This window comes from Thamnophis elegans, chromosome 5, assembly GCF_009769535.1.
Source record: "Thamnophis elegans isolate rThaEle1 chromosome 5, rThaEle1.pri, whole genome shotgun sequence".
NCBI lineage: Eukaryota > Metazoa > Chordata > Lepidosauria > Squamata > Colubridae > Thamnophis > Thamnophis elegans.
Genome location: NC_045545.1, coordinates 35173471 through 35317649, shown reverse-complemented (window position 1 = coordinate 35317649; position 144179 = coordinate 35173471). Strand labels below are relative to the sequence as shown.

Below are 144179 nucleotides of genomic sequence, written 5' to 3'. Positions count from 1 at the left end.
GATAAAGCCCAGCGAACAGCAAAAGCCTCTTTCTCCCAAATGGCCCAACGTCTCTCCATGTCAGTCAGTTTGCGAGAGGTGTAAGCGCAGGGTTGTAATTTACCTTGGTTATTAGCTTGAAGCAGTACAGCTCCCACTGCCACATCACTGGCGTCAGCTTGGACCACAAAAGGTGCGTCCATGTCCGGGTGTTTGAGAACTGGTTCCTCCACAAAGAGGCTTTTCCATTTTTTCGAAAGTAGCTTGACAGTCCATAGTCCAATCCAGCGGTTTGCTAGGTTTAGGCTTGGCCCCTCCTTTCAACTTAAGGAGGTTAGTTATAGGGAGAGCTATCTTAGCAAAGGAGGGAATAAATTGACAATAGAAGTTAGCAAAACCCAAAAACTTCTGCAATTGCTTACGTGTACGTGGGGCCTCCCACTCGGTGACCGCTGTGACCTTAGCGGGGTCCATTTCAATTCCCTTGTGGGAGATGCGATAGCCCAGGTAACCTTCTCCTGATGAAATTCGCACTTGGACAATTTGGCATAGAGTTCCGCCGCCCGGAGTTTTTTCAGAACTGTGCGAACAAGTTTCACGTGTTCTTCACGTGTTTCCGTGTAAATAAGGATATCGTCTAAATAGACCATTACGCCTTTGTAAAGATGGTCATGTAAAACCTCATTAATTAACTGCATGAAGACTGCTGGCACCCCCTGGAGGCCGAATGGCCTTACCCGAAATTGGAAACAACCAAGGGGGCAGTTGAAAGCAGTTTTCCATTCGTCCCCCTCTTTAATTCTGACTCTATAGTACACTTCCCTCAGGTCCAATTTAGTGAAAATTCGGCCCTTCCCCAGTTGGGCCAGCATGTCCTTCATTAGTGGTAAGGGGTACAGGTTCTGAGCAGAGATGCAGTTTAAATTTTTGAAGTTCACACATAATCTAAAGGAGCCATATTTCTTTTCCCTGAACAATACTCGAGCTGCTACCTTGGCCCTTGCTGGCTCAATTAAGCCCTGTTCCAAGTTTTTATCAATAAATTTCCTTATTTGCTCCATCTCCCTAGGAGTCATGGAATATATTTGGGGCTTTGGAAGCTTTACTCCAGATAAAATATCAATGGTGCAATCAGTGGGTCTGTGAGGGGGTAATTTATCAGAAGATTTTTCACTAAAAACATCCTTGAGGTCCCAATATTCCCTTGGTATTCATTCCTCCCCCTCAGTCTTCTCCTGCCCCCTGGCTGCCAGTGAGGGGGTAGTAATATCAGAGGCTGGAGCTTCACCTTTTCCCTCTGGGGGTGTGGATGTTTGAATACGCAACCACCCCTCCCTCCAGTTTATGTGCGGGTTCCATCTACAGAGCCAGGGGAGTCCCAGAATAAGGGGCCAGTCCATGCCAGGCGCTACAATAAAAGTTATTAGCTCTTGGTGGGTACCCATCCACATCTTGATGGGTTCAGTAGAAAAATGAGCAGGACTGCCTCCCGCAATAGAGCCATCTATTTGGCCAAAAGCAATAGGGATTTTTAAAGTCTTTAGTTTCAAGCCCTGCTTCTCAACCATTTCAGGGCTTATCATGCAACGGGAACACCCAGAATCTAACACGGCCAGAAGTTTTTCTGTTGCGCCAGAAGAGGGCACTCTAAGCTCAATTGGGATGAGCATAGGGCCAGAGCGGGAACTTACCCAGCGATGAGAATTTTCATCATCAGTGTTGTCAGACGAGCTGGGGCTTTCTTCTCCCTTCTCCTCTGGCTCGAAGCGTCGATAAACATTTTCAGCAGCGAAGGCGGCCTCCTTCCTCTTGCCTGGAGCTTTTTCAGGTTTCCTTTCCCTCCGGGTGGGTGGAACAGGTTGGGTCAGCTTGACGCGGCAATTCACAGCACGATGCCCCTCCTTTCCACAGCGGAAACAAGCGGAGGGCTTGGCTTTGCCTGCAAAACCTCCCCTGCCCTCACTTCTTGGGCAGGGGGCTTTAGGGGGTGCTGGGGGGGATTTCTCAACTTCTCCCTCTTCCATGCAATGAAGCCTAATTAAGTCTAACTCAGTGTCTGTAGCGTTCTCATACCAAGCTTCCAAACGACGGGGAAGGCGTCTGTTTATGCATTGCTGGTAAACATCTTATCCAAGCCATCAGCGAATCATCCAGCAAGGCCTCTTCCGACCACCCCCTCATATAGGCTGACAATTCCTGGAATTCCTGCACATAGTCAGGCACAGTTTTCTTTCCCTGTTTAAGGGCCGTAAATTTAAGCCTAGCTCGGTCAAAGGGTCGTCAAACCTTCTCATGGCTGCCATAAATTCATCAAAATTCCTCAGGAGAGGGGAATTACTATTATGTAGTCCGACCATCCAGTCAGCTGCTTTCTTCTCTAAGGCCATTAACACCATTCTCACTTTAGATTCATCTGCCTCTAAATCAGGCCCATATATTTCCATATAATTCCAGACCTGAATAATAAACAACCCGAGACCTCTGGGTTCTCCATCATATTTTATGCTTAAGGGTGGGACCTTAGCCATCCAGCGTCGCCTGCCCCCCCTGCTCTTGGAATGTCTCTAGCCTCAGGGGGGGAGGTTGGTTCTGAATTTTCTTGCGCACATCCCCCTTCGGCCCCTCCAGTCTCCCTTAAGCTATGCAGTGAGTACTTTTTCTCCAGTTCCTCTGTTGGCTCCCTTTCCACAACTCTCTCTCGAATTCGACGTTCACTCCATGCCTCTTCGAGGAGTCTCATGGCGTGGGAGGTTTTTTTTTATTTTTCTTTGTCCTCCTTCTCGTGACTCCAGCTTGTAATTCCTCAGGTTCCTCTTTCTGTCCCATACCCCAAGTCCATCTGGGACGGATGGCAGGTTCTTCCACTCTCAGTTCAGCTAGTCTTTCTGTTAGAGATGGTCCTGCCGTTGCACCCAAGTCTTCCTCTTGGTCGCTTTCATGCAAAGACATTTTCTTTTCTTTCTATGAAGGCAACCCCTCGGTAGTTGTTCGCTCCAGGTTGGGTGCGAGGTGAGATTCAGCTTATTGTCAGGTGCAACTTCATTTAATAACCAGGAAAGAAACCACTCAATTCCATTTGTTTGAAATTAAGTGTACTTTCACTAATTACAAATGAACAGTTGCGAAGCTAAGCTGAATCTGGTTAATTAGGCGCAAAAGCAAAGAATATCATGTATAATTCAATCCCCTCCCCTTGGCACCCCAGTCCATAGTCCAATTATAATTCACCCAACAGTCAGGTGGGAGATATCTTCAAAAAACATCACCAGGATGGAATGCTGGACAGTTAACCTTGGCGGGAAACTCCCTTTCTCCACATGCGCAGTAAGACGGTCAGATCAGCGTCTAAAATCTTCCTCCAGCACATAATGATTCCCTTCCCAAATACCATCCCCCCTCCCCGTTTCAATGGCAGAGGCTGACAGAATCCAGAATCTGGTAGACAGCTGATCTGATATCTGATTGGTATGTACTATAGTTCCTTCAACAAAATGTTGACTGTATCATGCACAAGGAAGTACTTAGCAATCTGGCCACCACATTTACACATCAACAGTTTTTGGATCACAAAAAAATGCATATAAGTGAGTTTACATAGGCAGCAATAGCTAACCTATTCCATCCTGACCAAGAATGATTCTGATGACTGTTTCTTTAAAATTCCTGGCGACTTGGATTTCTATAGAGGTTAAAAAAATTGGGGATGAAACAGTTGTAAGGGTGCAAAGGCATAGTCACCCAGTTTTATCTTTTAACACTAATCCTGAAAGTAGTAATAATCAAGGAACAGTGTTTCTAATTTCTGTTTTGCAGAGATGATTTAAGATACCATAGTCAACAGTATTAGCAGCTGTTAAAAGAATCAGCAGTATTTTTTTCCTGCAGGAGGTTAGCCTTCTGGGTAACTAAGATTGATTCAGTCCCCATACCAGGTCTGAAATGCATCAATATAATTGGATTCTGCAGTAGTAGAGATACTTTTAAAAAAATACTGTACTTTGCCTAAAAGTGAGCAGGATTAGGCAGCAGTTACCAAAGTCTGTAGATCTAGATATTTTCCTTGGGGATTTGTTAAAGATTATGCCACTATTTCATTATGCAAAGATCATCTCTTATCCTCTGCTCCTAACGCATCATGCTGTAGATCAAAAAACTATATTATGTTGGACAGCTGCAAGCATCTTGCCAAACAGTGGTATACAAATCACTTAGGTAAAACATTTACATAGCCAAACTGTAACTTATTTATTTGCTGAGATTTGATAATATTCCAACCTAGACTATTGTAAGCTTACACTACAGCTTAGAGCAAAAATGCAATAGAACATTGTGTAAACATTATTGATTGTATATTGTTGTCCAACTCACACTTGGCTATGTAATGCTAAAAGTACAATAATGTGTTTACTCACAGTGAATGTTGCATCTCTTGTATTGTCACTATCTTCGTCTGTTTTATTGCTAGAAAATAAAAATCATTTGGAGTATCACATTAAAAAACTCTAAAGGAGAATATTTGTAGTTCAGGGTTGAATTGAGGGGTCCTTGGTGCTCTGAGATTGGTTGGTTTTTTGCAGACATTCAAATGATATGATAGGTTCTATCATATCTCAAGACTTAAAATGGACACCTAACATCAAAAACATCATCAAGAAAGCACAACAAAGAATGTTCTTTCTGCGCCAACTCAGAAAGCTCAACTGCCCAAGAAGCTGCTGATTCAGTTCTACAGAGGAATTATTGAGTCTGTCATTTGCACCTCTATAACTGTCTGTTTTGGCTCTGCAACCCAACAGGAGAAACACAGACTTCAACGGATAATTAGAACTACAGAAAAAACAATTGTTACCAATCTGCCTTCCATTGAAGACCTGTACACTACACAAGTCAAAAAGAGGACTGTGAAAATACACTATATTGCCAAATGTATTCGTTCACCCATCCACATAATCAGAATTGGTTGTGAGCGAATACGTTTGGCAAATATAGTGTATCTACAGAACCCTCGCATCCTAGACATAAATTGTTTAAACTTCTACCTTCAAAATGACGCTATAGGGCACTGCACACCAGAAGAACTACACACAAGGACAGTTTTTCCCCAAATGCCATCACTCTGCCAAACAACTGATTTCCACAACGCTGTCAAACTATTTACTAAGACTATTTCTATTATTCTTGTCTTCCTAGTATCTACATATCTCTCACAACTTACGATGGTAACCATGTGCTTGTATCTTTCAATTTATATTGTTTTTATTGTTTTCTAGTACAAGTTGAAAGCTTATTAGTAACCTTGACTATCTTTTTATTCTCAATTGATGTTGTATATTTTTATTTTTGATGAATGTATTTTATTCTCTTTATGTACACTGAGAGCAAATGCACCAAAGACAAATGCCTTGTGTATCCAATCACACTTGGCCAATAAAGAATTCTATTCTATTCTATTACCAAACTCAGAGCACCATCCATCTAGCCAACTAACTAGCACTGATGGTGTTACCTAGTTTGGGTAATAAAACTGCAAGAAAAAAAGTAAGCAAGCTCACAGAGCACCAAGGATTTCTCATAACTTACTTTGTCTCATTTCATTGTTCAATTATTAATAATAAATAAACAATTAAGGCTCAACAAGATCACCAGCTCTTTTTTGAAAAAACCCTTCGGTGCTGAAAAGAATAGGTTGGATTCAGTAAGCCTCAGGGAATTTCAAGGAAGATAATTATAATCATAGAGGCAAATCTCATCAGAAGTGAGTCTGATTAAGATTCTAGGAATCTTAATAACCAATATACAGAACGTCCCCCTGAACTGATCAAAGCAAAACCTAAAAACTGTTGTCCTGATTCAATCTTAACCAAAGAGGGAGGGAAGGTAACATGTCCCTGTTCCTGAGAAAACTCCTACTTCAGTAAGGAATATCAAACCAAGTTGCTTGCAGTCATCTGTTTAAAGTCTTTTAAGGCAACGTTCAGGCAGACGATATTCAGGCATGAAGCCAACTAGCAATAGAAAATCTGAAACAAATATAGATGAATTTCCTAATACTTTGTTTTATCAATTTTGACAGTTTTATTCATTAATCTGTAATGCTTTCTGTTCTAGTTTAAACATAGGATAAAGAAATGTAGAATATTGGAAGAAAAAAATAGAAATTATACAGTTTTGGTATATTTAACATCACTTCTACATCCTCCTTTGCTTCTAAGTGATGCTTAAGAAAGGAACCTGTAAGGAAAGCAGCAGGTGGATTGAATGTCAATCCATCCATTCCTTGCTATTGTTACTACAAAGAACAAGAAACAAAACATGGAGAAGATTAAATAGTCTCTTTTCTATACTACATCTGTGATGCAAATATTTTTTGAGTGGAGAAATAGCATTTATGTGAATCACAGTACAGGTAGTCCTTGACTTCGTTTAGTAGTTCGATAGTTTGTTTAGTCTAAACCCAAAAGACTCTTACAATGGCACTGAAAAAAGTCACACTGTATGAATGTTTTTCACATGATCATTACTGCATCCCATGGTCTTGTGATTAAAATTCAGATGCTTGGGGCAAAATTCACTTAACAAACACCTCATTCGGCAATATAAATTTTAGGTCTAATTGTGGTCAAATCATGGACTACTTGTAATTCATTGGTAGTATGTCATTTTGAGATTAATTCTGTGTAACATGTTTGTGTGTGAATTAGAAAGTAAACTTTGTTATATTTACAAAGCAAGTGCATTGTGACTCAATAGTTTCTGGTTCTGGGCAATCCAGAAAGCATGACGACATTGATTATAGATAGTTGTTGACTTCCATCAGTTCATTTAGTGACCATTCAAAGTTACAACTGAAAAAGGTGATTTATGACCATTTTTCACACTTAGGACCTTTGTAGCCACCCCATGCTCACGTGATCAAAATTTAGATGCTTGACAGCTGGTTCATATTTAATGACAATTGCTAGGTCCAAAGGTGAGATGATCACCTTTTGCAACCTTTTGACAAGCAAAATCAATGGGGAAGCCAAATTCACTTAATTGTTTATCAAGTGCAGTGATTCATTTAACAACTATGGCCAGAAAGGTCGTAAAATGGGGCACACTCATTTAACAAATGTCTCACTTAACAACAAAAAGGGCACACTTGTCATAAGTCGAGGACTACCTATATTAGTCTCCTAGCCATTCTGAGCAATTACTACCCCCTTGTTTTACCTGAGCTATTGCTAACAGACCTGAATTCAGACATGGTATATGCAAACAGCCCTTTCCACTATTCCCATTATTTTCCATTCCTTCCTTCTCCCTACCCATCATACTTGAGTTGAAGCACAGCACACTTGATTGGCTCACCATGTCTTCTCCTTCTTCCCAATAGTTTTGTTCTTCATGCCCTAATCTGCTACAGTTGAATTTAAGCTTGGCATATCTGTTTTGCTGCCCTTCCTGCATTGCCTCATTCCCAACTCTTCATTTTCTTTTCACTGTTGCTTACTGCTGTTCCTGGCCTGTACCTGATGTCTGCCATCTTGAGATATCACTGCCCCAGGATCTTTATCTGTGCCTGGCCAAAACCCAGATGGTTCTCTGATATTGTAGGAGAAACCACTGGAGGCATCTGCTGTGAAGCCGAGCCCACGGGAACGATGGAAAAGCAGGACACCATCTTTCCCAGCAATTGGGAGAGCAGAAGCTCTTCCAATTGCTTACGTGGTCTGCCAAATCCTGTAGACTGGACTTGGGAGAGGTAGACCATGCACTCAGTGGTGTCTATGACTGCCCCCAGGTGGAGCAGGTGATTTGTCGGGTTGAGGTGACTCTTGTCCAGGTTTATGGAAACCCATGGTCCTGGAAAACCTGAAGTGTGATCTCCGGGTCTCTCTCCGCCTGTCTTTCCAATCTGAATTGAAGCAGGATATCATCCAGATAGCACTGGATCCTGACTGGCATGGTGTGGAGATGCCCCACTAGCGCTGCGAGCAACTTGGTGAACGCCCTGGGAGCCAATCAAAGGCCCTATATTGATAATGTTTCCACGCATAGAAGAAGTGGAGGAACGGTCTGTGAGCGGGGAGGATAAGCATGTGCAGGTATGCCTCTGGGAGGTCCACCTACATGAGGAAGTTGCACCTTCTGACGTGCTCCAGGATGGTCTGGAGCAAGTGCATCTTGAACCACGGGTAGACAATGTGATGGTTCAGGCAGTTGAGGTCCATAATTGCCCTCCAACCCCCCGAAGATCTTTGGGATGATGAACAGGAGGGAGTAGAACCCCCAGCCCTGTTACTCCTCTGGAGCCGGCCGGATTGCTTGAATTTCCAGTAGATGTTGGATTGCCGATTCCATGAGGAGCCGCTTCTCCCGTGATTCCAAGCACCTGATGAAAACCCTTGGGGGGAGAGGAACTCCAGGTCATCTGGCTGACCCAGGTGTCCATGGTTATCTCCTCCCATTAGTTGGCAAAGAATGCCAATCGCCCCCCAATGGGAAGGTTCTCTAGGCAATCATTTCTGACACCAAAAGGGGCAGCCTCTCCCACCTTATTAATATCCTGGTGAGATCTAGTGTCCCCGGGAGAATTATCTCCTGAAGTTGCTTCAACTAAAGCAATGAAGCTCTATTAAAAAAGAAGGCCACCATGGAAGCCTTCACCGCCCAGGCAACATCTTGGTGACCCTTCACTAAGGTCTGTTCTGATCTTTTGTCCTCCAGTCGGAGGACTTCCACTGGGGAATCCATCATGACTGATAATGCTGACAAGGCTGCCATAGGGGCGTCCATTATGGGAACCTCCAAGGCCTTGGCTAGATCAGGTCCTACGTCTTGATTGTTGGGAAAAAGTCCTGACCCAGGCGAGGTCCACTGCTTTTGCACTACATCCAAGAATAACCTGGGGGATGGAACCACCTCCTCTCTACTGCAAGTTCTGAGAAGAGAGGGTCTGCCAAGTCTCCTGACCTGGGCGTTTCTGTCTTCTGCCTTGATTGGCTGGCTCACATATTGGAAGCCTTCCTGGCCTTGAACATTAGGGACCTAAATAGAGAAGGTCGGAAGAGGCCCACCAAGGCAGGTTAATTGGGGGTTAAACCCTTGTTGTCCGACAGCTCCAAGTCCATGTGTGCCTCTTCCTCCCCTGACAGCGAAGCCTGAATGGGAGACAGAAGGAAAATGCTTGGGGGAGGGGGGACATGAATGTCTCGGGCTCCTGGGCCTGTGTCTATCTGAGGCCCCTGAGGTTGCTCTCTGCTGCAATCGTGCAGTGATTCCTTGTCTAATGGCCTAAGAGATGATGGCTGCATGTTGGGAGGAGGAAGCACCTCTGCTGGCTCCTGAGGGCGGAGACCTGCAGACGTAGGAGTGAAGGTTGCCTCTGCATTAGAAGCCCTGTGCTTCACTAGCTGCTCCCTGATTGCTAGACATCTACTATCTGGAGGAGAGTTACAAAAACTTCTGCCTTCTGGAGGTTGATTCGAGACAGAAGGGGAAGGCAGCTCCTCCTCACTATCTAGGGACATTGTAGCCTGTTATGGATTGTCACTTGTGCAAGGCTATAATGTGAAAGGGTGGGGGCCTGACCTACCCTGTGGGCCAGAGGTCATTGGCCCTCCTGGCTGTTTCCTTTTGGGCCTTGGCAAATTTGTTATCCAAGACTCTCTGGCGCCGGCACTCTGCTCGCTCTGTGGCCTTAGAGCCTTTTTTGAGTACCCTCTGGAGAGGGACTGAGGCTTGTCTTTTCCTGGCAGGCCAAGGTCCCTGCAATATTGTCTCTGTGAGGGGAGGAGATCTATCAGGTTTCTGTCACCCTGACTAAATTATTCTGAATGGTGTCCCCCATTTTAAATCTGCCACATGGTAAGCACTGCTGGCGCAAGCCTCACTCCTGTCCTGGCCTCCTTGTTCAGCGAGGCTAGAAGGCTCTAGTTTGGGCTCCCTGCGGTGTTAATAAGGTCTCTGCGGCTCACATCATCAGGCCTGTTAAAAATGGTGCCCGGGGCTCACCTCATCATTGCACCTCTCCAAAATTACGCCCAATCTCCTTGGCCGCCACTCAAGGCCTTGGGCTAGCACTTCGGAGTAAGCACTCGTGACCGTGCCCTGGCATAGTTTTGGGACTTCCTGCGACGATTGCTGCTGTCTTGTGCAGTCCAAGGGTCAGCATTCTGGAGTGCAGCTTGTGGCTGCTGCCCTATATTGGCTGTAGGATGGAAGCCGAATAGCCCCCTAGCAGCCCTCAGGATTGGGCAAAAGCCCTTTCTGCTGGAACAGGAGGCTGCTCTACTTACTTTTGGTGGGAGCCAGCCTCCATGTTAAACCTTTTCCTTTTCTTTTTTTGGTGTTATTAAAGGTGAGTAGTCTCCAGGAATGGAGGAGAGAATAAACACACATCTTGTCCTAAAATAGACTGAGTCTAAAAGCTGGGAGGAGCTAGCAGAGGAGGCGTGTCATCACAACTTGCAGGCTCAGTCCGATTAGATGCCAGACAGAGTTAACCCATTCCTGGATGCTATCTCCACCACTATGGAGAATTTTATCATCCATACACAATGAATTATTGGAGGATTTTCAGGGATTATAGATGTATAAAATTGTTCATTAAAAAAAGACCTACAAGGATTGTATGCACTCAATGAGAATAGTGTACTGGCCTAAATGATTAGTTTAGATAGAGAGAATACATTGGCAATAAACATGAGGAGAGTATTCTGAACAATAGCTTTCTCCAGTTTTTTGTTGCTTTTTTAGGTGGCACTTTGCTTTGGAAATGTATTCGGGAGCTAAAAATTGAATTTTGCTTCAATCACAATATTAAACATTTAAAGTTTATTCAATTCTGTTTTAAAATATCCCTTTATTATGTAGAACTCCGACTGGCACTGTTACCAACTTGAAGACACTTCAAAAATAAAAATGGCTTTTTAACCTAGTGCAGTGGGATAATAGGTCTTCTAGTGTTACACTTTTTGAAACAATGCTAAAAATAAAGCACTTCTAGTTTATTAGATGAGTTTAAAGTCTCTTACTGTTCAATGTCAGAGGAACAATTAAATTTTATCAGAGTAGAACAGGATGTCTCTAGACAAAGATAACAAAGCATGCATTGATACTAAAGAGAGACTGCTTGTTTTGAAGAAACCTTGTAAAATAGGAACATTGTCAAAAAAACATAAATCTACTTCAGCAGTGTGCTTGTTCAAAGGAAATTAATAGCATATAACGGTGCTGAATTTTGCAGTGGTATTTTGAATTATTTCCTAGTGATCTATAGGTAAAGATGCTAGTTGTCTAAAATGCTAGCACATTCACTGTTTGACATGTGAATGGAGGCGGGATAGAAATAAAAAAAGGAGCTATAAAATTCCCCGTCTGAGGTTCCCCCCCATTTTAAAAAGTCTTGATTGTTTTGATTTTGTAGTAATTGTTTTCTCAAACAATTCTTCTATTTAGTTTTATATATAGTGTTGATTTTGATGGATTGTTTCTAAGTACTTGTTGTGCTCTTTAAATGGTAATTAAATCATATTTTGCTATTTTAACTATGTGAAGGATTCTGAAAAATCTGAAACAATGCTCAGTGATCCAGGTCATGGTTGTCCCAAAGGTGCTTTTTCAGGAGGCAACTGGACTTATTTGTTTTTCCTTTTTCCTTTTGAAGACATTTCGCTTTTCAACCAAAGTGCTTCTTCAGCTTGACAGGATAGTGGACACACTCCTTCCATTCCCCACTATCTTGTCAGATCTGGAGAAGCTTCTTGAATGAAAAGTGAAATGTCTTCAAAAGAAAAAAACAAAGTCCAGTTGCCTCCTGAAAAATGCTTGTTGAACAAAATTATGGCATAATTGCCAATCTGATGTGATAGTATTATTCCAAGAACTGTAACATTCAAACTTGGAAGACATTTTATTAAAAAATTCATTCTAGCCTCAGCTTATAAATATGAGGCCAATTTTATGTGTGTTTTTCAGGAGAAAGAGACAAATAGGAACCTTTCACATTTTGTCTGTCTATTTGTGATGTTTTACTGGTTTAAGTTCTATATAGGGAAGTTAAACTACTTAAATTATAGTACTTTGTATTTGACAGTACTTTTCAACTAGATAATTACATATTCCTGATATGTAGATCTAGGGTCCCCTCTCCCTGGCCTATGGACTGGCACTGGGCCATGGCATACCAGCAACTGGTCCATGCAAATAAGCAAAACCCCATGAAGGGAATGCAGGCAGCATGCGAAACCATATCCCCTCCGGTCTGTGGAAAAGCTTCCATGGAACCGGTCCCTGGTGTCCAAAAGGTTGGGGGCTTCTACTCTAGATGGTACACAAAATAAAGGAAAATAATTGAAAACTTCTTAAAGCCTGCTGTAATTGTAAGAATAAAATGCTTGTAAATATAAAATTATCCTTGCAAAAATGTTTTTGTTTTTGCTTTTGTCATGGAGAAATCCAGACTTTTATGAAAGGTTGAGCACTATTCTTGTATGGGTGATGCTTTTTTTTGGAGGTAGATTGCCATAGTTAGCAGAGTTTGTTAAGAGCTGTTTTGCAAAATTAAACATCTGAATTATCAGTATAATTGATACAGTATAAGTGATAAGCCATGGGGGTCAAATTGTGGCATCACATGATGTTTTGTGATTTTTTGCGGAGCTGGAGTGAGCATGACCCGCATATGATGCATCTGGCCCGTGGGCTGTCAGTTTCACACCCCTGCTATATACTTTTTTTGCAAGTGCTTTGTAACATCGAAAATCGTACTTTAGCTGTTTGCTGGAACAACATAAAAGTTGTTTATTGACAATAATATGCATTGGGGGGGGGAACCATGTCAGTAGGTAGAGAAGTTTTATGTTCGCTGTTCTTACACCATTTGTACCCCCTGCTGTTGAATTGTATCCAGCATTTTTGAGCGAAGCGAGCGCACTCGTTCACATTTGCACACCGGTAGGGAAGGTAAGTAAATCCCACCACTAATATAAGCTCTCACTTGGGATAGACAGAAGACAAGTTGAATTCTCTTCAGAAGATACAGTAATAACTACCTATTTGGATTGCTTAAATTCATGGGAGATAAGGCTTTCTATGATTGTTAATTATGATTAACTTCAGGATCAGAGGCTGGGGAACTCAAATGAGATGCTATTGTGGCATTTTCAGTCTGTTGGAGACTATTCCTTGCCAGTTGATTAACAATTCTGGAAAAGATTATCCTTTAGCCTGAGCCCAAAAGACAGCGAGTGGGAGAGAAATCTCACTTTAATGGATCAAATGGGAGAGGAGTGTTTGTTACTGAGGTTGTCAGAGTATGACATTACAAAATACATGTATAACCTCACACAAAAATGGAAAATACATTAATTTGTGTAATTTGCATGATGTCATCTGCAAATGGCATGCATTAAATTGTTGTGAATGACATAAAGGGAAATTTGGTCAATTCCATATCAATTCCACCAAGGTCCAATAAAATGAGTTTTCACTGTATGTTAAAAATGAAATGATGCTCTTTTGACAGAAATCTGTTTCAGTCATGTTCTACTGTGATGCATACCATATGGTGTCACATCAGTGGGTTGTTATTGTTTGGCTATGATGTCCTTTCAATTCATTTTCTTAAATATGTGATTTCAGTCTGCCTACCTCCACATTGTGTTAGATGTATTATGGAGCAGTTCTGTTAACAAACAGGAAAATGGAGACTTTTTCCATAATTGCATTCCAGCAAGTGTTGTTTTTAATATATACTTTCAAAGCTAAATTGTTGAAGATAAATTACAAAATTGAAGAAAATGATATACATTTATTCTTGTGAATGAAAAGACTGATACAGGCTCATTTTAAAGGAGTCTGGCCATAGTAATAAATACATAGTTTACAAAAATGGACAATGATTGGGATCTTACTTTTATTTCAATAAATACATATTGTTCACACAAATGAGATTCTGACTCAAGTGAAACTGTAGTGGACCTGTCTTTCCATCATCAAACTGTCATTCCCATTTGGGAATTTATACGTTTTTTGCTAAAAATAATAATCAAATACTTCTGATTAACATTAATCAGTATAAAAGTAAGGGAAGTAAGCAGTATAGCCCTTAGACTTCTATACCACTTCACAGTGCTTTAAAGCCCTCTCTATGTGGTTTACAGAGTTAGCATATTGCCCCCAACAATCTGGTTCTTCATTTTATCCACCTCGGAAGGATGGAAGGCAGTCATAGCGGCATCACTTCGCTCGGTCCCAATACGAGTGAATTGTTATTTGGACGACATCTTGGTCCTGTCCTCGTCCCGGAACCAGGCCCTACGAGATTTGCAGATCATGATGGACTCGCGCAGTCACGGGTTCATTCTCAACCTTCCCAAGAGCCACCTGCAGCCGACCACATCGCTGCTCCACCTGGGAACCATCATTGACTCAGTGTCTTGCAAGGTCTCTCTCTCTCTCCAGAGAGGCGGCAAAGCATCCAGCACCTGGCCACTCAAGTTATGTCCCAAAGACTCTTGCCGTTGGCGACGCTGTCCAAATTGCTGGGAAAGATGATCTCTTGCATCAACGTGGTTCCCTGGGCCAAATTCCATGCACGCCCACTGCAGTGGTTCCTGCTCCCCTTCCAGAGGGCGCACACCAGCCATTCCCAGACCAAGGTTCGGCTCCCACATAAGCCTCTCATGTCCCTTCGTTGGTGGACATCCTCCAAGCTCCTGCAGGGGTGCCCCTTCAAGGAGCCGGACCACATCCAGATTACAACGGATGCCAGCCTATTTGGATGGCGGGCCCACGCCCTGGACCGTGTAGCTCAGGGGTGCTGGTCGAATCAGGAACTGTCGAACAGCATAAATTGGCTAGAACTATGTGCCACCCGCCTAGCCCTCCTGGAGATTTGGGACATTGTATCACACAACCACATGTTGGTCTTAACTGACAATGTTGCCTCCAAGGCCCATGTCAACCGCCAAGGGGGCACCCACTCCACGGCCCTGATGCTGGAGGCGGAGAAGTTACATCGCTGGGCGGAGGCCAGGCTTTTGTCAATACGAGCGGAGCACATCTCGGGTGTGACCAACACTCAGGCGGACTGGCTGAGCAGAGCCACAGTGGATCAAGCGGAGTGGCAACTCCACCCCGACCTCTTCCGGGAACTCTCGCCGGTTCGGCCATCCCGAGGTGGACCTGTTTGCGCAACCTCACAACATGCAACTCCCAAGGTTTTACGCAAAGTACCAGGCTCCCGGAGCGGAGAGGGTGGATGCCCTACGCAGTCCTTGGCCGGCTGGCCTCCTTTATGCTTTTCCCCCTCTCCCGATTCTTCCGTCGGTCATCCAGAAGATCCTGACAGAGCAGGCGGAGGTGCTGTTGGTTGCCCCGATGTGGTCCAGATGTCCCTGGTACGCAGACCTCGTGCACCTGTCAGTCTCACGGCTGTGGAGCATTCCGGACAACCGGATCCAGCTCAACCAGGGGGCTCTCAATTATCCGAACCCCCAGCTCCTGCAGTTAGCCGTGTGGCATGTGAGCGGGCTATTCTGACTGACCTTCACTATTCAAGTCAAGTGATCGACACTATCCAGGCGGCCTGACGTCCATCCACTGCACGTATTTACGAGGCCACCTGGCAGGCCTTCTGTAGGTGGTGCCGCCGAACCGGAGCTGACCCCATCAAGGCTTCAGTGCCACAGGTCTTGGATTTCTTACAGTCAGGACTTAAAGGTCTCGCGCCCAACACGCTCTGTCAGCAAGTCACAGCATTATCCACGGTGGTGGGAGGCGGTCAAGGCTGTTCCTTGTCCCAGCACTCACGGGTCAAGGCTTTCCTGAAGGGTGCAACGAACTTGAGGCCTCCGACAGTCCACCGTTATCCTACCTGGGACTTGACCTTGGTGCTCAGGGCTCTCACTTCTGCCCTGTTCGAGCCTATCCAGTCCATCAGCCTTCGGCTACTGATGCTTAAGACCGTGTTCCTGGTGGCCATTACATCGGCTAGGAGGGTTTCGGAATTGGCTGCGCTCTCTGTGCAAGCTGACCTCTGCATTTTCCATCCTAACAGTGGTCCTCTGTTTGGATCCTTCGTTCCTCCCGAAGGTCAACTCGTTGTTTCACAGGGCTCAGGAGCTCGTCCTTCCGGACTTTTGCCCGCATCCTTCCCATCCCCAAGAGCGCCAGTGGCACCATTTGGATGTTCATAGAACCCTCCAACGTTATGTTAAGTGCACGGCCTCGTTCAGAAGATCGGAGGCGCTATTTGTTTCCTTCCAGCCGTCGTCCGTGGGGCAGAAGGTGTCCTCCCACACCATCGGCCGATGGTTGAAGGCGTGCATCGTTCTGGTGTACGACAGTCACTCCCGGCCGGTTCCCAGACGTATCACTCATCATTCTACCAGGAGTGCAGCTGCCACAGCGGCCTGGGCTACACAAGCCTCGGTGGAGGAGATCTGCAGAGCGGCTACTTAGTCGTCGCCCTCACCTTTTATTAGACACTACAAGGTTGATGTATACGCCTCGGCTGAGGCCTCCTTTGGGCGGAGAGTGTTGCAAAGGGTCCTTTCTTCTGCGGAGGATCCTGACCAGCCTAGCTCCCGCCCTGGGACTTAATTGCTTTGGCATGTCCCATGATTGGATTCCCAGAGCAGCACACAGGAGAACGACCGTTGACTTACCTGAATGGTCCTTCTATGTGTGCTGCGAATGGAATCCAAACCCGCCCGCTGTTTCGGCTGGCCTGGGTTCCACCTTGACTATGACTCTGTGACTAACCTTGCATTTTCCCCTGACTGGACATTTCTGGACTTGACTTGAGTTATTGTTTGGCCAAGGCCCCTGAGTGACGTTGACATACATCTTCTCGGCTGACTTCGTGCAAAACTGACCCGGTCCAGTCAGAGGAGGCGTGGTCAAATTTACATACTCAGTCTCTAGGCTAAAGGACAAAGTTAACCCATGATTGGATTCCCTTCGCAGCACACATAGAAGGACTGTTCAGTAAGTCAACGGTCGCTTTCCCACTGACCGGACAAAGGTGGGATTTATTATCAGTTTGCTCTCAGGCACAGCTGCCCGTTGAGCTACTCCCTTCTTAACTCAGCGGAGCCCTTTGTTGGATGACTTCCAGGGTTTTTGTCAATACTTTAAGCGTATGTTTGAGAATCCCGTTAAGGAGGAAACAGATGTCTGAAGTCACTGCAGCAGGGGAGTGGTTCATTGCAAGACTATGTAAGTGAATTCAGGCTGCATAGCCAGGATTCAACGTGGAATGAACCAGCTCTGATGGACACTTTCCAAGATGGATTGTCTGATGCCTTACAAGATGAACTGGCGAGGGTGGACAGGCCACCGACGTTCGACACGTTGGTCCACTTGTGTCTCCGGATAGATGCCTGGCTGCAGAGGCGTGCCAATTTATCAAGAGACTGCAGTGGACTGGGAGGAGCCCATGGAGTTGGGTGCTGTCAGACCTCGAGTGTCACGTACAGAGATGGACAGACGATGTGCTGAGGGGTTGTGTTTCTACTGTGGGGATTCTGGACACCTGGCAGGGAGTTGCCCCAAGAAGAATAGAAGGGTTGCGCGGACTGGGGCCATCCCTCAGCAATGAACTATCGTGTCAGACAACCGGCATGTTTGTGCGGCTGTGATACCCCGTTCGCACAATGTAGCGTGCATTTGTGGGGTGTGGAATCCCAGGGCGGATGCCCTGCCTAGAAAATCGGAGAACTCTGACCCTGCGGACTCGCTTCCACCTCGGACTGTTCTACCCGTTGCATCCTGTGCTGCAGTTTATCATCCTGTGAGCATACAGTCTCTGATACGGGATGCACAACGGGGTGACGAATGGGTGGAATGACAAAAGGCGGAAGTAGGGCCGGCTTCCCCATGGACTTTGGAAGGGGATCTTTTGAAGTATCAGGGCTGGCTCTATGTTCCCGCAGGGCACATCCGTAGACTGGTGCTCTCTCAGGTTCATGGCGCTTCTGCAGCGAGACATTGGGGGTTTTCCGGACATTGCGCCTGGCATCCCGTCAGTTTTGGTGGCCCTGTTTAAGAAATGACTTGCGGAAGTGCATGGAGTCGTGTGTCCAGTGCCAATGGGCCAGGTCTGCGAGGAGGGCTTCAACAAGATTCCAGCCCTTGCCGACCCCGGTCCCTGCAACACAGGACTTCGTTTCTAGGATCCCGATGGGATACCAGTGTCTGGGACTGTGTTCCGTGGAGGCCGTCACCAACCGTTCCGGGCCGCATCCTGAGCATTGGAATCGGGGAATGGGCCCTGCGGTGGGGGATAGTGTGGTGGCCCGGCAGGAGTCGATGGAGCTGCCGCCAGACTCCGACGGCGAGGGGTCTTTTCAGTTGGCCTTGGAGGAGGTGGAGGACCCTGGACAGGGTGTTAGGGCTTGGCCGGAGCTGTTAGAGCCGCCGCCAGACTCCGACAGTCCGGGGGCTGGTGGGTCGGCCTTGGAGAGGGTGGAGGACCCTGGACCGGGTGTCGACGCCGCACAGGGCAGGAGGAGACGTGGTGGCCACCGGATACCTGGGGAGCATTGGATCAAGGGGAATGTTCCTGCAGGTATTTGGGAATTACGAAGGAGGAAACACAGGAGATCTTATGGACAATCTTATGGACAATCCATTCCGACCGCATCCGGACCGTCAGACCCGGGGGAAGGGTCCTGTGGTGGGGGATAGTGTTGTGGCTTGGTAGGAGCCTTTGGAGCTGCTATCAGACACAGAAATCTACTGTGAGTGGTTTCAGGATGCTTACAGAAGATAAGAAGCAGTTGGGGCTAGTTAAGGATCTCCTCCTATGGATAAAAGACTGATGGTGCCATGCCTTAGTTGCAGAAGTCAACGTCGTTCGTTCATTAGTTCCGTTCCATTCCTGTTCTAGTTCGTGTTCATGATTCAAAGAAGCACTTGGATAAGTGATTTGCTTTATGTAAACCTGGTTTGCTGTGAGAGTTTGTTTTTGCATTTACTGTTTAACTTTTTGCCAGAGAATTTATCTATGTTTATTTAGGGCTCGCAGCCAGCAAAAACTGGGACTGAACATTGAACTACCTGTTGCTTTTATTTTCAATTTTCAATTAGATTTTTTTTGTCCTTTGCCATTCAAATAATAAGGGCTTAGACCTTCACTAGACTTAATGGGACAGATTGATAATCTCTCCTTATAAATCTTATTATCTTGAGATGGTATCATAAGCGTGTGCTTTTAAAATTAAGTTGGCGGAGTGGCCTATTAATATTAGCTGTGTCCATTGAGTGGTAACTGTCCTTGAAATCATATCAGGAATCTTCTGAATCTAGCTACAATACTGATTGAATACAGAATACATAAATGTTAGGTACATGCAAGAGATATTTTGCAAATAATTATTAAAGTAATAGCAATTGAAAGGCTCAGACAATTGGTTGAGTTTGATACAGTGATTTTGAATAAAATCTTAATAAGGAACACTGTGTCAGAAGGAAAAGTATCAGAGCTAAGGTAAAGGTTCCCCTCACACATACATATGTGCTAGTTGTTCCCAACTCTAGAGGGCAGTGCTCATCTCAGTTTCAAAGCCAAAGAGCCAGCATTGTCCAAAGACGTCTCTGGTCATGTAGCCGGCATGACTAAATGGCAAAGGCTACGGATGCTTTCGAACTGCTAGGTTGGCAGAAGCTGGGAAAAATAACAGGAGCTCACTCCATTACGTGGCACTAGGGATTTGAACCACTGAACTGCTAGCCTTTCTGATCGACAAGCTCAGCGTCTTAGTCACTGCGCCACCGCTAAGGAAAGGTTAAAAATGGAGAAGAAACCAAACAGGAATTGAGCCAAATACATCTAAAAAGTGAAAGAGAAGCACAGCTGTAATTTAGCAGATTAATTTGAATTTTAATGTGTAGTTCTAAGTTGATTTAGCTTTGTGGAAGAATGTCTGCCTTTGACGGCATGAAATGTAGAGACTTTGATACATAAACATGAAAGAGGTCTTACTGTCTTAGAATTTTTAAGACCATTGAACTGTATTCACATGTGGCATACAGTGATTGTGTGACTTGCTTTGTTTTGCTTTAACATGTTCTGTGAACCAGCTTCTGGTGGGCGGAGCCTGACAGGGGGTTGTTATCTTTAACAGCTCTGGAATCTTGGCGTCGTTAATCTGTCTAAACAGCAATCTATCAAGCTGTTTGGCAGTTTATTTACCCTCTCTTCGGGCTTAGAAGAGAGAGATGAGAAGCTATGCATTAGAAGCTCTCCAACTAGCCCTTTCAGCCTAAACGCTGGGAGCATGCAGCATGGCAGATCCAAGCCGGGATTCATTCTGCCTTTTGTTGCAGAACGAAGGTTTTTGCTCATCCTCAGCATGAATGATTTATTGTGGTCCTCAAGCTGAGCTGAACCAATATTGGTGAACATCTAATTGTATATATAAATCCTTAGCTCCATCTGCAAAGAATTCCTTCTGCTAATTAACTGCTGAAAGTCCTATGAAAAATGGCGCTGAGCTGTGTAGGAGGGGCGTGACTCGGATAGAATTTTTGCGAAGTCTAAAAGTGATGTATTACTAAGAAGTGATTTATTATCAAACCAAATAGCAATTACTGCATAATTGGACTGCTTGGATTTTTTTAACTGACTAAAGAAGATTAAACTTGAGATGGCTTCTAAGCAAAAATCCCCCCCAGTGCCGGAAATTCACCAGCGCCTTCTGCTAAAATACAATCATTACTCCCTTCTACTTCTGCAGGGGACCCCCTGACAAGGGAAATTCTGCAGAAGGAATTAATCAATGCGTTAAAAAATCATGCTGTTATGATGGAAGCAAAACTTAAGGAAGAGATAGCTGCTTCTAACAAACAGATATCTGAAGAACTTATGACATGTAACCAAATGATTAGAGGGGACTTTTAGATGCCTCTGAATTTGCTAGCTGGTTATGCATATGGCCTTGAAGAAAAGTTAGAAGATCTTAGTGACTCTAATACGAACTTGGTAATGAAGATGGAGGCGGTCCAGCAAAACGTTAGCGATGCAGAAAATGAAATCATAATGCTACAGTATAGGCAAATGGAATTTGCTTTAAGGATAAGGGGCCTCCCTGAAAATACACAAGAGAACCTGAAACAGACTCTCTCTGAAGCCTTCGACCTGATGGCGGGAAGGTCAGGAGGAAATCTTGATTGGCAAATTGAAAAGGTTTACTGTGTTAATTCCTCGCTGGCAAAACAAAAACACTTATCAAGAGATATAGTGGTCTACTTCGCCACTAGAGATGTGAGAAATACAATATTACAGGAATCCTACAAAAATAAGCTTCAAATCAGGGGTCGGGAGGTGACTGTTTTGAAGGAGATACCACCTAAAATGCTGAGATCTAGGAAAGACTATGTCTTTTTAGTTGAAGAGCTTAAAAATTGCCAGATACAGTTTAGATGGGATGCACCAGCCGGCATCGCATTTAGCTACCTTGGAAAAAGACATCGCCTCAATACAGTATGGAAGGCACAAGATTTCTACACCAACGTATTGAAGGCTGGACAACCCTCTTCCTCTAGATCTAGACAAAGAGAACAAGAAGGATATGATGGAAAGCAAACCACTCAAGTTTTAACAAGGGGGGGTCAACTTGTTCTCTCAGAGGTACAAGAAGCTAAAGAACAAAGACAAGACCGCGTGGTTACTAGACAAATGGAACAGGAATTAAGAAAGCAACGTACACAAGCCACCGTTCAGGAGCATACAGGTGTTACATCAGAAACAGTAGGAGGAGCTAGGCCAAAGGTTAAATTCCAAGATGTTCAGATGGCTATTAAAAAGTTTCAGGGGGCTAATGATGATAACTAAATCTCTAATATGGATTGTTAAGCGATTGGATCAATTTAGCAGGGGATGGAGTGCTCAGTATTGAAGGGTATGATTTGGTATATGGCTGCTTGTTTGCTGTATAATAAAGAGGTGGATGAGAATTTTAAAGGTCATGTTCTGGGGAATGCCTTGCTACGGGTTGGGAAAAAATATCAATATAAATTAAATGACATGGTAGACTTATAAAAAGGTTAAGGTATTCTGGACAAAAATATGATGGATTATGCAAAATGTTCTAAAAAAAAGGATAAAGTTTATCCCCCCCCCACCTATTTTTTGTTATGTATTACTGACTGTACATCAGTAGAGATTAACTTGACTTTGCATTTGATATGCAAAGTGGCGCAATACCGGAAGATGGAAGATTTGTCTACTATCCAGGAATGGACATTGAAAATCACAAACTTAGCAGAGATGGCTAAAATATTTGCATATCTCAAGGATAATTCAAATGAGAGATACAAACAAGACTAGGAAAAATGGATTGACTATATTCAAAATAAATATGGGTCTAGGAAATTTCAGATAGCTTATGATTAAGATCAGAAATGATACAAATTGTTTATAGTTAGCCTAGCAAGGAGGAGCTAAGCTCAATTCAAAGATGTTATTAACTTTTCTTTAAGTATATCTTAAACTGTTTTTGTTAAAGATTTATACCTTTTAATGGTTCTGGGAAGTCAGGGTAGGGGAAGGTTGGGGGGGTTGAGGGGGGAGGAAGTGGGGTTTATTAAGTTGGAGGAGGGATGTTGGATGATTGTACATGTATACTGCTATTTTTTCTTTTTTATGTATATTGAAATGGAATTATAAATACCATCAACACAAAAGGGAGTTTGCTGAGAAGCTGAAACACACCAAGTGAATTAGAGGAAGAGTGGGAAGCAGGGGAGAGAAGAAAGATAGGAAGAGAGAGATAGGAGAGAGGGTGAAGGGGGAAGATGAGGTGTATAAGGAGGAGTGGTAAGGGGAGAGAGGAGAAGGAGAAAGGAAGGGGAAGTAGAGTAGAAAATGATGGAGGGAAGTCAGGATGTAGAAAGGGGGAGGAGAGAGGGGAAGAAAGTGTCGGATAAGGTATAAATATGGTGCATGGAGAGCAGAAGAGCCAAACTGGGTTTTTCTTTTTTTTTTCTTTGGTAGTTGATGGTAAGATGAATTGATGTAAGTAATAATACAACATGATATTGACTATGTAATAGTATACATGTGATTATATGTTATGAAAATGGAAAATAAAAACTTTCTATGGCAAGGAAAAGGCCAGGGAGCAAACATGTTCTGTGAACCCAATCATTGTGATTTATAAACTATGATTTATGGCTTAGCTTGTGGTGCAAACCCAATCACTTGTAACATCAATCATGCTTAAACAACCCTTTGAACCCAGTATATGATCAGGTATTTAAGTGACATTGATTGCTTATGATTAAAAATTGAAAAACAAACTTAAAGGGACTTAATTACTTGAACTTCTAAGGTTCGTTTTGTAAGTTTGCCCTTGTTCTCAATAATCATATTTAGATGCAGGTAAACTATTTCAAACTATTTTTAAAATCTCTAATTAATTTGCATTTGATTAATGTGCAGCATTTACATAATGATTTGGCATACTGTACTTCAATGCTACATTGTAGTAGACATCTACTGAATTGGAATAGAAAGCATTACCATTGCAAAAAAGAAGAGCTGCAGGTATATCAGTGTGTCTTATAATAACGGAATTGCTTAGACCATATGCCTGCTCCTGATTAAAATTTGATATGTTATTAGTTGAGTTTTTTTAATGTGGTCCTAGCTGCCTAAGGAAAAAACAAAGTTAATATATAAGAGTTAACTGCAAGACCTTGGAGGTCTTCTAGTCCAACCCCCTGCTCAAGCAGGAGACCCTAGACCATTTCAGGCAAGTGGCGTCCAGTCTCTTCTTAAAAGCCTCCACTGATTCAGAACCCACAGTTTCTATAGGCAAGCCGTTTCACTGGTTAATTGTTCTCACTGTTCGGAAATTTAGTAAATTTTATTTAGTAAAATGAAAGTTAGGAAATTTAATAGTTCCAAATACACATTACTATGCCTGTAAAGCTCAATAACAAGCCAGCATAGCTTCTACCTTTGCAGCATGAAAGCTCAACAACATATCATAATGTACCTGCACTGAATAGTTCATGCTTTTGCAGCCAAACTAAGGAAGGAAAGAGTAAAATAGACTTAAGGGAAGCAAAGAATGTACAGACATTAGTAAACCATCATAGGGCTTCTCAAAAAATTTCTCTAAACCTGTATAACTGGCTCTTAGTCGTAACTAGTTCCACACAGCTGGGAAGGCACCTATGCCTTCAATTTCATTCATTACCGTTTCTTCAAGTCTCCATGGCTTGAAGGAATTTGAAAAAAAAAAACCAAGTTGATTGGATGCAGAAACATACACACACACAGAGAGAGAGAGAGAGAGAGAACAAACTGCCACTGCTTTGTTCTGAGTTGGAGATAAACAAAATGTTTCCCCCTCCAAATTTAGAACACTTAAAATGGCCTTTTCAGGTATATTAAGTTTTGCACATTCCCTGTCTTGAAACCTTTCCTATTTCCTACTGAAGCATACATTCTTTTACCCATCACTACCCCCTTCCTTTATTGCTGCCACCCCGTCAAACATTACATTTCAAGCTCCTTGAGGCAGGGGCCTTATATTTTGTGAAATGCCATGCTTAATAACAATTTGACAGTGATGTAACACAGCATTTATTAGTAGTGATGCTAATACACAATTTCTGTAGTCTTTTGCATTATGTTTACACTCTCCCTGAATTAGCATACTGTAATATGGCCTTGCTGTTCCACACAGAGGTATTATTTCCTGCCAGCTGCTACAATCTGAAAAGAGTTCTTGTTTAGAATCATAAAGCCTATAGGAAAAAAATGACAACTAAATTTTATCTGAGTCTTAAATTAATATCATTTTGTCTTCAGCTAACAGTTTAGTCCATGACCATAAAAGCCAAGTAAGAATTTCAAAGTAGAACTAAAAAAGATGGGGTGTCCTGGGGAACAGGGTAAGGTTATGCATGCCTACTCATTAGTAAACCTTGTAGAATTCAATAGGGCTTACTTCAAGGTAAGCATGGATATGATTGTATTCTAAATAATTTTTAAATATCATGAACTTTTTGAAGAGGGCATGATTATATTTTAACAGTAGAAGAAGTAAAAGGTTGCACACCACTCTTCTTCATTTCTAACAACACTTAGCCTTGTGTGTGTCTGAAGAATCTCAGCTTTATCCTATTCAACAGCAATCTCAAGATGTTCATTTTGAATCATTCCACACTGCCCACCTGGTGGTTAGAGAGTGAACTGTTATTTTAAAGAATAGTTTAAGTAACAACCATGTTTGGGGCAGCAGGCTATTCTAGCAAAGAGAGCAGTACATGTTACAGAGGGAATCTATTCCGTATGCTAAGAGGGAAAATGCAGCTCACTGACTTGATGTTTTAATGTGTTAACTCCAGGGAGATAATATTGTTTTGTGCAGGAAAATTGATATCCTCTGTGCAGATAGAGGACTGGACTGGCAAAGGATTCTTTTTCTGTTCCTCTAAAACCAAAATCTGTGGCAAGATGTTTGAAATCACCAGGACGCTTAGTGCTGCTTTGTTAAATAATGAGGTAATATTTTGTCACATCTTCTGGGCAGTATTTTGTTTTTCTTTTCTTTTTCCTTCTCCATTTGCTTAGAAAGGATTTCATCCTCAAACTGAGATTTAAAAGAAAAGAACAAAAAAAAAATAGATATCATCCTTTGCTTTATTTCTAAGGACAATCCCTTCAATCATTTTGGATAGCAGGATTGTCTTTTATTTGTTTTAATCAGCTGCTGTTGCCTAGGACATTAAACCACGTAAGGCACATAGTAGGTAGTTATTAATGCTGAATTGGCTTCAAGTATAGTCCATCTGGGCTGTGTATGAGAAAGCTTGCTGGCGGTTCCTGATGTTAAGATACCCGCAATCTTTAGGATGTATGCATGGTGGAGAGGGACACAGTGCTATGAGATCACTTCTTTTAAGGGAAACTGTCATTAATGAGTCCAGAAACTGCTCATTTATGGTAAGAAAGAAGGGGGGCAGAAGCAGTGCTGTTTCATTTGATTTTGAAAATGGATTAGCAGCATTTTTGAGTTCAGTTTGTGGGGAGGGTGCTTGCATGAAATAATAGCTTTTCTTATTGAATGCTTAAAAGATTTTAGAAAAAAATGTATGTTTACAAATTCTGTCCTGTTGGTCATGCAGTAGGCAGCCCCCCATCCTGAAAGATGAATAGACCTATTGGAAATCTGATAATAATACTGATTCCTCCCCCAACAATAGAATAATGCTTGTGTCTTTAATAAGAGGCCTCTATAGACACTTGCATATTTCTTCTTGTTTCCTTTAGGTTTATTTTTTATCTTTCCATGTTGTCTAGTTTTGGATGATAATGTGCAATATGGAATATATGGGGTTTTTTTATATTGGCCAGACAGCTTTTTTTATACTTTCTACTATTGCTGACTTTTCCAGACAAAAAGCTGGATCTTCTTCATGAATGCCTAAAGAAGTGTGTTGATGTGTAGGAAAGGTTGAAAATTCTTAATTCCCTGTTTAATTTTTTTGACCTCAGTGAAGGTTTAATTTAAGATTAGCATTACAAATGAAACTTTATCTGTGAACATATAATCTTACAATTGGGATGCATCTCATTATGACCTTGAATTTATTCTTTGTTTGTATATTTTGAATTTTCAGTTTTGAAAATGTTCAGTTAATTGTCATTTATTTGAAGAAAACAATCAAATCTAAATGTCTAAGAGAAGGTAATGCAAGCTATCAGTTATTTAAACTATTCACAAGTATTACATTAACTTCTTCATTTTTAGGAGGGTTTACTCAATTCTTTTAAAACTCATGTCTGCATTAAAAAAAAAATTACTATTGTTTAATAATACTGGGATGTCAGTGGAATATAAACTTACAATGTAGTCCATGCTAATGGTTTGCTTCAATATATGGAAAATTTGCTTTTCACAATAAATGCTACTTAAGGTTGTGTTTCATTTATATTTGTAATATAAGAATTTACAGTGCATACAATTTATAAAGAATTGTTGATCCCAGTTAATACGAGTGCATTCTAATTATCTAAGCTTTATGCTCATAGGACCATATAGATTGATTTGATGAAAGCAAATTTTATATATATCTATATCTATATCTATATCTATCTATCTATCTATCTATCTATCATCTATCTATCTATCTATCTATCTATCTATCTATCTATCTATCTATCTATCTATCTATCTAGCACAAATACAACAAATGTAACAAAAAGGAAACAATAAAAATATTGGGTTTCTGCCTGGATGGTCTCTTGTGATGAGCCGAAGGACAGAGAATGGAAGTAGTGATCTTCCTCCCATATTTGGGCTATATATATATACATATGCATATGCATATGCATATGCATATGCATATACATATACATATACATATACATATACATATACATATACATATACATATACATATACATATACATATACATATACATATACATATACATATACATATACATATACATATATATATATATATATATATATATATATATATATATATATAATTCTAGTTGTAGCTGGACTTTAAAAAGACTAAAGATTATGTGTCAGATCATTTTTACTCTTAGTTTTACATCAGAACAGTTATACATTTCATTAAAATATTTTCATTTTCCATATAAGCACATCGGCTTTATGAAATACATAGCAACATTTATTATAATTGTCATTTATTAAATATATAAGCTGTAAAGATACTTTATATAGTTAATGTAAGTCGTGAATTTAGCAAACTAACATGAGTAAAATAATTACAACACACAGTAAGTTTTTTCATATTTTGAATCTGGAAACAAAATTAAATCTGCATTTGTCTGGAATTATAAGGTGGCTAAAACAGTCTGGATTTAAGAGGTATACTGAGTTTGAAACATGATCGAAGTATAACATCTACAGGTCAGTGTGTTCAAACTCTAGGTGTGCCCTGAATTTCCCCTCTATGTATATTGTATGTGTGGGGTGTGGTGGGCAAAATCCATGCATTTGTAATGTTCTTCAACTGTCCCTTAATTACTAGACACAAGCTGCAGTTCAGAAATCTGGTCTCTGTTGTTGTAGAGGTCACCAAATCATTAACATTGTCAATCTGGCAGTAGCTAATTTCAATAGCACCTGATGTTGCAACGCCTCCTTTAGTTTCCCTAGCCAATCGCATCTCGCTTTCAGCTGACAGATGGTCCCATAAATGGATGTAAAAAGAAGAAGCTGCTAGCCAATTTCATCAAGGCTCTATTCAGTCGCTATCTACATTCTAAATTCAGGGGGCTTGAGGCACAGTGCTTGGGTTTGGGTTTTCTTCTTTTTGCTGCATCATATATCTTGCCCTGTATATTTTGTGGATTTTTTTTAAAGATACAATAAAGCATTTAATTCCCTGAAACCATATCAGATCTTTAGAGGAATTGAAGCCTTGCAAGACCCATTATTTGCCATTAAGAATGGTTATGGTAGGTATTAGTAGTTTTTAAAATTTTGTTTGTTACAGCAGTCTTTCATAATTTGTGTATAGAACATATCCCTTTCCACAAGTCTCCGTTTTTATCAGTCTGTGTTATCACATTAGTTTAGTTTGCTCCTCTCGGTTTGCTTGTTAAATGTCTTTCTCCTGTCATTTCACAGCTTTCCTTTCTTTTTTCTTTTTCACATATATAACTACTTGCCTAGTATTTAATAAAGGGTAGTAATGGTGTATTTTTACCATTTAATGTTGGTTATAATTTTTGCTTTAAATGTATCCAAGATTGCATTGGGCAACAGAACTGCTGAAGGAGGGGGGCTGGGGTGGTAAAATTTCCCACATTCACATGCGGGTAATACATATGCAAAATAGAATCCTTTAAAAAGAAATTATATAGAGAGGTAATGCCTTGAAAGAGATACTGTTTTGGTTTGGTGTATTGCGCAGTAGACAACGGTAATTTTTTTAAAATAATGATTTATAGGAGCTTCAATAAATGCTGCATATTGTATTTCAAAGAGTTTCCTGTCATGACCTCATAAAAAGAGGAGGCGGCTTGTATGTGTAGCAGCGCCTAGTATATGCCGATGTGTTGCATCGTTGGGCAGGAGTTCTGTAAGAAGGAATGTCAGCTTTTACATAACATTCTTTTTGCTTTTGACACGGTGAGGGGCTGTAAGGGTCCATCTTTGTGATCACAGATGGAGTGGAATGGCTTGAAAATGGTAAGTGAACACTAGGAACACTCGGCTTTCAGGCTTTGTGCGGCTTGTGAATTGTACTTGCTTGGGATAGCAGATTGTGAACTATAAATAAAATTATAGGCTATTTTGGATTTTAATGAGGGCACCTAGGCATGTAATGTGTATGTACAACTATTGTAAAAATACAGATGAGTGTCATGGCATAGAATGCTTCGTTTGGGCTGATCGCTGCTGACAGCCACAGTGTCTTAGTACTACATGCTCAGCATATGATGCCCTTTAATCTTCATTTGTGCTACGCAAGTGATAAGTTGAACAGGAATCGAATGACTACATGGACTGTTTCCGTGGAATATTAAGGCTGCTGTGAAACAAGAGTGCTTACTTTTCTGTGGAAGGAAGTTAAATCCGTTAATGTGATAGTAGTATTTCTATTTTTAACATATTCTTTTCTTTAAAAAAATCCAAAACTGTCTGATTTTTCCCCCCTTGCTCCCACACCCTTTCTTGCTGTTACTGCTGTTCTTATAGATTGTGCAAAATGGCTAGATCAAATGTAGATTTTTAAGTCTTGACAGAATGAAGCAATCATGAGGATGGAGGAAAGAGTAAACGAAAGAAGCATTAACATTCAACTCATCCCTCCTACTTTTGTTCAAATTAAATATCTTACAGGCACCCCCCCCCCCGAATATTTATTATAAACTCAGAAACAAAGCTATGGTCTTTTGCCTATTCTTGTAGGATTTTCTTTGTTTAGCTGCTTGTTTTGATGGGTGTAAAACAAATAAGATTAGACTGAGCAGCCGAACTGAAAGCGATAGCTGGAGGAAAAGCCAGTGAAAGGTTGCCCGGGAAACGAGGATAGGGGAAGCTGAGTGGGGGAGCAGGTGGCAATCATGTGGGAATACTGCAAACACTGAAAAAAACAAATTCTAGATCTAGCTCAATTAACTTTGCCGTTCTTTGTGGCAGCCACAACTTTATTTTTTCCATATGAATAAACATTCAATTTCTCTATTTTTAAATTGGTTTATATAGCTATAACCCACATAGATATATTCCCCACACAAGCATATATCATAACGTGGTATCTGTTCTTTTTCGTCATTCTTTCTTTTTCTAAGGGTGGGGGTTGTTTAACCATTTTATTACTGATATAAATTCTATATGCATGAATATACATTGAAGACAGGAAATAGTACATTGTAACAAAAGATGCTGAATGGAAATAGTTGATCTGAAAATTCATTCTCAAAGTATTCATTAAATGTCAGTTCAAAACAGTAGAGAAACTTACTCGTAAGTATAGAAAATGTATGAAAATGTTGTGATTTATATGTTTATATGTGAAATGCCATGACTTTGTAGTTGAATTGGATAAGAAAAAGTATATTTTCTTTTATACAGTATTTATATACATAACAGTTTATTATTAAACTGCTTCTATCCTATTTAATTTTTATAGTATCACTAAACTGTATCGCACTGGTGAGGCTTGGCAAATTTCATCTTTCATTTAGTATATCCTAAACTTGCAAGATGGAATTAAGTAGAAATGCTATAAAATTTGTAAAATATGCAAAATTCACATTGTTTTAAATCTGTTCTGTAGAATAATGCTTCTTCAGTTTTTGTCGAAGAAGAGATTGGCCTTCTGTGTAAGAAAAACAAGTTATGTAGATTCTGTAATCTCTGATAATATTTTTTAATATAAACGCCTATAAATATTTTAATTTGTCTAATTTTCATACTGCATTTAAATTATCCAGCACCTCCCCTCACTACATTCATCTTTGAATAGTTGCAGCAAGCAGTTCTTTTGTTTTATTATTCTCCGTATTGCTTCTCTCTTGCTCTATTTTCCCCTTTTAAATCTATTGGCAAAAGTTTGCAGTTTGTTTTTCTTTTACCATCCTAATCCCAAACTCTCATATATTCAGCTGTCCAGAAATTAATATAATACGCACAGGTTCTAGATATTATGCAGAAATAGATTTTTCAATACATAAAAACCTATGAAGTCTCTCGATGCAAGAAAATTTCTATAAAATCAATGAATTATTTACTATTATCATAGCATTAAGACACTTATTGAAAAACTGAAATGGTTGAAATGTAATAGTAAGGTATGTTGCGGATGTATAAAAGGGTACATTCTTCCTACTGTTCTATACTTAACGAATGAAGTTGGCACACTTAACTATGAAGAGCATAGAGAGATGCTCTTATTGCTGTGCAAACATCCTTTCTTTGGTTTATTTCTCCTTCCCCCCCTTTGTCCCCCCTTTTTTGTAAGTATCTTACTATTGTTGAGCTCTGTTAAATTAAAGAAGGATCAAATCAACCTCTATAGGAAAATTATTTTTAAAAAGAGATTTTTAATAAATAGCCTCAAAGGAATGGCATGGTCATATTCAGTTCCTCATATGCAATAGTTCTGAAAATCAAACTTGAACTTTGATAGATAGTTTTACTCTTCGGGTACCTTAATATATAACTCCTGAATAATTTTCATGTCTTTTTCCATACTGTGGTCTCCCTGAATTATGCTTTTCAAACTTAGAAATACTTAGTGTTATCATTGTTGTGAGGAGTTGCTCCATATGTTTCACTGTGTCTTCTTTTTGCTTGGCTTGTGGAGAGCTTATGGTTCTAGGTTATCAGGACGACTGACTCATAAAGTAACTTGATATGTAGGCACTAGTGGGTAATTCTTGAATTTCATATGATCTTGAACAACATAATGGATGAGCTACTCTGAATGCACTTGGAATTAATCAATATACGTGTTTAGCATAGAGTCTCTCAGTTTCCTTATTATATGGCATTTACTATGTAATTATACGCCTTTGACTTTGGGGCATCTGACAGAATACCCTCTGATATACTGGCAAATGCTGCAATGCAGTATTTTTTTCAATGTCATTGGGGTTTAGGGGGATAAAAATGTTTCTAGAAATAATATTCTAGGCTGAATCATTGATGGGATCAATTTCTGTAAAATTGGCCGGTATGTTTTGGAAAGGAAATTATCTGACTTCTGCTCCGGCTCTTCTCTCAGAGATATTCGAAGACTGAGTGGGGTGTGCATACCTCTGTATGTATGTGAACATGTGCTCGTTTGTGTTTCTGTCATTTAGTTGAATAAATCTCAGTACACTGGGTTGTCTTTTAAAACAAAGCTGCATAAAATATAATTCTGTAATTTAACACACACACATACATACATACATATATATATTTGAATATATTTAACACTTTTTAGAAGGTATCAGTCCTATATTATCATTAAAAAGTTTTTTTTTAAAAAAAGTGCATTCATTTACTGTGCACTGGTCATGGCAGTGATACTCAAATGTATCGCATGTTTATATTTTATCTTATTTAATCTGCAAAACACTTTTGGGAGCTAAAGATTTTTATAGGTCACTAGCTGTAAAGAAATCAGGGACAATACATTTATATATTATGGCACAAATTGATTAACTTAGCTATTGGGGGGGGGGGGAGATAAAAATGAAGAACTAAAATTGATTAGTCCATGAAAAAGAGAACAATGAATTTTGACTTGGGTTAGAAATGTGTGTGAAGCTTTTCCTTTTCTTATATTAAAAGATTATTATTTACTACTTCCCTTTAAATAATACCCCGAGGAAACAAAAACAATGATTTGTAAAACATTTTGACAATATATAATGTAAATGCATTGACTTTTTTATGAAAAAGAAAGCCATGTTATATATCAAAAGTTTATATTTCATATTAATTACAGTTTGAACAAATGGTTCTGAAACCTTATATTCATTAAAAGTAAGGCCGTTCATTTTATTTAATAACTAGGGTAGATTGCTTTAACTAGTGCACAGTTTGTGCCTATGGGATCCTGTAAGAAATAAAGAGGGAACTGAGGGTATTACCTGTCCATTAATTGAACTTTTTATTTTAAGATAGTAATCTCAGAGTTGGCAAATGTTGAAAAGCAAAAAGAAAGTCTAAATTAAATTGGATAAAAAGGCAGTGAGAATATGGATGAAATAAGATCAACTAAAGGTTCTATGGTTTTTTATTTGTGTTTGTTTGTTTTAGAAAAACAGTGCAAAGCTGGCTTTGCCTGTATTTGGGATCAGGAAATAGGTATAATCCTGAAGTGCTCCTTTGTTGGTAAGGTGAATGCAATGGCTAGTCCCCTACTATGATGTACAAATGAGATGTCCATGATCAGGCTTAAGAGGTATTTTAATTTAAAATCATCTTATATAACTAAATTTAAATTTAAAAGATTCTAATCGGCATATCTATGTAATTAGGAGCATTAAATTTGGTATTACAGTACTACAGTACAGTATTTCAGGTGATATTTCAGTTTTGATAAAGAGGAAGTTCTCTCTGCTTTGACGTTGATGCAAATAAATGTGGAAATTGTGTAATTATTTGTAAAGCTTCAAGGAAAATCCACGCAAAGGTTTTTATTTTGGGTGCGCTTAAGTCTGAGTTTTAATGCAGGACTGTGATACCAGTCAAACATTTCCTGTTGCCAGAGAGCTTAAATTGCAGTGCCTTAGGTATAATTGTTTCTGATTAACATAGCATTTAGAAACTCGTCTTTTATTACTCCTTTGTGATCAGATATTGTCCAAAATATTCTAGTATTGGGAAATTAGAAAATCTTTGAATAAAAGATTTGTACTTTAACAATCAGAATACTTCATTGTGCTTAGAGATTTTGACATCTGTCGGCCCTGTATAATATTTTTCTGAAAAGTTTTAGAGCATGTTTATCTTAAGAGTTGAATCTGAAAATTATAAAACCTTTCATTATCTGGCTTAGTACTTACTAAACCCGGCTGTAACTGTCTTCTGTTCAAAGTGATAAATAAGTGATAAAATCTTTCTCATCTTCTGTACAATGTTTTATTTTTACCAATTTTTACAGACTAACAATAAAAATTATAATTTCTTCAAATTCCACCCTACCCCCAATTTATTCTAGGTCTAATTGTTTGTGGCTAAAATCCAAATGTATTGAATTGTAGGAAAGATGAGCTTCCAAAGTGTCACTTTTCCAACAATTTCAAGTCATATACATTATAAAATAAATGGTTCTAGATACATTTTTTTCAAAACAAACAATAGCGCTTCTAGGGCTTGTGGAAAGCATGAATGTTCTTTTATAAATGCTAAATTTAATTAAGAATAATTAAAGATTAATTAAGAATAGTGTATAACACAATCATAACAGATAATTTTGTTTAAATCTCTTTGATCTTGATATTTGAAGCATATTCTAGTTAAGACTGAATGTGAAAACAAATATGTTTCAGTACTTTACACACACACACACACACACACACACACACACACACCGTAGAGTTGTAATATTAATTTTAATTCCTTCTAAAGTTAGAGAAAAACTCACCGGCACCTTCAGAAATCTTTCAAAATCTGTTTCAATGTTCAGGTTATTTTAAAATAATCAAATACCAAATGTTGTATTAATGTGAAATATAAAAGTAAAATGCCAAGAAACCATATAAAATGAAATTACTGAATTACTTTCACCAGTAATTGTGAAAGTCAATTAAATGCACATACAAAGAATTATGTGACTATCAAAACTGCTTTAAATTGTCAATCTACATATTTAAATAAACTTCAGATAACCATGCTTTCCATTTCCATTGTGGCATTGAAAATTAGATTTATTAATTATGGGGGGAAGGGGCTGTACATATTGGAATATAGACTTCTATAAGCATCATATAACAGCAAAGGAATTAAAAGCAATTGTTAAACATTCACTCTAAAATATCTACAGTTTGTAAGATTATTTTACTTATATGTGTTATTTGTACTTGTTTCCAGGGGTTGTGTGAGCAGTTGCTTTCAAATGCTCTAAGTCTTAAAATAAAACTAACTTTAAGGTTGCACATATTTTTGTGTTATAGTGGTCTCCTGTTTGGCCTATACTTCTGCATAAATATTTTGTAATTGCACACATATAGAAGCTTTTTACTAATACATGTCAAAGGTATATGCTAAGCAGTACATGTTTAGAAAAATGTTGCATATGACACTTATTAAATGAAAATGCCTTTTTTATTTTTCTTCCTTTCAGAGCAGCTATTCTGTGTAAATTCACTATTGGACATATCAACGCAATTGATGTATGATATACATGTACTAATTGAAACAGCTGTGACCATCAAGGAAAATAATACAGTTCTGCCTGATATCATATGATTTTAAAATACCTTTTTAAAAAGCCAGTATGTTATCTCCTTATACTGGAAAAAATTAAGTATAGTTAATGTTTGGTTACCAAGTTTGAACATTCAGAAAGCATGGTATAATATCAAACTGAAAATCTGAAAAATGAACATATTTTAATATCACTTCTAATCCTATATATGATTTATGTGTTTAATATTTCATGAACTGGAAAACAGAACTTCACTATCTTTGTTCTTATTCAAATGTAGTTATATGTGGATGGATGAATTGTGAATTAGTAGCATAATGAATAGATTAATGAAAAATTGTGGGTTTTTTAAACCATAGTTTTACAGTTTCAGTTTGATTTCTCACATTGCCATATGTATGCCACAGAATCAAGTGAAGGAATATGCATTCTTTCACATAGAAGGATAAAACAGAATTTACCGAAAATACAGGTAGGCCTTAGCTTATGACCACAATTGAGCCCCAAAAATTCTGTTGCTAAGTGAGACAGTTGTTAAGTGAATTTTGCCCCATTTTACGACCTTTCTTGTGACAGTTGTTAGGTGAATCACTACAGTTGTTAAGTTAGTAACACAGTTGTTAAGTAAATCTGGATTTTCCCATTGACTTGGTTTGTCAGAAGGTTGCAAAAGAGGATCACATGATCCTAGGACACTGCAACTGTCATAAAAATGAGCTAGTTGTCAAGTATCTGGACTTTGATCATGTGACCAAGGGGATAGTGCAATGGTTCTAAATGTGAAAAATGGTCATAAATCACTTTTTTCAGTGCCTTTGTAACTTCAAACTAAACAAACTATTTTAAGTCGACAACTACCTGTAATAGTATACAATGTCAGTTCTAGGCCAATCCACTCCACAGGTACATACAGGAAGCATCTACAGTGGGAGGGAGATGACTTCGTTCTAACCTATATTCTGAAATAATAAAAATGACTCTTAAGAGTCACATTTTACATGCATAGACTAGACTTAAACTGATGAAAATGGCAAATAGTGGTAATCTCCCTGCAGTTTTCTTGCTACAGTCCTTATCTCTCTTACTTAAAATATGTAAACAAGAGAAATGGACAATAAATTAATGATGTTTCTGATTGTCTTTAGCAAAAATTTAGTTTTCATGTTTTCCATTTTTATCTATTTTAGGGTGTACAGCATCTTTTTATAACTTTTTATAACTTTTTATAACACTGACATTAATTCAGCAATTATCTAAACAGAAGTTATTCTGTATTTTATTAACTGAAAGCCTGATAGGACAGAATTTCAAATAAGGAAGAAACTATATATAGTTATCTTTGCAATATACTCCAGTTCTATAAAATGTATGTGCAATTTATCTGAAGTTAATCTTTTTAACTGTTACAGCTGTTCAGTTCCTGCATAATTAAGTATTTGCTTTGATTATGTGAACCTAACTTTTAATATTTCAATATTAAAATTAGTATTGTTAGAATTTATATGTAATTTCATGTACATATGGTATTTAGGTGCTCTTAAGAATGAAAATATGCAGTTTTCTACTAATCTTTATTTTGCAATACTGTGTTTTTTGTTGAAAAATATATTGGAAGACTATTTCTAATATGAATATTTTCCTTGGTATCAGTAATCACAATGTTGGATTTTTTTGGAGGGGGGGTACGTATGTGTTATTGTGTTGTTACAAACATGTATTTTATAGCAGTGAAATCTTTTATTTATATGCAGACTATGCCTATATAGCAGAAAGAAAAAGAAAAAGTTAGTAGCAATTACAGGGCTTCATTGTTCCTCTATATCTTTTCAGTTCTTTGATCTTGAATTTAGAAGTTTGTTAAACTATGTTTAAACTATACCTATTTCATATATCACTGTTATTTTGCCTATACAATCAGGAAGGGCTTTTATGCTGAGTAATTTTATCTATTCCTGAGACGTTCACATCTATCCATGCTGATAGGACTTTTTAATTACTAGCCTAGAAAATAGGCTATAGTGAAATAATCTACCTGCTGGCTAGGTGGCAGCGTCTAGTGAATTCAGTGGAGAACAAATTATCATAGAAGATTCTTGTTTTATTGTGCTTTGATTTTATCCCAAAGCACTCATTGGTGGAGAGTTTCATAGAAGCAAGGATATCAAGTTTTTTGACTAGGCCAAGTTGTCAGATCCAAACCAAAAGTTGTTGCAAAACTGGAACCATAGAAGAAAAGTCAGCAGAAAAAGTATAGCAGATGCACAAGAAGTCTTTCTAGCATTGCTTTTATGAAATCTATATCTGCTTGCATTCATTTCATGATTATTAGCTTTGCTATGCAAATTTAACATCTCATACCTATTTTCTCAAGTTCTTACTTTTTAGGTATGTATGTATGTGCCTATTTACTCTAGTGGTTAAGAAATCAGGCTAGAAAGCAGTAGACTGAGTTGAAGTCCTGCCAAATCCTGCCTTAGCCATGAAAGCCAAATGGGTTGACTCGGGGTCAGTCATTCTCACTTTGGAAACTACCTCACATGGTCGTTGTTGTGGGGAAAATAGGAGGAGAAAGGGGTGTTGGATATGTTTGGCACCTTGAGTGGGATTTAGATATCATTTCCCCCAAAATAAGACCCAGTGAGAAAATAAGCCTTAGCATGATTTTTTTCAGGATGTTCATAATATAACCCCTACCCCCAAAATAAGCCCCAGTTAAGATCGTCAGCAGGAGGTGTTTAGTACTGTATTTCCCCCAGAATAAGACTTAACCAGAAAATAAACCATAATGTGTCTTTTGGAGCAAAAATTAATATAAGACCAGGTCTTATTTTGGGGAAAACACGGTAGATAGATAGACAGTAGAATCCTTTTTATCTTTGTAATTCTAATGTTAGGATTGTAAAAACACCAGGCACTTTGAAACCACCTTGATATGATAAAATGGGAAAACTAAGGGTTTTAGACATAGGACACAAAAGTCTCCTGTGCTGACATGTCAAAGTTCCAAGTGAGGAAAGTATCTCTCAGTTCAAGAACTGGAGGTGACAACATAAGTACTGGGCTTTTTTCATCTGCAGAAGCTCCACCCAGAACCTTGGAACTCATGTAAAGTGGATGAGAAAGTAAAGAGAGCATGTATTTGAGACAGCCTTATGGCCCACTTCAGTTGACCTAGAAATGGCTTTCAGAATCTGCAGAGTGTGTTAGTTCTGAGCATGAGAAATACATTTCTAGCACTATTGATTGTTGTATTTTTTTGCATTCTTCCCTGTCCAGTTGGTTTCTCTATTATATTTAACTATAGATTTTCCTCTGTTCTGATATTGCAAAACTTTTATTTTGAATCTTGTTAAGTGTTGTCCATTTGAGTTAACACAAGAATGGAATCTTATTCTCATGTCAATGTGAGATCAGGTAGGATTTGATATGATATTCATTGGGTGTTGGGTTATGAGTGACACAATGAGCATTTTGCCAGGATAGTATGCCCATCATTATTTCCTTGAGTTGTAATATGGTTGTTTTTGTGTCATCAGAGATAGTGTTTGGAAATTACAACCCCTTTTAAAATTATTTTTTTTATTTTTCCAAGCGTGGGATCCACTCCAATGATTCTTGATCTTTGCTATATAATGTCCAAATTATTAGTATTTCTGGGAGTATTACTCCTAGAATTAGGGGTATTAGGTATTACTTCATCAGATATTGAATAGTTCGTTCTTCTTGCAACACAGTGTATTCTTAACAATTTTCTTGAAGGCCTTAATTTTTTTCCTTCTTACTTTCTGATGTCCAGTATTCATACCCTGTATGTTACGTTTAGAAACCATAGCTTGGACACCAGGTACCTTTATTCTCCTTGTGATGTCTCTGTAGTTCAGAATTTTTTTCTCCGTAGGTCATATTCTTTTTCCCAAGCAGGATATGTCTCTTTATTTCCTGGTTACAAAAATAACCTAGTTTTTATGAAGCAATAAAATGTTATCACTTTCGTCAAATATCTGAGGGTCTGGTTGATAGGTAGGCTCTGACCTTGGGAGAAGGATTCTGATATTGAAAGAACAATGATTTATGAAGAAGAAATTGGAAGATCCCAAACTTAGCACTGAAGAGAGAGATATGGTTGGGCAGGATAGTCTTAGATTTCAATAATCTTATTGGCCCAAAGTTGTGTAACTCTTTGTGTAACAGAGAGTTGTAATAATTGTTTCAGCTTCATTTCTGTTTTTGATATTATAGATAAATCTATTTGGGGATTTTTGGAACAGTGCCACTCTTTGTTGCTTTTGTGTTTGTTTACTATAATATGGTTCTCATCTAGTTCATAGTATTCTAATGTCATTAATCCAAATAGCAATAGCACTTCATATTTTTGGAGTATAAGACGCACCTTTCCCCCCCAAAAAGAAGGTGAAAATCTGGGTCTTATACAATGAATACCGCATTTTTGGCCTCCTGAAACCATGCCCCCTTTGCAGAAATGGACTTGCGTAGGGTTTGGGAGGTCTGGAAAGTGCTCCTGGGGGCTAAGGAGGGCAAAAACGAATGAAAAATGGGCTGCTTTTTGCTCATTCCCCCCGCCCCCCCAGGCCACCAGGAACATTCTACAAGCCTTCCAAAGTCCATGCATGTCCTGTTTTTTTGCAAATAACGTTCCTGTTTTTTGTTCATTTTTGCCCCAGACCCCAGGAGCACTTTGCAGGCCTCTCAGACTCTCTGCATGACCCGTTTTTCACAAAAAATGAGGTGTGCAGAGGGTCTAGGAGGCCTGCAAAGTGAAAAAAAACTTTTTTTAAAATTTACCTCTTCAAAATCTTGGTGCGTTTTATACTCTGGTGTATCTTATATTTATCCAGTTATTTGTCTAGCTGTGTGCCCATTGTTTTATTCAGTAAATATAGGTTATCTTTCTTCCAAAGGGAGATCATAGTTGCCAGAACATTGCTAAAAATCCTTAAAATTATTATTATTGCGGTTGGTCACAGTCAAATGTATAAACTGGATTTGGCACTTTCATCCATCTGTTGAATCCTGGCATAGACAGATGTTGCTTGATAGTGTTAAAGGTATCATCACAGTATGTAACCTGTTCCAAATAAAGCTGACTTTTGGAATTGACTGATGGTGATTTGTCAATGCCAATGGTATTCAAGTGGCGCTTCAGATGTTTTGAAATTGCATCCAAGACACCTATTACAATCTTTGATTTCTTTTGCCAAAGTCATTCTATTTGCAGGTCTTTATATTTTGTGTTTTTCTCTTTCTCTTTTCTTCTGCTGTCTCTAGTACTGCTGTATCCACTATCCAGATATTATTATTTTTTTATGTTTCTTATTTACAATTGTTAAGTCTGGGATATTATGTGGCATCTATTTGTCTATTGGAATTCTAAACTCCCAGAGCACTTTTGCTTCTTCATTTTCTATTACTTTTGTATATTTTGTGGTCCCACCAGTTCTTGCTTGCAGGCAAATGCTATATTATTCACCATATATATTCTGTGATTGCTTTAGGGGTGATGATACTATTGTTATTATAAAACACTTGCATTATATTAATTTGACCATACATACACAAATTAAGTATTGCAGTATTTTGTAATGTTTTATGTTTGCCTACTGCTTAAGCATATTCTCCTGCACACTGCTTAGAGAGTCCAAGCTGTGGGTTATTTCAGTCTGGTTGCCCTGGAACTGAGGAAAAGACTTTTCCTTGGCCACGCCTCCAGGCGTGCCTAATCCCCAGAAATTTTCCTCAGTTTGGCCCATTTGGAAGCTGTTTTTGGGAGCTCCAGCTGAAATAGTGGTTTGCTTGGACTCTCTTTAATTCTTCTGACTTTTCCTACTGAGTTTATCTTTCCCCTTAGGCATTCTTGCCTCCTCTCTTATTCTACTATCATTCTCAGTTGTCTTCAAGCCTCCAGGAGGCAGGAGGTAAGCGTTTGGCTGGGGGAAGGGCCTCCCTCTTCGATCGCCTCAGGCCGATCTTGGAGGCTTGCCGCGCCTTTTAAAACGGCGCGAGCGGCAGCAGGAAGGCTCCAGGAGCCTGTTTTCCCCTCGTGATTCCATTTTATTGTTTTCTTGCGAGTTTCTTCGCTTTTTCAAGCCCCTCGCTCATAGGAACTGCCGTGGAGGCGTGCGCGCGATCGCCCAAAGGCTAGGGTGATCACTGCATGGCCCTTTCAATTCCCTCATGGTGCGGCGGCCATTTTAGGTGTGAATTATGCCGTTTAGGCCCAGCTGCAGGCCGCGCAGCCATGCTACAGCAGGGACCGTTGAGAGACAGTAGGCCAGCAAGGGGTGGGGCCCTCTGGCCTTTGCCTCTCCTCTGTCAACGTGCATTTTTCGCCATTCCTGGGCGAGCGGAGCTGGCGCCTTGGTCTAATCAAAGGCCATCGCCCGGCTTTGGGAGGCCTATTGTAATTCTAGCCTTTCTTAAAGGCCCAAACCTCCCCTCATCCCTGCTAGGCCAGTCTATCACTGACTATAGGCCTGATGACAAGAAACCTCCAGTTCAGGCACCTTTCTGACTTCTGTTATCTATTATGTTATGGTTTTGCATTTGCATGTGTCCTGATTAATGACAACCTCTCTCTTGTCCTTTGTTACAGAGCAGCCTACCATCTACTGCAGCTGTCCCTCATTCAGCCTGCGCTTGCTTGCTTGTGCAATCTTGGCATGGATAAATCGGGACCTCTGTCCAGTAGACCGGGACCCTCCCAGGGCCTGGATCAGGTTCCTCCTTTATCTTTGAGCGGGGGGGCTAGTGGAGACAGGGCTCCCTCCCAGACCCCTCCCCTCAGAACTCCATCTGCTGCTGAAGCTAGGGAAGCTGCAAGGCGCCAACAGGCGCTTGACAAGCAATTTGAAAAGGCCCGTCGCCAGGCGGCTAAGGAGACTCCCTCCGGGGATTCCTTTGCCCTGCCGCCTCCCAGATGGGATTTGACAGCCATTATGGCAGAAGAGGTTGACTCTCAAAACCTGTCCCCGGACCGGTCCCTTTCTGGGCTTCCTTCCCCTGCTAATTCTTGGTTCCCTGAACAAGAACCAGTCCAAAAGCTGTTCCCCCAGAGGATCCACCTTCCCAGGGGGAGGAACTCTTGGGTACTGATGATGACTCGGACCAGGATCCCGAGCTGTCCCCTAGAATGCAGGCGATAGTGGAACGTGCCATAGCGAAGGGCATAGCTGATGCCATACGGGCACGGGATAAGCAGGTGGCCCCTTTGGCTCCCCAGGCTCAGGGTGGCCCTCCCCCGGCCAAGCGGGTGCATCATCCATCCCTGGAATCCTCCGTTGTTAGCGAGGCCTCGGCCTTGGAGGCAGCGGATCCCATAGAGCAGGGTCTGTCTGAGGATGAGGTCCTCTCCCCAGACACTCCTTATTTCTGCGGCCTATTCAAGCCCGGCTTGTTTAGGTCGGTCCTCCACAAAGTGAAGGCCACCACCATGGTAGGCATTAAGCCAAGGCCACTCCAACTCAGACTGATTCGGCTCCAGTAAACCCGAATGCAGTCATGTTCGACGCCCCAACTTTCCAGCAAGAGTTGGTTCCCGTTCCGGGGTTGTTCCTGGACCTTATCCAGCATCAGTGGGTTCAGCCAGCCACCTTGTCCTAACCTAGCGGGGTGGACAGGAAACTATACACAATGGAGCCTGTCCTGGAAGATCTCTTGGCTCTTCCGGCCGTAGATCCTCCCATTACGGCCCTTACTTCTAATGCCTCCCTGCCTGCGGACCTGTCGGAAGGCCTCAAGGCGAAGGACAGAAAGGCCAAGAAAGTCTGCCACAAGACTCACCTGGCGGCAGCCTGGGCCATTAGGGCCTCATCTTCCGCCTCCTTTTTCAGTAGGGCTGCTGTAATCTGGTCACGTGACATCCTAAATAAGATTCCCGCTGGGGACGCCCGGATTCATCAGGACGTGACCAAGCTCATCGTGGCGTCGCAATACGCTCCTGACGCGGCTCTTAACGCCACCAAATTCACTTCTAGGGCTGTAGCCGCGTATGTCACCTCCCACCGTCTGCTCTGGCTTCAACATTGGCAGCGGACCAGAAGCACAAATGGAAATTGGCTTCTGCCCCCTTCAAGGGGTCCAAATTATTTGGTGAGGTTTTGGATTCCTTCCTTATCGAATCAAAGGATAAAAGAAAGATCCTTCCCTCTATGTCCAAAAACAGGATCGCAAGTCCACGCCCTATGCGAGGCGGCAGTCCTTTTGGCCCTCAGAGCCCTCCACGTCTACCTCTTTCTACCCCTCTAACAGAACCACGGGGCAGCAGTGGGAGAGGGCTCAGGACAGGTCTTCCTTTTGAGACCGCGCGAGGCAGCAGTTTGGCTCCCGTAAGTTCAATCGCGGAGGCGCCTCCAACAGGCCCTTCCGGAAGTCCAAGTGACTCCCCGAGCTCATCTCCAATCGGGGGTCGACTGCAGCTGTTCGCCGCCCACTGGGCCCAGACGGCTCACGATACCTGGGTCTTACAAGTGGTCAGGGAGGGTTTATCCCTAGAATTCCTATCCTCCCCTCCCAGAAACTTTATCAGATGTCCCACTCCCTCATGTCCCACCAAGAGGGAGCAGATGAACCAACAGGTGCCCCCGGACCAGGAAGGGAGCAGGTTCTTCTCCATTCCTTTCCTGGTCCCAAAGAACTCGGGGGGGTGGGTGGAGGGCCATCTTGGACCTCAAGATCCTCAACAGGCATTTGCCTATCGGAGGTTCAAGATGCAGTCCCTTCAGTCCATCTTGGCGGGGATCCGCCAGGGAGACCGCCTCACCTCCATAGATCTGCGGGAGGCTTTCTTACACATCCCCATTCACCCCCGACATCTGAAGTTCCTGCGCTTCTTTTATGCAGGCCGCCACTTCCAGTACAGGGCCCTTCCATTTGGCCTGTCCTCGGTCCCCAGGACCTTCACCAAGGTTCGGGCGGTAATGGCGGCCCATCTCCGCCGCAGGCCCATAAGGCTCCAATGCTCCTGGACGACATCATCATCCAGTCATTGTCCAGGCGGCAAGCCTTGCAGGATCTCCAGATAACATGAGGACCCTCAGCCATCACGGGTTCTCCCTGAATCTCAAAAAAAGTCACCTTACCCCCACCACCAAGATCAATCACTTAGGGGCGGTGATAGACACGATTTCCTGCAGGGTGTTCCTCTCCCAAGACAGGTTAGAGGCCCTCAGGTCCATGACCCTCTCAGTACGGCAAGCAAGGCAGGTTCCGATTCTCCTCCTCTCACAGCTGTTGGGGAAGATGATCTCCTGTCTGTCGATCGTCCCTTGGGCACGTCTCCACTCCAGAGCCCTGCAGTGGCTGCTCCTGCCTCATCAGAGGACCAACAGGAGCAACTCACCAAGACTGATTCCAGTACCTCAGTCAGTCAAGAGGTCCCTCCGGTGGTGGACATCTACAGCTCTGACCAAGGGACACCTGTTCAAGGAGCCCGACCGACTGGTCATCACCACCGACGCCAGTCTCTTGGGGAACACACATGGATCATCTCGTGGTCCAAGGCAGGTGGCCCCCGCCGGAGTCGCGTTGCAGCATCAACCTTCTGGAGCTGCGAGGTTGGTCCTCCGTCATTTCCACTGTCACATACGTCACCGTCATGCCCTATTGATGACGGACAGCATCGCCACGAAGGCGCACACCAACTGCCAGGGCGGCACCAAGTCCAAAAGACTGATGGCAGAGGCGGAAGCCTTGGGTCTCTGGGCGGAGCGGCACCTAGAATCAATCCACTCCGACCACATCTCCAGCATGGACAACACCCAGGCGCACTGGCTGAGCAGGACCACCATCGACTCCGCGGAATGGTGGCTGAATCCGGCTCTGTTTCAACAACTGTCCCGCAGGTTTGGTCTTCCGCTGGTAGACCCGTTTGCGACGAAAGCCAACACGCACCTTCCGCGCTTCTTTTCCCGCTTCCATTGTCCGGGAGCGGAAGGAACGGACGCTCTTCGCTGCAGCTGGCCTCGCGGCCTCCTCTATGCATTTCCTCCTCTTCCACTCCTTCCCCATCTTCTAATCAAGATCATAGAGGAGGGGGCGGAACTGCTACTCATGGCGCTCCATTGGCCCGGAGGTCATGGCTCGCCGACTTCGTCAGCCTGTCAGTGTCCCCGCTGTGGCGGATTCCCCCGGAACAGGTTTCCCTCAGCCAAGGGGCCATTGACCATCCGGAGCCCCAGTGGCTGCAGCTGGCCATTTGGCACTTGAGGGGAACCTGCTAAGGGCTGAAGGCCTGTCAGACGACGTCGTCCACTCCATTCAAGCTACGGCATCCGTAGTCGACTAGAATTTTCGACTCCACTTGGGGCTACCTTTGCCCAGTGGTGTGAGGACTCAGGACTCGACCCTGTCACTGTTTCCAGTGGCAAGGGTGCTGGACTTTCTACAACCTTGGGAGGGGCCTCACTCTGGCCACCCTTCGTCGCCAGGTGGCGGCTTTGTCTACTGTTTGGGCCGGCGACCCTTCTCTTCCCCTCAACAAGGTTCCCAGGGTGCGCTGCTTCCTCAAGGGCGCCTCTAACATCCAGCCTCCCACGGTCCACCGTTACCCGACATGGCAACCTTCTGTGGTGCTACAGGCCCTCACGGGGCCACCGTTTGAGCCTCCCCAGACGGCCTCTCTCAAGCACCTTTCACTTAAGACTTCTTTTCTTATCGCCATCACCTCTGCCCATTGGATCTCGGAGCTGGCAGCTCTGTCTATGCGCCAGGACATAAGCGTCGTCCATTCCGACAGGGTCGTTTTGCGGCTTGATCCGACCTTTCTCACCAAGGTCAACTCCTGGTACCACAGGGTGCAGGAGGTTGTGTTGCCGAATTTTTGCCCGCATCCTTCACATCCGAGCGAGCACAAGTGGCACAAACGTGACGTGTGACGGGCACTGGAAATCTACGTCCATCGCACCTCCGATTTCCGGAAGTCCGAGGCTCTATGTATATCCTTCCAGCCCGGATCGCTGGGGAAGAAGGTCTCTTCGTCCACGATTGGCAGATGGCTCAGAGCCTGTATCGCATATGCGTACGAACTACAGTTGAGAGCGGTGCCCCTTCAAATAATGGCTCACTCGATGCGCAGTGTGGCGACTTCTGCAGCTTGGGCCACGCAAGCTCCGATCGAGGAGATCTGCAGGGCAGCCGCGTGGTCTACACCGTCTCCGTTCATTAGGCATTATAAGCTAGAGACGTTGGCTTCGGCTGAGGTGGCCTTTGGCAGGCGGGTGCTGCAGGCAGTGACTTCTTCTGTCGTACCCTGTGACTCTGATTCTGCCCGCCCAGATGGACATTAACTTGGGTATGTCCCACAGCTTGGACTAAGCAGTGTGCAGGAGAACGACCATTGGTCTTACCTGAAGGGTCCTTCTCTGCACACTGCGGGAGAGTCCAACCCACCCTGGTCTGTCCGGGGTTACGGATCGTCGTGTCAACACGGTTCCATTCTAAGGTCGTCTTCAGCTGCATCTCCATGGCCAAAGTGTCTCAAATTTCTGGGGATTAGGCACGCCTGGAGGCGTGGCCAAGGAAAAGTCTTTTCCTCAGTTCCAGGGCAACCAGACTGAAATAACCCACAGCTTGGACTCTCCCGCAGTGTGCAGAGAAGGACCCTTCAGGTAAGACCAATGGTCGTTCTCAAAAATGTAGCCTTTAGAGAATAGCCTTTCTCTGATCTGAACCTCAATGTTCAGAAACGGTTGGAAGAGAAGGGTTTGTTTTGTAACGCTTTACCTGTTGCAAAGAAATAATTGTGTTTAGCTTCTTGTTGTCTACAAATAGTAGCTTTTGTCTGTATTTTGTGTTGTCTTGAAATCTTCTCAAAAAACATACATTGAAACTGAGATGTAAAAAGATAAGCAGCTTTCATTTTTTAAATATAACTAAAAGATTATTCCAAAAGCATGGGGATACACAGTTCTTGTTTGGTCATAGTTGCAAAAAGATTTGATGATAATCTTACTGCATCTTCTCAAATCAGGATTGAACGAAGAATGTTTAATTTTAGAAAAGCTGCAGTCCAGGTGAACTTGATAAAACTATATGTCATAATTTAGGTCACCACCATTTTAAGTCAAGAAACTTCATTTAAAGCGCAATGTTATTATGTCCAGCATTTACTTATTGCCAAATAATCAAAACTCTGGGAAGTTCACTAACATGGCATATCCAAACATGATTCAAAATAGTGAAGTCTCTGTGTTAAAATTACTAATACAATTTAAACTAAAACAGTATTAAAGTGGACACACGAGTATAAGGTACGCAGCCAAGTTTTGTAGCTTTCCTAAACTTCCTCTTTGGATTACTGCAATGCACTCTGTATCTGGCTGCCCTTGAAAAACACCTGTGCACAGTGATGTGTGCGTCTAGGATTAAGGACATTATATATCCCTGTTGCATGAGCTACAACAGGTCAGGTTATCTATGGGATAACTTCTCCCTAAGGACATCTGCCTGCTCTACCAGATCAAATAGCACCAGATCTAGTGGCTCTAGATCCCTCCCTTAAATGTTGCAATCTTATGGGATCTATGTAGAATGTGTGACTTTTCCATGCCCCATAGAAACCTCTGAAATTTGGCAAGCCATACCCTTTATTTATTTGTTTGCTTATTATTTTATTGTATTTATGTACTGCCCATTTCACAAACTTCTGAAAAGCACTCAAGGCTTGCTCCCCCCCCCCCAACACTGGGATAGGGCAAGGTTGATAAGATTGATTTGTGGGCTGCAAGTGAGAGTTTAGCTATATAAGCATTTTAAATAAAATAAATCAATAAATTAAAAAAGTGTGTGTATAGCCATCTAGATCTCAGGGAGATTATTCAAGAGGGCTGGGCCAGCCTCCAAGAAATTCTTCTTCTGGGGTCCTACTTGTCTCAGCTCCCAAACTGAGGGCATCTACAACTCCCAACCTGAATAATAATGTTTTCTATATTTGTGTTGGAAATACACCCATTTGTGTACTTAAATTGTGAAATGTTTGAAATCTGACTTGCCTTACACAAAATGCTGCTGTGATATATACCATATTTACATTTGAATGCCATTTTTGCATTTGAAAATGTTCTTTCGGATTATTTAAATGAAACATGATCTTAACATCCTTTATGGCATATTGCATAAGTAGTTTTATAAGCATAGGCCATTGTTTCTTAGCTGTCGGTTGAACAGTTTAAAGTAAATATCTGAAACGATGAATTTAAAAGCAGTGGTTTAGTTAAGGCTATTTACTTCTTAATTGAGGAAGTTGATTTGGAGAACATTTCATGAGGCAGAAACAGTTAACAAAAACATGCAAACATCAAAGTAGAATATAATGTAGTTGGTAGATGTTTTAAAAACATAATTGTGTTCAGTTTAAGTACTGAAGTATTTTGTGAACCAGACATTATAACAACTAATAAACAGGGGTGAAATTCTCTGAAGTCTACTACCTGTTTGCTTCGTACCGCAGGCACTAAGAAGCCTTTTTTGAGTAAAGGTAAGTAGAACACGGGGGGGGGGGAGAGAGAGCTGTGTTGCACAATTTAGATTCGCTAGAAAGCAGGATTTCCTGTTTTCTAGCAAATATAAATCAAGTGACACAGCTGATCGTCACACAGTTGATCATTGGAACTATTTTTAAACTTTTCAGGCGAACTGGTAGTAAAAAAATGCTTTAAAAAGATTTTTAAAAAGTTCTGATAATCAGCTGTGCTGCACGATTTCTAGCAAATATAAATCGCATAGCACAGCTGATTGTTGCACAGCAACTACTGATTTGCCCAAATGGGTAGCATTTTTTACTACCAGTTCGGGTGAACCGGCCTGAACCGGTAACATTTTACCCCTGCTAATAAAACAGTGGTATCTGTGAAAATGAACTGTATTGCTCAAAGGTGTTTTTGATTAGGTCCCATGTAATTTATGCCAAAGCCTAAGATTGCTAACAAATTAAATGACCCATCACAGAATTTTCTGATATAATTGCCCTTCTTTTTCTTTTACAAATATAAAAATCATAACACTTACATGCAAATACTACAGTATAAAGAGAGTTTATGAAGTCCAACAATAGGAGCATTGAGTCTACTTTAGAGTAAATTTGACATATACAACTGGCACATTAACAATTTCTTAATATTTTCCTTTTGAATGGCATCTTGCTGGGAAAAAAATCCATGTGTTTTATCTACTGAGAGTCATAGAAAAATCTATTAAGTATATACAGCACGTGTGCAGATAATCAAAACACTTAAAATTTATATTCCAATTCCCACATGCTTAATGATTCTGTCAAGCTTACATTTGTCAGTAATAGTTGCAAGGTTATCCCTTTTAAAGTAGTAAACATATCATACAAATGAATATTTCTGTTAAAATCTTTTAAGGACTGAGCAAATTTTCCAGTTTTGATTAATTCTGTGACTGTTTTCCCAAGGCCCTAGGACCGTAATGCCGAACCTATGGTACACGGAGCCCTCTCTGCAGGCAAGCAAGCCCTTGCCAGCTCAGCTCCACTGTATGCGTGCACCTCCCTCGGTTCAGCTGATTTTTGGGTCTCCGTCATGCATGCAGGAGACATGGGCGCATGCGTGGGGGGGGTTGGGCGCATGCATGGGGCATGGGGAGCGCAGGCGGAGCAGCGGCCCCCATATGCCCCATTTTTTATTTCAGGAGGCTTCAGGGAGATCTGCTAGGCACAAAACGGGCGGTGGGAGGTGAAGCACCTCCCTGAGCTCCATTTTTGGTCCCAGGAGACTTCAGGGAGGCCTCCTAGGCCCAAAATGGGGTGCGGGGGGATTGTGCTCATGCGCAGGGCAGAACACGGGTTGTCCATGCATGTGCAGGGAATGGGCACATTGCATTATAAGGGTAGGCATGCATGCATCTGCTATCACACGTGCGTGATTTTGGCACACAAGGACAAAGGTGAGCCATCACTGCCCTAGGATGCTTAGGTCAAAGAAAGCATGAGCATAACAAAATATACTTGAAACAGGTTCAGTGAAGGTGAAATTGCTCTTTTTCAGATAAACTTATAATAAAAAAATGAGAGACGTGTATAACATACATAAATATGCATCTACTAGGGCTGTGCAAATCTTTCAGAAATGTGCTTCAGAGGCTACTGGAATCACTGCAAAAAGCAGCCATTCCTTTTCCATGTTCAGATATTAAGTATTAAGTGCTTCTCCATTGGATCGATAGGAGAATCCAAAATGGGTAGTCCAGGATGGATAACTCTAGCCTGCTAGCTCTATTGACTGAGTTGAAATTCTGAGGACCTACCTCCCTGGTAATGGTCCCCAGTTTATCAACTCAATCTCAGCTTATTAGGACACACTTTTCAGCACTCAGAGATTCTGAGTTAAAAGGTTTTTTTTGTTGTTGTTCTATTCCTTGATTAGTGGTTAAAAAACAGACTTGGAGGTTCGAGAGATTTGAGAAGCCGCGTCACACGATTTTCGCATTTTTCAGAGCCGGCGTGGACTCAAAATCCCCTCAATGATTAAAGGCTGGTAGATTTTGCATGTTTTTCTTGGTGGCGACATTTTGAACCAGGTCAGGTGCTTTCCATTGAGGATCTGACGATCGATCATCTTAGTGCTTTGAGATCCAACGACCGATCCCCTGCGAGCCTTGACTTCAGTGCAAGTATTTCAGTAGTGCAATGGGGCCAAGGATCAGAATAGCCTTTGAAGCCAGAGCGGGTGCTGCAGACAGTCTAGAAGCAATCACAGCTGATTCGACTAGGTTATGCGCCCTTTTTATCGGCACCAGTGGCCAGCTTCAGAGATACATGCTACAGACTCCTCTGTATGATTCTAACTAAATGCCAGTATCAGCACCGCGCTATTTGGCATTTGAGAGGCTCAGGACGCCACTAACTGCCAATTGAAGAGGGAGTCATTGGTCAACTGCTAGACCAGACTCCTTTTCTCTCTGTATCGCCACAGCAACTGTAAATCGCGTAAGACTGCCAGGACGTTTGCGGTGAGGCCAGCATAGATTGCCAGGCCTGGGATTAGCCCAGTGCCTGAGGGATTCTGCCTAACTTTCCAGTTTTAGGATTGGGGGCCCACTTTGTAATCCGTGGATGCAGGGGACCCAGAGCTCCTAGCTACCAGAGTATTTGGGAATAATTTTAGGGCCCTGCAACCACGCTGGGCCTGCAGCTAGGCTTTCGAGCATGTCTGCATCAAATTTAGCCTGCACCTGGGAGAACAAACTGAAGGGTGGTGTTGCAGTTTCTGCCCTAAAGCAAGGAGGATCATCTCCACTAGACTCAGAGAGGAATGGCAGGGGTGCACTCAAGCCCAGGTCCATTCGCTTAGAGCAGCGGCCAAGATCAAGGCTAAGGCAAGAACTCACAAGAAAAATTCCAGGGCAGAGGAAAAAGCTGCCAAACAAAGGCATAAGGCCTTGGACATGGAGTTTAATAGAGCGAGAAATGGATCGGATCTGCATAAGCACTCGGATCCTAAAATGGCCGACAATCTAATATCACAGGTTTTCCAAAAGGACCATGCAGACAAGACTACAAGGAGTGCAGAAGACTATACCTTCAGGGGTTTGGTTTCCAGAGGTCCTTAGTGAGCAAGGTGAGCTAGAAGGATTGGCTAGGCCTATAGGACAGTCAGATTCTCAGGTTCAGACTAGGCCTGAGCTCCCTGGAATAGTGCCTGAAAGAGGTCAGCCTGGTAGAGGGCACAGATATACTCCAGAGGCAACATTCACACCCACAGCAGCAGGGCTCTGCCTGGGAGAGGATGTTTCAGGAGCAGGACATGCCCTCACTTTTGAGGCTGTGGATATCTCAGGCCATCAGACAGGAAACATCAGAACCAGCAAATGACCATGCCACCAGCCAATCAGACCATGCAACCTGAGATCAGATACCCAGGGGGTGAAACTTCCAGATACCAAGGACCATGTCAGGGGCTCTATTCTCCGGGGCCCTCTGCCCAAAGTCAATCTCCCCTGTCAGAGGGGGAGATTCTGAGGGAGGGGGAATTTTCAGAGGGTGAAGGAGAACAGCCCTATATACCGGCCTTCAAGGGCCTGTTTAATCTCTCCTGTTTAAATCTCTGCTCTCAAAGGCTAGAAGCACTGCTCGCCTGGGGAAGGACTCTTGCACAAGAGCCAACTCAGGGTTCGGCTGTATAGGAGGACTTCCTTTTCACAGAGCATAGTACAGAGGCAGATGCCATCCCTATTTCAGGAATGTTCCTGGAGGTAATAAATAGATAGCCGCATTTTCTAGACCCAGTGACTCGGAGAACACACTTTACTGTGTAGATTATTGAGCTGGTCAGGTCCCTAAGGTAGATGCTCCAGTTGCTGCCTTAACTTCCTCCTCTGTACTTCTGGATGTGGAGGATGCGTTGAAGGCAGAAGAAATACAGGAGTAGATGGGTGATCCGGGCCTCCACTGTGGCATCCTTTTTCACCCAAGCATTGGTGCACTGGCTCAGACAACTTTGAAGTCGAATCCCAGCGGATGATCTGCAAGCACACCAAGACTTCTGCAAGGTCATGACAGTGGCTGAATTCACCACAGATGTGTCTCTAAATGTAGCTAAGTTCTCGGCTAGAGCCATTGCTTTTTTGGTTACAACTCGTCGCATGTTGTGACTGCAACATTGATACATGGATGCCAAGAATAAGTGGAAGCTGGCATCTGCTTCCCTTGGGGGAGGGGACCTATTTGGGGAATCCCTAGCTCCTTTTTTAATGGAGACCAGAGATAAGTGGAAGGTGCTACTGTCCCAGGGCGGGAAGGGTGGGATTTTGCACCATGCCGTATTTCAGGCGGCTCTCTTTTCGCCAGGGGGAGGCTGGATCTGGGTTTTCCTGTCAGCAGCGGCCCTTTCTTTTCAGAGTCAACGACCAAACGTAGAGGTCCGGCTTTGGAAGCAGAGGCAGACAGTAGTCGCAGGGCAGGCAGCCCTTTCGAGGCACTAACAGTCAACCATTCAGGCACCACAAGTGACATCGGGACTCTGCTTCCCATAGGGGGTCATCTTGGTTTCTTCTTAGATCATTGAGAGGAGATCACAACAGGCGCCTGGGTACAGGAGACCATCAGGGCTCTCCCTAGAATTTCTTTTCATGGCTCCAAGGTTTTTCCTCTGCTGTCCCATTTCCAGAGACCCGGCAAGAAGGGGACTCATGGAATCAGCAATCCAACATTTGTTGGATATTCGGGCCATTCAACTGGTTCTGCCGGGAAAGCGGGGGCAGGGTTTTTATTCAATCCTGTTTGTCACCCCAAAGGCCTCAGGGTGTGGAGGGCAATTCTGAACCTCAGGAGACTCAACAGGCATCTGGTTTACAGAAGGTTCAAGATGCACTCCCTTCAATCCATTCTGGCAGGAATTCAGGAGGTGACTTGACTTCCGTAGACCTGATGGAGGCATACATCCATGTCCCTATACGTCCATGTCATAGGCAATTTCTGAGGTCTTGCTATGTGAGTGTCATTTTCAGTATACAGCCCTCCCATTTGGCCTGGCATCTGCCCCAAGAACTTTCACCAAGATCATGGCAGCTCTAGCTGCATACCTCAGAACCTTAACCATTCAGATCCAGTGTTATTTAGAGGATCTCTTAATTCAGGCATCGTCACGCCAGTAGGCTGAAAGAGATCTAAGCATGATAATCCAGGTCCTAAGGGATCACAGACCCCTTAACCTGGAAAAATGTCATCTGGTACCCACAACAAGGCTTGTGCATTTAGAGGCACTCATAGACAAAATATCTGGACAGGTCTTTCTCTCCTAGGAGCAGCAGGACAGCATCAGGGCCTTGAGAGGCCAGATCAAGGCAAACAGAGTAGTTCCATTGACCTTGCTGTCCCAACTTCTGGGAAAAATATCATGTATTGCCATAGTGCCTTGGGCATGGTTATACACCAGGCCCCTCCAGTGGTTTTTGCTTCCCTACCAGAGGGTGGGCTGCAGAGGATGGCAAAGCAGTGGTGGGTTTCAAAATTTTTTAGAACCTCTTCTGTAGGTATGGCCAGGTTTGTGGGAATGGCTTGCCGACCATGTGACCAGGTGGGAGTGGCTTGCCAGCCATGTGACTGGGTGGGCATGGCCAACTTGTAAAATGTGGTGAAACTCACTTAATGCTTTTGCTTAGCAACCAAAATGTTGGCTCAGAAACTCTGGCATTTGAAGCATGCAAGTCTTAAAGCTGTCAAGTTACAAGACCCTTGCACCCTTAACACTTTAGAACCCCCCCCCCCCGGGGGTGTTCAAACTTGACAGCTTTAAGACTTGTGGACTTCAACTCCCAGAATTTCTCCTCCAGTCATGTTGGCTAAGGAACTCTGGCATTGAAGTGTGCAAGTCTTAAAGCTGTCAAGTTACAAGACCCTTGCACCCCTAACCCTTTAGAAAAAAAATCCAGGGTTGTTCAAACTTGACAGCTTTAAGACTTGTGGACTTCAACTCCCAGAATTCCTCCTCTCGCTCTTCATCGTGATGATGTGCGGGCGGGGGGGGAGGGAGCTGGAACCGGTTCTAAACAGCACTGTACATTTGTGGAATCTTTTCTATAGAGGAGGTTAGAACTGGCAGGAATCCACCCCTGTTGCAAAGGTACATGTGCCACTAGGGGTGCTTCATTCACTCCACTGGTGGACAAACCTGACAGCTTTAAGACTTGTGGACTTCAACTCCCAGAATTCCTCCTCTCGATCTTCATCGTGATGATGTGCGGACGGGCGGTGGGGAGAGAGCTGGAACTGGTTCTAAACGGCACTATACATTTGTGGAATCTTTTCTATAGAAGAGGTTAGAACTGGCAGAAACCCACCCCTGTGGCAAAGGTACATGTGCCAACAGGGGTGCTTCATTCACTCCGCTGGTGGGGGTCCAGAGCCATCAAACGAGGCTGTTTCTACATCGAGCCGGACAAATTAACAATTATGCCTAATGCCAGCCTGTTTGGTTGGGGGGACCACTTCAGAGCACAGGTGGCCCAGGGGCAGTGGACACCACAGAATTTATGCCACAACTTAAACTGGCTGGAGCTCAGGGTGGCTTGTTTGACCCTCAAGGCATTCCAGCAGGAGGTTTCGGGAGGGACATGTCCTTCTCCTAACATATAATGTGGAAATGAAAACCCACATCAATCAGCAGGGGGGAACACAGTCAAAGTCCCTCATGAAAGAAGCAGGGACATTGTACCGGTGGGTAGAGGCATACCTGTTATTGATCAGGGCAGAGCACATTGTGGCAGTATCCAACATGCAGGTAGACTGGTTGAGCAGGGCCACTGTCAACCATGCGGACTGGCGTCTGCATCCCAGTTTGTTCTCAATGACAGGGAGCAGCAAGGCTCCCAGCATCGGGGGGGGAAGGGGTAAATGTGCTTCGCTGTCCATGGCTGAAGGGTCTACTGTATGCCTCCCCCCTTCTTCCCCTGATTCCAGGGGTAATCGGGAAAGTGCTGGTGGAGAGGACGGAGGTTGGTTGTTCCCCATTGGTCCAGATGACTGTGGTTCACCAATTTGGTCAGCCTTTCAATCTCCAGACCTTGGAGGATATCCCCAGAGAGAGTTTCCCTCAGCCAGGGCCCCATCAAACATCCGGCACTTCAGTGGCTCCAGTTACCTGTTTAGAGGCTGAGCAGAGACTTCTGAGAAGGGAAAAATTCTCTAATAGTGTCATCGGGACAATCCAGGCAGCCCTCTATCACTCACATTTATAATGCGATTTGGAAGATTTTCATTGACTGGTGTGTCAAGAACCATTTAGATCCCATCTTAGCCTCGGTAGCGGAGATACTAGAATTTTTACAGGAAGGACTAGAAAAGGGACTCTCCCCGAACACCTTATGGCAACAAGTAGCAGTGTTGGCTACAGTTTTGAGGGTTAGTTAAGTTCCCTTGCGCACCACCCCAGGGTGCAAGCCTTCCTCAGGGGTGCATCCAATTTGAAGCCCCCAGCAGTACACCGCTACCCCACCTGGGATTTACCCAGGGTGTTGCAGGCTCTTACCATGGCACCATTTGAACATTTAAGGGACGCCATCTTATGTCTCCTCTCACGTAAGGTGGCATTCCTGGTGGCTGTCACCTCTGCCAGGGGGATATCAGAGTTGGTAGCATTATCAGTGAGAAAGGACCTCTGTATGTTTCATCTGAACAAGGTGGTCCTGCAGGTGGACCTGGCCTTTATGCTAAAGGTTAACTCCTTGTTTCACAGAACACAGGAGTTGAGCTTGACTGACTTCTGTTCTCGGCCTCAGCACACCTTGGAACAGAGGTGGCATAATCTGGATGTAAGGAGGGCCCTCCACATTTACATCTCCAGGACCACTTCCTTCCAGAAGACTGAGTCCCTGTTCGTATTTTTTCAGCTGTCAACTCTGGGCCACAGGGTGACACTGTCCTCTGTGGGTTGTTGGCTTTGGGCATGTATTGCCAGAGCCTATGAGATCCAGGCTCTCTTGGTGCCCCGAGGGATCACGTCTCATTCTACTAGGAGTGCGGCCACGATGACAAATCTCTCTGTGGAGATTTATCAGGCAGCAACATGGATGTCTCCGGTGTCGTTTATCCACCATTACAGACTGGACACATACTCTTCAGCAGAGGCAGCATTCGGCAAGTGTGTTCTACAGCGAGTGCATGAGGAGGCCGGGACTTCGGACCAGAATAGGTCCCTCCCATAGGACTGCCAAGACTTTAGTATGATCCATCCAGGACTCTCTTGTTGATCCAGTGGAGAAAGGGAGTTGGTCTTTCTCATAGTGATCGACGGGAGAGTCCAGACCCACCTGTATTGATTATAAGCAGAGTTTCTCAATGCTGTGTAAAGATGTTTGAGATTGCACTTGGTACTATATATATGCAAAGCATCTTAACCTTTGTTCAGATGTTATCTTTTGCTGAACAGATGTTCTCCTTCCCATAGTTTCTTTTAAAATGGTAAAATATCAGAAGGGCCTATGAGTGATCTTCCTGTCAATTCTAGTTTGCATTTACAATAGGTTATGTTGCATTTTGTTACTTTTTTTAAAGAGTACATTATCTCATGTATGTTGACATGTTGAGTTTAATGCAGGTAATGGCTGTTACTGCTCAGTGGAAAATTTGAATTTGGATTGTATGTTGAACCTTTATTCATTGAGGATATACTATATTTATTCTGACAAACATAATTTGCCTGTTAGTATGCTCCTGGTTCCACCATTGTCCTTGTGTATGAAAATGATTGCTATGTGTAGGAATAAAATGCCTTCCTGGAGAAACGATTTTTTCCCCATTTTATGTGTCTTTTTTCATAGCGCACTAAAAATATTACAATACATTTGAATATGGGCCTTTTCTTTAAAGAAGTGTGTGAAAGCTTTAACTTGAATAAAATGCTGTTACCAGAATAATCTCAATGTTCTGTTTTAATTTTATTGTTGATTCATTGATTGATTTGGGTGCCTACTCACCAAATGACATTTAAGGAGTGCTTTTTAGAATTAGATAATATTATATAAATGATATAGGCAGAAATACATTTTCATTATTCCTACTTTATACTTTAAATATGAATTGACTGTTAATGGTACACAGTAATAAATCTATGTGGTGCTAGCTTTTAAAATCCTGACATTGTGTACTTAACCCTAGGCTACAACTAAAACTAAAATTTTGTTACTCAAAAATCAGAAGATGAAAATAATTTATATTAATATTGGATTGTTTTTACCCAAAACGTGCTTTCACATATAAAGAATTCTTGTCTTGAATTTGAGGTGGGGAATGAAAAAAGTGCACTTTTACAAAGCAGTTTATTATATAAGATGTAATATTTGGGAGAGATTGGATTTAGCTGTGGGCAAAACTGTTCTTAAACTTAATTTCCTGTTTCACTTTGTGACCATGATTAAATAAATAATTGCAAAGGTAATTGTGCCATTTAGGTGTGTAATAAAAACTATAGTTGACATTGTAATCTGACAATTCTATTCTTTAAAATGTGTGTATTTAGATTCTTGATAGATTTTACAAAATTTTGTGAAATAGTTCAGTTCAGAAATAGGCTTTTAAAATGTGATTTGTTTATTTATTCTCTAACATAATATTGGTCCAGCTTTTCATAAATTATTAAAATATAGATCAATAACTAACAGCATACAAAGAAAATATTACAATTCAGTAAAAAGTAAACACTTTCTCTGGTGTTTCCAACAGGTATTACAGCTAGACAATTTTATATTTTCATAACTTGACTAAATCATTAATTTTGGATTTTTCTTGTTAAGAGATTTTATTCTTCATGCTAGTTAGATATGAAGATAAAGATGGAGGTAAAAAACAGCACATATACCTTTGGCAATTATTTAATTACACTTCTCTGTGTTCCACTTTACTTTCCACTGTTCTTGTTATGAAAAATAACTTAACAACTTGCTGCTGCTTCGGCTGCCATTGAAACGGGGGGGGGGGGGCTGGTATTTGGGAGGGGAATCATTGTGTACTGGAGGAATATTCTAGACGCTGTCCTGACCATCTCATTGCGCATGTGGAGGAAGGGAGTTTCCCGCCAAGGTTAACTGTCCAGCATTCCACCCTGATGATGTTTTTTGAAGATATCTCCCACCTGACAGGTGGGTGAATTATAATTGGACTATGGACTGGAGTGCCAAGGGGAGGGGATTGGCCTATACATGATATTCATTGCTTTCACGCCTAATTAACCAGACTCAGCTTTGCTTTGCTACTATTCGTTTGTAATTAGTAAAAGTACACTTAATTTCAACCAAATGGAGTTGAGTGGTTTCTTTCCTGATTATTAAATGAAGCAGCACCTGACAAATGCCCTCCTTTACAACCTTCATAAGTCTGTCAAGCAAGTAAAATTGCAAAAATATAGACTACTGCAACATGCTGTACAAGACCTATATGCCTTTGAAAAGCATTTGGAAACTTCAGCGGGTGCAGAATGCAGCTGTGTGGCTGATAAATAGTGCCACGTAATGCAGCCCATGCAAAAAATGGCCAAAGACCGAAATCAGCTGGAGCTGACAGGGCAACGCCTTGCATGCCCTAAGAAATGGCTACACATGCCACCTGTGGCACACGTGCCATCAGTTCACAATCAGGGGCTTAGGGTGTTCAGTGTGCTAAGATTATGGTTCTCAACCTGTCATCTGCAGACTCCTGAGGGGAGGTATCATGTCTTCACAGGGTTTCACAAAGGCTTGAAAAAACATTATGATTTAAATCTTGAGCTTAGCCTTAGTAGTCTGTGACCGTGGTCTGGGGCCAAAAAAGATATTTAAAGGGGGTCCATGTGAATAAAAGATTGAGAGCCACTGTGCTGAGGCTCTTTTTCTGGCTTTATTGTTACCTGCCCAAGTATCTTGGCTGCTATGCATATTTATTTTGGCCAAATGTTTTTTAATATTTTTTATTGTTTTAAAAAGTTTTTACTGTTTTTATTGTATATATTTTTTAAATTGTAAGCTTTTCAGAGTCATTGATTGAGATGGGTGGCTATAGAAATTGAATAAGCGATGTTTCACCTAGCGACCACTTTGTCAGTCCCAATTGTGGTCACTAAGCAGTGGAGGTATACAACCGGTATGCCCTGGTACAGATGTATCGGTGCCTGCTGGGAGCACCAGGTACCGTTCCGGTACAATGTTCCGGAGGGCCCGCCCTCCTTACCTATATTTGAGCCGATCGAGGCTAATGCGCACAGAGCATAGGGCGCCTGTGCAACACTCCATCGAGCAGCTGGAGCATCGCGGGCGGTAAGTACATGTGGTGGATGCCCGGTCCCGTTGCACTGTACCGGTTACACTGGGATCCAGAACCCACCCTGTCACTAAGTGAGGATATTCTGTAGTCAAAATGTGTAAGGAGGAGCATAGAATGCTGGCATTTAAACCATGTACTTTTTCAGATTAAGTTTCATGATTATAATAGTTCCTGGTATAAAATTTTCAAGGAGGAAAAAGTTACTTTATTTGGATATTTAAAAACGTAGTCCTAAAGAGGTTATTGTGATACAACATATTCTGCAAATAAATAGAAAAAATGCCTCTCTAAATAGGTAGGGAACAGCTGCTTTCTGAATGTACAACATTTCGAACACTTGAGGAAAAAAAAAACATAACTCAAACTTTCCAAACCTATTTTCATGGTCTCAGAATACCATTTTATCAGAGGCCATTTATTCTACTTTATTTACCTTATTAAAATGGATCTATTAATTATCCAGTCTAATTACTTTAAAGTTTCTAATATATCTTAAAATCGCACTAGGATTAGATTCTTGTTCTGTGCTTAAACATTCTGAAGTTGAAATGAGAGCAGATAAGTTAACACAACAGAGTTTTAGTAACATAATAGAAAGGAAAATGAGGTGGTTTTATTTAACATATTTTCACTGCATTTGACATGTGTAATGATTGGTATGAACAGTATAATTCCTCAAACTAGTCAATGTATTAATTTAGATCATGGCAATCAATCTAAATTCAGTTGTGATGTTGCAAGTATTTATATATTCCATTCCGCTCATTTTACTGTAAGTACCTTTACTTTTATTAAATACGTGTACTGTGCATCCTTCATAGATTACTGCCTTGTCATGGCAAAGCGGCTTGCATAGCTCAGTGAAGCTATGAGCTATGCCTTGCAGGGCCACCCAAGACGGACAGGTCATAGCAGAGAGCTCTGACAAAATGTGATCCACTGGAGAAGGAAATGGCAACCCTCTCTAGTATCTTTGCCATGAAAACCCCATGGACAGTATCAAAAGGCAAAAAGATATGATGCTGGAAGATGAGCCCCTCAGGTCGGAAGGTGTCGAATATGCTATTGGGGAAGAGCAAAGGGCCAGTACTAGTAGTGCCAGAAAGAGTGAAGTAGCTGGGCCAAAGCCGAAAGGACATTCAGCTGTGGATGTATCTGGTGAAAGGAAAGTCCAATGCTGTAAAGATCGATACTCCATAGGAACCTGGAATGTAAGATCCATGAATCAAGGCAAGCTGGACATGGTCAAGCAAGAGATGACAAGACTGAACATCTACATCTTAGGAATTAGCGAACTAAAATGGACAGGAATGGGTGAATTGAATTCAGATGATCAGATATACTGCTGCGGGCAAGAATCCCTCAGAAGAAATGGAGTAGCCTTCATAGTCAATAAAAGAGTAGGAAAAGCAATACTGGGATACAATCGCCAAAACAGAATGATCTCAGTTCGAATCAAAGGCAAACCATTCAACATCACAGTAGTCCAATTCTATGCCCAAATCACTGATGCTGAAGTGGATGAAATTGACCGGTTCTATGAAGCCCTACAGCACCTTATAGAATTAACATCAAATAATGATGTCCTTATCATCATGGGGGATTGGAAGTAGAAAGCCAAAAGATAAATGGAATAACAGTTTGGCTTTGGAGTACAAAATAAAGCAGGGCACAGACTGATAGAATTTTGTCAAGAGAATACGATGATCATAATAAACACTCTTTTCCCACAACTCAAGAGATGACTCTACACATGGACATCATCAAATGATCAACACAGAAATCAAACTGACTATGTGCTCTGCAGCCAAAGATGGAAAAGCTCTATATAATCAGTAAAAACCAGGAACTGACTGTAGTTCAGACCATGAGCTTCTTGTTGCAAAATTTAGGCTTAGACAGAAGAAAGTATGGGAAAGCACTAGGCCACTAAGGTGTGAACTAAATCATATCCCTGATGAATATACAGTAGAGGTGACAAATAGATTTAAGGAATTAGATCTGATAGACAGAGTGCCTGAAGAACTATGGACGGAGGTGTGCAACATTGTACAAGAAATAGCAACTAAAACCATTCCCAAGAAAAAGAAATACAAGAAAGCAAAATGGCTGTCGGAGGAAGCTTTGCAAATAGCTGAGGAAAGAAGGGAAGTGAAAGGCAAGGGAGAAAGAGAAAGATACACCCAATCTGCAGAATTCCAGAGAATAGCTAGAAGAGATAAGAATTCTTAAATAAACAGTACAAAGAAATAGAAAAAAAAACAATAGAATAGGGAGGACCAGAGATCTCTTCAAGAAAATTGGAAATAGGAAGGGAATTTTTCATGCAAAGATGGGCATGATAAAGGACCAAAATGGCAGGGACCTAACAGAGGCAGAAGAGATTAAGAAGAGGTGGCAAAATTACACAGAACTATACAAGAACGGACTTAACATCCCTGATAACCACAGTGGGGTGGTCACTGACCTGGAGCCAAACATCCTAGAATGTGAAGTCAAATGGGCCTTAGGAAATCTGAGCAACAACAAAGCTAGTGAAGGTGACAGTATTCTGCAGTACTGTGAACATCTATCCCAGTGCCTGGAGTCTGTGATGAACTTCATGATGCACAACAGGCTTCAGTTGAACCCTGGCAAGATTGAATTTGGGGGTTGCCAGTTCCAGGACTATGCCATATTTGGTGAGGCAAGTTGGGGTTGGGGTTGCGCAATGGGTCTAGACAGACCCATTGCTCAACCTGGGGATCCTCAAAACTTCTGCTCAAAAAACAGTGGTAGTTGTGGCCAGAGGGCCTTTGCATCTGTTTTTGTTTGTATCAGTTGTTTCTGTTCCTGAATCAGGAAGATCTGTTCACTTGCGCCCTAATAACATCCAGATTGGATGGCTGTAATGCCCTCTACATAAAGCTGCCCTTGAAGAGTATTCAGAAGTTTTAGTTGGTACAAAATGCAGCAGTGTATGTTTGTATGTTTATTAGTCTTGTATGCCGCCCACTCCCGGAGGACTCCAGGCGGCTTACAATAAAAAGAGGGAAGGAATAAATAAGACAACAACAATTTAAAATATAACAACATTCATAGTTACCGTGGGGCTGGATACTTCAACAGCCACCGGCCTGCCGGAGCAGCCAGGACTTAGTGGCTTTATGGAAGGCCTGGAGGGTTGTAAGGGTCCGGATCTCCACGGGGAGCTCGTTCCAGAGGGCCGGAGCTGCAACAGAGAAGGCTCTCCCCCGGGGGGTCGCCAGCCGACATTGGCTGGCAGATGGGATCCGGAGAAGGCCTAGTCTGTACGATCGAATCGGTCTTTGGGAGGTAATTGGCAAGTCAATTATGTGTGCCTCTAGAATGACATACGTTACACCCCTGCTCTGCAAGCTTGCATTGGTTGGATGTTTGCTTCTGGGTAAAATTCAAGGTGCTGTTTTTGAACTTTAAAGATGTTCATGGCCTATTACTTGGTGGACAAGCTCTCCCCAATTACATATCATTATATCTGGCAGAGAAGGCATCTTGCAGGTAGCATCTGCTAGGGACTTACATTTGGTGAAACCCTGCAAGTAAGTCTTCTCATGACATCCATCTTTTGGAATATTCTCTTCCCTGCCCCCCACCCCCCAAAGTCAGATTAATAGAATAATTAACAGAATAATGTTCTGTTAATTTTCCAGAAGTCTCAAGACCTGGTTATGTCACCAAGAGGTTTCAGGAAATTATGATATTCGTAGATGGCTCTACTGCAATTGATAATTTCACTTTATTCACACCTTGTGGTTTGTACATTCAATTTTTAATCTTTTAGTTTTAAATAATTATTTTTTATATATTTGTAATTATTGCTTTTATATATATATTGATTGTTGTGTGCTTCCCAGAGTCGCTTTTTGTGAGATGAACAATCACATAAATTTGACAGATAAATAAATAGCACACTGTGATTAATATTAGAATCCTCCTCCTTTTGTTACAAGTCTGTGCTGTGGGACAATCACAGCTTACAACTTGCTACCTTAGCAGTTTTATTTTTTGTAAGCTAATGTCTTTCTGCACTTCTGAAACTTCTCAAGATCACACAGATACACACTTCTTATCTAGGTGAAAATGGACCAATTAGCTTTCTGAAGTTTGTTACTTACCGCAAAAGCATTAATCTTTAAATATGTATATGTTGAGTGGTACTGAGAGTCTATAAATGTATAGATCTTTCACTAATTTTGACCTACAAGGATAATCTTTTCAATTCAAATAAATATTATTATTTTCTGTTTCTCTTTGTATAACAAATGCTAAGCTTTTTAAAAAAAAATCCAAATGTAGACATTTGGTAATGCTATTTAGATAGATGAAAAACAAGCTTTGCTTGGCAAATCATGTTGAGATTCCTTCTACCTTATTCTGTCATTGACTACTGCATATCAAATGCAGAATTCATCAACAATATTTTGATAGTTAAACTTTTGCTTTCAACATCAAAGTCCAAAAGTATCGATATTCTTTCTGTCCTGCTTCTTTAAAAGTCCAAGTTTCACTTCCTTAGAGTGTCACAAGAAAAATAATTGCCTATACGATTCTAATCTTTGTAGGTAACAACAAATCACACCATATATCTTTTCCAAGGACTTCAGGGCTACAATACTGACTGCTAGTTTATAATACAGTTCAATAGAATAGAATATATGTAACTCAAGATTGAACTGTGGAGTTTCTTGGTGCTCTCTGAGCCTGGTTGATTGCTTGCAGACATTTCATTAACCAAGTAGATAACATCATCAGTGCATATGAGTACAGGACTTGCTCCCTACTTATAATGCAGTAGCTCAGTGTTTTTCAAACCACTGTGCCGCAGCACACTAGTGTGCCGTGACATAATGTAAGGTGTGCCGTGGGAAAAACACCCGCCTATATTGAATATAGGCACAGAGTTAAAAATTTTTAACATTTTCTAATGGTGGTGTGCCTCGTGATTTTTTTCATGAAAAAAGTGTGCCTTTGCACAAAAAAGGTTGAAAAACACTGCAGTAGCTTGCCTTACCAGTTTTGTGGTCAGTAAATACTGTGCTTTAAGCTCCAAATATAATATTATGTTCCATAAGTTTTGTCCACCTGATCCAGGTTGCCTACGGCTTGGAGAAAACAAAATGTAAAGTGCTTTGCTTAGACTGGGTGTGACTGAAACAGAATCCAAAACAGTTTCAGATCTTTTGGGAAAACAAACAGTGGGATTCAGAATAATCCTCAGAAAGATCTAGATTGGGTGTCTGCAATCTGCGGCTCAGGAGCCAAATGCCGTTCTTTGGGCCCTCTGCTGTGCCTCCCTGTCAGGTGATCCCACCACTAGCTGGCCTCTCCCCTTGCCCTCCCCTTCCAGTCACTCCTTGCCTGGCTTGAGAAGATAAGGGCAACGGTGGGAATGGAAAAGCTGCTGGAGCTGATTCTCCGGCGCGTCACTCATGCTGGAGCTTCTTCCAGCCACGTTGGTGCTGAGCATGCCTTGGTCGCTTAGGGGGACACACAACCTGCTCTCCGCCATGAGATACTGACCGAGCCACGACCAACGGTGGCTTCACTAACATGAGAGCTGGCGGGATGGGAATGGGATCTGGGAGGAGGGAACGATGGAAAGGGGGATGGGCCCGTAGCATCTAGCCATGGCTTTAAAACTTGCATGTGGGACTTTCACCGCCTGGAGGATGCTTTTCAATGAAAGCCAGCAGCGGCACCGCTCCACTGGAGGAGTAAAGAAGCTCAGGACAGTGGGAAAAGGGGGCTGGCCATGCTGAATCTCGCATGCCCATTTCAGGGATCAGGCTCTGAGAAAGCTGGAGTGTCCTCGCCAATGACACTCACATATCAGTGGTCCCCCCCCCCCCCGTATCTCTCACTCTCACAAGCCAAGGTTGGGCCAACCTGGCAAGCTTTCCTTGGGGCTCTTCGCTAGTCCTTTTCTTTCTTCTTGGCAATTGTTTGGAAATCTGGCCTTGCTGAGGAGCGAGTGTGAGCCATGATGGAGGCTTCCCTTTGGCCGACCTTCTTCTCTCACGATCACAGCCAGCCAAGGAGAAACACAGAGAAAGACAGAGATACACAGAGATGTGGGAGATAGAAGGGGGGGAGAGAGACAGAGATACAGAGGGAGGGAGGGAGGCAGAGAGACAAAGACACAGATACAGGGGGGGGAGAGGGGGAGGAGAGAGATGGGGAGATACGGAAAAGATAGAGAGGGCGAGGAAGACAGAAATAGAGAGATGCAGAAAGAGGGGAGAGAGACAGAGATACAGAGAGAGGAAGTGGAGAGATAGATAAAGGGGGCAAGGGAGGAAGAGACGCACACACATACACAAAGGGTGGGAGAAAGAGACATAGACACAGAGATACAGAGCGGGGAGAGAGATACAGAGAGATGTCAAAAGGGTTTTGTGGTTCTGGATGTTTTTTAACAACTTGTTCTCTGCCTTAATGACTGGCTGGATAGGTGTGGCTAAGGGAGGAGTCGTGACTGGGTGGGAGTGAGTGACCTTGAGTTGGCCACAGCCACTCAGGTTTTGGGGTTCCCGGTGTTTTCTGTGGGAAACTGGTCCAAATGGCTCTTTGAGTGTTTAAGGTTGCAGATCCCTGATCTAGATGGACATTGGGTAACTTTAACCCTTCTTAAACTGACCATGCCCTTGGAGATTAAGGTGGTATAAAGGGAAAGTGCAAAGAGACAAACTATTATTTTTTTTATCTCTTACACAAAACATTTTGGTCAGTTACCTCTTCTGAGTCAGAAGGACTTGATGCTAAACAATTCATATTTAATTAATTTCAAAAGTGTACTTTCAAAATGCTTTAATAAACTTTGTCTAGGTCTCATGGCTATGTCTAAACTTGTCTCCATTTACCTTAATTTTAAAGTGCACTTGCAAATTTACCCTCTTTTCGTCACTGGCCACTGAAACCAAACAAGAAGGAGGAGCAATTATTTTACAGTGTCAGTGCTCAGCATAAATAACAAAAAAAAATATTTTGAGTCAAGGGCATATCTTGCTCAGCAAAACAATCCTTTTTTAACACTGAAGAAAAATTGCAACAAATAGGCCAAACCAAAAGTTTAAGTACGCCTTTGTAAAAAAAATTGGTTGATGTGTTAATAATGCACTAAAGAATGAACAGGCACATCACATCATTAGAGCAGATCAAGCAGAATACGCTTGCATTTTCAAATGTAAAACATTCCACTTGCTTTTTTAAAAAAGTTTTCAAAAAGTCCAGATTCTTCACAAGAATCTTTACAAAAAAAAAAAGAAGGAAGGAAGGAAAAGTATAGCAACGTATTTGAGCAATAGATGCTGGCATGATAAGTAGATAAAAACAATCTTTTTTTCTGTCTAGGCCATATGATCAGATGGCCAAAACATGACCATGCTGCCCCTATGATTGGTTTGGTCTTAGAGCCAGTGTATCAGAGTACGTGGTTGTAATGGTGGAGCTAAGGGAGAAAGGAGAACATGAGAAGACGTTGAATGAATTCCATTACAACCTCATAGTCTAAATTAATCCACATGGAGTCTCCCTACTATTACTTTGAAATAGAGTCATATGTACTTTTGGGGATGTCAGTTGTCTTTGAAGTGTCGTTAAGGGGCCTGTGATTTCTTGAGGACTACCTGTATTTCCCCAAGTAGGGTCCAGATGTTCTCCATAGTGTAGTTAAGGTTATCCTTTTCCAGTCATTATGCTAATTCAGTTGAGATTCATGTAATCCAGTTTTTGGAGAAGTAATCAAGTTTTTGAAAAATGTGAGGTTCTTAAAAGAATTAGTATAGAAATGCTTTTAGGATTGTGTGTATGCATATGTCTAAAGTTTTAAGTTTGAAATTCATGACGAGCTTCTGACGGCTATTACTTTGCCATTCTGGATTTTTTTTCAGTCTGGGTTTTAGCTTAGGCACAGAACAAAACCACTATTGGTAATTATGCAGCTTCATTTGGATAAGTAGCGTACCCACTCCTACTGTCCTCCTATATAACTTCCTCTGGAACCGTGATGGCAAACCTCGCAGGCACGTGAACCATTGCCCAGTTCCACTCCACCGCGCATACGTGTGTGCCTTCTGTCATCCAGTTGATTTTTGGGTCTCTACCATGCATGCAGGAGATGTGCACTCATGCGTGGGGATGTAGCGTCTCCCCTCACCCTGTTTTTGGTCTCAGGAGGCTTCAGGGAGGCTTGCTAGGCCCAAAATGATTTTAAATAAATAATAACAGTAGCATATCTTGTTATGTATCTACTGCTATAAGAATTTTTTTTCCACAGCAGGTGAGGGAGAAATAGGTACTAAAAGTGTTGGTGTCTTTGAATAAAGGCAGCTGTAGAAAACTATAACAGTCCTAAGCAATCTTTAACTTTACATGTTGTATTGTATGTCATAGGTATAAATTACAATAAGAAACTTTACCCTTTTGAATTGCATAAAGACCACTGTGTGTTTTAAAACATATATAGTCTTAAAAGAACAATAGTTTATTAAGTCTTGTTACTTATTGTTTCTGAATCTTGTAAAAATCACATTGTTTTTGTAATTCAACACATGAAGCTTCATTGTGTTAATTTAAGTTTAATTGTGTAATATTGGTTTATTTGTAAATGCTAGCTTATAACAAGTCTTGCCATATTAATTTTATGACTTTTTTAATCTGATAATTTCTCCGATAAATTGTGGGAGTAGTGTAGAGGCAATGTGTCTTGACTTCAACAAAACATTTAATAGTCCCATGACTTTTTCATTAGCAAATTAGTTATGTTTGGACTACAGAGGATGACATTTAAATGGATATATAGTTGAACTGAAAATCTTATGTGAAAAGGGATCAACAGTTTTCTCATTAGGCTAAATGACATACTACAATCTTCAACATTTTTGTAAATGAATTAAATAAGAGGTGGAAGGAATGCTTATCATATTTAATGGTGAAACCAAGTGGGTGGGATAACTAATATACTAGAAGACAAATAAAATTACAGAAATGAAAAAAAGATGATCAGGGAACTACAATAGAAACAAAGATTTTGAAGATAGATTGAAGGACATGAGAATTTTTAGCTTTGAGAAGACTGAGTGGAGAGATGACAACATTCTTCTAATTCTGAAAAGCTGTTGCATAGAAAATATGTATCACTTCAGAATATAAAACACAAAATGATAGATTTAAGTTACAGGATGTCAGCTTACCATTGAAAGTTGTAAAGAAAATGCTTACAACAGTAACAGCAATTCAGATGTGAAATCAATTACCCAAAGAGATGCTAAGTCATCCCTCACTAGTAGTGTTTAAACAGAGCAAAACAGCTATTTCTGGGATACTTTGATTTGGTTTTCTGCACCAAACGGGGGCTGGATTTGAGGGGTGAAATGTTGCCTTCCGCTCTAAAACTTAGATTCTATGATTTGCAGTTTCAGTTCTATTTAATAAAGAATCAAAAGAAATCTTTGGTGGCCGAGAATATAGATGCTTTGTTGATGTAAATAAGTCTCCTTGATAAGACTAAAAGGCTGTTGCTTCAAACTCATAATATCACATTAATAGCTTTCTTAGTTTGAATGGCCCAAATAAACCTGTTACAATATTAGGTGTCACAGTAATTAAACAGATAATATATGTTTACTTTGTCAGCTTTTATCTCTTCATGGACCTCTTCCTCTTAAATAGATTTGTAATTTTAATCACAATTATTAATACTTAGGATCCTAGTTACATTTGTACATTCAAATGCATCATGAAAAGAAAATTTAGCTTTGTATTAACAAAAAGAAGGGGAGGTTGTATTTGTCTCTGCAGCTTACTATGTGCTTTCTGCCAAAGACTAGCATGACCTACTTTATAACAATAGCAGAAGGACCAAGCTGATTTTTTTTTTAAAAAAGCTCTTCTTAAATTGGCTATGAATGCTACCTACTTGTTCACTTGTAAGTATGTTTTTAAAATAGAAACTATCTCTGAGGATTGAAAGCATATTTTCCACCTTTTCTTTCTGCATAGATAATTAGCACCATGGAGCCTCAGGTGTCAAATGGCCCTACATCCAATACAACCAATGGTCCTGCCAGCAACAGCCGAAATTGCCCTTCTCCTATGCAGACAGGGGCAGCTACAGATGACAGCAAAACCAACCTCATAGTCAACTACTTACCCCAGAACATGACCCAAGAAGAGTTCAGGAGCCTTTTTGGGAGCATTGGTGAAATAGAATCCTGCAAGCTTGTAAGAGATAAAATTACAGGTACATGTATTTATTTATTTATTATTTATTTATTTGCTTACTTGCTTACTTGCTTCCTTACGTTACTATATAGTATGATGGTTAAAAGTACATGAAAATGTTACCAAATAATATTTTACAACATAGAGATTTTGTGCCTAGCATTCATGATTACCCTCTAATTTATACAAACTTCAGTGATGTGCTGAATATCATGTAGAATAAATATGAAAAAGTGAAAGAGCTCTGAAGGAACGTTTTGCTTTATGTGAAACTCTAGAATTGAATGAAATTATATTATCCAGTTAAGCAGACAGGAGATATATGTATATATAATGGAAAAGTTTCTACTTTTAGTAAATGGTAACTGCAAGCACTATATTGTGTAGATTAGGTGGAGAATTTGTACCCCACAAAACCATATGGCTCTGATTTGAAGAAACAACTATACATGGCAAACGGCAATTGGCTTATCCAATGTTACCCAGTGAAGTCATGATTTCATCTCATTTTTTAAACATTTGTACCATTTTAATTTTTCTTCTTTTAATATAATAGAATTTGCATTCCATCTTTGAGTTCATTCTACTCATAATCTTTTTACTTAAGATATTTTTTATAACAGGAAATATGGAACCTTTATGGATTGTCATAATTATGGATTATTGGATAAAGATGTGATGTTGTCATTTTGCTTTTCTTAGGCTTCACAATATCAAAGGTTATTGTGTTTTAATATGTTTACATTGCCAAATTACTTATAGGACAAATCCCAAAATTCTCCAGAATTCATAAAATTGTCAGCAAACCTTTTTGATTGCTATTATTTATTTTTAAGTAATTATAATTGACAAAAGTAACATGTATAAAGAACAAGTCACATGAACTGTGACCTTTTTATATCTAGAAAGTATAAGAGCTCTCTTAGATGACCAATTATAAAATTAATGATTTGGTGGGAGAGTGAGGAGAATGTCAGGTCACATTAAAAATGGTGGTAAATGTGGATAGTTCAGAAAGTGGTTTTGTAAAAAGAAGGCATTGTAAAGAAAAAGTACTTAGATCTGGCTTGCTGCAAAGACACTTGGAGTTAGATATAATATTTGTACTGTGTTGGAATTAAAGCTGAACAAAAGTTATTTTTCAAGTACAGAAAATCAGGAGTCCAGGCAGTTCAGATGAATATAGGCTTATTGTATGCTAATACTCTCTACAAAATCTGAACTATTAGCAGTCAAAGGTAATAGGTGGCAGATCAGAGTCAACGGAATTCAAAATGGGTTGGACTTCAATCTCTTGTGGGTGCAAAGGGACTCATACTTGATGACTGATGAGAAAATATTAATACTAACAATGGTCACGCAGATGAATCTGATAAAACAATATCAATATTTTTTTAAAGTTCAAAGTTGGTAGAAAAAAATGATAAAGAAAGTTAACACAAATTATAAGGGACAGTTGAAGGGAAAGGAGACTGAACCAAATAAATTGAAGGATGATTTGATGATGGGTTACAAATTATAAAATCCACTAAGTTTCCTTTATAACTGAGCCGAGGTGGCGCAGTGGTTAAATGCAGCACTGCAGGCTACTTCAGCTGACTGCAGTTCTGCAGTTCGGCTGTTCAAATCTCACCGGCTCAGAGTTGACTCAGCCTTCCAACCTTCCCAGGTGGGTAAAATGAGGACCCGGATTGTTGTTGGGGGCAATATGCTGACTCTGTAAACGGCTTAGAGAGGGCTGAAAGCCCTATGAAACGGTATATAAGTCTAACTGCTATTGCTATAACGTATTATTTATTAGTTGACCTATACCTATAATGACCATACACTTCTTATTATAAAGGACGATTCTTATTTCAGAAAGCTGATTTTTACATTTATTTGTTTGTTTGTTCATTTTGCTCTTGAAGTTTCTTTTGTAAAACAGAGTTATAAACACAATATTTTTTCCATATGAACCTTTTTCAGATTTGCCCTTTTTTAAGGTTACCCTTTATTTTTTCCAAGAAAATATGGACACTTTCAGACATGTGAAATTATGTCAGTATAACTTTAAACTAAAGTACAATTAGTTCATTTGGTTTACCCTGCAAGGCTGACATCAATCTTGCAAGTGTGAAAGTACAATTATCCCCCACCCCATGGATCTCTTTTATAGCTCAAAAAACTAGCTAAGGTATTTTCTGACACTCTTGCCCTGCTCACTATCCAGCTGCAGGCTATCCTGTCTTTTAACCAACTGTTCTCTTGTTTCCTAAGGTCTTTCCCACATACCATTACAATGCCATATATTGATATCAAAATGCCTCCTGCATTCTAGAAAGATATCCCCCTGAGATCCATGTAACTTCCATCTGACTATATTCCCAAAATCTTTAATTTCCCACGCCTTGGGATAGGGTATTATGGAACTCTGCCTTGCATACTTTGTGTGGACTCTTAGGTTGTTTTTTTTATTAGTTTTCTATTTTAAGTGTAATCCTCCTAAAGTTATTCTGGAGTAAGGCAGATTCTAAACTAAACAGACAGACACCAGTCAAGATGTGCATAACAATTTCTGGAAAATGCATTTTCTGCCACTGCTTCTATCCCTTAGCACCTTTTTCTTAACTTTACAGCTCTGATAGTCTTGTCAATTTTTTCTGTTTTATATTTTCTGCTTTTTTTGTATATCTCCTGCCTAAATTGTCTCTCCATTAACACTTTCTTCTTCTCTCTGATTTCCTCATTCATTAACCCAACATCCCTCCAACATTTGTACCCATGCAGAGCCCACGTTTTTCTCATTATGGTGAGAGTGAGTGAGAGAGAGAGACAGACAGACAGACACACACACACACACACACACACACACAGAGGGAGGGAGGGAGAATTTTACATAGAGAATAAAAATACAGGAGGTTCCTGAGTTATTTCATTGTTGTTTTTAAAGTTTTTTGTTCTACCTTTATAAAATGGGTGAAAAACCATTGTTTTTTCAAGTGTGCTAGGTATAGAGAAAATAAGATGTTTTATTGTAGGTGGAAGAAGAGAGGGCATTTCCTTGATTACCCATTTTTTGTCTCACTCTTATATGTCTATTCTCATTCCCTCACTTGATTTCAATACCCCTTTTCACTTCCCATTTTTGAGAAAGTGAAGCAGTATTCATGTGTGTGTGTGAGAGAGAGCGAGCATGTATATTCTGTATCTGAAAGGAGCATTTTGTGTAAAAAGAAAAGGGAGGAAAAAACAAGTAACAATCTTTTGGTATCATTTATTTGGAAGGAGAATGGAAATTATATTTTAAAGATTAATTTTATATAATATATTACCTAGTTGGTCCTACTCACTGTTCGTATTGCCGATAGTTTATATACTTAAATGTTTGTATTTTCCAGTTTATTATAATGTTTTAAAGAAGTTGCTTGTGGCCATGTCTACCTTTGTGGCCTAGATCTGCCTACTCTTGGGATCTAATTTTTCTCCTAGGCCAGTGATGGCGAACCTATGACACGCGTGTCAGTGCTGACACGCGTAGCCATTTGGGGTGACACGCACAGGATTGCATGCGATTCATCCTCGGCTCCTGCACGGCTGCCGAGGATGAAAGAATCTGTGCTGGAGGAACGGGGGGGCGGGACGTGTGATCTCCCCCACCCACACTCACTTACTGTATCGCCGCCGCCCCTTTCTGAGCGCAGGGGCTGCTGGTAAGGCGTGTGTGCCGTGCGCACACACGTCATCAGCGCGGCGAGGGAGGACCCGCAGGAGAGGAGCGCGGGAACAGTGCGCGCCTCTCTCCAGTCAGGCCGGCACAGAGAGTCTACTCCTGGGACTGTCGGTTACGACCGCACCACACTTATCTCAGTTCACGGCAGGGCTGTGGAGTCTGCTGCTTCCAGCTCCACGTCCTCATCAACATGCCGCTCCGGCCCGCCCCCGCTATGAATATTCATATTCTTCGCCCTCGCGTCACTAGGAATATTCATAGCAGGGGCAGGCTGGAGCGGCATGTTGATGAGGACGTGGAGCTGGAAGCAGCCGACTCCACAGCCCTGGTTCACGGCACCCCAAACAAGTTCAATAATATCAAGGGCAACATACGAAATTGACTGATGAACAAAGAAGTTACTAAGCAGGTATGTTAAATAATTTGTTTTTGGTTTATTAAATACAATTATATATTGCAATTATACATTTTTGTAGTTTAAACTATAAATTGCGCAAAATTATGTTTTTGTCGAAGTGACACACAACGCGAGTTATGCTCGATTTTTTGCCGATTTTTGACACACCACGCCAAAAAGGTTGCCCATCACTGTCCTAGGCTCTGCTTGGAGTGTCCAAGCACGGGTTAACTTCAGCTTGCTGCCCAAGGAACTGAGTTTTAAAATTGATTGTAGCTCCGCCTCTTGGTTGCCTCAGAGGCTCAGTTTCAAAAAACTCAGTCATCCTATAGGACATTTTTTCTGGGGCTCCAGTTCTTGGGCATCAAGCTGGACCCAGACCCTTTATTGTGATAGATTGTAGCTCCCTTTATTTTTATATTTCCTTGTGTTATAAACTTTGGTTTTGATAGCTATTGGACAGTGTAGGTAGCTTAGTTTTCCTGCCTATTACCCCCGTTTGGATTTGGGTGCTTGCAAACAGCGCGGACAGGCTGCCTGGAGCGTTCCCAGCCAAACCTCGTTCTTAAGTTGTTCTGCGAGTCGGGGATCGCGGGGGCGATTGCCCACGTTGCGAGGGGTGAGTTTAACAGCTGTCCCCCTCGCAAGGAGCACTAGGCTCCTCGAAGCCCCGACATTGCTCCTGGTGCGCACGCACAAACAGCAGCCATTTTGGACAGTTGGTTTTGGCGCGATTTATTCAAATCCACCGTGCAGCCTGTTTCCACTTGGCAGATCGTCGCGGAGGGCAGCCATAAGCGCAGGACCTTGCTCTGGGTGGCCAGACAGGGACTATCCCTCCTCTCCTTTGCAACGGCCGCAGGGAACCTTAGCCAGCCAAGCCAAACTACCTCCCCAGCGCAGATGTGCAAGCACTCGGCTACCTCCACCAGCTGGCTCCATCCAGTCTCTCCTCACTAGAGCGCAGGGCCCAGTGCCTCGGAAGTCCAGCGTATGGCCTACATCCATCTTCCTGCAGGCCTGTATATTAATCCAGTTACCATGGAGCAGCAGACAGGCCCTCATGGCAGCAGTGGGGAGAGGCAAGAGGAGAACCAGACAGGGCCCACTCCTAGCAAACGCAGTAGGCCTAATCCTGCAGCCAAGGGTAATGGGGTGGGTGCCCCTTCTAAAGGGAAGGCCATGGAGGAGGTGGTGGCTCGGGCCATTTCACGTGGCATATCCGATGGCATGCAACAGCTGGCAGCTAAGCTACCCGTTGGGCGGTTTCACCAACACCCACAGCTATCAGCGAAGTCTCGGAATTGGAGGAAGCTGAGATAGAGGCCCCAGTTCTCTCTGATGATGAGAACTCTGCCCCTGAGCAGTTCAGGCCTCTTCAACCCCACAATGTTCAGGGCCATTCTCACCAAGGCCCGGGCAGCGGGGCCCCAGATGGGCCTTCTGACTCCTGCGGCCAAGGTCCCTGCGGATCAGCCCACCAGCGTGACCATAGGGCCCCAAGATCCTGGTGCAGGTTTGTTTAAAGAAGCACCTCTGCCCCTGGAATTGGTTCCAGCTCTCCAGTTGTTCCTTGACATTATACAATGGCAATGGGCGCAGCTGGGGACCATGGCAAATCCTAGCGGGACAGACTGGAAGCCGCCATGGAGTACTCCGCTGACGCCTTCCTCTCAGCCACCAGGTTTTCATCCAGGCTCTGGCCTTGAACATAACCTCGAGGCGCCTGCTGTGGCTTCGCCACTGGCAGGCCGATGTGAAGGCGAAATGGAAGGTGGCTTCTGCTCCCTTCAAGGGAGGAAAGCTTTTTGGGGATGCCTTGGATCCATTCCTGATAGAGTCCAAGGATAAACATAAAGTGCTCGCTCTGGTCACTAAGAAGCAGGAGCGTAAGGGCCAGTTCTTTTGTAAGAGTTCCTTTCAGAACAACGAGCCCTCTACCTCCTCCGGGGGGCCTGGTCACGCCTACGTCCCCCCTCAGGATCTCTCCCAGGATAGGTCCTCGTTTAGGGACAGTGGCAGGCAGCAAGGGTTCCGCAAGCCATTCTAAGAGGGTTACTCTAACAAACCCTTTCGGAAATCTAAGTGACCATCACAGGGCTCCCCCCATAGGCGGCCATCTCCAGCTCTATGCAGCCCAGTGGGAGGAGACCACAACGGACAGTTGGGTCAGGAACACGGTCCGCCATGGGATGACCCTGGAGTTCCTGTCCCTCCCCCTGAGAACCTTCCTCCACTGCCCCATCCCCAGGTCCGCCCACAAGCTCCAACTTATGAGGATGGAGATAGACCATCTCCTGGAGATAGCGGCCATAGAGGAAGTCCCCAGGGGTCAAGAAGGCAGGGGGGTTTATTCCATCCTTTTCCTGGTCCCCAAGTCATCAGGGGGGCGGGATGTGAGGGCGATTCTGGACCTCAAGAAACTGAACAAACATCTAGTGTACAAGCGCTTCAAGATGCAGTCCCTCCAGACCATCCTGGACTGTGTCGGACGGGGCGATCTGCTGACTTCGATCGACCTGAAAGAAGCGTACCTGCATGTTCACCCGGCGCATCGCAAGTTCTTGAGGTTCCAGTTCGCCGATCGCCACTAAAAGTACAAGGCTCTCCCTTTTGGCCTCTCGTCGGCCCCACGGACATTCAACAAGCTGCTGGCCGCTGTTGCTGCACGTCTCCGGTCTCTTCCCATGAGATTGGAATGCTACCTGGACAACATCCTTATCTACTCGTCGTCCAGGGGGCAGGCCCGGGCAGATTTGAACACCACTATCAAGGTTCTGCAGCTCCACGGGTTCTCAGTCAACCTCGCCAAAAGTCACCTGACCCCGACCTGCAGAATCTAGCACCTCAGAACGATCATCGATTCCAAGACCTGCCAAGTCTTCCTTACTCAGGAGAGGGTGGACAGCATCTGGACTCTGGTGGGGAACATCCACTCAACTGGGTCAGCGTCGATTGTCTCCCTCTCTCAGCTGATGGGGAAGCTGGTGTCATGCATTTTGGTGGTCCCGTGGGCGCAGTTGCACATGCGAGAACTGCAATGGTTCCTGTTCACTCTCCAGAGACGAAAGGCCAGCAACTCCAGACGGGTGATACGAGTCCCCCCGAAGGTCCTCTGCTCCCTCAAGTGATGGCTGTCAGAGGCCCTCTCAAAGGCAGTCGCTTCAGGGAACCGGAGCACCTGATAATAACTACAGACGCCAGTCTCTTCGGCTGGGGGGCTCACCTAGGGACTTTGGTGGTCCAGGGCAGATGATCGCAGGCGGAGTTCGCCCACAACATCAATTGGCTAGAGCTTCGGGCGGCCAGACTAGCCCTGCACCTTTTCCTCGATCGGGTCAGGGGCCGCGATGTACTGATTCTGACGGATAACATAGCCGGCACGCGGTCCCTGGCTCTGATGTCGGAAGTAGAAGCTCTGGGTCACTGGGCAGAGAGGCATCTGGCATCGATTCGGGCAGACCACATCTCTGGCGTAGACAACATGATGGCGGACTGGCTAAGCAGAACATCATCCAGTACTCGGAATGGCGTTTGCACCTGAGACTGTTCTGCCAGCTGTCCGGAGGTTCGGCCACCCTGTTTGCCTAACCGACCAACACACACCTCCCCCGGTTTTTCACCAGGTTCCACTGCCCCGGGGCCGAGGGCACAGACGCTCTACAATCCTGCTGGCCTCCAGCTTGACTGTATGCCTTCCCTCCTCTTCCTCTGATCCCGCAGGTCATAAGAAAGATCCTGGAGGAGGGGGCGGAGGTGTTGCTGGTAGCTCCACACTGGCCGAGGAGGACTTGGTTCGCCGACCTGGTCAGCTTGTCGGTATCCCGGCCATGGCGCATATCTCAGGAGCAAATCTCCCTTAGCCAGGGGGCCGTCCAACACCCAGAGCCCCAGTGGCTGCAGTTGGCCGTCTGGCACTTGAGGGGGACCTCCTGAGGCTTCACTGTTTTTCTGACAGAGTCATCCAGACTATTCAAGCTTCTAGGCAACCTTCCACCATCAGAATTTACGAAGCGACCTGGTCGGCCTTCTTACGTTGGTGCCTCAACAGTCAGATAAGTGCTTTATCCGCGGCCATCCCACAAGTCCTGGAATTTCTGCAGGACGGTTGGACAAAGGCCTTGCGCCCAACACTCTCCGTCGAGAGGCGGCTGCCTTGGGCACCATTCTGTCCGCTGACTCTCAGTTACCACTTTCTAGACATCCCCAGGTTCGGGGCTTCCTAAAAGGGGCTTCCAACATCTGTCCACCACCCATCCATAGGTACCCTACCTGGGACTTGACTGTTGTACTGCAGGCGCTTGCCGCACCTCCCTTTGAACAGTTGCGGACAGTGGGCCTGCGCCACCTGACCCTCAAAACTGCCTTTCTGGTTGCCATCACATTGGACTGCAGGATATTGGAATTGGCCGCCTTGTCGGTTAGAGGCGACCTATGTATCTTCCACTCCGATAGAGTCATCTTACGGCTGGATCCTGCCTTTGTCCCAAAGATTAACATCGTTTTCCACAGAGCGCAGGAGCATTACGGTCATGACTGGGAGGGGCAGGTACGATGGGAGCTTCAGGGCTAGCCATTACCAGGGAAGGAGGGTCTGCTATGTTACAGCGATCCCTCCTTCCGGCCCTGTTAGCTCCACTCCAGGACCAGATGGCGAGAGTTGTCAGGGCCCTGGTCTCAGGCTGCTGTTGCTAAATGCCACGTCTGTGGTTCACAAAGCTCCCCTCATCCGGGACCTAATATTAGACGAGGGGGCAGACCTGGCATGTATTACTGAAACCTGGCTGGGCCAGGAGGGAGGAGTCCCCCTCACTGAAATGTGCCCAGAAGGGTTTCAGGTGCTCCATCAGCCGCGACACCAGAGAAGGGGTGGGGGAGTGGCTGCCATCATCTGAAAGTCATTAGTTCCTCGTAGGATCCCTTCTCCGGAGCTTGTCGGGTGTGAGTCCCTGTTGGTGAAGTTGGACCTTGGGGGTCAAGTGGGCTTGTTGTTAACGTACCTACCTCCCAACAGCATTACAACAGCCCTCCTGTGCTCCTCGAATCAATAGCCAAGCTGGCGATTGAGTTCCCCAGGCTTATAGTGCTGGGGTATTTCAATCTGCCTTCGCTCGGCGAACGTTCTGATGGGGCGCAGGAGTTCATGGCTTCCATGACAGCCATGGACTTGACTCAGGTAATTCGGGGTCCGACTCATACAGCGGGTCACACGCTTGACCTCGTATTTTTCTCGGAGCAGTGGAGACGTGATCTAGGTTTGAAGGGCATTAAGACCTTTTCCTTGTCATGGTCTGATCACTTCCTACTGAGGCTTGACTTTCGGAAACCAATCCCCCACTGTAGGGAGGGGGAACCGATTAGGTGGTTCCACCCCAGGCACCTGATGGACCCTATGGGATTTCAGACGGCGCTTGGGGAGATACCTGACTCTCTCGTCCACAGTCCGGCGGAGTCTTTGGTCGCTGCTTGGAATTTGGTGGCGGAGGCTCTGGACCGGATTGCGCCTTTACAGCCTCTCCGCAGCAGTGGATCCAGGAGGGCTCCTTGGTTCACCAAGGAACTCTGGGAGATGAAGTGCCAAAAGAGATGCCTAGAGTGACGGTGGAGGGCCAGTAACTCTGAATCCAACTGAACACAATTAAGAGCCTTCATTAGGACTTATCTAGTGGCGATACGGGTGGCAAAATGTGCACATTTTTCCACTCTTATTGCATCCGCAGAATCGCGCCCAGCCACCCTGTTTAGAATAGCCCTCTCCCTCTTGAAATGGAGGGATGCGGACGACCCTTTATAGGGCAGAGCTGAGGAATTTGTCCTGTTTCTGTCGGATAAAATCGCTCGGATTCGGACGGACCTGGACTCCACTTGGATGGTACCAGCCGAGGTACCGGGGGAAGGTCTTGAGCGGATTTTATGGAGCGAGTTTCAACTTGTCACTCCTGAGGAAGTAGACAAGGCCATGGGAGCGGTGAGTGCCTCCACCTGTATACTGGACCCGTGCCCCTCCTGGCTGGTCTCAACTAGCAGGTAGGTGACACGTGGTTGGCTCCAGAGGATAGTTAACATCTCTCTTTGGGAGGGATCCTTCCCGCACCCCTTAAAGGATGCGGTGGTGAGACCCCTCCTTAAGAAACCTTCCCTGGACCCAGCCATTTTGAACAACTACTGTCCAGTCTCCAACCTCCCTTTTGTAGGGAAGGTTGTTGAGAAGGTGGTGGCCTTTCAACTCCGATGGACCTTGGATGAAGCAGATTGTCTGGATCCCTTTCAGTCGGGTTTCAGGCCTGGTTACGGCACGGAAACTGCTTTGGTCGCGCTGATCGATGATCTCTGGCGAGCCAGGGATAGAGGATATTCCTCTATCCTTGTGCTTCTTGACCTCTCAGCGGCCTTCGATGCCATCGACCATGGTATCCTTCTGCGACGGTTACGGGAGGTGGGAGTGGGAGGCACCGTTCTACGGTGGTTCTCATCCTACCTCTCGGACAGGTCGCAGTCAGTGTTGGTTGGAGGGCAGAGATTGACCCCCTAGGCCCCTCAATTATGGAGTGCTGCAGGGCTCGGTCCTGTCCCCCCTCCTGTTTAACATCTACATGAAGCCGCTGGGTGAGATCATACGCCGGCACGGGATTAAATACCATCAATACGCGGACGATACTCAGCTGTATCTGTCCACCCTGTGCCAACTCAGCGAAGCAGTTGAAGCAGTTGAAGTGATGTGCCAGTGCCTGGAGGCTGTCAGGGTCTGGATGGGAGCAAACAGGCTTGCACTCAATCCCGACAAGACCGAGTGGCTATTGATGCTCCCTCCCAAGGATGGTCCAGTCATTCCATCTCTTAGCCTGGGGGGTGAAATTATACACCCCTCAGAGAGGGTTCGCAATTTGGGTGTCCTCCAGGATCCACAGCTGACTTTAGAACGTCATCTGGCCTTTGCCCAGGTTCGCCTGGTGCACCAGTTGCGACCCTATCTGGACCGGGAGGCCCTTCAGATGGTCACTCATGCCCTCGTCACCTCAAGACTGGATTACTGTAATGTGCTCTACATGGGGCTGCCCTTGAAGAGTGTTCGAAGACTGCAGTTGGTCCAGAATGCAGCCGTGCGAGCGATAGTGGGGGTGCCTAGGTACACCCACTTTACACCTATCCTCCGTGAGCTGCACTGGCTCCCATTGGTCCCCGGACACGCTTCAAGGTGCTAGTCATTACTTTTAAAGCCCTACATGGTTTAGGACCTGGCTACCTGAGAGACTGCCTCCTGCCATTTACCTCCCAGAGACCAATAAGATCACACAGATTAGGCCTCCTCCGGGTTCCATCTGCCTGTCAATGTCGGTTGGCAACTCCCCGGGGGAGGGCCTTCTCTGTACCTGCTCCGGCCCTATGGAACGATCTCCCAGTAGAGATCCGGACCCTTACTACTCTTCCGGCCTTCCGTAAAGCAATTAAGACCTGGCTGTTGCGGCAGGCCTGGGGCTGTTGATTTTATCCAGCCCCACTCTAAGCTGTATGCATGTTGTGTAATTTTAATGTTTTATTTTTATTTTTATATATGTCCCTTTGTTTTTATCTGTAAGCCACCCAGAGTCTCTAGGGAGTGGGCGGCATACAAATGCTAATAAACTTTAAACCTTAAACCTGATACTTCTGGACTTCTGTCCTCGTCCCAGGCACCAGAGAGAGGTAACGTGGCAGAGGTTGGACATTCGGCAGGCGGTATGCATTTACATGAAGCGGACCGCTCCCTTTCGTAAGTCGGGAGCGTTATTTGTCGCATTCCAACCTGCTTCCATGGGAAAGAAGGTCACGTCCTCCACCATAGGACGCTGGCTCAGAGCATGTATCAAAATGACTTACGAGAGGCCAGGCCGGTTCCTCCTCGTATTACCGCACATTCTACAAGGAGCACAGCAACTTCGGCTGCTTGGGCTACTCAAGCACCAATTGAGGCAATTTGCCGTGCTGCTATGTGGTCTGGCCCGTCTCCTTTCATTCGAAACTACAAACTTGACACATTCACCTCCGCTGAGGCGTCACTTGGGAGGAGAGTTTTGCAGAGAGTCGTGGCGAGCACCACGGCCCCGGACAGTTCTTCTTCCCTCCCGACTTCGACATAGCTTTGGCATGTCCCGTGCTTGGACACTCCAAGCAGCGCCTAGGAGAAAGACCGTTGGCTTACGTGAATGGTCGTTCTGTAGGCGCTGCGGAGTGTCCAAACCGACCCTTGAGGTGGGGCCGCGAGGTGTGTTTTCACCTGTGTCTTGGACTTAGACTGGTTCGAGTTATGGACTATTGAATCTTCTTTGTTTTTCGAAACTGAGCCTCTGAGGCAACCAAGAGGCAGAGCTACAATCAATTTTAAAACTCAGTTCCTTGGGCAGCAAGCTGAAGTTAACCCGTGCTTGGACACTCCGCAGCGCCTAGAGAACGACCATTCAGGTAAGCCATCTACTTTTGGAGTAGCTTTTAGTGTAATGAAACTTGTGGCTATGCTGTGCATAGTTCTATGGCTCAAATTGTTCTTATGCTTTAAAAGAATATCTGAAATGTCAAGATTGTAATTGGTACTTTGCAGGAAGAAACTGGCTTTTATTATCAGATTACAGGGCCATCAAATTCATTGCTGCTTACATTGGGTAACAGCATTTTTTATGACATCATGTATTATAGCTTTCTTAAGCTACACCTAGAGATGCCAATGATTGTATATCAGACCTTTCCCATGCAGTATTTGTATGAACCACAATAAATATAAAACATGCCAAATTGAAGCTATTTATGTAACTTAAATATATATCTATTCAACAAACTTAGACATAGCAGCTCATCTACCAGAAGGAATTCTGGAAAGAAAACAGAATAATATAATGAAGTAAAAACAAAAAAGAACATTGCTTTTCTTGACAGTGAACTGCTTGAAGTTATTGGAACTCATTGTGCCAATGCATCTAGGTAACCAAGAGCTTCTGAAAAACCAATATAAGGTTGCAATTGATATATATATATGTGTGTGTGTGTGTGTGTGTGTGTGTATGTAGGATAAATCAGAATGCATTTGATTACCTATTCTATTAAGTCAGAAAAAGTTCTGGGAAATTTTGCAACAATTTCATTGGCAGACATTTGAGCTCATTGTGAACTTTTGATTCAGCCAAATATTAGATATTTCTGGGTAGGAAGAAGGACAGATGTTCTTCCAGTAGTTATGTATGTTGTCAGATAAGGGTAGCCATGTACTGTTCTATTTTACATTTTCTCCTTTTTCGCTTCTTATTATAAAGTATATAAGTATATAAAGTTTATATATATATGAGCCAGGGAGAAAGATATATATATGAAACTTTTATTGACACAATTGTTTGTATTTGTTGCTCAAGCAAAGCACTAACATAATAATACCAATATTGCTAGTCCGCAAAGAAAATGTCTTCATTTTAATAATTCCTAATTTCCAAATTAATTTGATGAGAATTTCAGAGATAATGTTTTATTTATAAAATCTGTTTGAATACTCTGTGTTCAGAATGCTACTGTATTTCAAATATTTATAGAGCAAAATAAACAACAGTACAGCTGAAATACCGAAACTGGAATGTTGTCAATAAGCAGTCTTTTAAAAAGTTGACCATGATGGTTTTTGCTTTAAAATAATATAAATTTAGCAAAGTACAGTTCTTATTTCATGTAAAAATGAAAATTTGATAATATCAAACCACTTTGACTGGAAATGGTGTGTTATGCGATACTTTTAACTTAGATTTCAGAATAGAACTTGTAAATTTCAATTTTCCAAATTATAAATTTCTATTTAAACTTTGAAAAGCAAATAGAAAATGTTGATGCTTTACATCAGACAAATTGTAGTTATTGTAAAGGATTAGTAATATTAAAATGTCTTAATTCCAGAATATAGAATAAAGAAAAAAGTTAAGACAGTAGAAAGATATTTTGCAGGGGTGGTTAATAAAACTAGCAGTTCTAGTTGTAAATGTTATTAAATTTTTCATTTACACTTCTTAATTAATACTCACATTTCAAATTAACAGTGAAACTGCTCCCAGTTGCATCATTCCATAGCTACAGTGTATTTTGTCCAATTATATAGTTGTGGATTAAATTTGCTTTCCTTCAAATAACATCAAAAAATAAAATTGTAGCTAAGAAATTAAATGGAATAGAAAAGTGGCAATGTCTGAAGAAGGCATCATAATTCTAAACTAGAATCTGGAAGAAATGATTTTAAAAGCACATTATTGTAAAAGTAATTTTCCCATTCCAATTCTAATCTTTCCTCTCAGCTGCCCATAGGAATTTTAAGGATTGCAAAGTGATCTAGAGAGCATCAGGCAATGAAAGACTGCTTTGGGCACGCAAGGGAAATTTTTGAGATTGGTCTATATAATATATTAATAAATGATTATTTAGATAGCCTAGTTTGTAATGACAATACATTATTCAGCAAAATTTAAAAATACACTGCAAAGAATGCTAAATAAATGCTTTTAAACTGGATGAATCTACCAAAAAATACATTGAAAAGATTAATTCCAAAAAGTAGAGTTCAAGACAGCTTTGACTGTTAAGTCAAAGTGGTCACATCATAGTGGTTAGATCAGTGAAATATTTATTCATATATCATGGTTAGATCAGTGAAATATTTATTCATATATGCTGTACTAGGTGTAAAAGAACAAATTCCATGTTTAATGTTACTAGGATATTGAAAATAATATGACCTTAGAGAGGTGCAACTACTGAGTTCCCAAGCAGAAAAAGTGTTTTGTAGAGCTTATGGGGAGACTTTCTGCTCTTGAGGTCATTGTCCAAAAATAGCCATGCATTTTCCTGGGCTCATACATATTTGAATTAATAGAGCAAGAACAAGATGTAACTCAAACACGTGTTTTCTGAGACCACATAGCTGCCAAATAAGTTCAGAATAAGATACAACTTTCTAAAAAAAAATGCTGATACATGTATCAAACATGTCTTTCAGAAGCACCTTTTCTGCTTGGGATCTTAGTATCTGCATATCATTAGTCCTTGCACTAGTAAAACTTGCAGTCATTATTGGAATCGTATGTATAGCTCAGATTGCTTTATATTTGATCATAAAGATTTATCTCCCATATTTTAGATATCCATTAAAATTACCCTACATAAAATAAAAACATGACAAATGGATATTTACAGCTTTCCACTTAGTTTTAATCTTACCATTGCCTTCTCAATCCCTTAAATTTATATTTCTTCTTGCCTTACACAGCCTGTAATTTGCAGTTAGGGCCTTTGCTATGCTAATGGTTATAATAATTTGGGTAAGTTTTTTCAGTGGCAATGTTTATCAGAATAGCTGATTAGAAGCGTAAATAAAAATGGAAATAACTTAATATTAATAATGCATGAAGGAAAAAAAATAGTTGAATTGGAATAGTGCAAGTTTTTTCATAAAAATATCAAACTGCTTAACATCACATTTGATTTCTGCAGCTTGGAAAATAAATAATCTTATTCCAATATTTTAAAATGGATCGAGATCCTTACTTTAGCATCTCTTCTTGGCAAAGTAGTAGACAGTATTACTAAAGAGAAAATACATGGTAGAATAAGCTTTGCTAAAAAGAAAGAAAGGAAACTTCTGCAAAGTTTAATCTTCTCCCATTGACAAGGATTGTTAACAGATACTGTATATTTGGACTCCAAAAACGCCTGTGACAAAGCATATCACCAAAGGCTCCTAAACAAACTCACCTGCACTGGATAATAAAACAGATCTACTTCCTAACAGACAGGAAGCAGCAGGTGAAGCTAAGCAAAATCACATCAGATACCTGTACAACTAGCACAGGATCCCCCCACCCCACCTCAAGGCTATGTGCTCTCTCCACTTCTCTCTATATACCAATGACTGCATCTCAAACGATCCATCTGTTAAACTACTGAAGTTTGCAGATGACACAACAGTGATTGGTTTCATTTGATACAACTATGAAACAGCATATAGACAGGACGTTGAACAACTAGCCTCATGGTGCAACCAAAACAATCTGGAACTGAACACACTCAAGACCATAGAAATGATGGTAGACTTTAGGAGAAACCCTACCATACTACCACCTCTCACAATACTAGACAACACAGTATCAACAGCAGAGTCCTTTAAATTTCTAGGTTCTATCATATCTCAAGACTTAAAATGGACACCTAACATCAAAAATGTCATCAAAAAAACACAACAACGAATGTTCTTTCTGCGCCAACTCAGGAAGCTCAAACTGCCCAAGGAGCTGCTGATTCAGTTCTACAGAGGAATTATTAAGTCTGTCATCTGCATCTCTATAACTGTCTGGTTTGATTTTGCAACTCAACAAGACCGAAGCAGAAATCAGAGGATAATCAGAACTGCAAATAATAGTAGTAATAATAATAATAATAATAATAATAATAATAATAATAAAGGCCATAAATACCTGGGCAATACCAGTTATAAGATACACAGCTGGCATAGTTAACTGGACACAAGCTGATTTGGACCTTTTGGACCGAAAAACCAGGAAACTAATGACAATGCACTACAGTTTACATCCACGCGGTGATACTGATAGACTATATCTGCCCCGAAAATCAGGTGGCAGAGGATTATTACAAGTGAAGCAAACAGTTGAAGAAGAAAAACATGCACTGGCTGATTATTTAAAAGACACTCAAGAACATCTATTAATCGAAGTAAAGAACAAAAATCTACTGAAGGCCCAACAGACAAAACAAGAATACAGAAAAGATGTGATAAAATCAAGAATGGAGAGTTGGCAGAACAAAGCACTGCATGGTCAATTTCTGGAAAAAATAAAAGATAAAGTGGACAGTGAACAAACTTGGTTATGGTTAAAAACAGGTACATTAAAGAAAGAAACAGAGTCACTAATCCTGGCTGCGCAAGAACAAGCTATCCGCACAAATGCCATTAAGGCCAAAATCGAAAAATCCTCTGATGATGCCAAATGCAGACTTTGCAAAGAAGCTGATGAAACTGTTGATCACATACTCAGCTGCTGTAAAAAAATCGCGCAGACTGATTATAAATTGCGGCACAATTCAGTAGCACAAATGATCCATTGGAATTTGTGCAAAAATTATAATATTAAAACAGCAACAAACTGGTGGGAACATCAGCCTGAAAAAGTCACCGAAAATCAGATGGTCAAGATCTTGTGGGATTTCCGTATACAAACCGACAAAATACTGGCGCATAATACACCAGACATCACACTGGTTGAGAAAAATAAGGTCACAATCATAGACATCGCAATACCAGGTGATAGCAGGGTCGCCGAGAAGGAACATGAAAAAATCGCAAGATACCAGGACTTAAAAATCGAAATTCAACGACTATGGCACAAACCAGCAGTGGTAATTCCAGTGGTAATTGGCACACTGGGTGCTATTCCAAAAGCACTGGAATTGCATTTAAAACAGTTAAAAATTGACAAAATCACCATCAGTCAAATGCAAAAAGCCGCACTGCTTGGATCTGCACGCATATTAAGAAAATACGTTACGACGTCCTAGGCCCCTGGGTGGGGCCCGACTAGTAACCAATGCCAAATCCGGTGAAACAACTGGCCGCTGTGATACAATTGTACAACAACAACAACAATAATAATAATAATAATAATACAAACCGACAAAATACTGGCGCATAATACACCAGACATCACACTGGTTGAGAAAAATAAGGTCACAATCATAGACATCGCAATACCAGGTGATAGCAGGGTTGCCGAGAAGGAACATGAAAAAATCGCAAGATACCAGGACTTAAAAATCGAAATTCAACGACTATGGCACAAACCAGCAGTGATAATTCCAGTGGTAATTGGCACACTGGGTGCTATTCCAAAAGCACTGGAATTACATTTAAAACAGTTAAAAATTGACAAAATCAACATCAGTCAAATGCAAAAAGCCGCACTGCTTGGATCTGCACGCATATTACGAAAATACGTTACGACGTCCTAGGCCCCTGGGTGGGGCCCGACTAGTAACCAATGCCAAATCCGGCGAAACAACTGGCCGCTGTGATACAATTGTATAATAATAATAATAATTAGGAAACTAATGACAATGCACTACAGTTTACATCCACGTGGTGATACTGATAGACTATATCTGCCCCGAAAATCAGGTGACAGAGGATTATTACAAGTGAAGCAAACAGTTGAAGAAGAAAAACATGCACTGGCTGATTATTTAAAAGAAAGTCAAGAACATCTATTAATCGAAGTAAAGAACAAAAATCTACTGAAGGCCCAACAGACGAAACAAGAATACAGAAAAGATGTGATAAAATCAAGAATGGAGAGTTGGCAGAACAAAGCACTGCATGGCCAATTTCTGGAAAAAATAAAAGATAAAGTGGACAGTGAACAAACTTGGTTATGGTTAACAACAGGTACATTAAAGAAAGAAACAGAGTCACTAATCCTGGCTGCGCAAGAACAAGCTATCCGCACAAATGCCATTAAGGCCAAAATCGAAAAATCCTCTGATGATGCCAAATGCAGACTTTGCAAAGAAGCTGATGAAACTGTTGATCACATACTCAGTTGCTGTAAAAAAATCGCGCAGACTGATTATAAATTGCGGCACAATTCAGTAGCACAAATGATCCATTGGAATTTGTGCAAAAATTTTAATATTAAAACAGCAACAAACTGGTGGGAACATCAGCCTGAAAAAGTCACCGAAAATCAGATGGTCAAGATCTTGTGGGATTTCCGTATACAAACGGACAAAATACTGGCGCATAATACACCAGACATCACACTGGTTGAGAAAAACAAGGTTACAATCATAGATATTGCAATACCAGGTGATAGCAGGGTCGCCGAGAAGGAACATGAAAAAATCGCAAAATACCAGGACTTAAAAATCGAAATTCAATGACTATGGCACAAACCAGCAGTGGTAATTCCAGTGGTAATTGGCACACTGGGTGCTATTCCAAAAGCACTGGAATTACATTTAAAACAGTTAAAAATTGACAAAATCACCATGAGTCAAATGCAAAAAGCCGCACTGCTTGGATCTGCACGCATATTACAAAAATACGTTACGATGTCTTAGGCCCCTGGGTGGGGCCCGACTAGTAACCAATGCCAAATCCGGCGAAACAATTGGCCGCTGTGATACAATTGTATAATAATAATAATTACTGCCAATCTGCCTTCCATTGAGGACCTGTACACTGCATGAGTCAAAAAGAGGGCCGTGAAAATATTTACAGTCCCCTCGCATCCTGGATATAAATTGTTTCAACTCCTACCCTCAAAACGACGCTATAGAGCACCGCACATCAAGACAAGTAGACACAAGAACAGTTTTCCCCCCAAACTCCATCACTCTGCTAAACAAATAATTCCCTCACCACTGTCAAACCATTCACTAAGGCTGCATTACTATTACTATTAGTCTTCTCATTGTTTCTATCACCCATCTCCTCCCAGTTATGACTGCAGGACTGTAACTTTGTTGCTTGTATCCTTATGATTTATATTGATATTGATTGTTTCTTGATTGCTTATTTGTACCCTATGACTATCATTAGGTGCTTGATTATTGATGAATGTATCTTGTCTTTTTATATACACTGAGAGTTTATGCACCAAAGACAAATTCCTTGTGTGTCCAATCACACTTGACCAATAAAGAATTCTATTCTCTTCTACAGCTGTAACAGCAGCAATAAATAATCAGTTCTCACACTGGGGAGAAGTACATATTGGGTTACTCCAGGGAGCAGTGTTGGGACTGGTGCTTTTTAAATTGAATATAATTTAGTTAGGACTGAGCAGTGCAGTACAGTAGGCAGTTTGCCAATGATACCAAAGTATTCAGGATTGTGAAATTCTCCAAAAGACTGATGCTAAATTGGCTGAATGGGTTTCAAAATGCCAAATACAAAATCTCATAAAATGCTGCATGCTGGCACAAAAAATCCAAACTTTAATTGGATGGGATCTGAACTGACAGTGATGTTTGGAAATGGGATCTTGGCATTATAGACATAATTTGATTGAAATGTTGAGCCAATGTGAAATTCCTATAAAAAGGATCATTTTGTTGGAATTGTTGCGACGGTAGTGCAATATAACACAAGTCTCTTAAAACAAATCTGTGAGGAGGCCATGCTTACAGTTTCATCATAGATTTGTTTGAGGCAATAATGGCGAACCTATAACACGTGTCAAAGGTAACATATCATGATATTTGGGTGAGCCACCAAGAATGGATGTGCGCTCACACAATCTCTGGAGCAATTTAAAATTGTGCTGGAACCGGATATGCTTTGGCATAATTTTCAGAGATTGCAGAGCTGTAGAAGAGCATTAAATTAATGCCTCATACAACCCAGATAGGCTGTAGGGGCCTCTCTCACGTAGGCCACAGATCCTCACACCAAAGAATATGTAGCAGATCCTGGGGGGCTCTTGGGAATGGCACCAGGCAGCCTTTTTTAATGGCAGCAGTGGCACTAGGGCTCAAGGCCTCTATTTCAGCTTCGGTGGTGCTGCCAAATGCTGCCATTCAGGATGTTCTAGATGGGAGGGGAGACAGAGAATTGTTTCGCTTTTGTTCAGAAGGGACACACCAGAAAAAATCAACTTAGACATTTTCCAAATTTTTGACACAACAGACCAAGCCCAAAAGATTCGCCATCATTGTTTTAAGGGCATTATATTATATTGCACCAGTCTCCCTAGCAATTCCAAAAATTTTGCCTTGCATTATTATGTACAGTTCTGCTCATTGACCTTCGGGATATTGAAACTAGGTTTGGTACAGTAAAGGCTGGAGTAGTACAAAGAAAGACGAAGTTCTATCTGCTTGGAAGAATAATATAATATAGGAAACATGATGGACACATATCAACTCCTTATCTCATGATGTTAGAATTTTAGATTATTATTTTTTTACAGGAAGCTGGACAGGATTCAGTGCCTGCTAATGCTTCCTGTGCTTCCTGAATTACAGGTGAAACTCGAAAAATTAGAATATCGTGCAAAAGTTCACTTATTTCAGTAATGCAACTTAAAAGGTGAAACTAATATATGAGATAAGACTCATTACATGCAAAGCAAGATAGTTCAAGCCATGATTTGTCATAATTGTGATGATTATGGCGTACAGCTCATGAAAACCCCAAATCCACCATCTTAGAATATTACATGCAATCAATAAAACAAGGATTGTACATAGAACAATATTGGACCTCTGAAAAGTATAAGCATCCATATGTACTCAGTACTTGGTTTGGGCCCCTTTTGCAGCAATTACTGCCTCAATGTGGCGTGGCATGGAAACTACCAGCCTGTGGCACTGCTGAGGTGTTATGAAAGACCAGGATGCTTCAATAGCGGCCTCAGCTCTTCTGCATTGTTAGGTCTCATTTCTCTCTTCTTTCTCTTGGCAATGCCCCATAGATTCTCTATAGGGTTCAGGTCAGGCGAGTTTGCTGGCCAATCAAGCACAATAATCCCACAGTCATTGAATCAGGTTTTGGTGCTTTTGTCAGTGTGGGCAGCTGGAAAATGAAGTCAGCATCCCCATAAAGCTCATCTGCAGAAGGAAGCATGAAGTGCACCAAAATTTCCTGGTAGACGGCTGCATTGACCCTGGTCTTAATGAAGCACAGTGGTCCAAATCGTGTTGCTCAGTGTTCCAAAGTCCTCTTTTCTGATGAGAGCACCTTTTGCCAAAAGCACCAAAACCTGGTTCAATGACCGTGGGATTATTGTGCTTGATTGGTCTCTCCATTCTTCCTCCATACTCTGGGTCCTTGGTTTCCAAATGGGCGTGGGGGATTTATCTAAGTATTTAATATTTTTAAGCTATCTCTGAGAGCTAGCATTACTGATCTAGTAGTTTTAAAGATATGGTTCATATAATGCTATTATAAAATATAATCCACCTCAAACTCGCTTCCATTTCTGAGAAATCAGTACTTTTTCCCCCAAACACAATTGCCACTTAATGGTTAAACATTTTCAAATGCAGGCACTTAGCCTCTAATATTGTTTACAGTATTATTTAGTGCCTCTCATAATGCATGTGTTCTAGTTAAGGGAAAAATAGATGCAGTTAGAAATATTTTATTGTTTTTTTCCCATTGGTGTTGCAGTATAAGCATGTCCCACCATAACACTACAGTTGCAGTAGAGCCAAAAAATTGCCTTTTTTCAGATAGAAAGGTTGCCTTTTCAGACAGATATTGCAGGTAGATATTTTCAAGATCCTGGGACCAGACGACTGTTCTTCCAAGCTTTTGGACATGTGCTGGACCTCATCCTCAGGGAACTTCTCAATCTCCGGGATATATGCATGGACCCGGCAACATTATCCTGGGAGATGTATATTTGCCTTCATTCACGAAATATTTTTCAAAGATAATTATTCGAGAACCAGTTTCATTTAATAATAAAACTGGGCTAGAAACCAGGAAACTGAATTGCAATTCTTCATGAAAACCAGTTGGGTAATTTGGGGACGGTCATCCTCTCAGCTCAACCCACAACATTGGGCTGTTCTCGTGAGGTAAATATGAGAAGGAAACACTACTACAGCACCATGGACTGAACCTAAAAAGAGTAGGATATAAATCTGATTGATACTCTGGTTTCTCTTCACATTGATGAATCTAATGAATTAAATAAATGCAAAATTTTTCAGAAAGTAGAAATTCATGTTGCTTTATGCAGGCAGTAAACCTGTAGGTTTAATAATGTTACTGTTTCAGTATCTTTACTTTTCAAATTATCATAGCTGTACCTGCTTTTAGAGTTCCAGCACAAAATGCTACTGGAATGAAAGTTTGTAAGATTTTGTAATTATTTCCAACTTTTGTTTTGGTACAGGATAAAATATAAGCTTACAAGGAAAAGCAACTATGGATTTCTTTTCTTGTAGATTCTCCTCACCCCTGTTAAAAGAAAAGTATGCAAAACAGGATTTAGCTGTAAATCCATTCCCACCATTGGATGTTACAGTGTTCAGTGTTGCTATATTTAGGGAAACCTAATTTGAAAGTGCAAGGACATTTCTGTCACTGAAAAGCTACCACAAAACTAGGTTGGGAAAAGCAATATAAAGTGTGAAATGGTGCAGTGAACACTTTGGGAGAATGCATCATATACTGTGCCACTGAACCAATTATCTCAATGCAGGAAAAAAACACTACTGTACCTTCTTCTGTAAAACATATGGAAGAGGGAAGATGGGTGGAATTTGAATTCTTATTATTTCAAATGTAGCTCGTTTGGAATTTTGTCTTGTGTTCTTTTAATATTACTGCTAGCTTAACTTTACATTTATTCTGAGTTTTGAGTAAATAGCACCATACTTGTGCATCACCTAGTGAGATGGGCAGCTATTTGGATTTGATAAATGTATCTCACTTTTACACAAAAAGAATCATTGCAATGGTAATTGATTCATCAAAAATCTCATTAAGTTTATGCAATATTTCTGATAGTGCTTCAGAGATTATTCTCCTGTGCCCTGGAGAGTGCAAGCATGGGTTAAATTCAGTCTATTTGCCCAAGGACTGAGTTAATTTTCTTAGCCACGCTTCCTCTCCTCATTGAGGACAAGTTCAAAAACTCCAGCCACCCCAGTTCAGATGCGTTTTGGGGGAGTTCCTCAGTTTTTGGGTGAATAGACTGGGACTCTTCTAGTTCAATAGAGATTTTCTTATTTTTGTCATCATCGTAGTCAGGAAAAAAATTGTGCCTTAAAACGAGGTGCCTTAAAATTGTGCCTTAAAACAAGGCTGAGAGGACTTCGGAGATTCCTGGCTCTCCGTTTGCTAACAGAGCCGAGGTTCATTGGGGCTCTTGTCCAGCAGTGGCTGGCAAGCGCGGACGCAGCAGGAGGCTTCCTTTCCCCCCTCCCCAGCTGTCATTTAACTGTTTATTGCCTAGAAATCTCAGCGGAGGCTCCAGATTGCGTCTGGCAGCTCCCTGATCGCCCGAAGAAGCGAGGCGGCCAATTTGAAGCCGTTTTGGCATGCTTTTGAGCTCCAGCCATTGCAGCTACCACACTTTTACTCTCAGCAAGCAGATAGCCGTGGGGGAGTTTTTTAGCCTTAGTTCAGGGCACCGGCAAGTCTTCCTCCCCCAAGAAGACCTACAGCGAGCGGCTTGGGAGAGCTTTGGCCCTCAGGTCATACTCACGTCTGGAGGACATTTCTACGTGGCGCGCAGCTTCTATCGACTCACGCCTGTACCAGCCTTGAAGACTACAGGCGAAGACATCATGGCTGAAAGAAGCAAGAGGGTGCCAGAGGACAATCCAGAACCCTCATCGAAACTCAGTAGGTCAGATCCACCTGAGGTGGAAAAAGGATCAAGGGCACTAAAGGGAAAGGGACTCCTAACCCCAGACATGGGAAGGCCTTATCCAAGGCTGAGGCCCGCAGGCATAGGGATCTAGAAAAGACCTTTGAAAGCACCAGAAGACTGTCCATTTCATCTGGACAGCCATCTAGGGATCCTAGTCCCTTGCCCCAGCCTCACGCGGTTTTTCCCCAGAATTCTCCGAGGGAGTGTAATTCTCCCCCAGTTATGGAGACGGAATTTCAAGCCTCTTCACCTGCAGCTTCCCTGGGGTATCCAGAGTCTTCCTCCATCCAAGAAGAAATATGCCCTTTTGGCTGCTCTACTCTTGAGGAGAACCCAGTTCCCTCTAGACAGGCTGGCAGTGAGGGGCCGGAAACTTCAAAATCCCCTGAGGATCAGGGCCACAACCTGTCCTCTCAGATGCAAAGGGCCATTGAACAGGCCATTGAGAGGGTCATAGAGGCTGGTATTTGAAAGAAGCTCCAGGCCTCCAAAGCCACTTCTGCCAAGACTATTCAGAAGCCTGTCCCAGGGGATCAGGTACAAGGTCCCCCTTCTCCAGGCACCTTTATCCCCACAGGGGAATCTGTCCTGGAGGAGGACAATGCAGAGGAGCAGGAATTTTTAGAGGATTCAGAATCCTGAAAAACCTGCCTTTACTGGCTTATTCCGCCCTTCCATATTTAAGTCAATATTGCATAACACCAAGGCTTCTACCCAATTGGGTATTACTACCCAGGGTTCCACTAATACCACTAATACCTCTGAATCTCAGGATCCGAAGGAAGGGCTTTTTGATGAGACCACCCCGGCACCAGAACTAGATCCGGCGCCGGACATGTTTGTCAATGTGATTCAGCACCAGTGGGCCCAACCTGACCAATCCCAGTGGGGTAGACAAAAATCTTTACTCTGTAGAGATCAAACTAGACAATTTGTTGCAAGTGCTACAGGTGGATGCTTCAATTATATCCCTTACCTCCAATTCGGTCCTTCCCCTGACCTCCTTGAGGGCCTCAAAGCTGAGAACAAAAAGGCAGAGAAAGCCTGCCACAAAACCCACCAAGTGGCCGCTTGGTCCATAAGGGCTTCTTCTTCAGCGGGGCGGAGGGGTTCCTTTTTTCGGAGGCAGTCCTTTTGAGGGTCTGATTCCTCAAATGCGTGCACCTTTTATCAGAGGTCATATCCCCAGGGAAATGACTGTGGACAGGATAGAGCCAATTTCAGGGACAAGGGTCACCAGCAGTAGTCCTTTCAATGCCCCTTTTGCGGCGGTTCCAACAACCACTCTTATCACAGATCCAAGTGACCACCAACAGGATTCTCCCATAGGTGGCCATCTCCAACTATATGCCGCCCGTTGGGAGTTGATCTCCACGGATGCGTGGGTCCTCAACATGGTCAGGCAGGGCCTAATCCTGGAGTTTCTATCCCTTCCCCTGAGGACCTTTGTCCTGTGTCCCGTCCCCTCATCTTTTCCCAAGAGGGAACGCATGCAGATTCAACATCTCCTACAGATAAACGCTATAGAGCCAGTCCCCGTAGAGCAAGAAAAGAAGGGGTTCTTCTCAATTCTATTCCTTGTTCCCAAAAGCTCCGGGGAGTGGAGGGCCATTCTGGACCTCAAAGCTCTAAACCGACATCTGGCCTACAAGCGTTTCAAGATGCAATCCCTACAGACCATCCTGGGTTGCATCAGACAAGGGGACAGATTGACCTCTATAGGAGGAGGCGTACCTGCACATCCCTATCCGCAGGTCCCATAGGAGGTTCCTCAGGTTCCACTTCAATGGCAGGCGCTACCAATACTGGGCTCTCCCGTTCGGCCTGTCGTTAGCATCGAGGACTTTCACAAAGATATTGGCGGTGGTAACGGCACACCTACATTCCCGTCCCAATATGACTACTCTGTTACCTCGATGACATCTTGATCCAATCAACGTCCTCTGACCAAGCCGTCAGAGATGTCCAACATACCATCTCTACTCTTCAACATCATGGGTTCTCGGTGAACCGGGAAAAGATTCAGATATCCACCCGCATATTGCATCTAAGTGCACTGATAGACTTGAAGTGTTGCAGAGTGTTCCTGTCTCCAGACCGCAGACGCAATTTCACAACCTGTGCTCGGGCTGCGAGGGTATACCAGCTGGTGTCCATCGTGTCACTGTCAACTTCTGGGACTCATGATTTCTTGCATAAACATAGTTCCATGGGCACGTCTACACGCCCGCGAACTGCAATGGTTCCTTCTTCCCATCCAGAGGGCAAAGGCCAGCAACTCTCCCAGATGTGTCAAGCTCCCCCAAAGGTAAAGGAGTCCCTTCGGTGGTGGGAATCACAGGCAGTGATGAAGGGTTGCCTCTTCAGAGAACCAGAATGGCTGGTAGTCACGACCGATGTGAGCCTCCAAGGATGGGGGGCCCACTTTCAGGAACAGGTGACGCAAGGCAAGTGGTCGCAGAGAGAGGTGACACAGACCATCAACCTCTTGGAGCTACGGGCGGCCAGGCTAGCCCTGCGCCATTTTCAGAGGGACATTGGCACCATGTGTTGTTACTTACAGACCACATAGCAACGAAGGCCCACATAAACCACCAGGGGGGCACCAGGTCCAGGACCCTCATGGCAGAAGCAGAGATGCTGGGGAGGTGGGCCGAACGTCATTTGGCCTCCCTACAAGTGGACCACATCTCGGGAGTGGACAATGTGAGGGCGGACTGGCTGAGCCGGACGACCATCGACAACACGGAATGGCGTCTTCATCCGACCACCTTCCACCAGATCACGCTCAGGTTCGGGCTTCCGGTGATCGATCTGTTTGCCAGTCTGGCCAACTGTCAACTGCCGAGGTTCTTCTCAAGGTATGCCACTCCGCAAGCAGAGGGGACTGATGCTTTGGGCTGCGGTTGGCCGAGAGGCTTCTTGTATGCCTTCCCGCCGCTGCCACTCATTCCACAGGTGATCCAGAAGATTCTGGCAGAAGGAGCAGAGGTTCTTCTCATCGCACCTCATTGGCCCAGGAGATCCTGGTACGCAGACCTTGTCAGTCTCTCCACTCGCAGGCCATGGAGGATACCTCAGGATACCCTCAGCCAGGTGGCCATAGTACATCCGAATCCCAGCTGGCTCCAGTTGTCCGTCTGGTCCTTGAGGGTGAACTCCTGAGGAAAGACAACCTGTCTGACAAAGTCATTCATACCATATAGGCATCGTGTCGTCCTTCCACGACTCGCATTTATGACGCCACCTGGGCAGCCTTCGATTCCTGGTGCCGATCCCATGACATTGTCGCAGTTTCAGCTACAGTACCACAACTGCTTGAATTTTTGCAGGAGGGGTTGGACAAGGGTTTGGCACCCAACACCCTTCGCCGTCAAGTTGCTACCCTGTCCACCATCCTAACTAGACATTCATCAGTGACCTTGAAGCAGCATCCTCAGGTGAAAAGCTTCCTAAAACGTGCTTCCAAAGTACATCCACCTTCTGTTCATAGGTTTCCCACATGGGACCTTCCCCTTATTTTCAGAGCTCTCACCCAGACTCCATTTGAGCCGATATGGTCCATTGGTCTTCAGCACCTGACTTTGAAAACTGTTTTCTTTATAGCCATTACATCGGCCAGGAGGGTGTCAGAGCTGGCAGCTATCTTGGTTTGTGAGGACTTGTGTATATTTCATGCTGAACGTATCGTTCTCCGGTTAGATAGCAATAGCAATAGCAATAGCAGTAGACTTATATACCGCTTCATAGGGCTTTCAGCCCTCTCTAAGCGGTTTACAGAGAGTCAGCATATTGACCCCAACAATCTGGGTCCTCATTTTACCCACCTCGGAAGGATGGAAGGCTGAGTCAACCCTGAGCCGGTGAGATTTGAACCGCTGAACTGCTGATCTAGCAGTAGCCTGCAGTGCTGCATTTAACCACTGCGCCACCTTGGCTCCAGCCTTTCTGCCGAAAGTAAACTCTCTGTTTCACAGGACTCAAGAAGTAGTGCTTCCTAACTTCTGCCTCATCCTCAGCATCCCAAAGAGCACACCTGGCACAAGCTAGACGTTCGGCGGACGGTCCGCAGGTACATCAAAAGGACGGAGGGTTTTCGCCGATCCAAATCACTTTTCGTCTCCTTTCAGCCAAGCTCAATGGGACGGAAGGTTTCTCCTTCTACAATCAGTTGCTGGCTGAGGGCTTGTATTAAGTTGGCCTACCTGCAACAGGGCAAAGCAGTACCACCTAGGGTAACGACATACTCTACAAGGAGTGCTGGCAACATGGACGCATGGGTGACGCAGGCCCCCGTGGAGGAAATATGTCGGGCAGCCACATGGACTTCTCCAACCTTATTCATTAAACACTATCGCATTGACTCCTACGCCGCAGCCGAGACCGCCTTTGGGAGGAGGGTGTTACAACAAGTTGTAGCGACTCCACGCACCTTGGATGTTTCTGTTTCCCTCCCTGGGACTGCATAGCTTGGGTATGTCCCATGCTTGGACTCTCCAAGCAGCACACAGGAGAATGACCGTTGGTTTACCTGAACGGTCGTTCTCTAGCCGCTGCGGGAGAGTCCAACCTGCCCTGGGGTTTACTTCCTCTCTTTGGGATTGCTTCAGCGGTGTGGAGCAAAGACACATAACTGGAAGACACATCGTGCACATGTCCGTTACAAACCAACGCCTTCGTTTTTGAACTCATCCTCAATGAGGAGAGGAGGCGTAGCTAAGAAAATTAACTCAGTCCTTGGGCGAATAGACTGAATTTAACCCATGCTTGGACTCTCCCCCAGCACACAGAGAACAACCGTTCAGGTAAGCCAACTGTCATTCTGTATCTCTATGCTGAAAGAAGCACAATATTGTCAGGCTTTGTTAACCTGATCGTTTTCAAACTTCTTCAGTTTTAGTGGTTAAATTTTGGTCCTCTGTCACAGAGATAGATAAATTAAAGTATTAATAAGCAGATAAGATTTCCTTTGATTTAATGTAGCAGTAATTTGAGGGAAGCAGCAGTATTTATATTTGTGCATGTTCCTCTTAATGCTTTTTGAACTTTCAATATATAAATACTAGGCTAGTAACATATTGGATTGATTTGGAGCAAGTATATTAATCAGAACTCTTTGTCCAACAAATATTTGTTCTCCAGCAGAAGGTAGATCTGTTATACATCTTTTTCCTTTCAACTAATTGCAAGTTGCAATAATCACTTATTGCTTCATCATTTTTAAAGTATATTTTTTCTCCTGTATTTTTTTAGTCAGCTTGGACTATTATTTTCATTTGCTTACACTTCCATTTCTTTGCTTATTTTCTTTTGGTATTTTCTTTACTTAAATTGAAGTATCCATACCACTCAAAATATTGCTGAGTTTCTCTTTTAAGCATATGATACTGTTTTTTTCTGTGCAATATAACAATATACTTTATAAAGAATTTTAAGAAGTAAGTGAAAAAAAGTGATCACTCAGTTATCGCTATGACCTTGCTTCCCTGGCAGCTCCCATATAGTCACTGAATTCATTCTTTTTCTTTTTAGAAAGTATTGTGATTTGCTATGAATAGGGAAGATTAAAAGCTGCTTTTTGTTAAACAGATGGTTGTTCATAACAATATCTTCTCAGGGATAGGTACAACATGGAAATTTATATTCCATACAGATCAATCACATCATATGTCTGCTGTCCTGCCCAATAAACTTTTGTGAATAAGATTTGGACAATAAATATATTCTAAAATTACAAGCATTCACTTTTTTCTTGGAAGTAATGTAATACAGACTTCATTGCATACCTGGTGCATATTTTTAAAAATGGTAGGAGGTGTTACAGACACACTTCTGCTTCTTTGGGAGGAAATGTTTGTAAATGTTCAGTGAAGTAATATTTAATTAGCTAAGTCTTGACTATGGAGAATTGTGAACTATGAAACCTGTTGTTCACAAATATTCTGGCAAGCTTAAGTATTTACAGAGTTTCTTCTCTGTTAGTGTAAATCTGGATATTATACTAAATGTATTTTAAGATTTTAATGTAAAGGTAGTTTTTAAACAGAATTTACTGTTGGAGTGTGTGGATGTGGATCTGGACTGCAACGCATAGGGGTTTAACCCTTCCTCCTTCTGCCCCCACAGCTCCAATTTACGTTGGGAAGGAAGTTCCCATTGGTGCCATGAAACCTTCCCATCTGAGTCAAATTGCAACCACAAGGTAGGGGGATTTTTATAAAAGCCATAGCAGTGGGGAGGAAAGATCCCTGCACATGCTACTTTATTGATCTTCATCCCCTATGGCTGGTGGCAATTGCTGTTTAGAACTACACTTACACTAAAGACATGTGCAATGTAAAACTAATCAAAAATGCCATTGACTGTCAGAAGACAGGCCAGGAATATGGCACTAGTTGAGTATGTATGTTAACAAGTTATCTAAAACAGCCCTTATGTCTTGCAGGGTTGAGTGTTTTGTTACTAGAAGTCATCATTATAAAATAAGAAAGAAGGGATGCAACCCAAAGAACATTCATTACTAATACTGAAGATCTGACAGTTGAAAATCTATCTGGCACTCCATCCCTATAGTTTTAAAAAATGTTTTGAGCAAGCGTTCCAATTAGAAAATGTCTTTATGTTTTATATGTATGAACCCCAACCATTCCATCTGTTGCCATGTATCTTGCAGATGAGTAGCAGAATCTCCTATATGTATTTGCATACAGTAATGTCTAACTAGAGTAAATAAATATTTATTTTCAGTAATTTTCTTCTCTCAGTTATCCTAAGAATATTTAGGGAATATAGCTATTATTGAAACATACATATGCATATAACAAAATAGAATTGCTGCAAAAAAGTACAAGGGAAAAATACTGTATAATGTGCATATAGAGAAAGGCATGTCTGCAAAGAATAAAGAGAGAAAGGAGCCATTAAGATTAAAAGAAACAAAAAAAAAAAGATAAAGCATTTGGATGAAAATAAAACATTGTTTTGGAAGTAGGTGAAAAGGTCTAAACAAATTCTCTAAGCGAAGTAAATGAATTGAAATAAAAGTGACATTATTTGGAAGAAAATGAAGGGAGAAAATGCTCTAATATATATTTTAAAGATTTGTATTGGAATTATCATGGTATATTAGTAAACAAACAAAAAACAATGGAAAGGAAGTGACAAATATGAACATGTTGAAATATAACGCTGCAGGTATAGATGGTGTCTCACAATAATTTTTAATTATGTCTGCTTATGGAGGAGCTGCCTGACTTGGATCTGTTCATGTGCCTCACAATTGGAAGAATATTGTTTATTCCCTAATACAAAGAGAGTAATAGCAAACATAAATACCAAAATTACATTGGGATTAGGCTGTTATGTACAGTATGCCTAGGAAGAGTTTTGGTAGAATTCAGATCGAAGGGAGGTATCAGTGATTAAAATCCGAGTTGAGAATTTATGCTGGATAGTTAGTCAGATTTTTGTTCTTGAAAAGATCACTAAAAATATATGGATTTGAGAAAGAAAGTTTGTTGTACATTTGTAAATTTAGAGGAAAATTGTCAAATGACCTGTCTTGAATTATGAAAGGGATCTGTATCAGTGTGATGTTTAGGAGCGGATTGCTGAATTGGTAATTGATATCTATGATAGAGCTTATATGAAAATAAATGGTGTGTTTTGCATGATGTGTGATGAGTGTTTAATATATATACAGGAAAATACATCAGGAATTCTGCTGGAGAGGGAGGTTTCATGAGTGTGTATGTAGTGCTGCATACAGTCAAAACTGTTATTGTGAGATGAGAATCCAAATTATTTTTAGGAAATGTTAGGCTATATAATACCATGAGAGATATGCATCTGAAAGTTAATATATCAAAACTAAGACTGCTTTGTATTCCAAGAAAAAAGATGAATAATTGCAAGTTATACATAAACTGTAGGTAAATAAATGTTTTACCTTGGTAGAATGTTTACTAAAGATGGGAAAATAAGATGTGCAAATAATTGTTAAAATTAGTGAGTTGTATATGAGTAGAGTTCAAAAGACCACTTCAAGTGCAATTGCAATTCTAAACAGCTCGTTAAGTAATAATTAGGACTAAAATAGCAATCAAAAAAGAAAAAAATAACAAACGACAGTAGAATTGAGTACATCAGAAAGAATTACACAAAGAACTCATTATAGAGCATACATGTACCAATTCAATTAAGTGGTTTTGTACAGTTGATTTCTTTTTTCTTTTTGCAGGAAATGTGAGCCTCTCCCTACCTTGTTATATGAAAATAGCAGTTGAGTACACTTTTGGTTTTTCAAAAAGAAATAGCATGATAAGGTTATGTGTGCTGAAAATGCTGAAATTACTTGGTGAATAATTTCTCCATTGCACTTAGCTATTAGGAAATGATTTGTAATGATTTTTAGTCAATTGTGTTGAAGGATTTTTCGTTTGTCTTTATTCAGTATAATTTCTAAATATATAAATTATGGGATATAAGGAGTAAAGCCAGCAGGAAAATGTTTCTGAAATGAATATGTAAAGTTGAAATTGCAAAATATATTTCCATTTTAATTATAACTAGATGACCCCTAACCTGTTGGGTCTTTGTTTCAGTTATTTCCTTATCTAAACAGGTAAGAGAAACAAAAAAGCAGAGAGCGCAGGAACAAAGGCAAAAAAAGCAGGGAGCAGGAACAAATTTCAACTTTCTGGGGACTTGACTAAAGGAGGGACCAGTTTACCCAGCTTCTGGAGGGCTAGGATGGGACCACTCTGCTGAACCTCTGGCCAGTGATTCGGCAGCACTGAAGCAGCCACACCTTTGCCAAATTTCAATCTCATGAGAGAGTCATGTGTCCCAGATTTTGGACACATTCTTAAATTAGCCCATTTCAGGTTCTTTGATTCAAAAATTGTTGCCTTATGAAGCATCATTTCACCCAATTTAAGTTTACAGATATTAGTATTGTATAGATATAATTCCCTGCTGGACATTTTTATATGTTTTTAATTTACAAATCTAGGGAACATTTTCAAGCACTGCATGCAATACAGAAGATATCCTGATATAACTGAAAGTTTTTGCAGATACCAACTTGATTAGAATTGAAGGAAAACAGAGGAACAATTCACCAAAGAAATCCCACAAGCCTTTTTTAAAAAGAGGATCATTATGTATTTCCTATTGGGTTTATTTTAAAATTGCTTGTAAAACAGTTAATTGGCTCACAATTGGAAAGTCACCAGATCAAGAAATATCACAATATATAGAAAAGATAAAGAACTTTTTCACTAAAAGACAAATCTTCAGTTTTCTGTTCATAAAAAGAAATGTAGGATTAAAAAGACACTTAAACTGTTGAGTTGTAGTACTTCAGATAATGAAACTAATGAGCTGTGGATTTTCTCCTTTCTCTTTTTAACCCAATAGTTTTTTTAATGTAAAATTAGTATTTTCTTTAAATATTTTCTATAGTGGAAGATGTCCACAATACATAACTGCATTGCTAATGTTTTCTTCTATTTTGAAATTGTATATTAAACTAGCAAAACATAAGAATGCAACCCAAGCTGCTAAGCAAATTGTAGCATTATACAGCATTATAGCAAAAATTGAAATATGTTAAAAGTAAACTTGGTATATAACAAAAATAATATTCTATGAAAAATCCTTTTTATTCATTTTTTTCGCCTATATTTTTCTTTGTGTGAAATCTGTTTACCATATTTTTCAGAGTATAAGATGCACTAGAGTTAAGACACACCTTAGTTTTGGGGGAGGAAAATAAGGTGGTGGGGATTCTGCCTATCAGCAATATCAGGTATTCATCTGGCTAGCGTCCTTAGACTGATCAGCTTCAGCACATAAGTTTGATGGTTTTGAGCGTGTGCCAACTTTTTATCCCTTCGTTGGGAATAAAAAATAGCTTCTAAAGCACAGCTGATCTTCCGAGAGAGAAACAATGAGAAAAGCAGGCAAAGCTTGGAAGATCAGTTCAGTCATTAGCGCCTTATTAGGGCTGGAAAAAAAAGCTTTGAAAAAGCTACATTTGGAGTATAAGACACATCCAAATTTTCAGCCTCTTAGAGGGGGAAAAAGTGTGTCTTAATTTAAAAAATACAGTATGTTTCAGTAGATGTATATTAATAACATTCCAAAATAATACTAAGGGTACAATTATATCTGGAGTCTGTCTTTTTTTAATGGGAGAATGGATTCACTAAGGCATGGATATTGATTTATTATGAGAATGGAATGGACAGTAATTCTGTGATACTTTTAAGTATTAAAATGTGTAACCCCTTAATTTTCCATTGACAAAAGTTGATCCTTTAGAGGTTTGGAAATGTTAAGAAAATCCCCTCACTCCCACCCCCAATACAGAGATTTAAATCTGCCGATTCCTGAAGTGCATAGAGATTAGGAATGACTACCAGGAACCTATGAAGTCTGCAACCTAAGTTTCTCAATATTCTTTCCATTATTTTCTTAATAGTAAATAGGGTATGATCGTGGGCAAACTCAACTCATTGTCTTGAAATTGCCTGTGTTTGTAACAGTTTTAATTTTGTTGGTTCATCTATGGATAAACAAAGGTGGCTGAGACGAATTGAAATAATTTAGAATGTCAGCAAAAGCAAAAGTTCACAGGGGAAAAAAGGCTCCAGCTCAGAATCTAAACAGAGCTACTTGGTTTTCTAATTCTGTGGTATATAAATTCCCTTATTCTTTAGCAGAGAATAATTCTTGCTCCTTTTTTAATTAGTTGACACATATTCAGTATAGAGGGTTTATTTTAAAAAATAAATTTCATTTTACTACTTATTTCATGAACTTGTTTACACTTTAGTGCTTCTTAACTCTGTAAGGAGAGAAAGAAGATCTTATTTGCTGCATTTACTCAAATATGCATTTTAAAATCAAGAATCTCACACTTATTGTCATTTTACTGGGGGGGGGGTGTCTATTTTCTTTTCAATTAAAAAAAATCCCTGCTCACCCATAAGGATTATATATGTTTTCCTCAGTGATAGGTCCTTAAGAGTTTGAGGGGTCTGCTCAGTATCTTAGCCATTCCTAACACTGCCCTCTTCTGGGCAGATGTCTGATGTTATTCCCGTGGTCTGTCAGAGCCACTCTTCCAGCTTAAGTGTCATAGTCCCAAATGCTCCTATCACCACTGGGACACTTTGGCCTTTACTTTCCATATCCTCTCTAGTTCCATCTCCAGGCCTTGGTACTTCTCCAGCTCCTCATATTACTTCATGATGTTGCTGTTACTTGGCTCTGTAACACAACAGGCTCCACTACATCTATCACCACTGATGTCTTCTGGTCATTATCTACTATCATGATATCTGATTGATTAGCCAGTACCTACCGATTCATCTGGATCTGGAAATCCCACAAAAATTTAGCCCTCGTATTCTCCACAACCTTCCATGGAATCTCCCATCTGGACTTGGGATACTCTAGCGAACCTATGGCACTCATGCCAGAGGTGGCACGCAGAGACTTCTCTGTGGGTACATGCAGCATTGCCAGCTGCTTCCTCATTTTCCTGTAGTAAAGGCAGGAGGGGCTGCAACAGGATTTTGTCACAGCCTGATTGGTCCAGAGACTGAGGGATTTTTCTTACGTATCCTCCTTTCCCTCGGCTCCCAGTTTCCCTCAGTCTTAGGTCCAAGCACTAGCTGTGGCTCCAGTGAGGTACGATTAAACCATTGATTCGATTAATAGGATATCCTAAATTTGATTAAAACAGACTGACCAAAAGAGACTGTTATAGTCTCACGGAGAAAGAGGGAGGGGGTTTGCCTCCTATCCTGCGGTCAGTCAGTGAACTGCCGGCTCCTTCAGAGCTCAGTAGCAGCAGTTTCTCAAATTACAGTCGCCGCAGCTCAAGTGTGGCCTCTAGCGATTTAAGATTTACTGCTCAGCCGATCTGCTTTCAGCGCCGCCGCCGGAGCTTCGCCGTGGCTTCAAAGAGCTGCCGTGGCCTGATTTACAATCGGAGGCAGCACTTGTTTGAATTAGCCGAACGGTGTGGCGCGGCCCATGGAAGTGGAGGACTGCGAATCAGGGCGCAGGAGTCTCAAGGACTCGGCTCATTGCGAGGCTAATCCCCCAGAGCCTGTTTTCACCACCCACAAGGCATGGTGGCCATTTTTGGGTGCGACCTCGTAGGCGGCAGCCTCTTGCCTCAATACCAGCAGCAGCCTGCACAGGGCTGCTAATCGAGGCCCGCAGGTGACAAGGCACAACAGGATTCAATCAGGTCTGCAGCGCGGCCAGGGACCGAGGCCGGCAGACAAACACAGTCCATCCAACAGCACGTGAGTGAGGCATGGCCTCTACAACTGAAGAACCCGCACAGGCCCAAGGAGATCTGGCGGAGGAGGCCCAGGGCAGCGGCCTACAGCCGATCAGCGCCCTTCCAGAGCAGCCACTAGAGATGAATCCAGAAGACAAAAAGCCCTGGAAAAACAGGTGGCTAGGGCAGAAAGGCTGGCTCAGGCGGCTAGGCCTGAATCCTCCAGCAGATCGAGATCTCCAATTGGGCCTCGCTCTCACACCTTGGGTTCATCACCTAGGGGCTTCAGTCCTTCCTCTCCCTCAATTTCCCCTGCAAGGCCCTGCAGAAGGGTAACCTCTCCTTCACCCCCCATCTCACCCAGAGCTTATAGGGAAGGGGTGGAGGATCCGGGTGAAGGGAGATCTAGGGACTACCTCCCGGCAGCCCAACTTGCCCCCCGAGGGCCTCCATACGGGGCCCCTCTGAGGAGGATTTAGAGGATCTGGACCAGCTGCCTGATAGCATCAGGCTCATCTCTACTGCTATATCTAGGGGTGTTTCCTCAGGTCTAGCACAGAGGGACCGTTCTTCCCAAGGGGTGCCCAGACCTCCCACAGTCTCCAGATGCAGGTCCCCTTCCTCTTCCAGGGGACAGGATCATGCTAGGCCTCCTTCCCCCTCAGTAGTCAGCGAAGGTTCCATCTTGGGGGAGGTCACACACCCAGACTTGGGGTTTTCGGAGGATCAGAATTCTGTTCCTCCAGAAGACCCAGCATTTCCGGGCCTTCCCCCCGCCTTTAAGCCTATGTTACAAAAGGCCAACTCAGATTGATCCAGCACAGGGATCCCAACTTGGCCATGTTTATAAATCCCAACACGGATAAAGAGGAGGTCCCAGCACCTCCCCTTTTTCTGGAAGTGGTCCAAAACCAGTGGGCGAGACGTTCCTCCTTGTCCAATCTGGGGAGCAATGATAAGCGTTATTACAATATGGAGCAGGCCTTCTCCCAGGCTCTGCAACTTCCCACAGTAGATGCCCCGGTCACTCTTCTTGCTAATGCATCCTTAGTAGTCTTGGGCGACGTGGCCGACAAGCTAAAGCCAGAGGACAAGTGTGCGGATCTTACCTTCTGTAAGAATTTCAGCGCTTCTGCCTGGGCCATTAAAGCGGCCGCAGCAGCTTTCTATTTCAACCGCACGACAGTTATGTGGCTAAGGCAATTACAGGACCGCATCCCGATCCAAGATGAGCATCTTCACCAAGACCTTAATAAGATCATTTCAGCTACCTAGTTCTCGGCGGACGCCACCCTGGACTCTATTAAATTTGTGTCCAGAGCTCTCTCCACCTCTGTGACTGCGAGGAGACTCCTATGGTTCCGTAATTGGTAAATGGACAACAAGTCTAAATGGAATTTGGCCGCAGCCCCCTTCACTGGTCCTACCCTTTTCGGGGCTTCCCTTGATCCCATCCTTGTAGAGAACAAGGATAAGAAGAAGGTCCTACCTTCTAATTCTAAGAAGCTGGACTCCCGCCCGTCTTCATACCGTAGGCTTTAGTCCTTCAGGCCGCCTGACCAGGACTACCGCCAACAGCGGTACGCACCCTACAGATATGATAGAGTCAACGACCGTTTTACCTGGATAGGAATAGGTATCAGAGTCAATCCAAACGGCCCTTTCGCTGGGGAGGCGGCCTCTCCTTCCGCAAGTGGAAATGACTCCAACCTGAGTCAACCCATAGGCAGCCGCCTAGCATCCTTCACGGATCAGTGGGATCAGATAACATCAGATGCCTGGGTCAGGTCAATGGTCAGGGAGGGTCTCCGTCTGGAGTTCTCTCTCTCCCCTCCCCCAATGCTCTTCAGGACCTTCCCTCCTTCCAGAGACCCAGAAAGGCTTGGATTGCCTAATGCTTCTGGCAATCCAACAACTGCTAGACATTCAGGCAGTTGAGCCAGTTCCTCCGGAGGAGTATGGGCAAGGCGTGTACTCAAACCTCTTTGTCGTCCCGAAGAGCTCTGGGGGATGGCGAACGATCCTGGACTTGAAGTGTCTGAATTCGTATCTGGTCTACCAGCGCTTCAAGATGTCCTCCCTCAAATCCATTTTACTAGGGATCAGACGGGAAGACTTCAATAGACTTAACAGAAGCATACCTGCACATTCTGATTCAGCCAGCTCACCGCAGGTTTCTCCGCTTTTCCCATGAGGGGTCGTCATTTTCAGTACAGGGCACTTCCATTTGGCCTGGCCTCTGCCCTTCCACACATTCACGAAAGTCCTGGCGGTGATGGCGGCTCACCTGCACTCCCTGCCTGTGAGACTCCATTGTTACCTCGACAACATGCTCGTCCTAGCCCACTCCTGGACACAGGCAATTTGGGATCTGCAATGCACCATCCGGGCCCTACAGTCCCTGGGGTTTTCCATCAACTTCCCCAAGAGCCATTTCTCTCCATCGACAAAAATCCTACATTTGGGCACAGTGATAGGCTCAAGGTCAAGGCTAGTTCGTCTTTCACCAGACCGTCTGACAAGCCTGCAAACCCTGGCTTGACACATCTGCGCAAATCAGTCAGCTTCCATCCTGACCTTGGCAGGCTTACTGGGGAAGATGGTGTCGTGCTTTGGGTTCGTCCTGTAGGCCCGTCTACACTCCCGACTGCTACAGTGGACACTCATTCCCTTCCAATGAGTTGAGCAACTCCCCACGTTCTATTCCTCTCTCCCCAGGCCTCCGCTGGTCCCTGAGGTGGTGGCTGTCTCCATCGTTGAACTGCGGGGCCGAGTTCTGGGAGTCGGACCGCATCTCCATCACAATGGACACCAGCCTCTTCAGCTGGGGAGTGGTGATGGAGGCCAGCCTGGCGCAGGGATGATGGTTGAAGTCTGACCTACGCCGCAACATCAATTGGCTGGAACTGAAGGCGGCTCGCCTAGCCCTTCTTCAATTTCAGGACTCGATAGCCAATCGACATGTCCTCCTCCTGATGGACAATGTTGCCGCAAAAGTACACATACAGTAAATTGTCAAGGGGGGACTCATTCTAAAAGCCTGTGGCAAGAAGCTCAGAAGCTCGGTTTATGGGCGGAAAGGAACTTGGCGTCCATCATGTCGGAGCACATCTCGGGCATTGCCAGTCACCAAGCCGACTAGTTGAGCCAGATGACAGTAGACCACGGCAAGTGGCAGCTGGCTCCAGAGATATTTCATAGGATCTGCTTCCGTTTCAGCGATCTGCTGGTGGACTTGTTTGCCAGCCTGACCAACGCCCAACTTCCCTGATTCTTCTTCTGCTTTCCTGCATGCAATGCGGAGGGCACAGATGCTCTCAGGAGCCCATGGCCCCCAGGTCTCCTTTACGCCTTCCCTCCCCTTCCCCTCATCCAGGAAACCCTGGGGAAAATAGTGTTGGAAGGGGCCCACGTCATCCTGGTGGCCCCGTTTTGGCCGAGGCAACCTTGGTTTGCAGACCTAGTTCAACTATCCATCTCTCCACACTGGAGGATTCCCTGGGAGGACGTCGCCCTGTGCCAGGGGGTCCTGGTTAATCTAGAGCCCCAGGGGCTCCAGCTGACTGCCTGGCACTTGAGTGGCACCTCCTGAGGGATGCTAGCCTGTTCGCCAAGGTTATCTCCACCATCGAGGTGGCCAGGTGCCCGGTGACCACTCGAATTTATAATTCCACGTGGTCGACGTTTGTGTCCTGGTGAGGGAGGTTCCACATATCCCTGGCCTGATCCTTGGTCACCCAGGTCCTTGAATTTTTACAACACAATCTAGACTGTGGCCTTTCTCATAACACCCTACAGAGGCAGACGGTTGCCCTCTTTTCAGTCTTAGCAGGGGAGGGTCATTGGTCACTAACTCAATCACCATTGGTGAAGCGTTTCCTCAAAGGGGTGGCAAACCTATGCCCTCCTCCCGTACACAGGTTCCCCACGTCGGATCTCTCACTGGTTCTTAGAGCCCTTACTGGGGCCCCCTTCGAGCCATTGAGGACCGTACACCTTAGGTTCCTAACCCTGAAGGTGATTTTCCTTGTCACCGTCACCTCGGCTAGACGGATTTCCGAATTGGGCGCCTTGTCGTCCAAGGAGGATTTGTGCCAATTCCACCAAGACAGGGTTGTCCTGAGACTAGATCTGACCTTTCTTCCTAAAGTTAACTCCCTGTTCCATAGGTCGCATGAGGTCGTTCTCCCAAACTTCTGCCCCTCCATTTCCCATGAGAGGGAGGTCTGCTGGCTCCGCCTAGATGTCCGCCGCGCCCTACGGATTTATCTGAGGTGTACATCTTCTGTCAGACATTCAGAGGCCCTGTTCCTGTCCTTCCAACCTAGCATGCTAGGTGCTAGGGTATCTTGGGCCACCATAGACAGGTGGCTGCGACAGGCCATCATGGAGGCCTATCAGGCAGTACACCAGGCCCCACCACAGGGCATTACTGCCCACTCCACTAGAAGTGCTGCTACCACGGCCGCATGGGCTACCAGGTCTCCTTTGGAGGATATTTGTAGGGCGGCCACCTGGGTCTGTCCATTCCCTTTTATTCAACACTATCGCCTCGATCATTTCGCTTCGGCGGACGTGGCCTTTGGCCATCGGGTGCTCCAACAGGTGGTGACCCCCCCTCCCCTGGAGTCAATGGACCGCCGAAGGTTGGGTATGTCCCTGTTGTAGCCCCTCCTGCTGAAACTACAGGAAAAAGAACGTTGGTCCTTACCTGAACGTTTCTCTTCTGTAGTAAAGGTCGGAGTCGTTGGTATCTTTCTCTATATGTGTGGTGTTGTTTCCTTACATAATGCTGTCAGCTTCTCCATTCGACCTCGTGAAACTGGGAGCCGAGAGGGAAAGGAGGATACTTAAGAAGAATCCTTCAGTCTTTGGACCAATCAGGCTGTGACTAAACCCTGTTGTAGCCCCTCCTGCCTTTACTACAGAAAAGAAACGTTCAGGTAAGGACCAACGTTCTCTTCATTGGAAACTACTCCCAAATCACAGTGCCTTGGATTGCAGCTATAGTTATTTATTCTCAAGGAGAACAGTCCTAAAATAGCTGTACCTTTGGAAAGAACAGCTCTTAAAACTTTCCTGTAGTTGAATGGGTAAAATGTAATATGTGTGTTATATGTGCAAAGAATAGTGAATGGTTCTGAGTTTGCACACTGCAATATTGGAGTCAGCATTTTTATTCACCTATTGAGTATTTCCCAAGATGCTGTTGCTTGGTGGTGTTAAATATATCATCATAGCATGTAAACTGTTCAAAGTAAAGCGAGATTTTGTTAATGCCGATAGTATTCAAGTGATGCTCCAGATGTTTTGGTTGTTTTCATTTCCATCCATTGTTTCTTGTCTTCTGGTGCTTTGGAAAATAGGTTGACCCACCCTCCCTCAAATAGTGGAATACTGATGGATATTGATATATTGATAAGGCACTGTGGTGTTTGAACCAAATTCAGAGCCATATGTGTACTTAGTGCTTTTGTTTCTTAAGAAAAGGGTTAATCCTTTTCCTTACCTTCACTGTATTCAATGCCAGTGTGGAGAATACCCCCCCCCCCAAAAAAAAGCTTATTTAAAAGATTTATTTTAAAAATGTATCAACCATTATATTGTATGTGGCCTACAGTGCCTGGGATCTTTTCAACCTTACATTACCATTATTTGTTGCCCAAGAGTATATATGTTTATACTGGACAACATTTTTCTCCCAAAAAGTTTTGCTTCCTAAAAAACGTTTAGTGATTATTATAGACCCCTTCAAACTGAGCACAAATATAATTTCAAAATGATTGCATCATGTAAGAATCTTGAGAAGTTAACCTTTAATAACTATAATATATTTAATATCATAATGTTTCTGACATATTGTATGAGTTCAGCATGGCCAAAAGTGTTTTCATGGTGGTGAAAGCTTTTGTTCGTCACGTGTTGCACCTAGATTTTTGAGAAAGAAATCCAAGTGTGAAAAAATGAATCTTCAGTGACATGTACTTTATGGTCTTGTATGCTGTAAGAATTTTGTCAACCAACTGAATGCAGTTTGGTGTTCTGTAGTTGCCAAGAAAATGTTTGATGATATCCTTGAATGCTTCCCAGGCAATTTTCTCTGACCGCAGATTTTTGAACTGCTTGTCATTGATGGACATTTCTGATCTGTGGACCAATAAAAATTCCTTCCTTAATCTTGGCATCAGTTATTCTTGGAAACATCTGTCTCAACAAAAACCTTCACCTTCCTTGTTCATCACTTTCATGAAATGTTTCATCATGTGAAGTCGAAGTAAAAATATTTTTGTCGAGTCAACAAGTGGTTCATGTGCCATGGGTTTTTGTTTTTTTGTTCTGGACTCACATTTTTTGGGAGTGGCCATTTCTTTTTATGTAATGTGATGTAGTGCGACTTTTTTACATGACTATCCCATCCACATGGGATAGGATAGCAACAGTACTTCGTACATACAAGCTGCATTCCAAGCAGCAGAGCCATTGCTCTTAATTTCCACAAATATTCTAGTTGTCCTTTGGTAACAGTTTCATGTTTTTGTATGTTCCTTTCATGTGCAGCATACTCAATATGTACTAATATGTAACAGGTAAAGTTACAGGTTATTTTTGTGATCAGCAGCCAATCTCTAAGAAACCCCCAAAAGTGTTTTGGAAACAAAAACACTTGTTCAGTGTTATCTGTACATCCCCTTTAAATATTTACAGAAAAGGAACTCTCCATAAATCCTCTGTCCTGTAATTTATGAGGTAATTTGTAAAATATCAGAATCATAATTCTGTACCTATATAGCCATGCACTTGCTCAATCATCCTATATTTTTAGAAAAGATAATGGGTTTGATACTAGTTTAGTGAAGTAAAATTTTATCTAAGCAACATTTTCATTGTAATGTTTGTTAACATTTAAGTATCTCCTGTGACTTTGAAATCTCAGGCCCTAAATTTATCTTGCATGTAATCCTGAATTCAACTTAGATATCATTCAAACTGTTCACTTCAAGTAACTCTTTGAGATTCAACTTGGCTCTGCATTCTGCTGCTTGCCTCTTCATTTTTACATTTAGTAGGGAGCTTCCAAGATGAAGCAAACAATTTAATTTCTATTCAGGAGAAAATTTCACATTTCCTCTCTTAGGAAGGAAACTGTGGGCTGCTGGAGGAAATGAAGAGCACTCAATCTTCTGAAATATTTCTTACTCACTTGGAGGTGAAAGTTTATGATAATTAGATAAGAGGTTAAAAATATGGATTTTGCACTCTTGAGACTTATTTTTTCTCCAACAAAATCTGTTTGACTAGACTTCCAGATAGGTACCATACAAGCAGGGATGGGCTTCAAAAATTTCAGCAACGGGTTCTCTACTTGGTTGCTGGGTGGATATGGCCTAGTCGACCTCAGTGGGTGGAAAGCGTTTTCACCTTCCCCAGATTCTGGAGGCATTCCCTGAGCCTCTGGGAGGGTGAAAACTGCCTCCCCCGGACTCCGGAGGCCTTCAGGATTTTCCCCTCCCCAAGACTACGCATGGGCCCTGCACTTACTTCACATCCTAAACGGGCAATGTGGAGACTCCTGGAAGGGGCATAGTGGGTGGGGCCAGCAGGGGTGAGATTTGGTGGTTCTCCCAAAGGGTCATAACGTTAGCTATGGGTTCCCCCAAACCCGGGTGAACCCAGAGCAGCCCACCCATGTATACCAGACTTAATCATGTTCCCCAAACTGTATTTTCAGATGTCTGAGAGAAAAAGAGAATGAGCAAAAGATTTAGAGTCTAGGAGTCATTCTGCTCCTAGAAATAAAGTAAAATAAAGAAGGTAGAAAGTTTCTAAACTACAAATTAACCAAAAAGGATAGAATTAAATACACCACTTTCTTCTTCATTCTTGTAACTTTCATATAGTTTTATTATCTCTTTATCTGCTAACTGCAGAATAAAGTTGTAATTGAGACATTTTTGTTTTCTAGTTTAAAGCGATAAGAGAGAAACAGTTTTATGTGAAGCATGAGATTACTGATATATCACTACGTTGGAATATAATATATACTACAGTGTCATACTGCTCTCAGAGCTATAGAAACACAGAGACATAAATATATATGAATATATGAAGAAACTCTTTGGGAACAGTTTGACTTGACAAATGATCAAAAATTAAGCCGATCTCACTCTGGCCCATTCCTTTCAATTTTAGATGGGGAATAAAACAAGTTAATAAGAAAGCATTGATACGATTATCAATTACCAAATAAGTTAGGCAAATGTACAATTAATTTCAGCAAACATAACTGAAATATATGTTCCAAAATTAGATTGTAGCCATAAACACTTTCAGAAATTAAAATATTAAAACTTCTGAAGCTTTTTTGAGACAAGATGGCAAGTATCATACCCGAGGGAGATTATATATGCTTTCTGGGGGTTTCTGGTTATTTTTTAAAATGAAGTTTAAGAAAAAAAAATTAAAGGCTAACTTTAAAATTTAAATAACATGTCTCATTACTTTCAGTTAGATTATTATTATTTTTCTGGTTTGGAGTCAGTTTATTCTCTCAATACAGGTAATATATGACTAATAATTGAGCCCAGAGGTTTTTGTGATATTAAGTCAAGTCATTACATAACTGGACTTGATTTTGCAACCATTTTTTATGACAGTTGTTTAGTAAATTATTGCAGTTGTTAAGCAGTTCATGTGGTTGTAAATCCAAATCCAGCTTATTCAATACACATAAAATATGATGGCATGACCCCGGAACATTGCAACTGGTTGTAAATGCAAACTAGTTGCAAGTGCCAAAAATATGATCACATGAGCATGGAGATGGTATGGCAGTCATAACTTTGAGGACAGGACATAAGTAACTTTTTTCGATTCTGTTGTAACTTTGAATTGTAAACCTGTATTTTTGATACAGTGGATTTGTCAAAACCTCTGTCTTGTTTACAGACTCTTGTTAATTTAGAAATTCTATAGATCCATATATCTTGCCATTGTGACCCTATGTGTCAAAGGCGTTAGGAGCACAATTTATGCCATGAATAAGGTGATCATAATTTTTAGTGTATGATTGATATTATTTTGTATGGTTATTGAGTTACTATTATTCCCATGATTAAGGAAGAGGTTGAGACAAGGCGTTAGTTTCCTAACATTTAATGTCTTATTACATATACACCAAGAGGTCTACAGACATTGGCCAAAATTGCATTTGTTAATTGAACCCAACTGTTACACACAACAATCACTTGTAATTGTAATAGTCTTTATTAGTACAAGCACAAGAAATCAAAGCATTCAGTGTATTTGTGTGTGTATGTATGTGTATGTTATTGTACAATAAATTCTAATTATTTTCACTATTATAATCCGGCTATGCTGAAACTGAAACAGGCTGTTAGCGGTTTGCTGCAAGAAGGCAAATTGCTGGGAGGCAGAGGCCAAAGGGTGGGGGTGGGGGTCGGTGTACAAGACACACCCAAATTTTCACCCTTATCCTGAACAAGGCGGCTGGGCGCGACTCAGCGGAAGCAATCAGAGAGGCAATGTGTGTTCTTTTAGTCATCCTAATTGCCCGGAGATAAGCTCTGATGCTGGATGTTAAAAGCGCTCAGTCTGACTCGGACTTACTGGATCTCCATCGTTGCTCTAGGCGTCTCTTTCGGCGCTTCATCTCCCGGAGTTCCTCAGTAAACCAAGGAGCCCTCCTGGATCCACTGCCTTGGATCGGCCGTAAAGGCGCAATCCGGTTAAGAGCCCCTGCCGCTGCTGAATTCCAAGCAGCAACCAGAGTCTCCGCCGGACTGCGGGTGAGGGTATCAGGAACGCCAAGCTCCGTCTGAAAGCCCAAAGGGTCCATAAGTCACCTGGGGTGGAACCACCTAATCGGTTCCTCCTCCCTACAGTGGGGGTTTGGTCTCCGAAAGTCAAGCCTCAGTAGGTAGTGGTCCGACCATGACAGAGGTAAGATCTCGCTACCCCTCAAACCAAGATCACAACTCCACTGCTCCGAGAAGAATACGAGGTCAAGCATGTAACCTGCCGAGTGAGTCGGGCCCCGAATTACTTGGGTCAAGCCCATGGCTGTCATGGAAGCCATGAACTCCTGCGCTCCATCAGAGTGTTCACCGAGCGAAGGAAAATTGAAATCCCCCAGAACCATAAGCCTGGGAAACTCAATTGCCAGCTCGGCTACTGACTCGAGGAGCGAGGGGAGGGCTGCTGCAACGCTGTTGGGAGGCAGGTACGTTAACAGCAGACCCACTTGACCCTTGAGGTCCAACTTCACCAGCAGGGACTCACACCCGACAAGTTCCGGAGCAGGGATCCTACGAGGTACTAAAGACTCTCGGATAACAATAGCCACACCCCCACCCCTTCTTTGAGATCGTGGCTGATGAAGCACCTGAAAACCCTCTGGGCACATCTCTGCGAGGGGGACTCCTCCCTCCGGGCCCAGCCAGGTTTCAGTAATACATGCCAGGTCTGCCCTCTTGTCTAATATTAGGTCCCGGACGAGGGGAGCTTTGTGAACTACAGATCTGGCATTTAGCGACAGCAGCCTGAGCCCAGGGTCCTGATTACTCGCGCCATCTGGCCTTGGAGTGGGACTCATAGGGCCGGAAGGAGGGATCTCTGTAACGTAGCGAGCCCTCCTTCCCTGGTAATGGCCAGCCCTAAAGTCCCCGCCATATCTGCCCCTCCCTGTTAAGACCGTAATGCTCCGGCCCACTCCCGTGTCAGTAGCCCCTCCACCCACCCCTATGGCCCCCGCGTTCCCCGACAGGCTCTTCGAATCAGTCATCCTCTCACACAAACACAGCCACTCATCCATGCATTCCCCACATAGGTCAATTAAAACACAAAAAATACAGCAATAATGAGGTTAAAAGTGGGTACAGTCATCAATCAGACATACCATTCACACCGCATTCCTAAAAATTTTTGCGCACTGCGCAAGTATAGCTTCATAACTACGCAAATAGTTCTTAAAAAGTTTGAGGTAGCTGAGCACCAACCGTGGTATACAGGGGTAAGCAGATGGTATATCTCGTTCTTGGAAGGTATAGTAATAAAGGGTCCAGAGTCTAAAGTCCGAGGTGGCCGAGATGGATCGTGAAGGAGGGGGGGTACATTAGAAACATTAAATCCCCTCTTATAGTTTTTCCATCTGATGGCAAAATGGTGATGGTAGTCCAGAAAAGTCCCCAAGGGTTCAGCAAGTCAGACAAACCGGGTGGGCGCAGTCAGAAGATGTTGCAAATACCAAAAGATCATAAAGAATGCCGCCATCATCCATATACCGCCCGCAGCGGTGAGCAGAGAGGAGGCTGCACCAGAGAGAAGGGGGGGCTAGAGGGCTGAGGTGGCCAGAAACCAGCCACCCGGTCTCGGTAATATAGATGGAAAAGCTCAGCCACTCCTTCCTCAGAGTGAGGTGCAGGTCTAATACAAGCCCAGATCTTAATCTCTCGCAATTCAAAAAGAAACGCTCGCCATCCGCTAGCGCCGCCCGCCAGTATGGAAATACGCCCTCGATATCTTCAGCGTTTGCACCATAATGTTGCCACTCACTCACACCGTTCAAGCCGCAAATTGTCCAAAGCAGCAGCCAACGTCGTCCCCAGCTCGTAACACGCTGGGAAGCCGCCGTCCATGTGGGGGGGGGGCGCCCGACAACGCCAACAACTCCAAAAGCCGCCGTCCGTGTGAGGGGGGGGGCGTCCGACAACTCCAAGCTGCCGTCTGTGTAAGGGGAGGGGGGGCGTCCGACAACGGGGAAAGCCGCTCAGGACTGTCCTCCAAACTCCGAAACTCCAGGAATCCTGGCAGCAGTGTCTCTAAGCCGCGTTAGTAAGTAAGCCGCGTTAGTATCGGCAACTTCCCCCAAGCCGCGTCTGAAGCGTCAGCAGCCTCCGCCCCAGTCCCAGCGCTTTTTTCGGTATCCCCTGCGTCGTCCGCGCCTTCCGAGCCTAGCAGCTCTGGGGAGGCAAGTCTCCTCAATACACTGCTGGCACGGGTATTCTGGGGGGTTCTTACTCCTTCCCACCGCGAAACCAGGCTCCTGGACCAGGGTTCCACCTTCTTCCAAGCTATTTTCTCAGCAGCCCAAGCCGGAGCGAAAAAACTCGGCAGCCATCTTCCAGCACATGCGCAGAATGTCATTCTCATCCTATAGAATCATAAAATAATAAAATTAAAATTTTAAAGATGACATTGTACAAAGGAGACAATATATAATAATCGAAGTCACAATGCACTGACTTTTCACATTAAAAAATGCTTGCATGTGACTTGGCCAGATTTAGCAATGCACTCATGTTTTATAATTAATATAATGAAAAACTGCTGAACAAAACCAAATTGTAACGTATAAGTATAAAATTATTGGTTTTCTCTCAGGAAGGATGGGATACATGTGGATATAGAGCTATTGTCATTTTTCAAAACAGCATATTGAGATAACAGAAGGAAAAAATAATATGTAATTATGCATGTGCTGATATACACTCTAAAACAAATACATTTGTAAGCACATGTGAAAGAACAAGCAAAGGGGAAATTATGGTGACATCAGTTGTTCTTAGTTAATTTTTCTCACTATTCTACAGGGTCAAGGTGAACCCATATTTGTGTGAACCTTGTGATTAGATCATGTTACCAAACTATGTTGTTGTTTCTGGATAAAAATGACCAGTAAAATCTAAACACAGACTCTACCAATAAAACAAAAGCTGTTGAAATTGTCTTGACTGCTCAAAATGGCTTCTATCATCTAAATACAAAAATAATTTTATTGTTTCTTTTTTCTTTTTTGCTATCTCACCTCCTGAACACAGTTCAGAGAGTACAAGATAATAAGCTATGCTGGCACATAATATTCTGATATTTCTGATCTAAATATTTATGTTGTCGTCAAAGCAGCAGTTAATTTGTTGGCTTTTACATTTTAGTTTTTCATCTTCTGACTTTTGAAAATTATGTTCTGCTTTGTTTATGTAAATTGCTTTCTTGTTGAGGTATAGTATATGAATGTACTAAATTTTAAAAAGCTAGTGAAGGTTAAGGAAACACAGATCTCTTACATGTTTTCATTGGTAAGATTTTGGCTTTTAAAGATTGCCTGGTGTAAGCATAACATTTTTTTTTCATTTTCAGTTGAACTTGCATTACTGTACCACCATTTCTTTAGTTCTGTCTGCTAATTAAAATATCACACAGCTAATGAATTTATGCATGTAAATCCTGCTGCTACCTGTTTCTTGTCATCTGTTCTTTTAACGTGATTCACATACAAAAAAGCTTTAGTAAAAGAGTATTAAGGTTTTTTTTTAAATTCATGCAGTTTTCAGTTTTAACTCCCCTATGGAATGTAAAGAAATCAGCATTATCATACACAAAAGGTCCCATGCTTTTTTAAAAAAATGTTAATTTTTGGGAGTTCAGATTGTAAAGGTATGCTTTCTGGATTGGGATGAATTTTTTAGGTTAAGAATGGTACCAGAGAAAAGAACTTTAATCCCCCATTTGGAAATCGTACATGTGTGCTACAAAGAATACTGAGTCCTTTTTTTTTTTTTTTTTGTTTATTATGTTTCAACAGGGCAGAGTTTAGGGTATGGATTTGTTAACTATATTGATCCAAAGGATGCAGAGAAAGCCATTAACACTTTAAATGGACTCAGACTCCAGACCAAAACCATAAAGGTAAGAGAATACAAAGAGTGTCTTGCTAAATTATGGAAGAGTGTAGTTAAGACAGTTGCATTCAAAGTTGCATTCTTCACCACTCAAAGGATGCAAACATCTCTTACTTTGAAACAAAGAACAAGGGTACAGCAGATTTTTTTTTATTCTTTTCAAAACGCAACTGTTTTCTCTTTTAAAAAAAGAAAGGAAAAATCTTTTAAAATGACTATCAAAGAATTCAGGGTAGGTTGTCAAAGCATTAGAGAGTAATCTATAAATTAACCTCAGGAGATAAAACGTAAGAAGGATGTTGATAAGATGGCCATTATATGGAGTTTTGTTGCATGTGCCAATTGGTCCTGACTAATAATAGGCATCCTGTTGTCTCTCTGTCTGTCTATCTATTTATCTATCTCTACCTGAGAATAATTGGCAGTCAACTACTAATTTTAATTGATTAATTTCATATAATACACTGATCATGCTCAAATACTCTTTAGAATGAGATTTCTTTTCCAGAGAGGAAAAAAAAAACACTTAGCATTATCTTCATACTATTAGTGCTGTGGATCTATATGGGAAAAACAGTAGTTCCTTACTGTAATGTCCTTTTGGTTTAAGAGACTTATCCATGATGCAAGTTGATTCATTCGAAACTTGTATATCTATGCTGTGCAGTACAATGTAATCAGTTTTATATGTGCAGACATATAGTTCATGTTTGCCAAAATCAGTGTGTGAGCTGGAATCTTCCTGGTCTGCTTCCAAATAAAAGGTAGAAATTGCCGAATTTACCTAACTTGAAAGTTTACCAGCAAAATATAACCCACCAAAATAAAGATGGAAAGAAAACCAATATCCGTGCATCTTAATGTGTAAGTTAAAGATTAAAGTAGTGGTTTTAGAGCTGCATTCATTTTATACATGGTTGTTTTTCTTTAATGCTTGGTTATTATTTCTCTGAATTTAAGATACATTCTGTTTTTATTTTCAGAAAGTTGATATTGACAGAATTGAAGAATTTTAGAATATATTGACAAAGAAATGGAGTGTATACTAATACACATGTTGAAATTCATAGATTCTGGTAGAATAAATTTTAGGCCTGTTGATCACTGAGATCAAAATTATATACTTCTGACATGGTCTGCTTTGAGTATCGATTGGTTAACTATATTGATCTTTGAAATACATACACAGAAGCAACTCTTTCTAAAGTCTAAAGTTGTATTTATTTCAGGTATTTGTATGGTTACGTTTGTGGCTATAAGTATTTTAAATGAATTATAAATTAGTCTAGTGGTACCAGGCTAGAAACCAGAGACTGTGAGTTCTAATTCTGCATTAGCATGAAAGTCAGCTGAATGATCTTGGACCAGTAACTCTCTAAGCCCACAACAATGGACAACAAGCCAGTCGATCAATTCCTGTCACAACCAATGGATCAAAACTCTGTTGATCTGAAAAAAAGCAGACCCTGCCCTTGCACGATAATGCTAGGAATAAAAAACTGTATATGTAGATTAAGTTTTAAGTTTTCATTCTAAAATGAATTTGAAAGTAGCATTGACAGATATCGGGCTGGTTTGATTTACTCTGATGAGTAGTGTATTAAAGATTCAGTATTTTAGCATTTCATCCACTTTGGTCATATTGGTCAGTGCTAGGCTTTTATATCTTCCTGTGAAACCTGATCTGAGTAAATCTATTAGGGTTATGTTCTTGCTTGCTAGTCTTCTCTTTTCTTAAATTTATAAGACTTTTTTTAAAAAAAACTTGTCTCTAACCAGAAAGAAAGATAAATCCTGATTATTTGTTTGTGGTCAGGTTTGAAATTAAATTGCAATAAATTGTTCCGAATTTGTATTCTGATTTTCAGTCTTAAATTAATCTGCAGTTTTCACATTAACTTAGGTGTCTGTTGGTGAAATAACAGGCTGTCTGCCTTAATACTCAGTCTTAAGTGGGCTACCATCACCTTGAAATATAACCATATAAGAATAATTCCATGTGTGACTTAAACTTGCTAATTTTGTATTATACTTGTTATTACTGATACTTTGCTTTACACTTATTTGTGCCTTAAGATACTCCTCTAACAAAGCATCAAATACATAGTCTTTGAGTATTTAAAAGAACAGGATCACTTCACAAAAATATATTATTAGCTAGAAAGCTAAGCTTTAACTTCTTAAAACATTAGTTATTTGTCCAACAATAGATTGCTGTGGATTTGATTATTTTATAAATAAGCTATGCACTCAGTAGTTATCCTTCATGATTTTATTATACTGTATATTCATAAAAGATTAATACTGTTAATAGTGTTTTATTTTTATGAGTGAAACATGATTTCTTTAACTGGTAAAATTCTATGTAGATTAACAATTTAAAAACTGTGACGAATAGGACTTAACACCTGCTTATTTACAGTCTATTCCAATATGGTGGATTTAAATTAAATATGTGTTTTAAAAGATACTGACTAATCTGTTCATAACAGTTTCCTTTAAATTTATGGTTAGATCAGTAAAGCTTAACTGTGGAGAATCCATGGTTAATGCTCAATATAACTATAAATCTTAGGTGATATTCAGTTCTTCTTCAATAATTAATCATTTGGGTTAAGATCCAAATCACTGTTTTGGTAAGCAGAAGAACTTACTCCATTCTTTGAAGGGACTGTAACTGATTTGTGATTCCCCCCCCCCCCCCCCCCAGTATTTTGCATCATGTTGCTTCAGAGAATCCCAAAGATCTCCATAGTAGCTTTACAGAAAACTGCAAAAAGAAAAGGGAATAGCCAGGATATAAGTTCTTTTCATTATCATACTTAGTCCTATCACATTGTCATACAAAAGCAAGTACAAATAAAAAGTGCTTGAGTTGATCTTTATTTTTTCAATATTTAGGAATTAATTATAGCTAAGAAGCTGATGTTCAAGAAATAGAATTGGGAAAACTAATAAGTGAGTTTTCAGCCATTTAAAATGTGGTCATTTTAATTCTAGCATGTTGCATAAGTTAAGGAAGTAATGCAGGTAGTCCTCAATTTATGACACAATTGAACCCAAATTTTTTGTTGTTAAGTGAGTTTTGCCCAGATGTGGGCTGCACATACTTTAACAACCGGTTCACCAATAATGTGAGTGCATGTTGATAAGTTAGTAACCTGGTTGTTAAGTGAATCTGACTGCCATATTTACTTTGCTTGTCAGAAGGATGCAAATCAGTGGTGGGTTGCTCCGGGTTCAGTCAAACTGGTAGTAGCGGTGATGGTGCCCAGACCCTTCTGCGCATGTGCAGAAGCATTGCATGCAGGAGCGCCCCCAAACTGGTAGTAAAAATATTTGCAACCCACCACTGTGTTGCAAGTACTTGAGAGACCGCCTCCTACCGATCACCTCCCTACGACCAAGTAGATCCCACAGATTAGGGCTCCTCCGAATTCCATCTGCTAGCCAATGTCGACTGTCGACCCCTCGGGGGAGGGCCTTCTCTGTGGCTGCTCCGGCCCTCTGGAACGAACTCCCCGTGGAGATCCGGACCCTCACTACCCTTCCAGCTTTCCGCAAAGCCACTAAAACCTGGCTGTTCCGGCAGGCCTGGGGCTGATGAGTTCCCGGCCCCACTTAATCTGATATGACTGTTGCGTTGTTTTTAACTTGCTTGTTTGTCTCTTGTTTGTATTCCCCTTCCGCCCCTGCTTGTTAGCCGCCCTGAGTCCCTCGGGATAGGGCGGCATACAAATATAATGAAAGAAAGAAAGAAAGAAAGAAAGAATGAATGAATGAATGAATGAATGAATGAATGATGCAAATGTGATCACATGACTTTGGGACATTTCAATGGTCATAAATATGAACCAGTTGCCAAGCATCTGAATTTTGATCACATGGTCATGGGGATGCTACAAAGGTTGAATTTGTGAAAAATGGTCATAAGTCACATTATTTAGTTGTGTTATAACTTTGGATGGTCACTAAATTAACTGTTGTACATTGAGGACTACCTGTAGTGTTTTCTCTAGCAAATCCTTTCAGGAATTTCACTTCACTTATTGAGTTGCATAATCATTTTTTCTTTCATTTTTTGTTGCTTCTTTATCATATCTCCTTTCACTTTCATCTTACTGAACTATTTAATATCCAAATTATTTGAAAAATTATATCACATCTGCATAAAAATGCTTTTGAAACATACTATATTATAATTATATCATTTTAATGTTATGTTTTATTTGCCTTTTGTTCCTTAAAGAATTCTATTCAAAGGTATAATTAGGTCAAGCTTTAGCAATGGACCCTATTCTGTATATTAGATAAGGAAATTAGAGTTAGGATTAGGTCTTAAAATCGTGCCTAAAATATCACACTCTATTTCTCCTTATCAGATCTGGTGCTAAGAAAATCCTGAATTCTTCTCTGGAGATAAGTAATGGACTATATGCAGGTTAACAAGTTCCTGGAAAAATGTGATATACTTTGATGAGTAGATAAAATAATCTGAGATTGGATACAGTCTATTCTAGATGGGTTTATGCTCTTTCTGTATATCAGATTCATCGATCAGAACAGGAGTGAGAATGCAGAATCCAACATCCTCTTGGAGTGTCAAGGGTTGCTGTTGCTAGGAGCATCTTTGCTCAGCTTCAACTGATGAATAGTTTGCACTCTTTCCTGGAGAAAAAAACTCTAGTCAGTATTTCTTTTCTTAATAATCTTTCTCCCATTAAAATTTCTGTAATGCACTATATAGACTCTTTTCAAGGAATCATAATATAGCAATGAAGGTGTTGGGCTGTGATTGGGGGAAATGTGCAAGTCACTATAGAGTTCACCTATATGGTTTTGGATCACTTACCATTTCTGAGTGGGCTGTTATGCAGAGCACATGAACGTCAACTTTCAGACTTTCTCCATCTAATCTGGACAAGAAATAATAAATTCAAAGCTCTGAATTATTAGAAAAAAGATAAAAGTCAAAGCGTAAGAATTTAAGAATTTAAGCAACTACAAATAGTATTCACCATCACTCATTCAGTGACTGTTCAAAGCTAATAACATCAGTGAACAAGGAAACTTGAGGAATCCTGAGTATGAAGTGTTCCTTAAAAAGAGAAACAGACACTGTTTCATTGGTTTTCAACAGGCTGTTAAATCTTGCCTTTAAAAGATTTTAAATGTATTCACCAAGCTTTTAATTATTCCAAGTGTTAAAATTATTTTAGCCTTAATTTGTATGAGGAGGGAGCCACACTTGATCAAAATGTTATCCAGGCATATTTACATGAATTAAAAAATGTATGAATGAAAGAAGTGATAATAAAGTTATTTGTTTTCCTTTATAGCCCACTATTCTTGATGCTTCCATTTATCTAAATTGAATAATTTCTTTCTAAAGTTTTTAAAAGTTTCTGCTATTAGTCTTATATAACTTAGTTATAAAAGGTAATATCAAATAAGGATGGTGGCTTGAAACTGAATTAAATTTTCTGAAGGGGACAAGTTGAGCTGTGCAGGAGTAAAAAGTTCCCTTTTACATCATCAAGCACACTTCATGATTTGCCCCACCTTACCCCATGGGCAACAATTGCACAGAATATAAATAATTCAGTAATGTAGTATTCAGAACAATTTTCCTCACAAATCTAATATTCCAGAATTTTATACCAGCCTTTTCCAACCCAGAAGTTATGCAGAAATTCTTCAGGCAACATGATAATACAGAAAATTCTGGAGAAGTCCAAAAGTTTAAGCATTCATTTTATATTTATGATGAATTAAAAATAATATGCCCTTACCAATCCTCTCCAATATCCATATGATACAACAGCTTTCATATTTAAAGCTTAAAAATTAGGGAATCTTATTTTCCTCATTTTCAAAAGTCTGTCCCTTCCAAAAGGCTAGGCCATTGGGAATGCAACAAGAGAGAATTATTAAGCTTACCATGTAGCTCAATACCTAAGCGATTGTTTAAAGATTATCTATGTATTGTTTCTAACTGATATTTAAAGATTAGCAAGTATAAATCAGAACATAATCATTAACAAAATGCCAACATTTCAATAAACATCTGAAATGTTGGTGTCTTTTGGAAAGTCTATTCAAAATGTAACATTTGTTGTGAATGGCATTTTAAATATGTGTGAAAATCATAATACAGAAACCCTCCACAATTGTTCAATTTAAATTCCTGTAAGATACAGTGTAAAGAAATGGATAATAAAAAATGTGATGTACATTGATATTGTCATTCATATAGTATAATCTTATACTTCATGCTACTGATATTCAATTTGGTATGCCATCTTTTTAATTTCTCTGATTATTTATATCTTTCAATTGTTATTCCAGGACTCTTCAAACTGTAAACAATTGCCTTTGTCAATTATGTTTTAAAATTACAGACATATTAAATTGGAATAACAATTGTTTCTGTGTTTCTAGTCCTTTTTTCATGATCTATTAAAATTGTTAATAAACAAGAGAGGAGTCCAAACTGAAATTTCAGTCACTTGATATAGAAAATTGATGTACCTTAAAACATCATTATGAATATAGGATCATATAAATTAAAGTGGAGCTCCAGCTTAGTCAATTGTAATGTGGATAGAGACACTTTCATAGAATAAAAGATCTTGAAAAATGCCTGTGTAGAAGTTAGGCAACTGAATGTGTCTTTTCAGATATAAGTTTTCTGTAACAGAAATTTAGGTAGATTTTTTTTAGATTTTATTTATTATTTATAGGCCGCCCTTTTCCCTGAGGGGACTCAGGGCGGCTTACAATTCATGGGAGGGGGTGTGCAAGACAAAACATAAGACAGTACGTGAATAAAAAAAATAAACAATAAAACACAACTTTCATTCAACATTCGGGTGGGGCGGATTAGAATCTTTATCCCCAGGCCTGACGGGATAGCCAGATCTTAAGGGCTGTGCGGAAGGTCTGGACGGTGGTGAGGGTCCGAATCTCCACGGGGAGATCGTTCCAAAGGGTCGGAGCTACTACTGAAAAGGCTCTCCTCCGCGTAGTCGCCAGTCGGCACTGACTGGCGGATGGAACTCGGAGGACGCCTAATCTGTGCGATCTGATAGGTAATAGTCATATCTTTGAATAATGAGATCCAAACAATCTGTTACAATATGAATCCATGATCTTGTGAGAGTCTCTCCTAAAAAAATAGTCTCAATTATTGATGTAATTTCATAATTTCAATAATGTCTATTTAAAACTTGCATTCTGCTCTATAATAACATGCTTTTGGCTGAGCCAAGACTATATCCTTGTTTGATGAAAACATTTATTTTGCTATTAAACCTTCACTGTGTTTTACTATTATTTAAAATATGTGTACATTGTTTTTCCCCTCTAATCATGTGTACATTGTTTTTCCCCTCTAATCATGTTCTGTGTTAGGGTTTATATGATTAAATATTATAAAAATAATAAAATTTCACTTTGCTTTTGAAATAGCACATTTTCCAAATATTTTCCAAAATAAATTAATTATAAATACATTCTCATGTAAGAATAGTTCACTTTTAATCTTGAACTTCAGTTATAAAATCAGAACAGAAGTATGCTTGCAAGATATTTAATGATTTAAAACATAACCATTTGATAAGGTAGAACCGAAGTTTCTGTATATTTCCTCTTGTAAAAAACAGATGAGAAAGCCTTCCTTGTCATTTTCCAGCAAATTCTAGTATAATGAATACAGGTCAATCCTAGATGCCAAGAAAATTCATGCTCTGCACTAGCTAATTAAAAGTAAAAACAAATTATATAATAGGCAGAGAACTTTACTTTTTCAGGAGCCCTAGCCTTAACACTAATAACTGTTCTAACCTCCCGTCTCCGTCCAGGAATGAAAGCCAAAAGCTACATAACTCAAAAGGTTTCTTTTAATCAGTCCAAGCTCTTGTTGGCTGCAAGCCCAAATAAACAAAGATAATAGCTCTGGCAAAAGTCCTATAACTCACAAAACACTGCAAGCCACTTATCCAAGTTAGCTTCTCTCGATGTGTGAACACGAACAAGAACAAACACTAGAACAGGAACGGAACGTTGATTTCTGCAACCAGGGCATGGCACCAACAGTCTCTTTATACTCAGGAGAGGATCCCAATGAGCAACAGCTGCTCGCAATCATCTCCTGTAAGTACTCAGTTGTTCCTTCCGTCGAGTAACCCTTTGATGGGGTGCATCCTGCAACAACTCCCAAGTGTTTCCCTGAACACTCCCTCTGATCCAATGCTCTGCCGCCACCTGGTGGCCAACGGCTCCTGCCAGGCCACAACAAATAACTATGAATACTTTATTAAATATTAACATTATTTAGAAAAAAAAGATAGCCCTTTGTTTTGCCTACTTGCTCACAATGCCTTAGTCACCACCCATCTGGATTGTGTATGTTCTCCAGGTGCAAATTAAGGTGATCAGTGCCTCCTATATAAATCCCTGCATGGCAGCCAAGCTAACAAACCATTCTTTTTCATGTCACTTACTCTCCCTTACAGATCTAGCCAGGTCCCTTCTTTTGTCTGATACTCATACTGCTTTAAATATTGTTGGAGCCTCTTTATGAGTTGGGATTGCTGATTGTGGCCTCATGATTTGTTTGTTAAATTCTTGTGTTTTTTTTCTTATACGCCACCCAATGTCACCTTGATGTGAAAGTGTGGACATATAATGGTTTAAACAAATAAATAAATAGGATCTATAGAATGCCTGCTTTCATTTGAGTCCAATCACCACTACTTGAGTAGGAGAAGTTATTGCAAAAAAAAAAAAAACCTTCCTTAAAGCAACCATTATATTTGGCAGATCATACTATTCTCCTTTTTTGCCTGATACGAATACTGCTTCAGGTTGTAGTGAAGATTATTAAAGAAGGAACCATCAGTTTAGTTAATATCATGTGACTTTCATCAACGAGGTTTGTCATCTTATTTTACCAGTATCACCAATATTTGGTGGTACTGTTACTTCCCAGTTTTTACAACCTAACTTTTTGACACTTATTATCATAAATCCAGTGGCAAAGGATATCATTTGTACACTACTGAAGTTTTTTCTATGGCACATTAAGAGACTTTTGAAATTTATATCTTCTGAAGTAAATATCAATTGTTCACTTTCCTCATTTCCTTTAAGGACAGTGTTGGATATCGGCAGCTTTATTAGCCCTCCATGCACTAGTGCAAAGTTCTTCAATATTTTCTTAGTCTGCAGTTAAGCATTTAATTAAAAGATTGTTCCATACTTGTTACATTTTTGGTACTTGATGCTGCTTCTTTCAGTATCACTTGGATATTCTCTGCAGGATATTCTTCGTACGTGTCAAAAAATCCTTTGAATCATTGGCAATCTGTCTTATTTGTGTACTGACCAATTTTATTGTTCATATAATTTTATGAAGCTTTCAAAACATTACTATTAATATGTATTTAAAAATCCAATCCCATCAGGGATCATCTTTTTAAAACAACTAACTAAAACTAGAAAAGACATGCACACTAAATCAAAACTAGATAGGTAAACAGAATCTCATATATACCCATGTAAAAAAAATTATAAGGGTACTCCCCAGTTTATTAATGAGTTCTGTTCCAAGTATGTTCTAAAGATAAATTTGTATGTAAATTGGAATAATATTATTGAATAATACTGTATAAATAGTATTTTATAATAAACTTGGACCATTTTTTATTTAATTTAAATTTTGCTCACTTCATAACCATAGGTCATCCATAAACTTCACCTATTCTTTGCTTTGTTCTCTTTCTCCTAAAATAGTTTTCAACTTTACCGATTAGTTTTATAATTAGATTATAATCATTATAATAAATATTAAATAATAAATATATATTATTATATCATATAATCTTTGCACTTTTTAAAACTTCTACGCCTTGGAACAGGCTCTCTGGGCATGGGTGGGATGCTAGCCTTTTATTCTTAATGATCTCTTCATTTGTTGTAAAAAAGGCTGTCAGTTTCTTCATAGCAGAAGTCTAAATAGAGTGATAATACTATGTTACACTAAAACCTAACTAATTGTGCTACCAATTAATTCAGATGACATTTGAGGTCATTCCAGAAGGGCTGAATTCACTTAAGGTACAGTACTTAAGTGTGTTTCCTTTTGACCCCTTAGATTAATTAGACTACAAATCGGGTTGCTTATTTTTGTCTAAAAGTATCAAGTCTTGCAACACAGGCAACATAAAAAAACAAAAAACTTTAGATTTTTGGAACAATCTTTATTGCTGGAAGACCTTGAAAACCTACCAAAATTATTGTCCTGCATAACTTATATTCAGTGCAATTAATGTAGAATTCCTCATCTCACACTCCCCCACCCAGCATCATTTAATTGCCTTGCTACCTGTATTCCCAAGGTCTGTTAAGCATTTTATAACATAAAGTCATTTGCAGAGAAACATAGAAACAGGTCTGACTGAAATCCTTTCTTTTCAAATCGTGTTGGGATAAGTAAATTGTAAATGTATGGTAATCCACATTAATAAGGTTTGGATCAATGTGGATCAACATTGTAGATCAACAAGTAAGAATATTCTTGTGTATCTGGGTCAGAGTTGAAATGATGGTATCATGAGCTTTACTGGTCTATGCTTCTGAATAGTTTCTATCTTTACTCCATGTGCTCCAGGGTAATTTGAGTGTGAACAATTTCGAAAGTGAAAATCACTTGTCATAGACTTTAATAAAGCCTCGCTATTGTAACATGTTCTCCTTGTTCATAATGCAGATTGGAATTTTATTTTTTAAAAACGTTACCTGTTTCAAAGATCTGAAAACATGACATCAAACTATTGCAATGTAAATCCAAAAATTGCTTATCTTTTTAATAAATTGTGGGGGTAAATGGAGTCATTTTCTATCATTTTCTGGGTTGACTCAGTATTTTTAGAAGTGAAGAAAATATATCAATCTAACAATTCTGTTTTGGAGAGAAGGATGTTGCTTGTTATATTTGTGATATATATATATATATATATATATATATATATATATATATATATATATATATATATATATATATATATATATATATATATATAACAGCACACACACATGTATTGAGATGTTTCTTAGTAGATGAATAGAAAGCGATTTGGGGTTTGTATTTCAAAATTATAGTATGCCTAATATTACTAGTAATATGTAGTATTTTATAGTATGTCTAATGATTGCTAGAAGTATAGGGTGTAGTGTTTTAGAATAAATCTTTTTTAAATTGGTTAAAATTAAATACAAATATAATATTCAGAAATTGCATACTAGGCCTTCTCCATTATACAAAATCATATATTTTAACATTTTCAATTATGAAAATAAAATGTATTTCCCTTTCTGTATCTCAATAAAAAATATATGGACAAATGCATACATAAGCATAGATAAGTTAGGATTGTACAGGCTATTCAGAGACACAGGAATTTACCTTCAGTTGCAGTTCCAGCTAAAAGTTTTTTACAGGTGCAGGTTAGGGTTAATAATAGCAATTTGGACTGGAATTGCTATCTCTAAGCGATGAGATAAAGCATGAAAATACATGACCATGTCACTTAGCAACAGCAATTCTGGCATTCCCAGTTTCTGTCATTAAGCAAGAATGTCTCGTGGTCACCATTTGCATTTTCTTGGCAGCTTCTTCATTTGAGTTTGCTTTTTAGAAACCAGCAAAGATGTTGTAGATGGGGACCATGATGAGACACTATGATGCCATAATCACAGATTGGGTGTTTAGTGCCTAGATTGCAATTACATGACCACAAGGATACTGTGAACTCCAAAGACCTGTCATTGGTATCACTTGTTCAACACCATCACAAGTTGAATGGTCGCTGAATGAGTGGTCGTTAGCAGAGACCACCTGTATGCTCAGAACATCAAAAAAGAGCCTTAATACCTCAGTGTTCTGAGTAATAGGTTCCAAATAGTACTTCACTCTTTGAACAACCTATTTGAATGATTTGCACAGTCGATAGGCAGACATATTCACTTATACTTACATAAGGATAGATTTTAAACATTTCTGTTTGTGTAAGAGACTGATTAAACATAATTATAAATGGTGCAGGAGAAAGATATAGTTTCTTTTGTGTATTGTTTTATTGGTTATTACTATGAAGGCAAATATACATTATCCAGGATAATGATGCAAATCGAATTTGGATCAGTCACTGGACCAGAGATTTACTCTTCTGAGCTTTTGCACTCATGCTGGAGGGAATTTCTCTACTGGAATATATGGTTTGGGCTGTTCTGTGAGTCGTGTTTATGTGGTGCCTTTGTATTGGCTGACAGGTGTGTTGATGGCTGGCAATTGCCTGGGTTTTTTTTCCCCCACAAGGAAACAACAGCCAGTCACCAGCCATCAACACACCAATCAGCCAATAGGAAGGCGTCACATAAACACAACTCGCAGAATAGCCCAAATCACGGATTCCAGTAGAGAAATTTCTTGAAGATGGGCTCTAGCATGAGTCAAAAGCTCAGAAGAGTAAATCTCTGGTCCCAGAGACCGACCCAAATTCAATTTTGCTGTTATTACTGTATATAAAGTTGCCAGAGCATCCCATTTTAATACAAATATATATGGGAAAACATTTATCTGCAAAAAATCAACTCTGAAAAGCACTAATTCTGAATTAGGTATATACTTGTACGGTACAGATTATGCTGTATACGGTAAATCTTTTAAGTATCCCAAGTACACAGAAGTAAATTACAAAGCTATAAATTTCCATCGATATAGAAAAGTAAATCTACTCAGCTTCAGTTGCTTTATTTTGGCCCTTAGAGGCCTTGTGTAGGCATCTGAATTATTTCCACTTTTTTTGTCCTTAGAATTTTTTGCTTCTCAACTTATTGTAGAAAATCCTATAGAACAATGTGAAATTAATTTAAAGAAATAGTAAAAATACACCTTGAAAATAGACTTCAACTATTTCTCATTTAAAGCTTTTCTCCAAAAATGTAATATTTTGTTTAACTGAATATTGTTTAACTTCTAGGTTTCCTATGCCCGTCCAAGTTCAGCATCAATCAGAGATGCAATTTGTATGTCAGCGGCCTTCCAAAAACGATGACCAGAAAGAGCTAGAGCAGCTTTTCTCACAATATGGGCGCATCATCACCTCACGAATTCTGGTTGATCAAGTAACAGGTTGAAAAAGATTTTTGTTTAAAAATGTCTAAATTTCAATTTGCTCCTTTCATATTTTTATTTAACTTCTGGAAGAGATTATTTATACTGAAGTAAACAATCAAGTGTATAATTTAATTTTGTTCTATGTTCCATTTCTCAAACTATATAAAAGTTGCATATATTTCCATTTGATTGATAAAAGGAGGCCATGTGTCCACTTTAGTCCCAGTATACCAATTGGAATTTAATCTGTGGTCTGAACGATATTACAAATGTATCATCAAATTTGGGGTCAACCACTGGAATAAAATTTGCCCTCCAGGGAAAGGCTGAAATGAATAAAGAAATTACACTTTAAAAGATATGGCAATGTCTGATATTCTATCTTTATATAATGAAATCAGACACCTCTTTTTTAAACTTTGCATATATTACAGTATGCATAAACGCTATACTGTATATCTTTGAAAATCAACTTACCTAGTCAGTCGTATTATTTCTACTAGGTGAGCACTTGAAACTTTTAACAGAATAACAGAGTTGGAGGGACCTTGTAGGTCTTCTAGTTTTCTTTTCCTTCATTTATTTAAATCTTCTTTTTCTATTCCAGGTGTTTCTCGTGGTGTGGGATTTATCCGTTTTGATAAGAGAATAGAGGCAGAAGAAGCCATAAAGGGACTTAATGGCCAAAAGCCAAGTGGTGCTACAGAACCAATTACTGTGAAGTTGCTAATAACCCTAGTCAAAAAACAAGCCAAGCCCTCCTTTCCAGCTGTACCAGTCCCCAACAGACGCTACCCTGGACCTCTCCACATCAGGCTCAGAGATTCAGGTAATTTTCTCTTTGCATTGCTCTCCTATTTGTTTTATTATTGTTAAAGCTGAACAATTTATTTGATAAAAAAGAGTCCTATGGAAATTGATGGTTTTTCAACTGTAGCCAGAATGTACATTCAGCCAACTTGCAAAGCAATTATAAGATCCTTTACAGAAAAATAAAATTAAAAAAATCCCTTTCCACAAGGATTGCGATTATCAGAGGTTCAGGAGCAAGCACTAAATTTTTCCCCCTAAACAGATGTTAGTAAGTATGTATATATATATATATATATATATATTATATATATATATATATATATATATATATATATATATATATATATATATATATATATATATATATATGTTATATTTATGCTGATACATAAATAAATCAGCATAAATATAACAAATATAACAAAATATACAAAAAGGCAACAGTAAAAAATATTGGGTTCTGTCTGGATGGTCTCTTGTGACGAGCCAAAGACAGAGAGTGGAAGTGTGACCTTCCTCCCATATTTTGGGCATACCAGGGTTGTGACTCTTTCCTAATTAATAAGTAAATAGTTTTGTCTTAAAAAGAAACAGGAAAATCTTTATTAGTGTTAGTAAAGTTGGATAGAAACAGTCAGTTGCTAAATATTATTATTCCTTGGCAGCCTTTTCAACAATTGGACTTGCTTTTTCAGACAACTGTAACAATAAGCATCAGTATAGATTCCACTGGTATGAAGACCAGTTGAATACAGTTTACGTGAGCTATAATTGATTATGATACTTCTATCTTAATTATACTGCTAATCTGAGGACAGATCCTGGGATTAAGGGTTCCATGTATATTGGTTGCCAGTCTGCTTCCAGGTTCAAAGTTCAGTTTTAACCTTTCATAGCATGGGACCAGTTTATCTGGAGGACCGCCTCTTCCCAATTACAATTGCTTATCTAATCATATCTGGCAAAAGAAGGACGTTGCAGATCCCAACTTTTAGGGAATTACACTTGATTGGCTTGAAGAAGCATACTTCTCTGCCGAGGATGTGTGACTCCCCTCCAAACTGATGTGAACTCCATCCCTATTTATTTACAGAAGTCTCTCAAGAGCTATCTTTGTCTCAGCCTTGTAGTCTCAGTGAACTGGTGAGATCTTCAGATAGCTCCTTTGTTAATTTACTTTCTTGTTTTTTCTTGCTTTTTAAATGTTTTAGTAAACATTTTAGGACTGTTTAGAAAATGTTATGGGTGGGGTTTTTGACATGTTTTGTTGTTCCAGAGTTGTTTCTTGTGAGATAGTGACTGTACAAATTTGATATATAATAAATAAATGTGACCTAATTAATATATAAATAGGGAAAATCTCATTAGTGTTATTTATTGATCACGATAAACATTTTCATTTTTCTTTAACATTGAGCGGCTCTGACAGATACTTAAAAGAAGCTTGTTACCAAGCAACCAACCCCCCCCCCCAACCAACTATAGCTTGTTGTTAAGATAATGCAGTCATTAAACAAGTATTCACATGACCGAACTTAATTTTACAACCATTTTACCTTGGTTGAATCGCGTGACCACAAGATATGATGCAAGAGTAGTAACTTTGAAAACAGGTCATCAGTCACTTTTTCCAAGGTCATTGTAATTTGAACAGTCATTAAACAAATGGTTGTAACTGTGGTCTGCATGTATATTACATAGTGTGCAGGAAGAACCTGGAATCTTAAAAAGAGATAAAGACAGCATGTTTCCTTATTCTTCTGGCATAATTGTATTCGGCTGTTGAATAGCAATAACATAAATAGTTGAACAAATGATAGTTGTTAAATTTCATATTAATAGTGTATGAAAATAAAACCACAACAACATTCTTCTGTGCAAGATCTATTGTAGAGATTGTAGAATGTTACTTTTCTTCATTACTAGAACATCTAAAAATGGCATTAATTGATTGTAGTTTATAGCTCCTGATTGATTAGACCCACTGGATAATGTTGAAATTCCTTCTTTGAAAATGGAGCATTATTAATAAAAGTTCCATTGAGCAATCTTGCCATCTGTGAGACATTAACCCAGGGACCCTCCTTCTCTTTCAGGCTGGACAATTTGCTTAATATGGCCTATGGCGTAAAGAGGTAATTAGAATTCCAGATTGCAGATGTCCATGTTGGCACAGATTGGTGCTATAATTTTTTTTAATCACTAATTTTATTTTGTTTTTAATTCCTTCTTTTTTTTCCACCAGCATGCCAAACGTTTTCTGTCTTTTCATTTGGACTTCAGTTCATTTTCTTAACAATGTGCACAAGCACATACAAAGTTATGTGCAAATCTTTTATTTCATGTTTTCTGTTGTACAGGTTTTTTGAAATGGTTTAGGTGCAACAGATACAAGTATTCTGATTCCAAAACTATTCTGTTTAATATTTTGGTGGTGGGGTCATGTTTAATTGAATATGAGTTTATTAATAGACATTTAGTATAAATTTATAATTGCAAATATGATTAAATTAATATTGGCTAAGTATTTTAGGGAGTCCATAACTTTTCTTCTTATTTTTCTTAAACTGTAACTGTATGCACCTTAATCAGATCCAGGTTTTCTTTGTTACAGGTTTAACGAACAGTGTTTCCAGTAATTATTATTATGGCTCTTGTTAGTAGTAGATGAAAATCCCAGTAAGGGTATTGGCTAGCTGATGAGAGCTAAACAGCTTGAAATAGATCTATACTAGTCTCCCTTTATGTATTTATCAGCACAAATACAACCAAATATGTGTGTGTGTGTGTGTGTGATTTGTGCTGATAAATAAGTAAAGGGAGACTAGTATAGATCTATTTCAAGCTATTTAGCTCTCATCAGCTAGCCATACCCTTACTGGGATTCGAACCTTTATTTATCAGCACAAATAAAACACAAATATAACAAAGGCAACAATAAAAATATTGGGTTTCTGTCGTGATGGACTCTTGTGACGAGCCGATTGACAGAGAATGGAAGTAGTTAGCTTCCTTCCCATAATTGGGGCATACCAGGGGTTGTGATATATATATATATATATATATATATATATATCAGCACAAATAAAAAACACATATATACATACATACATACATACATACATACATACATACATATCACAAATCACAGAAGGATTACTTCACATACTTACAGTTCAAAAATGCTACATATCTAGGATAAAAGGCCTTATATCCTTACTGTAGTGCGATAGTGTATGTACAAAAGTTATGAGCAAAGATGCCAATTCATTCATTCTGTCTCTCTTGAAAAAGAATAAGTATTTCAGAAATATGTAATATTGCAGACAAACAATATGTACGATGTCTCCTTGCATGTTTACATTGTATGTACATCTCACACATAGATTATTCCAGGTTGTTTGGGGAACAGGATATGCCTACAGATGAATACAGCTAAATCTGTATAGTTCAGAAAATTAGCAATAACCTTCTCATTAGTGATTGTACAAGATTTCATAGCTCAAAATGTATAATATATAGCCTGTCTGGTTTGAATTGAGTTCTGTACCTTGTACAATGTTGTTTATCTCAAAAGAAAATAGTGGTGTGTGTGTTTGTGTGTTTGCTGGATTGGTAAGAACAGTTGTTTCTTAAGTGCCAAAAATGAATGGCAACATGTCTTTAGCATTTGACAGAAATAGCAGTGGCTAAAGAATAGGGCTGTATTAACCTTCAGAGGGGTGATTTGATTCAAATGAGTTTTGATGTGTTGTCTCTAGTGACTTTGAAATGATTTGGAGGACTTCAGATTCAGTAGTCTTCCTCACATCTCCAAATATTGCAGGAACTTTTCTTCAGTATAGGGATAAAACTGAAGGAGCAACCAGGGAATATAGTCATCCTTCCAAATTTCATTTTAGAACTATAATTAGGTTAGACAGGCTATGTGGAGGATATGTGATTCACAAAAATAAAATGTTATTCTTTTTAAAAAAAAAAATAGGATAGTTTAAGATTCCCTGAGTCAAGCTCATCTCTTTTTTTCCTTTGGCAATAGGATGACAATTGTTTGCCATTGCTCCTTCTGACTGTTTCATTTTGTCTCCTCTGTAAAACCTATATCTCTGGTATTTCATTAGATGATCTCCTAACCATGTACTAACCAGCTCCTATCCTGCTTTTTGGGATGGATGGCATAGTGCTGCCATCTACAGCTCCTTTTCTTAAATCCATACCATTTTTTCCTTATCCCTTTATCACATTTTTCTGTATATTTCTTGTAGTCTGTGCCCTATCCAACTGTGGGTTTTTAGCTATTTTAGCCTACCTTTGTTTCTGTTTATTACCCAGTTTTAAAATAGTAAACTAAAGGAAAACTATTTTGGATAAATAATCTCAGTTCTGTGTCACAGTGCTTATGTATATCAAAAGAAATCCTCTGGGGGCAAGATTCATTGAGTTATTTTTCTACTTAAATGTTATTCATGCCATTACTGAAGTGTTTCTTTTTTTTAATTGCAATGGGATTTCTATTCTTTCTATTTAGCATCACAGGAACTGTTCTCATTGATTTGAAATGAAAGGTTATACAGCACAATTTATACTTAATTTGAATTATGAATTATTGTTCTTCAGTCATAAATAAGGAAGTTATTGCCAGTTTATTGTGCAGTACAGTAGTTACTATTAATAACTTTTCCTCTTATAGTGATCTATATACTACATAAGACCAAATGAGATATGGATCAAATGCTGTTCTAGTCCTCAGGAAATCTACATATAAATTCCATCTAGCTTTGAAGATAGTGTCTTCAGACAATTGCTAATTGTCTTTTAGCCTGCCAGTAGTTCTGGTTTTAAATTGAGAAATGTGAGCTCCTGGAGGAAAGATATAAATACACAAAATAAACACTGATTCTGAATACAGTGGGAATATTTTGAAGAAAAAGTATACCGTTATTATGAGCAAATTTCCCACAGATAACTCTGTAAATTGTCAGTATATGTTTAAAGCTAAATTCAGATGATTAAACTAGGTGATGACCAATTCCAAACTTAACACATGGTGCTTGAATTTATGTTATAACAATGCTTTTTAAACATACTGAACATACTGATAAGCTTATAATTGCCACTTTTCGCTCCCTTGATTTTTGTGAATATACTTTATTGCACAATTAGTTAGGGCTTATTCTTATGTGATGTTTTAAAGGAGACAACAAAGCTCCTAGACAGAAAACAAAGTTTACAAATTATATATGATACAGATAAACATGAAAGGCTCTTCATCATCTCAATCTAAGAACTGTTCTAGTTACTTGAAATGCTAAATTTTATTATATTGATCGTATGGTAAAGCCATGTAATCCTTGACTTATGACTACAATTCAGCCAAAATTTATGTTGCTAAGTGAAACAGTTAAGTGAGTTTTACCCCAATTTACAACCTTTCTTGCCACAGTTATTAAGTGAATCACTGCAGTTTTTAAGTGAATCTGGCTTCCCCTTTGACTTTGCTTGTCAGAAGGTTGCAACCATCAAATATGAGTCAGTTGTCAATGTCTAAATTTTGATTATATGACTATGGGAATGTTACAACAGTCATAAGTGTGAAAATGGTCATAAGTAGCTTTTTCAGTACCATTGTAATTTGAAAGGTTACTAAATGAAGTGTTATAAGTCAAGGACTACCTGTAATAAATCTGATAGAAAACAAACAAGTTATCAGTTTAGCGTATGAGCGCACACATGCATCATTCTAACTGAGAGAATTTCTCTGTTATATACCATAATTTGTGGCAGATTTGGTGGGAGACCAAGTGAAAAATGCTATAGTTTTTCTAGGATCTTCATTGTTTCCCGTAGATTTATTGGGTAAATTATGTGCACCCCCATATGCATATACATTTTCATTGTGCCATTTTCACAACTAGAAAAACATGTGATAAATTGTGGGAGGTTTTAATTGCTAACTAACCACATTCTTTTCAGTAGAGATTGTTAGTTTCACCGTTTTCTCCATGGGGTGTATTTATACAATATACAATATCATGATATGCATTATTCACAGGTTTTTGGGAAAGTTCTGGAATTGATTTTTATCAAAAAATGTCATGTTTGAAAATTGATCTTTAGGTTGGTTTTCCTTCTGTCTTTTTTCTTTTTTTCTTTTCTTCAATGTTAATCTGGTAGGTTTTCTCCAATCACAATTGATGGATGAACAAGCTTGTGGGGATGAATATTCCTGGCCATAACTGGGACTGGATGGTGTATTTTTGTCTACAATTTATCACCCGACTCAGATGAAAGTGTGCTGTGGCAGCTGTTTGGCCCTTTTGGAGCAGTCAATAACGTCAAAGTGATCCGCGACTTCAATACCAACAAATGCAAAGGGTTTGGTTTTGTACCATGACCAACTACGATGAAGCTGCTATGGCCATTGCCAGCCTTACTGGATACCGCTTAGGAGACCGAGTATTGCAAGTTTCCTTTAAAACCAACAAAACCCATAAATCCTGAATTCATATCCTTAATAATAATAATTATAAATATATATAAATATATAAATATATATACAAACAAACAAAAAACTCTTCAAGGCTTATACTCAACCATGGACTTTTATAAGCCAGTGTTGCTAAGTATTAAACATTGGATATCTTGTGAACAGGAAAAGGATTTTATAATGCTTAGAAAAAAAAAAACAAAAATCTTTGATGCCTTGATGTTCTTTCATAGCTGTTGTTGTTGAATATAATATACATAAATAACAAAAGTGCAGGGATTTTAACCCGGCCAGCTAGTTTTACTATCTTCCTTGAAGGTGGATCTTTTTAAGATGACCATTCACTCATTTGAAAATAAATGAAAAACCTAAAATCATTTTTACAAACCACTGGAATTAGCAAATTTTGCTCTTTTTTTCCAAAATGTTTGATTCAATCAGATTGGTAAACCCCCAGCATAAATTAAAGAGGATAATAAAAATTGCAAAACGAAGTATAATTTTGCAACTCTTTTTATTTTTCCTTTTTTCTTTTGTATCATGTGAACTAAGCAGTCTTCTGTTAGGGATAGGGTAAAAGGGGGATACCTGATGACATAACAGTTTAATAACATTAACAATGTTGCCAAAGAGGTGGTCTCTTTGCTGAAAATGGGTTTCAAGAAAAATCTATTTTTATAAAATATAAAGAATTTTTACAGAGAACCTGGATTTGAGAAAATATTTTGACTGGCTAATTTAGGGGAAATTGACAACTTTTGTCATGTTCATACTGCACTGGTAACTTTTAGAGATCAAAATGTGTGTTTAAACTGGATTAAGTAGATTGTTTTTTTGAAGGATGGGCTACAAACAGATGATCTTCGTATCTTTTCATAGCTTGTAATAAATATTAAATACAGAACAGGAGAGTAGTCTTCCCCAGGCACACAGTACCCACAGTCAAAAACCCAAAAGCAGGAGATGAGTTTCAGGATGGTTTTTCTTTAAGTCATCAGTACGGGATATCAGCAGAACAAAAGTTTGGAAAAAAAATTAATTTTAATCAAAAACTTCCTTTGTCAAGCAGTAGGTGCTACAAATTATTTACATATCTTAGTATCATAGTTAAATGTAATGTGTTTAGAGGGAAAAAGTACATTTGCTTTTCATTTGTTAAGAATTTTCAAATTCACTTTCTAGCCCATGCTGATATAATTGGGCTTTGTTGGCACATTCGAGACATTCTTATGTTGCTTGAAACACTTATTTATTAATTGCTGATGTGACGCATATGCCAAAATCAAATATTGCTAGTTTGGCTAGTCTACTTTATTGTTTACTTAAACTATGGGAAGAAGCATATTATTGTGTCATTTTGTTGTTGTGTAGTGTATATATAATATAAATATATATATATATATAAAATTATTTTTTTTTCTTTTGTTAACCTTATTCTAAGTTGTAACACTTTGCTAGTTTTGTTTGGTATATGTCTAAAATGTTTTCTTATGATACTTAAGTGGCAAGAGGTATCAAGGTACTTGTGTAGAAATATTGTTTGATATATTGTCATGTTTGTTGTGAATATTTTTTTCTTACTGCACAATAGAAACAAAAACCTAAGTCTTTATTTTAATGTAATTCAGATTGGGGCAAACAGAGCTAAGGGAACAAATGAACTGAGGGAGAGCTCTCCCATGTCCAGTGCACTGATCCTTTCGTATGTTGTGCTTGTATGGTTAATATATTAAAAACAAAAGAAGTCATGCTCTTCCCTGAGTACTAGAAACAGTTACTCGCTATGCATAATCTAGTTGATAGTTAAATTTGCTATTGCTTTTCTTGTCTTGTTATATAAAACTTTTCAATACCAGTTTAGTCTTAATGGTAATAAAATGTTACAGTTCTTTCTAACCCGGGCTTTTTTGTGTATTTTTTCCCTTGCTTATACTCACTAACTGCTTGTCCACTAAGTGATACCCGTTTTGTTCCACAGAGAAGGGACAAATATTTTATAAACCAGCTTCAAAGCAAAGGACACTCCCTAAGTTTCATTGTTCATTTACATATTCAGATGATTCTAGTTTTAAACAAACAAGCAAAAATAAGGCACTATCATTCAGTATATGGGGGAAAAAACGTTTCTACACCATCTCCTATGAATGAACAGAATTTTCCCAGAATTTTCTGGGAAATGTTGATGCAGTTCTAAGTATAAGTGGCCTATGACATGCCAGAACTTTTCTCTACATATGTTTTAATTATCTCAAAGAAAAATGAATCTTTCCTAGAACCAAGCAGTTTTATTTTTAATAATAATGTAAGACTTCTTGTTTAATTTTCCTGTTAGATTATTTCTTGAGGGAAGTATTATAAATGATTTTTTTTCATAATCTTATGTTTGAATTGTTTGTATTTAAATTACCACACTATAAATGTAAGTGTGTAGAATGACTATGTACTTGCCAACTTTTTAAATGTGTACCAGGCATCTTAATAACAACAGATGCATTATATTAATGCTTGATCCAGTAGTTTCTAGGCATTTAATTGTGATTAGTACAAGAGGTGTCCCAGAATTGTGCATCATACATTATCTGCAATTGTTTGTATTTTAACAGAGAATAGGTGGAATAGAGGTACACATAGTGCTTAATCATTTTCCTTGTTCCTCCCTTCCATATCCTGTTCGATTCTCCTGAATTCCATTCTCCTAATCCTCCAAATTTTCCAGCATGTAAGTCCTTCTCTGTTGATTGATAAGGAAAGTTGACTTTTAAATATTTCAGATTAGAGTGGAAAGATATTCCTGGGAAAAGAAGCCTCAGACAAAATTCATTATTTTTTTAAAGCATTTGTT

General features: G+C 41.0%; 1 protein-coding gene across 1 annotated transcript; it reads left to right on the top strand.

The window, feature by feature from the left end:
* The first annotated feature begins 25813 nt into the window (after positions 1-25813).
* ELAVL4 (ELAV like RNA binding protein 4) lies at positions 25814-141351 on the top strand. The gene is given in 11 exon segments (XM_032218421.1): positions 25814-25930; positions 70127-70367; positions 120761-120864; positions 133901-133937; positions 133940-133972; positions 133975-134052; positions 134645-134758; positions 134761-134866; positions 136947-136985; positions 141025-141233; positions 141236-141351. Coding segments are annotated over 11 exon segments (1194 nt in total).
* The last annotated feature ends 2828 nt before the right edge of the window (positions 141352-144179 follow it).